The sequence below is a fragment of the Caloenas nicobarica genome, chromosome 14 (assembly GCF_036013445.1).
Source record: "Caloenas nicobarica isolate bCalNic1 chromosome 14, bCalNic1.hap1, whole genome shotgun sequence".
NCBI lineage: Eukaryota > Metazoa > Chordata > Aves > Columbiformes > Columbidae > Caloenas > Caloenas nicobarica.
The window spans coordinates 1-132,014 of record NC_088258.1 but is presented as its reverse complement, the minus strand read 5'-3'; the positions used below and the strand labels follow the sequence as shown (position 1 = coordinate 132,014).

General features: G+C 40.2%; 6 protein-coding genes and 2 long non-coding RNA genes across 14 annotated transcripts; 6 read left to right on the top strand and 2 right to left on the bottom strand.

Annotated features, from left to right (window-relative positions):
* The first annotated feature begins 299 nt into the window (after nt 1–299).
* Nucleotides 300–29,094, top strand: PDPK1 (3-phosphoinositide dependent protein kinase 1). 2 transcript variants are annotated; one of them, XM_065645290.1, is made up of 15 exons: nt 6,386–6,441; nt 8,529–8,631; nt 9,596–9,856; nt 10,327–10,369; nt 10,583–10,720; nt 11,939–12,083; nt 14,384–14,481; nt 15,167–15,242; nt 16,609–16,677; nt 19,443–19,539; nt 20,704–20,877; nt 21,277–21,494; nt 22,394–22,451; nt 23,358–23,510; nt 24,063–29,094. In XM_065645290.1, exons 2-15 carry the CDS (start codon nt 8,602–8,604, stop codon nt 24,168–24,170), a joined length of 1,668 nt encoding a protein of 555 aa, XP_065501362.1. In that variant the 5' UTR covers nt 6,386–6,441; nt 8,529–8,601; the 3' UTR covers nt 24,171–29,094. The 2 variants fall into 2 exon arrangements, with proteins under 2 accessions (XP_065501363.1, XP_065501362.1); XM_065645291.1 differs by lacking the exons at nt 6,386–6,441; nt 8,529–8,631 and adding an exon at nt 300–414.
* Nucleotides 28,722–30,328, bottom strand: LOC135994601 (uncharacterized). The gene is made up of 2 exons (XR_010607020.1): nt 30,164–30,328; nt 28,722–29,395 (listed from the first exon to the last, which is right to left on the bottom strand). It is a non-coding gene; the product is annotated as an uncharacterized LOC135994601 (long non-coding RNA).
* A 106-nt stretch (nt 30,329–30,434) lies between these two features.
* On the top strand, nt 30,435–65,610 carry KCTD5 (potassium channel tetramerization domain containing 5). 2 transcript variants are annotated; one of them, XM_065645292.1, is made up of 7 exons: nt 30,435–30,693; nt 39,018–39,126; nt 40,228–40,319; nt 41,479–41,574; nt 44,687–44,803; nt 50,372–50,497; nt 59,329–65,610. In XM_065645292.1, exons 1-7 carry the CDS (start codon nt 30,451–30,453, stop codon nt 59,356–59,358), a joined length of 813 nt encoding a protein of 270 aa, XP_065501364.1. In that variant the 5' UTR covers nt 30,435–30,450; the 3' UTR covers nt 59,359–65,610. The 2 variants fall into 2 exon arrangements, with proteins under 2 accessions (XP_065501364.1, XP_065501365.1); XM_065645293.1 differs by lacking the exon at nt 44,687–44,803.
* Nucleotides 65,611–71,419: 5,809 nt separating this feature from the next.
* On the top strand, nt 71,420–85,341 carry UBE2I (ubiquitin conjugating enzyme E2 I). 3 transcript variants are annotated; one of them, XM_065645069.1, is made up of 7 exons: nt 71,420–71,620; nt 76,333–76,411; nt 76,623–76,706; nt 79,922–79,994; nt 81,570–81,679; nt 81,848–81,927; nt 84,686–85,341. In XM_065645069.1, the coding sequence occupies exons 2-7, from the start codon at nt 76,346–76,348 to the stop codon at nt 84,747–84,749; spliced, it is 477 nt and encodes a 158-aa protein (XP_065501141.1). In that variant the 5' UTR covers nt 71,420–71,620; nt 76,333–76,345; the 3' UTR covers nt 84,750–85,341. The 3 variants fall into 3 exon arrangements, with proteins under 3 accessions (XP_065501141.1, XP_065501144.1, XP_065501142.1); XM_065645072.1 differs by lacking the exon at nt 71,420–71,620 and adding an exon at nt 71,799–71,991; XM_065645070.1 differs by lacking the exons at nt 71,420–71,620; nt 84,686–85,341 and adding exons at nt 71,913–71,991; nt 83,731–83,758.
* Nucleotides 85,342–87,308: 1,967 nt separating this feature from the next.
* TSR3 (TSR3 ribosome maturation factor) lies at nt 87,309–91,310 on the bottom strand. 2 transcript variants are annotated; one of them, XM_065644758.1, is made up of 6 exons: nt 91,214–91,310; nt 90,937–91,141; nt 89,998–90,191; nt 89,042–89,215; nt 87,619–87,682; nt 87,309–87,541 (listed from the first exon to the last, which is right to left on the bottom strand). In XM_065644758.1, the coding sequence occupies exons 1-6, from the start codon at nt 91,308–91,310 to the stop codon at nt 87,397–87,399; spliced, it is 879 nt and encodes a 292-aa protein (XP_065500830.1). In that variant the 3' UTR covers nt 87,309–87,396. The 2 variants fall into 2 exon arrangements, with proteins under 2 accessions (XP_065500830.1, XP_065500829.1); XM_065644757.1 differs by having other exon boundaries at nt 90,937–91,310.
* GNPTG (N-acetylglucosamine-1-phosphate transferase subunit gamma) lies at nt 91,309–100,845 on the top strand. Of its 2 annotated transcripts, XM_065644756.1 has the most exons (11): nt 91,357–91,410; nt 91,493–91,544; nt 91,733–91,800; nt 93,844–93,898; nt 94,000–94,083; nt 95,120–95,213; nt 96,692–96,806; nt 97,337–97,419; nt 97,690–97,818; nt 99,242–99,323; nt 100,357–100,845. In XM_065644756.1, the coding sequence occupies exons 1-11, from the start codon at nt 91,377–91,379 to the stop codon at nt 100,479–100,481; spliced, it is 921 nt and encodes a 306-aa protein (XP_065500828.1). In that variant the 5' UTR covers nt 91,357–91,376; the 3' UTR covers nt 100,482–100,845. The 2 variants fall into 2 exon arrangements, with proteins under 2 accessions (XP_065500827.1, XP_065500828.1); XM_065644755.1 differs by having other exon boundaries at nt 91,309–91,544.
* A 520-nt stretch (nt 100,846–101,365) lies between these two features.
* Nucleotides 101,366–102,970, top strand: LOC135994297 (uncharacterized). The gene is made up of 2 exons (XR_010606975.1): nt 101,366–101,455; nt 101,558–102,970. It is a non-coding gene; the product is annotated as an uncharacterized LOC135994297 (long non-coding RNA).
* A 288-nt stretch (nt 102,971–103,258) lies between these two features.
* UNKL (unk like zinc finger) lies at nt 103,259–131,422 on the top strand (the record flags this gene model as incomplete). The annotated part of the gene is made up of 9 exons (XM_065644972.1): nt 103,259–103,338; nt 105,245–105,454; nt 111,906–112,082; nt 115,543–115,676; nt 118,404–118,539; nt 119,254–119,371; nt 121,161–121,245; nt 126,938–127,092; nt 131,234–131,422. Coding segments are annotated over exons 1-9 (1,284 nt in total), but the record flags the coding sequence as incomplete, so codon positions are not given.
* Nucleotides 131,423–132,014: the final 592 nt, after the last annotated feature.

The window sequence follows — 132,014 nt, the reverse complement described above, 5'->3', positions numbered from 1 at the left end:
CGGATGTGAGCGCGAGGTGGGCACTGGGAAGGCCGCGACGCCCAGCTGCACTGCCCTTTTCCGCCCTCACCCTGCCCTCTTCCGCCCTCACCCGCGCAGCCTCCTGACAGGACTGGAGCGGGCAGCGTCAACCCTTCAGCTGCGCATGCTCACCACCTCTGAGGACGCTGAGGCTGACGGGAGACGCTCTGTCGGGGCTCGCACGTGAGTAGCAGATCGTGCCACCAATGAGCGAGCGGTCTGCACGGAAGTCCTGCCCGCAGCGGAGGGGGGGCATTGTTGTGGGTGACGTCCCGGGCGGAGGATGCGGGCGCCCCATTGGCTCGGGCTCGGCGGCCGCGCGCCGGGATCTTAAAGGGCGACGGGCCGCGGGCCGCGCCGGGCGGGCCCATGGCCAGCACCAGCAGCCCCCTGGTGAGTCCGGGCGCGGGGCCGCCCCAGCCCGCTGGCGGCCGCGGTGCGCTGGGGAGCGAGTAGGCCGGGGCCGGCCCCGGCCCGCGAGGGGGCAGCGGCCCGTGCCCGGTGCGCTGCCGGGCGGCGGGGTCGCGATGGGGTCTCCTGGGCGGTCCTGCTGGCGGCTCGGGCAGGGAGGGCGGCTGGGCGGGCGCTGCCCTCCGCGGGGCCGGCCGCGGCGCCGCCGCTCGCCGGCCTCGTTCCGCCTTCCGGGTTGCCGCGGCCTCGGGCAGGGCCCCGCTCCCGCCGCGGGCGCCCGGGCCGGCCCGGCGGAGGGAGGACGCGGCGCTGGGGCCGGGGCTGCAGCGGCCGCCCCGCGGCCTCCGGCGGAGCTTCGCTCTCGGTTCCGGGCGTTGGCGCAGCTTTGCCGGGCCGTGTCCCGCCGGGAGAGCCGTCGGTGTGGCCCCGGCACCCGCCTGTTGCTTTGTAATCGCTTTATTTTCTAGGGGAAACAAACGCGTGAAGAAGATCGTAGAGCCGCGATAGGGCACGTGTCAAACGCGGTTGTTGACGTTGGTCTATAGAGTAAAACTATAGCGTCTGTAACTAGAGCTATACCGCCTTGTGAGCACTGGCCAGTGTAAGATGGAGTTGTAGCTGATACGCAGAAGTGGTAATAGTAAACCTTAGTTTGCATTATAGTTTATACGTTTTAGTTAGTGTAGAAGTTCCCTTACGAAGAGTGTTTCTTACAAAGAGGCCCACCCGCTGTTGTCGGTGGGTAACTGATGGGCAGTGGTTCCTTATCCTGTGTGCGCGCCCGGTTCTTCTGGCTCTGGTGATTGTTGTATGGGCTGGGAGCTGCCAGGCTCTGCTCCACAGCACCTGGAGCTTAAGTGGAACGGGCTGGAGGGTCTGTTGCGTGGGGACTGGCCGAGCTGTGCTGATTCTTCAAGTCCTGTGTCCACGTGCTCTCCTCTTCATACTCAGTGCTTTTTTCATTAGAGTGTTAGACATAATCATATTTGTTGACTGAAGACAATAATGATTATGTGGACTAGCCTCATGGGAAAGGACATGAAATACTATATCAAGGATTATGAAGTAAAGCAATGTTTGATTATTACAGGAATTAGTTTTGTTTTCCTGCCACTTCTCAGCATCAGACATGGCTTCTGTTTACTTGGATACCTTCAAACAGGGAGTACGCTTCCCTTTGTGCTTCTGTCCTTGCTTGTTGCCTCTCTTTCCAGGTTCTCTTTTAACCAGGTTCCTTTTCTGTATACGGTTTAGATCCCTGCCTATAAGAGGAACATAGAGAGAGAGAATGAATGAGGAACAAAGTTGACAACCATTTTTGTGAAAACTAAAATAGTTTTTCAGGGTAGCTTATTTTTAGTTCCTTCTCTTCCATCCTGTTTAATATTTATCTGGTCAGGTGAGCGTAGTGATTTGCAGTAGCAGATGAAGGTGTCTTGATTCACCTAACCTTTTTGTAATTCAGGTGATATCAAATGTGGGAAATGCAGTATTTCTGAAACTCTGAGCAAGTTACTGTTAATGTTCGCGTGATAGAATTAATGACATTAGTGAGTTTCGTGATTGTTTTGCTATGAATGCAAAAGACTTGGGGTGGGGGAATAGAGCACAGCTTTGAAAGAAATGCTCTAGCATTCCTCTGCCAAAACAGTTAATTTTTGTATTTATGTGGGAGCAATTCCTAAGACATTCTGCTGTTTTCTGAAGATGTGGTACCAAGGAGAGAATTGCACTTTTAAGAAGGAAACAACTTCAGTGCTGCTTTAGTTGCAGTTGTCAGTGTGGTCTTAGTTATTTGCTGTTCATACCTTCATCATAAGTATTTGGTCTCATATCAAGCAGTGCTCTTCCTCTCAAAGTGAAGAGTCTGGAAGAATGGTTATTTACATCTTCATTGTCAGCAACATTTTCAGTGGTTTAGCTGCCCTGGTGATTATGAGATTCTGCCAGTGTTTCTGACCTGATAAAACTGATAGTATAGTCATGGATATGTCTGGACAAAACTGCTAGCTTTTTTCCTTCCCTGTGGAACTAATATAAACTACACTTGCCAAAGTGTAGGGTTTTTAGTACTGTAAGATCTGCATGTATGCTAGGAACTAGACTAGGCTGTTTTAAGAGTACTGTTTGTGGTTATTTGTAGGTATAAAACTTTCAGACAGGCTTGAGGGGTTTTCCCTACATAGCTGTCTACTTAATATTCTCTTGGGTTTTCAGGATAAGGCTGTGACTAGTCTTTATCACTCATGCATAGATTTTTAAATGGGATAAGTTTTCTCTAAATCTCTTACCAAAGCAGGCTGAACAGATAGAAAATAGTAGAAGATCTTGTTAAGATGGTGCTCAAAGGTGAAAAAATAGAACAAGCTTAAGAGGAGGAATTTTATATCCATTCATATTTCTAACATAGGAAGTGGTGGTAGCTGGTGTAAAGGAGGCAGTCCAGAGAATAATCTGGATATAATAGCGATGCTCAGCTGAACAATGAATCTACTGCATGGGTAGGCTTTTTTAAAAAACAAAACAAAAAAATTATTGTTTGGGTTATTGGTCTGTTACTTACAGTGCTAGAAATGCTGTCTGTTCTGTACAGCTCTTGGTGCTGTACTGGTAGATTTGCTGTAGCTGGACGTTGTCAGACACCCCGTGCGCTCGGGCTCATCTCACTCCCCAGAGCAGATCGTTGGACGGCAGCACTGCCGAGGGGACTTGAAGAGGGATGCTGACTATTGAAGTACTTGCAGGAATTTAGATACAGAAGGTGTGAAACCAGGGGCGCAGTCACTCTGTTAGACTGAAAAAGGTAATAAACTGGCAAAATAACAAAAATAGGTTTGATCTTTGAAGACGGTAAATATTTTAGTAAGCCTTTTTTTTTTTCCTAGAAAAGCTGTATGGATTGCTGTAGAACTAGCACATTTATAGCATCAGAAAATAAGTGAGAAATTACTTTTTAATATGGAAAGATAAAAACTTAATTCAGAAAACACTATGTCTGAAAGATAAAATCTTCCAGGTTCCTCATATTGGAGCTTCCTGAAGAATTTGTATGCAGCCAAGGAATAATTGTTTCTGGTATTTCAAATGGCAAAACTTTTTTTGCATGTGGCCAAGTTAGATTATGTGTATATAATAAAGTAGCAAAAAAGGGGAAGGAGCTGATTTTTCTCCCTCCCCACTTCCCTTTCTGATGTCTTATTTACAGGTAAGCTTCTGGAAAGTTACTAAGGTCTAACTAAAGTGTATGAAAGGACTGAACACAACATGCACAAAGTCAGCTGTTTGATCTAGAACCTTATTTTTCACACCTTACGGTTTCTACTCAACAGTGCTGTAGAAAAGAAGTAGTTTGTGTGACTAAATATTGAAATTGAGTCTTGCTCTGTGCTTTAAAAGACAAGCAGTAAATACTGGCAAATATTCTCTAATTCTTTATGGTGAAAAATTGCAAGGATTAACTTGCTTAGCACATTCTTCTGAAAAGAAAGTATGAAATTTGATGTTCAGTTCTTTAGTAATCCTGCAGGAATTTAATTTACAGTTCTTGACTGTGCCATCCGACCTTTGTATGCTCCGTCTACATACGTACTCCCACCTCGCTGTGGCCGCTGCTCCGCTCTTCACCCAAAACTCTTCTCTTTGCCTTCTAGAACTGCTAGAAAAGCCTAATGTAGGAAATTCTTGTGTGTTTGTTAGCGTGAGCCCCTGTCTGTGCAGCGCAACACCTCTCGGTGTTGGTGTGCTTCAGGAGACGACGGATGGTGCAGAATGTGATCAAGACCGTTGCTGTCACAGATGCCTTTTGTCTTGTGAGCTGGCCTGGATCTGTTTGTGTGAAATGAATTCTCAATGGCTTGTTTACATATAGAGCTATTTGGGGCATAGGCTGACTTTAGGTTCTTAGAGATTTTTGTGGTTTCCTGTTTCTGATCTGTTTTGAGGCTCGAAACGGGACGGGGGAGGCAGTGGAAGGAGCCCTTAAATAGTCTCTGCCCCCAAAGGTGCTTGGAACCGAAGTGCTTTGCTTAGCTTAGCAGTGGAGGAGGTTAGAGGGTAACTGGCTGATATGCAGGCTCTCACAAATCCTTTCATTAGCTTTAATCCCTACCTGAATTTGGAATTATAATGCTGGAAACTAGTGGCAGGAAACACCACTGTATGTGTAAAGTTGTCAAATTTAGAAAAAGGCATTTGCATTAACTAAAATGTTTGGGCCAGTATTGCTCTGTATGTGAGAAATTCATTTCTGTAGAAACAAAATCACTCTTGTGGATAAAATAACTTTATTCCCTAAATGAAGAGTCAAAACAATCTAACAGTGTAGATGTGTTGGATCTGTGCTTCCAAATCCTTGAACCTATTGGTTATATTTTGGCTGATATAACATGAATCTGTTTTCCTCATTATTACTTCTGGATAAACTGTGTTACAGATTGACTACAGGAAGTCAGGAATGGGCGGTAGGTGGTCAGTTCAGTTGCAAAGGAGGTGGAGTGCCAGAGCCGAGCTTTGTTTCTGATGTTTTGAGATTATTATATAGGACCTATACACAATATCTCCCCAAACTTCAAAACGCTTCTTTGTATATCGTGAACTTTGTGAGGATATATATCCAGAAATATTAAGAAGAAAAATAAATTAATTTTGATTCTTTTTCAAAGTTAATCTTCTTGATTATGTTTTGAAGATAGGACTTGTATCTTCCAAAATTGATTTTGAACAAGGCAAGCAAATGCCAACTAGATACTGGAGTATTTTAAACAACCTACTTGTGCCTTACATTAATACAAAGTCCCTGAGAAAAAAATACTAATCAAATTCTCATAGGTTATTAAAACATGACATTATGTCAGACATAGCCCGGGCTTTATATTTCCTCTGAAATAATAACTGTATCTTATGATGATTTAGTACAAGTATTTTCAACATTACCTTCATATTACTGTATTTTTTCTTTGAATTGTATTAGGGCTGTTAATAAATCAAGCAGACTACATCAACTCGAATTCTTTTCGTATTTCTGTTTCCCACTATTGCAAAGGTCCCAGACAGTTTAGGTAGAATAGTGTCTTTGAAGAATTTTCTGCTTCAAGCTTTCCCCTTCCATTAATAGTTATAATCCTTAATCTTGAAGTATATTACCAGGACGTTATTTTAAAAGAAGTCTTCTTTTAAATGATGGTCGGTTCTATCAAAATACTTCAAGAGATTTTTTTTGAGGGAACAGCTTTGTGCAGTGCTCCAATGAACGTTTGCCTTCCAGCGGCTGGGAGGTTTCCAGTGACTCTGCACGTGCAGGTGAGCGCAGTTGTTCTGGTGGGTCCCAGCTTAGATTTCTTTAATCAGTTAGCGTGGCAGTCTCTTTAAACGATTAAAAAATTCTCCTTTTATACAACCGAATGCCTTTGAAATTTGTGTAGCTTATTCGTAAAAATGGTCTGTTTAACAACAGATTTTTTCATGTGGCAACTTCTGGTATCAAAAAATGTCACTCCATGTAGATGTATGACTAAAGATTCCCTTGCAAAACAAAGTTGTGTTTAAAATAGCTTTTATAATTGAAAGATGAGGTTTCAATCTGTTATTTTAAATGTAGTAATCGGTAACCGTTTATGAACCTTGATCAAAGTATAGATTTTGACAAACGGGCTTCGGAGCGTTTTGCTGGCTGTGACGGTTGGTTTCTTTGTGACACGTGGAGCTGGTGGCAGTTTGTGTGATGAAGTAGATCGTAAGGTCTCTGCAGGGATTGTTGCGTATCATCTGACGATGAGGTTTGCAAGTGCTGATGCAGCTCTGCACAGCATAAACACAAACCACTGTGCTACAGAAGATTGATGTTAATGCTCTTTTAATATCTACGAATAACTAATACTTGGAGTAGGGTTTGTTCAGTGTAGTTTGAAGAAAATGGCTTTCTGTGATCTTCAAAGAACCTCTCTGTAGGAAAATACATCCTGTTGCCCCAGGGAAATATCTTCGGCATCTTTGTAACCTTTACAGTTTTTAGTAAGTGTCTCATTTATTTTTTGGAGAGGGGTGTTTGTTCTTAGAAATGCCTATTCATTTTGTGTCAAGCGTTTGAATTATCTGCCTTACGAAAGGTTGAACAAGATCTGTCATTTCAATATAAACTTCACTTCTTCTGATATGAAGATTAACCAGCCTGTTTAATTAGCTGCTTTGTCTAGTACCTAAAAGGAGATTGTTTTAAATGCCATAATATTGCCTCTTTTGATGAGTTTTTTTAATTAGGTTTTTTAATGCCACATTTAGCACTCTTTGCACAGGTATGTCATTAAAATATAACTTAACATTCTCATCCCGGAGAAGACTAAGTATTTGCCAATGTAGTATTCAGTTAATTTTTTTTTAATATATTCCTTCTTTTCAATGAATGAGCGTTGAGTGTAGTTCTTTAAAGCCTTTGGCAATTTTTTCTCAGAGTTCAGAATCTGAAAATGTTTCCTTACTGTTCTGGGCTAGTGGTATTCCTTCCTGATTGAGGAGAAAGTGTGAGCGGAGTATGTGTTTTTAAATACCTCCCAGAAGCTCTTTGGTGCTTTTATGGTGAGGTTTTTTGTTTGTGTTTTGAAGGTGATCTTGATAGCTGCAGAACCTAATCAGATTTCCCCCTGCTTCCCCTGCTGCTGTTTAACTTGTAAACCCCAAGAATTGCTCTAGAATAGCCTGACTGGAGCCAGTTCATCATTTAAACCCTGATACTTAGTCTGTGTGCATGTGTTTTTATTTACTATATTTCAATTAATGAGATGTTTCTTATATTGGCACTGCTTCAGTTGTTGAGCAGTCACGCTTGTGTCAGACTCATTGCAATCTTGATAGGAAAGAGTACAATCTGTTTTTGATTCTAGCTACTGTGCATCTTTATACAGGCTGCTGTTTGAGTAGTGCTCTGAAGGAAAGGTGATTCAGCTGGGATGAGAATGGTAGGACGTCACCTAGTCTGGGGATGGCGTCAGCTCAAATATCTGCACAGAAGGTATAAAAGGAACGGTAACCTACAGCACACATACTTTAATGTGTATGTGATGTTTTCATGACAATAGCATCAATATACTTCTCTTCAAAGGGAAGAATGCTGCATAACGGACTCGGAGTAGGGACATATCCCTCTCTCGGAGCGAGTTAGTGAACTTTTTGAAAAGCAAAATTCTCCCGCCTGTCTCCAAGTCTTCCCCCAGCCTTGCCCCCCTATTGTCTTCATGAACGCTGTGCAAAATACAGCAAATAGCTATAATTTTAGTCAGATTCCTCATCAGTCTCTACCACAGAGCTCAGATGAAGGTCTAATAAAAGAAGCGGTTACCTGTTCTTGATCTGCTGCGCTGTTGGTGTAGTCACAGTTCCTGGAAAAAGCCCTAAGGAGCAGCCGAGATCCTGAGCAAGGAGGCTGCACACAGGCTGCAAAGGGAATCTTCCTGTATGCTTTTGGAAGACATTGTTTAGAATAGTTGCCTAATAATAGTTGATTTTCAGTCTTGTGGGAATTTATATATCAATTATGATGAGTGGAGAAAATGGAGAGTTTTAGCTGTACTCTCCTTGACCTTGTTACCTTCGCTCAATTTAGAAAGTATACATTTGCATTGCTTAGAAATGTTTGTGTTTCGTTGTTCTGTAATGCCACTAGGTGTGTAAGTAAAGTGTGTTTCTGAGTTCTGTCTTGGTTTTGAAAGAAGTTTAGCAGTAAATAAGGGCTGCTTCTCCCTAATGCATAGAGCACAGCTAGATGGGTAATTGCTAATTTGGGAGCCCATATGCATGATCGAACGCAAGTCCGGTTCCCTTGTAAAGTGGTTTCTGATAGAAATGAAGGAAATTGTTCTGAATCAAATTGAAATTCATGAGATAAAAAATTATTTTTGTCAGAAATAATGTTTATTTGAATATCAACACGAGCCAAGTTACAAACTAGGGCAGGGTTGTATAATGCATCTGTTTTGAGGTTAAGAGATTTTCATTAAGTCATAGTTTCATTCTGCTGGATGTATGTTAGAATATTGAGATTAAAAAATAATGTTCAGACATGGTGTTAATTTTCTTAAATATTCCCTTTTTGCGTACTGTTTCAGTTTTTATTGACAGAACTAGTTCAGCAGAGCGCTCGTACCGTCTGTGTTTTCAGGCCAGTTTCCAGTAAAACACATGGAGCAGACACCTGACAGACTAATGAAGGTATATATTGAAGGTGTATAATGAAAGTATATCACCAACAGGGAGGGAAAGCAGCTTGACAAGTTTATTTGGTCTTACTTGGGGAAAATTGTTAAAAGGATACCAAATGATGATTTGCTTTGTATATTACAAGAATCAGTATTTGGATTGTATCTTCTGGTACTTGCTGTTTCCAGCGCTAAATCTGGGTCTTTGTTTTGGGATTGGGAAGTCTTTGTGACCATATGCACAATTTAAATAGTGTAATCTCCCTTGTTTTAAAAGGTCATAGACCAGAGCATTCTTCAAAAACATTATTAGATATTGCTGTTTATTAAACCCTCCAGCTGATCTGCCTTTTGTATGTTGTTCTTTCTTTTTTTCCTGCCCGTCCTTGTTGTGTGTTAGAGAGAAATGCCATCGGAGAAAGTGGGATTCCAAGTAAAAATGTAGGAATGTATTCATTGTCTCCTTTAAAGTTTTCGTGCTTTACATGTTCGTTTACAGTTCATTGTAACTTGTATCTCCAAACTAATGTTACTTGTGAATACAGGTTTTCATTGTATAACTAGATAATTCTTTTAGTTTCAGGAAAACTTCTTGTTAAGATTGGATGGATGGCTCTGTCTCTTAAGCACGAAACGAAGTTTAAAAATCATGTTACTCGAAGGAGAATACACTGCAAAGTTCAGTACCTTGGTGTTAGGGAGCATTTTTTTGAGTTTGAAAAAAAGCATTGTTGAGTTAAAGAGTTCAGACTTTTGACTTATGGCTATATGTATGTGTGCAGCATCACTTAAGCAGCGCCATTTAACAAGTTAAGAGCTGCCATTTCCAAAATAAGTACTAACATTCCCCGCTAAAGTCATTTCAATGATAACCCTTTCAAATAGGACTTTATATGATGCTGGTGTGGAAATGAGGTGCGGATGTGTGTGGTAGTTACCTGAAGGTACGGGAATCACGGTTTCGTTTCTGTTTTCAGTATGATGCTGTTCCAATGCAGTCCAGCGTGGTGTTGTGCTCCTGCTCGTCCCCATCGATGGTGAGGAGCCAGGCAGACCCCAGCGCTCCGCCGGTGGCCCCGGCCTGCGGCAGCAGACAGGGCGCTGCCATGGAGGGCCCGGCCGAGGCCCGGCCCGGCGCCCTGCAGCAGCACACGGGGCAGCAGCCGCCGCAGCCTCGGAAGAAGCGCCCCGATGACTTCAAATTTGGGAAGATTCTGGGGGAAGGATCTTTTTCAACGGTAATGTTACTTTTTATAACTACCTTTTATAATGTTACTTTTTATATTTCAATCTGTGCCATTTATGTTAAGTAGTAGTACTGTGACAGATCTTTATAAATATTCCTCATCGCTCTTGTTGCCTTTTTTTTCCCCCTATGAGAAGATTTGGCAATTTACTGTGATTTATGTTACAATCTTCAGAATTCTTCTGGGAGAAAAAAAAAAAAAAGAGGAGTAAATTGGTGATTACCCCTTCAGGTGTATAAGTCTTTTAGCAAAACAAGCATCATTATGCTGAACAGAATTCCTGCAGAGGTCTTGCTGAAGCCAGCATAATATGAACACATACTTAAATATTTTGCTGATTGCAGTTGCAATACCTTATTTTGGACAATCATTATTCCAAATAACTACTGGAAGTTCAAAGTCAATGTTAGTGTATGTCTTTAATGAACCATTACAATGTATTTTCTCTCCCCTGACAACAGGTTGTCTTGGCTCGAGAATTGGCAAGTTCTAGAGAATATGCCAGTAAGTATTGACTCCTTCAACAAGGACGTTTTAAAAATACAATATCAATGTAGTCCTGTTACAAAACACCCGTTCAAAAGACAGAATTAGTGGGATTATGACAATTTTATCTAACAAAAAAACCCAAAGCAAAACCAAACCAAACCAAATTACTTAGGTGGACTTCATTTGGTTGTACCTCCTGCATTTTCATTCTGTCTTTTTTTCACTAAGTTAAAATTCTAGAAAAACGTCATATCATAAAAGAAAACAAGGTGCCCTATGTGACACGAGAGAGAGATGTAATGTCCCGCCTGGATCACCCGTTTTTTGTGAAACTCTACTTCACCTTTCAGGATGATGAAAAGCTATGTATCCTTTGTGTTTTAAAACTTGCTGTAACACTTTCTTAAAAGTGTGCAATCCCCAGTTTTGGTTCCTTTGAAACATTTTCTAACAGGAATGATGAGAATAACTTTGGGTATTTAAAATATCTTGATGTTTGCGATGCAGTTTTCACAATCATAATTTTAATAGAAATGAAACAAATAGAATGAGTGTGCACCCGCAAAGAGAAGAGCAGGTGACTTGTGGGACAGGGGAAATGAATAAAACAATGACTTATATTGTCCATGTGGTAAGTGCTGAAGGGTGACTTGCAACACTCTAAATTTAAAATATTGTTTTTAAAAAAACCAAATGTTTTAGAAATGCTTTATTTCTTACATGTAGTAAACCACTACAATATATATGTTTAAAATAGGGATAGCCAGCTATATTTACTACTATTTCTTATTTGAACAATTAGATCTATTACCACTTTTCTTGTGTAAAAGTGCTTACAGAAAAATCTGAATGATAGAAAGCTGAAACTCTTCTGTTCGGATCACTGTTTCCTAAGTTTTCTCTCTAGCAGTAATTGCAAAGTGCGGTTTCATCTTGAAAACCCATTAGTTTGCGGTCGGTTTTTCTTTGTGAAGAAAATGTTAATTATGTGAATTTTCTCCTGAACTTCCTGCTTCGGATTGGCAGTGCCAAAGGCAGAGGACAGAAGGGTCTGTGTCTGGGGTCAGTGTTTGTCACAGGGGCTGCTGACAGCGCTGACGGGCCCTGTGTCTTGTGTGTGTACGTACATAAACGCACATGTACAGGCGTGCAGGAACAGAACTTACAGGGGCGCTTTTTCTGTAATGTGAACATTTGTTTATTGAACACTGGGCTGACTCTAGAACTTTCCAGATGGTGGGGCAATTTTAAACTTAGGTTGAATGCTCGTTATGGCTGCAAGTAGTTCTCTTTGAGGGCAATTATGTCTATAGTTTAAATGAATTATTCAGGTGACTGTCTGGAAAAACTGCAAATTTAACCCTCTATGTAGTCTTTGCTATGCCAAAAACTTGGGAACTGTCCTAAGTTGTGAATATATTTAATAAATTGTATGGGTTTGCTACCATGTAAAGTTTCAAATTAACCAGCTTCACTTCACTGTTGTTCGTGTATTTTTAGTATTATTCTTGTCTTTGGAATAAGCTGTGGGGATTTTTGTTTTAGAATGGGTCAATGATAGACCTTAACTATACTCACATTCAGATTTTGGGCTTAGCTATGCCAAAAACGGAGAGCTGCTAAAGTATATACGCAAAATTGGCTCGTTTGATGAGACCTGTACCAGGTTTTATACTGCTGAAATTGTATCAGCCCTGGAGTATTTGCATGGAAAAGGAATTATTCACAGGTAATAAAAAGTTGAGACCAACATGCATTTGATTATGCACAAGGTGTTTTTTCTAGAAATGTTCTTTGTGAAGTCTAAAGCAAATGTGGATTTCGTGGAAAGCTAATGAGAGCGTAATAGCATTTCACTGGCATTGGTACTGTTGTTAACATAAGGAGCTAAACAAAGAAAACTTTAGGAGGAGAGCCAGTCTGTTTTATCAGACCGACTGTTCTAGCATGAAAAAGTAAGAAGACTCTTTGAGTTAACGTTACAAAAACTTATCTTTTTGAATCTTGATTGGTTGGTTTAAAACCAGAAACTGACTTTTTGTTTAACTACTTTTTTTTTTTTTCTCCCTGTGGTGTTATGTACGAAAAGTGACTCAAAGTCTGCTGGTGTGTGAATTAGTGTGCAGCACAGAGCTGAACAATAATGGGGTAAATGGTGAAATTTAGCAAAGTTTTTAATAGAACCTTTGCAGTTGTTCTTGACGGAGTTATATTGTCTGGATAAGTGTGTTTTGTCATTCGCGTTTATTAAACAAATTAAAGCTGGAACTGTGAGAAATCTGAGCTGCAGAATTTCTTTTTGAGTAAGAAATCTGTTGTGTTTGTAGCTTCCCAAGCAGTTGTTCATGGAACAGTAGATGCTAATTTACAAAAAGTTGGCTAATTATAATTCTGATAGCATTATTAGTTCTTTCGATTGTTTTTAAAAGGACAAAGTATTTTGCTAATACTCTTCTGTGAAATAATTGGCAATAGAATCTAATGGAGAGTACTAAGAGCATAACATTTTCTATGGGAGCAGGGGGAAGTTGAAGAACTCCCAGTCACATTCATTATATAGTCCATGTGTTAGGCTGGGAGAATGCTTATAAAATGCATTTAGCATGATGGTCAGTATTACTAAGCCTATATTGGAAGTCTTGTATTATAAAACAGCTGCTTTATGTTTGTCTTCATATGAAGGCCACTATGAGAAGCTCAAAAGAAAACAATGAAATTGTACAATTAAGAGAACTTAGTATAAAGTTTATTTAATTGACAGTCCATAGCTTTCATAATGCCTGAAAGCTCTTGGGATTTTCTGCTGCCTGAAGAAATATGACATGAGAGAGAACCACTGTAAGATGCCAGGCTGCTCTGGAAATGTTACAGCAGATAGATATCTAGATATATAGCTATATCCTAGACCCATAATATATAGGTATATGATATATAAATTGTATGCACGCGTGTGCATAGAATACAATATATATATATACGTACATATATATATATAGATAGATATGTTAAAAACCCCACACAGCACTGTTAAAGAGGTCCATTCCATTCATGTGCTTCCTGCTTCTCTCTGAGAATAGTTGCAGGAAAATAAACAGGATTTTTATGGCTTGTGTGTCGTAATTACCTCATTCCAACTTCTCTCCGTGCTAGTCCACGGACTTTGGGCTGTACAACTGCACGACCCATGCTTTTAAATAATAAGGGCCTGTAATCTGAGGAAAATAATGCTGCACAGTGGTTGATGGAAACAGCTTTGAATTTGCACTGATTTTTCTTACTGGCCAATCAAAAGAACTCACATGCTTCTAGATTTCTTTGCGAGCATACAAAGATACTTCTTAGGAGGAAAGTACGTTGTCTCTTCTTGTCAACTGAGGATACTTGGTGAAAAGTAAATACTATAACAGTATAACCCAATGCTACTTTGTTATGTTGTGGCTAGTGAACCCCTTGACATCTAACTCTGTATCGCTATATGTTGTGTGCACGATACTGTGAGTCTGGTTTTATTCAGGATCAGAGGCAGTGTCCACACAAATGGTACACATACACTTGAAATATGGATTATACCTGAATTTGTATGTGACAAACGTAAGCGTGCCATGGAGGTGGTTTGCAGTTCTTCCCTGTTCCGGACACGTGGCCGGGCTGGGGAGGTCGCTGTTGCTTGACTGACTGGAGTTTTGCGCTGAGTAACAGGCCTAGAAGATCTTACTGCCAAATCAGACTGTCAGATGCTATTTAAATTAAGGGATTTTGTTTGTTTTTGTTGAACAAGTGAGATGCACAATAGCTTGGTTTTGAGATTATTCATTATTTCAGGTCTTTGCAGAAAAAATGTTGATTAATAGGCCTTTCAAAATCTGTTGGCAGTCTGTGTGTTGACAACTACAAGTTAGAGAAAGGCGACACAACAATTTTCATAGAATGCCTACATAATTGATGATAGCATTATGTACGTAAGTCACTAGGACCGTTTTGCAACTGTATTTTGTGTGCTGTTTAAATACAAAAACCTGCCTTTTCCAGGGACCTTAAGCCAGAGAACATCTTGCTGAATGAAGATATGCACATTCAAATAACAGACTTTGGAACAGCAAAAGTATTATCTGCAGATAGCAGGCAAGGTATGCAATCATTTACTTCATCATGTGACACAGATAACTATAGGCAAGTGGGCCTTTGAAAATATGTGTGTTGTATTTACCAAATTGTAACCTTTAAATATCATTGTCTCTTATCTAACAAAATCACTGAGAGATCTCGAAACAGTTTTGAGTGTCACCACTTAGATTATGTGAGAAGAGGTAATATTTGGTGTGGCAGTATAGCCAGCTAGACCACCAAATAGAGCAGGAAGATAAACTACCTCAAATTACTGCTCATTTGCAAGATGAGAATACAAACAGTTACTGCAGCGGAGCTGAAACAGAAGGTGCTTACTCTGCTTATGTATTTAACCCCGGTGATTATCAGAGTTGCTCAAATGTGAGGGTTGTAGGATTCTTGTGTCACTGGTTGCTTGGCATTAACCTGTGAATCAGTGATGCTGCAAACAACGTCTGAACAAAGGACTGGACTGAACTGAATTGGTTAAACTGTTCACTTGGATGTAGTAATCTTATCTTGGTAGATTTTATACCTCACAAAGTGCCTAAATGCCGAGCTTCTTGAACCTAATTCTTGTGGGTTCTTTGTAGCATTACATAACTTGCAGTAGATTGCCTTTGGGTTTTTGATTGGGTGGAGGAAGGGGAAGGTTGTCTTCTTCATAAGTATGTATTTGCTTATTTCTTTCAATTTTCTTACCAGCACGGGCAAACTCATTTGTAGGGACAGCACAGTATGTTTCTCCAGAACTGCTGACAGAGAAATCTGCCTGTAAAAGGTGAGGAATCGAGTATTTCAGATTTTAGAACTTTACTGACTCTGTCAGGATACTGTCAAATGGAGGTGGGGGGGAGTGGTTAAAAAAAAAAAAAGAGAGAGAGAGAAGGATTAGGTGTTGTCAGGAGAAGGAATTGTGTAATGGGAAGTTGGATTTCTCTTACCCATAAATAAATTGGAAACATTTCTTCTGTTATCCAAATAATGTAGTTATTTCAATTCTGTTTTATATTAACTTGCTCTAATGTGGTAATTCCTGCTGCAAAAACAACAATGTCAAATTCTGTCAGTTTGGGGAAAGGCTACAGCTTTCTTTGACTTGTATTTAGATCAACTTGTAGTTATCTTTGCCAAGCTTTGATTGGGGTTTGCAATGATTTAAAGCTCATCTCTGTGCCTGGTATGAGTGATACCCTTAAGAGATTTCTTATCTCATTTAAACTGGTTCTTGATGGTAACTTGCAGACTGTTGTACATCTATTTTATTACAATGAGAGAAGAATAATCAAAATAATCACTGAGAAATGATAGGGAAAAAGAGTTCTCTTATATGAGTGACTGTGGTAACTTGTGCTAGCATTTCTTGAAATGATAGAAATACCATTAGACTTTCCACTTTTCTTTCTAGTTAAAAGGTTTTGACTGGTTTGCCTAATGGAAATACTTCATGAGGCTATCATCTCCTTTTAGAAGTTACATAATCCTTGATCTTTACAGAAAACTCCTAATTTGAGTAGTTTTGAGTCTTTGTTAGTATTTTAGTCTTCCATGAGGATTTCTAAGCTTTAATCAAATCTACATATACTTTACCTCGAGGTAAAATAAGTTAAAAATACTCTTTCAGGCCAACACACTAAAACTTAAGACTTTCCATCACCCATGTACTATATATTCTGCCTTTTTCTTTGTGTCTTAAGAAAAGCTTTAGATGAAAAAGCTGTATTATGACCTATTTTGCATAAAATATTTAGAGGAAAGGATTTTAATTCGGAAGGAGCATATATCGCAATAAGGTGGATGCATTTTTGAATTGTGGTAGTGGACAATAAGAATTCTTTTTAGTCTCATTACATACTCATTTTTACGGCGAATTTGGCTGTCTTGTGCATGTGCCTGTACTCAGTTGTTGTGAGGCGGTTACTCTATACTTTTTTTTTTCCCCCCCCGAAAGTTGTGTTGCCAGCCTACTCTTCTGTCAAGGAATGTCATGGAAATTATGCTAGACAGGTTTGTCCAGTGTGTTCCTGCTACGTTCTAACTAGCAGAAGCTTAAGAATTTTTTTTTTAGTTACAGTTTAAAGACTTCTTATAGGAAAACATGCTATATGTTTTGGTTTGGTTTGTTTTTTTTCTTCTTTCTTTTGAAGCTCTGACCTCTGGGCCCTGGGATGTATAATATATCAGCTTGTAGCTGGATTGCCTCCATTTAGAGCTGGGTAAGAGATTTAAGCTAATTCTTTACATGTGGATCATAAATATATTGACTTGGTTTTACCTTTTACCTTACTACTAGTTCTGAAGTACAACTTTCTGTGTTTCAGCATTGGTGTTAATGTCATACCTGCTTTTATTTGTCCGTTCTGATGTCATGAAGACGCTTAGGCAGCTATAACTAGAGTTCCTGTGAGATTCCTTAATGTATGCTAGGACTGGTTGAAGAAGTAAGGGTTGAGGGCTGCCTTGGTTGCAGTGACCATGAAATGGTGGAGTTCAGGATCTTGTGTGGCAGGAACATAATAGCAAGCAGAATTGCAACCCTGGACTTCAGCAGGGCCAACTTTGGCCTTTTCAAACAATTGCTAGGGGAAATCCCATGGGCAAGGCTGCTTGAAGGTAAAGGGGCCCAAGATAGTTGGTTAGCATTCAGGGACTGCTTCTACCAAGCTCAAGATTGGAGCATCCCGACATGTAGGCAGTCAAGGAAGGGAGCCAGGAGACCTGCGTGGTTAAGCAGGGAACTGCTGCGTAAGCTCAAGTGGAAGAGGAGGGTTTACAAATCATGGAAGGAGGGGCTGGCCACTTGGGAAGAATATAAGGCTGTTGTTAAAGGATGTAGGGAGGCAACTAGGAAAGCTAAGGCCTCCTTAGAATTAAACCTGGCGAGAGGGGTCAAGGACAACAGAAAGAACTTCTTCAAATACATGGCAGATAAAACTAACACCAGAGGCAATGTAGGCCCACTGATGAATGGGGTGGGTGCCCTGGTGACAGAAGATACAGAGAAGGCAGGGTTACTGAATACCTTCTTTGTCTCTGTCTACTCTGCCGGAGGCTGTCCTGAGGAGCCCCGTACCCCTGAGGCCCCAGAGGAAGGCAGGGCAATGGAGGAGTTTGCCTTGGTTGATGAGGACTGGGTTAGGGAGCAATTAAGCAATCTGGACACCCATAAATCCATGGGTCCAGATGGGATGCACCCGCGGATGCTGAGGGAGCTGGCTGAAGTCATTGCTGGGCCACTCTCCATCATCTTTGCCAAGTCTTGGGAAACGGGGGAGGTGCCTGAGGACTGGAGGAAAGCAAATGTCACTCCAGTCTTCAAAAAGGGCAAGAAGGAGGACCTGGGTAACTGTAGACCAGTCAGCCTCACCTCCATCCCTGGGAAAGTGATGGAACACCTTATCCTTGGTGCCATCTCAAGGCATATCAAGGATAAGAGGGTCATCAGGGACAGTCAACATGGCTTCACCAAGGGGAAGTCGTGCTTGACCAGCCTCATAGCCTTTTATGAAGACATAACAAGGTGAATTGATGATGGCAGAGCAGTGGATGTGGTCTACCTTGACTTCAGTAAAGCATTTGACACCGTCTCCCACAGCATCCTCACAGCTAAATGGAGGAAGTGTGGTCTGGATGATCAGGTAGTGAGGTGGACCACGAACTGTCTGAAGGAAAGAAGGCAGAGAGTCGTGGTCAATAGGACGGAGTCTGGTTGGGGGCCTGTATCTAGTGGAGTGCCTCAGGGGTCAGTTCTGGGGCCAGTATTATTCAATATATTCATCAATGACTTGGATGAGGGAATGGAGTGTACTATCAGCGGGTTTGGTGATAACACCAAGTTGGGAGGAGTGGCTGACATGCCAGAGGGCTGTGCTGCCATCCAGCGAGATCTGGACAGGCTAGAGAGTTGGACGAGGAAAAATTTAATGAAATATAACAAGAGAAAGTGTAGAGTCTTACATCTGGGCAGGAACAACCCCAGGTTCCACTATAGGTTGGGGAATGACCTGTTGGAGAGCAGTGCAGGGGAAAGGGACCTGGGGGTCCTGGGGACAGCAGGGTGACCATGAGCCAGCACTGGGCCCTTGTGGCCAGGAAAGGCAATGGGACCTGGGGGGGATTAGAAGGGGGGTGGTCAGTAGGTCAGAGAGGTTCTCCTGCCCCTCTGCTCTGCCCTGGTGAGACCGCATCTGGAATATTGTGTCCAGTTCTGGGCCCCTCAGTTCCAGAAGGACAGGGAACTGCTGGAGGGAGTCCAGCGCAGGGCAGCAAAGGTGATGAAGGGAGTGGAGCATCTCCCGTGTGAGGAAAGGCTGAGGAGCTGGGGCTCTGGAGCTCGGAGGAGACTGAGGGGTCACCTCATTAATGTTTATAAATATGTAAAGGGTGGGTGTCACGAGGATGGAGCCAGGCTCTTCTCAGTGACAACCAATGATAAGACAAGGGGTAATGGGTTCAAAGTGGAACACAAGAGGTTCCACTAAAATTTGAGTTCTTCTCAGTGCGGGTAACAGAACACTAGACCAGGCTGCCCAGGGAGGCTGTGGAGTCTCCTTCTCTGCAGACATTCCAACCCGCCTGGACACCTTCCTCTGTAACCTCATCTGGGTGTTCCTGCCCTGGCGGGGGATTGCACTGGATGAGCTTTTGAGGTCCCTTCCAATCCCTAACATTCTGTGATTCTGTGTGATTCTGTGATTTCACATGTAATTTATACCATAAAGGTAACAATGCCTGTATGAAGGGAGTATGAGGCACCTCTGTATTGAGCTATTTGAACTTTTCTTATTATTCAAGTGTCTGGTGCTCACAGGATCATAGATACTTGGAAGATGGTACCCCTTTACCCTAGAAAGAAAGGTTTATGGGAATGTGACTTATATTTTAAATGGGAGATCTACAAGTTGTCCGGGTTATGTACTGTTAAGGTCAAAGAATCATGAAGAACTAATAACAAGAGCTAATATTTTTTTTTCTTTTGCAGAAATGAATATCTTATATTCCAGAAGATAATAAAGTTGGAATATGACTTTCCAGAAAAATTTTTTCCCAAGGCAAAAGACCTTGTTGAAAAGCTCTTGGTAATATTTGCTGCTGTTGAATGATTTGATGACATTGGAAACATTCAGCTTACATAGTTATTTTTTCCCTGAAGTTTCTATGCACTCTATTGCAAACCTTATAATAAGAATGACTGTAAGCATTCTTGACTTTCTATGGGAGTGTCTTGAAAAATCAACATCCATTATTAAACAGCACTTAGATTATTATTTTTTTAAATCTGAATTCTAAAGTGTGGACAAGGAATGTCTCTCAGTAGCAAAGGGTTCTTATTAGTGTACATTACACACAGAAGTTAAGATTCAAAGCTTAGGTTTACATAGTACTCAGCTTAATAATGAATAGTTTGGTTGAATGTAGTGTACTGTACATTACAGTGTAAGTCAGCTTACCTTGCATTTTCAGATGCACTTACCTTGCACTTAATGTATGTCTCAATAGTATCATCCAAAGGACTACTCTGCATTTGAATGTTTGACAGGAAGGAAGAAATGATAGTTCTGTCTCATCAGTGAGATATAGCCATGACACTAAAATGAACACGCAGAGAACATTTTAGGTGGTTCAAGCGTTTTGAGGTTCAATAGTCTAGTGTACTGGCATGGCGTGGGGCCTGAGGAGGAAACTGCCGTACATTTGTGGATGGTGATGAGTGCGGCCATTGTAAAGGGCTGGCTGCACGTTCCGTGTCCAGGCCAGCATGATGGCCACACCAGGGCCTGCTGAACAGTAAGGCCCAGGTTGCTTCAACATCCTGAGAACTCTGCAGTTGTAGGTGCTTGAGAGGTTGTTGTTTGACACCAACTATAGCTTACACAGCTTCTTGCATCACTACAGTGTGATGCTGGGCTATACTTCAATGAGCTGTGCTCCTTTGGGCCTTCTCTGTATGCTTGCTTGGTCTTGGGTCTGTCTTTATGAAGAAACAAAGCCAAAAAATTGTGTGGACCCAAAGTGCTCCTTTCTCCAGATCTGTGAGCTGGTCTAGTACGGAATCTTGCTGGCAAGCCATACTGACAAATAACATCTTGTATTATAAGCAGTCTCCTTGTATTCTAGATATGTATGCTTGGAGCAGTGAGACAAACTGTTTTTAAGTTTTCACATGCTGTGCAAATGTGAATGGTGCTTGCCCCTTCCTCGTCATTATTTTATGCATGTTAACTTAATTGTGATTTGCTCAGGTTCTAGATGCTACCAACAGATTAGGTTGTGAAGAAATGGGAGGATATGGACCTCTTAAGGCTCACCCCTTCTTCGAATCAATTGTGTGGGAGAACCTACATCTTCAGACACCCCCAAAGCTTACAGCGTATTTACCTGCTATGTCAGAGGATGATGAAGACTGTTATGGAAATGTATGTTTTTCTGTTCCTATATTCAGCTTTGATGCTGTGTGAGACCTTTGCTAAAGCATAACTATAGCATATTAACTATTTTTATTTAAACTACCGATTAGTGTATTTTAATGAAGACTCAATTACTAAGTATCTAATATAAAATTGCTGGTTAAAACTTGAACTAGTCAGCATTTTTTTTTCTGATGAAGTGGGTGTTCAGAAAAACTACTGGTTGGCTTGCTTTTGACCAACCATACTTTTTTTGGATAAGTGCCTGTTAATCTATAGAGAGCAGGCTGTCTTTTTGCACAAAAGCATAATAAACAAAAGCATGCTTAAATGAAGGGCTGCAGTTTAGTGTAAAATAAGCTTTTTAATCAAAGAAATGTCCTTACTTCATTTTGTTTCCTCCTCTAGTATGACAATCTCCTGAGTCAGTTTGGTTGCATGCAAGTTTCTGGTTCTGCCTCTTCCCATTCACTGTCTGCCCCAGAGACAAGTACACCACAGACATCAGGAGGAAACATTGAACAGTATATTCATGATCTCGACAACAATTCCTTTGAGCTGGACTTACAGTTTTCTGAAGATGAAAAGAGGTTACTTCTGGCAAAACAAGCTGGGGGAAATCCCTGGTAAGATCTTTGAATGCAGCTCATCTGTTACTTGCACAGCAGTAGGGAATCAGAACAATAAGTTATTTTGATTCAAATTAATATTTGTCAATCTTAATATCTTCAGGCAAACAATTAGCAACTAGATTTTTCTTGACTTCCGTTTTTAAAGTAGTGGCAGCAAAAACCTAATACTGTATTTCTAAAATTTACAGGGTCTGGAAGGTGTTATGGAGTATGTTTATAGGACAGGCAGAAATGACACTGTACCAGTGCTTCCCTCTGCAGAGAACTAGCACTAGAAGAAGTTCCCTCTTTCTTACAGTTGCCATATGTTGGTAGTTTTTTTGGATGATAATCATAGAATGACAGAACGGTTTGGGTTGGAGGGACCTTCCCAGCTCCCCCAGCGCCACCCCTGCCATGAGCAGGGACATCTGCGCCAGCTCAGGTTGCTCAGAGCCCCGTCCAGCCTGGCCTGGGATGTCTCCAGGGATGGTTCATCCACCACCTCTCTGGGCAGCCTGGGCCAGGCTCTCACCACACTCAGGGCAACAATTTCTTCCTCATATCTGGCCTGAATCTCCCTCCTTTAGTTTAAAACCATCACCCCTTGTCCTGTTGATATCTGACCAAAATTCCTCCAGACTACGTACTTCTTAGGGTTTATCTTCACTCTTGAGAGGAGTTTCTCATCTGTGATTTTTTTTTTTTTTTCTTCCCTGTGTCAGATTGTAGAGGAACTATTTGGTGTGGAATGAGGAAGAGTCCAAAATTCATCTAGTAGAGTTGTTCAGGATTCTGTGGCAGAAAAGAAGACACTAGGGAGAGACATGTAAAATTGCTTGATAATAATAATAAAAGATGTTTCTGTGGATGAAGTACTTCTGGAGTAATAGTTATTTTTCTTTTTTTTTAAGGCATCAGTTTGTAGAAAATAATTTAATCTTAAAAATGGGTCCAGTGGACAAAAGAAAGGTAAGGGCTTTTCTTAATTCCCTGTAATAAAATTCAGCTGTTACATTTTTGCACAGTTGCAGCACAGATGAGGAACCTGTTTTAGAGCTTCCTTGTGTAACTTATTTATAAGTGTCAAAGTGTTTTGTTTACTTATTAAAATGTAATGATTTGTGAATAGATTGTGTTTTTCTTAATGTAGTGGTGTGCTCTTGGTTTTTGGAAAAGGCTAAAAGTAAATGTGCTATTGGTGCTTTCATTTCGAGACTGTAGAAAATGAGTGTTTGTTCCCCCTCCTCCTCCCAGTCTGGTACAGCCCACTGAACGCTTTGTTTTGATACATGTCTGCATGTGGACTGAGCCACAAATATCAGAAAATAAGATACAAGCCCATATTGTCGTTTACTGTGGCGTTTTTCCTGGGTCCAGCTAATGCCTGTATCCTGAGAGAGGCAGAGGTGACATCACAGCAGCTTTAAATATGAATTTTAAGGTGGTACAGATGAGCAACAATAGTCTGTGTCAGCTTTACAGGAATGGAGATTCTCTTACATCTAAGTTACTACCTGTTTGTTCCTAATTTTCTCCACAAAATCATGAGTATTGATTTCTGTACTAGAATCTTTGACAAATAGATTGTGCTTCACTCTGTGCAGCTGGTTGTTTGATGCTTTGTTAGAACTTCAAGATTCTTTCTAAAATAGTACTTGTGTTTTGCCATGCAGTAGGAATGCACTGCAGCCCCCTAAAAAACGAGTGAAGTCAAATAAGCAAAAGGAAAAGAGAGTTCCCCAAGCTCAAATATACTGTCCTTTCACTGAGCTCTTTTAATTCTACCTCTGTTGTTAAATTCAGAGCTCTACACATTTACTTTTTTTTTTTTCCCTCATGCTTTTTTTGCATTACTGCTTCTACTTTTCTTCTTAGGGATTGTTTGCACGTCGGCGCCAATTGCTGCTCACAGAAGGGCCCCACCTGTATTATGTGGATCCTGTCAACAAAGTTCTAAAAGGAGAAATTCCATGGTCTTTAGAGTTGCGGCCAGAAGCCAAGAATTTTAAGACATTTTTTGTTCACACAGTAAGTGACTTTCTTTAATTTCTCTGTAAATTGCACTAAAGTCCTTGGACAATTGTTTTAAGTTGCTAACAAACAATTTTTTCTGGAGAAAATATAATTCCTTAAATACCAGAGTTGATAGCCTTAATTTAAAAACAAACCACAAAAAACATACACAAAAAACCCTCTAACAACAAAAAAATCCTGATGATATACGTTTCCCTCAGAAATAGAAATGTATTCTTTTATTATTCATGTGTAAATAAACTATAAGTGGCTTTAGGGATTTGAAGGAAGGTCTTAAGAAGGACTTTTAAAATTTAGCTGTCTTAATACATAGCGGATCACAAGGAATGTAGCAACAATATATTGTTAGTTGACTGCTTAACAATATTGAGATGCCAGATGTATGGTTACTCAGTAATATGTAATGTCATATAACTGTAACTGAATTTAACTTTTAGAAGACTTATGAATTTATTCTGAATAATTATTTTATTGTTAGGTGAAGAATAATTAGTGCTTTTTGGGTAAACTGTTTGGAGTACTCATTAAACTGTCGTTCACTTATAGCCAAACAGGACATATTACCTGATGGACCCGAGTGGGAATGCTCATAAATGGTGCAAAAAGATACATGAAGTTTGGCGGCACAGATACCACCAGAATGCTGCTAAATAGTAAAGCTCATCCAAAATTTCCCAGTTTCGCTACTTGCTGCTAGAACTCCATGTGCAGCCGATCAGAGGAATCTTTTCAACCCACCTATTACCATCTCAAGGGGAAGCAAATGTCTGAAATGTTCTGTGTGGTTTTTTTGGTTGTGTGTGTGTTCTTTTTTTTTTCTTTTTTTTTTTCTTCTTCTTTTTTTTTTTTAAGAAAGAAAGAAAAAAGAAAAGCAAAAACCTAATGGAATTCAGGGTCGCTTTGCTTGCTCTTTGTGCTTCTGTTGAGGCTTCCACATGCATATCATTGCAGTGAAGATCTTGCTTTTGTGCACTTCAGCTCAGTTTCTGCTGCGGACTAGTGGATAGACCTTGCGTTACCAGCTTCACTTAAGATGAGTTAAAACCAATCCACACGCACACATGCCAAATCATGTCCCAGCCTTGCATTTTCTGGGGCTGGGGTTTTCTGTGACTTTCAGATTATCATTAAACTGTATTTCATCAGGGAGCTTTTATATGCCTCTCCTAAGCACCACCTCTCAGTTTTCTCGTCCTTTCCTCACAGTCCCCCAGCTTATTGGTATATGGCATTTGTAACCAGGTCAGTTGCACCCTTGTGTAATTCCTAATATAGTTCTGGTTGCAGGATTTATGTGGTACTTTAGTAATTATGTGAATGAATCACATGTATGTGTCTGGCAGACAGGCTCTAATGATACAGGTTGTGAGAGAGTAAAATGCTTAACATGGCACTGAAAGTTTTCTAAAATTGAAATGTTGGCTTCTGAAGCATATAAGACTTTAAACATTCAATTTCAATTTTAATATGAATCATATGTGTGCTTAATCAAGGGACAATAAACTTACCAGCATGCTTTTAACTAATGCTAACTAAAAAAAAAAACTAGTTAGTATGGGGGGGAAAAGGTTACTATTAAGTAGTAAATAGTTTTTCACCTTTTCGGGAGATGAGGGCTAGAAGCTTGCTTTCCAGGGTGTGCATGTATTGTGCATTTTAGTGGGGCCAACCTATTTACCTGAGTAGAGAAGGAAATGTGAAAGCTTTGTGCAATTGATTACTTGACTTTTTTTTTTTCCTCATTGTATAATGAGATGTATAAATATTCCTATTTTTGGTCTTTGGCCAAATATTTAGCAGCTCTGAAAAAAATTTAAGCCATTGAAATATTAGATCCATAAAGTAATCTGGTTAAAAATGCAAAGGAAAATATTGATACAAAGGGGAAAATATATGGTACTTAAGTCATATCTATAAAATGAAAATATTTTTCATATCGATCTCATTTATCCTCTTCAAATTAAGGCTTTTTTAGTGGTCAAACATTTCGTGTAACATTGCAAAGATATAACTTTCTATGTGCTAAAACCAACTTCTGTAGTGGTATTTTCAACATGCCTGTGTTCCTGAACCTTGCAGAGAGGAATGGCCTAGGTCTGGACAAAGGCATTCCTTCCTTGTTTTAAAAGCAGTATAAACATCACACCTATTTATTCACCTTCTATACATACCATCTCTTTGCATTTTGAGGTCTTACCGTATGATGTGCTTTTCCTTCTGCCAAAGAAAGAAAAGTTCCACTGCGATGTTGAAAAAACTCATGGACCACTGTTTTAGAAGCAGAATTTTAAAATCGGTGACTTATCAGGATTTCTCAGCAGACACATGAATGTTGGATATTTTGTTGTTTTACAGGGTGAAGGAGATTTATTCTTGATCTCTGAAAAACTGTGTTACATGGTTGAAAATGATGACATTTCAGCTTTTCCAGTATCTCTCAGTCTTTAAAAGAGAGAGTGCAGTTGCCTTTTTTGTGGAGGAACCACATTCTTGTGGTCTTCTGTCATCCCACGACGTGCACAGACTTGACGAAAGTAAATCCCTGGCTTAGTGCCCAGTGTTAAGGGAGATAAGGTGTCCTACAAATGGATGAGATGAAGACGACAGAACACCATTCCTTTTGCATCGTGAGAAATTTCATCACATAAAACGTACACTCCTTGTTACTGAAATTTGGATAGCTCAGTATACCTTCTACCTGTGTCTGTATTAATCCTATATTTACCATTCTAACCAAGATGACATATACTGTAATTTTGTTGCAGTGCTATCTATTTGCTCTCTGGCTGTCAAGTTCCAGCTATCTTGGGTCCACTGGAGGCAACCCTACCACTTTTGGATTTAGTCTTTGGTATAGAGATGTAGACATACTCCCAACGTCATACTTGAGAGTTTGGCAGTGATGGAGATTCGTGGTGCTGCTGCTGTTCAGTGTGACAAAACTTGGCCTCGCATAAAAAGTCTGGCAAGGCTGTTCTGCTGACAGAGAACACCTCTTAACTTCATGAGGAGATGAAGTCATCTCTGTTGGCTTGTTCACTAGGTGGATATCTAGGAATGCTTAAACATGTTTTCTGTAATATTTAGGCTTGTAGTCATTTTGCCATACTGAAGTAATTACTCTGCTTTTTCACACCGTGAAAATCCTCTCTCAGTAGGCTTCCATCCTGCCCACTAAAAGCTTTCGGCCAAATCAACCTTTATAGCAGTAAGCTGTCAAGAAGGTGTCTGGAAGGCTGATGTCTGCATTCTAGTTTCCTTTTTTCTTTTGACAACGCCGTCATTAGGAAACTGAGCATCACTTGCAGGCATCCCTCCCCTCAGAACTTCAGTGTTCCAACTCAAGTCTTCCTTTACTGCTGCTTTTGTGGGAAGGGACCTAGAACTCTTCTAGGAGAGATATTAGTCTTTCTTGGACTGTAAGTGAAATCTGTGGTTTTGAAAGATGGCAGAAGAATAGAGTGAGGCAAGACAAAGCAATATTATGGATTTAAGTATGTTTCATCAGTTTGTCCACTTCGATGTGTACTGACAGGAGCTGCACGCTATGGAGGGCTGGTTCCTGTTTTACATGCTTATACCTGCAGTGGGATAGCTTCAGATCTTTGGCCTGGAGATGGCTTCTGTGCTTCGTGGGGGTTCATGGAATGACATGTACAAGGCAAGTTCTTCAGAGCTGCAGATAAGCCAGTTAATTGCTCTCCTCTCTTTCTGAGGTCTTTCAAAGCACAAAAAGGGTTGTTAGGCACTTAAAGACTCTTCTTCAGATTCCTCACTGCAAACCTACTGAAAACCCAATCTGTTCATTATCAATTCATTCCATCTTTTGTATTTTGAACAATTGCCAATCATTTATAAAGCATCTGGTCAGTGATGTTGTAATCTTGTTCTGCTTGGGATTTGAACTTCAGGAAGGTGTTTATTCCATCTGTTTTCTGTGGGGTGGAGCTTAAGAAAGGACAAAGTACTGCTAGAAAGGATTTTTGAATCACACTGTTCTATTCAGTATCCAGACCAGTCACAGAAAAACTACTTTGATAAACTGGAGAGATTAGTTTATTACCATTGGCCTTGAAGTCCAGTTTTGACAAAGATTTATATTAGGGAAGACTTGCTTCGGATGCGATGTTGCCGCATTGTGAGCAGACTGATATTACCTGCTGAAGACATCGAGCTGTCACATAGTGCTATTCTCCACTTTTCTCCTTCTGATGTGATTTGGTTGTGAAGTATCTGCTATATCTACACCTGGAAAACAAAGATGTGATAGTTGTAGTCCCTTTTTGTAGTTCAAGATGCTTAATGTGCTTGATATCATTACATTTTGTGCTGGGAACTTTGAAGAATCCTGAGGACTTTCCACATGTACATGTAACAGTTTCTCTTGAATGATTTAGTAAAGTCAACACAACTATTTCATTTGGCCTGTGGACAAAACATTTGATTTCAACACCTAGCTGAGGAGAGAACTTGTGTATTAATAGTTGCCTGAAGATGTGGTCTGTGGATTCTGATCATTCTTTCTAATCGTGAATTACACAAATAGGTGTGGTATTTATATTTGAAATTTTGCTGAATGCCTGTAATAGTTTATGCAAATATTTTATTAATCAAATGGAAGTGCTCCTGCAAAGCTTCTTGACACAGCTTGTCCATCAGTTGATCAGGTGAGCTTACAGACAAGTAATTCTCTGACCCAAAAGGGTGTGCTTTCAGCTAAGATGAGACTGGTAATTAGAGAATGTTTCCTCTTTCTTAGAAGAAATATGACTTTCATACATCAACAATAACCTGGTCTGTCTGTCAGCAGGGCAGTGAATGTAGATGGTTGCCATTTGACAAAGCTTCCTATGACCATGTACTAACTCTGATTGGATGTGGCAAATGTTCTAAATTGTAGCAGAACTCACAATTACTGTATCTGACAAAAAAGAAAAAATAGGAATCAGGAACCGTAATCAGTTTTGATAGTTATATGCTAGCTGTTTTCAGGTTGGTGGCAGTCAGTTACATGTGTAACATTCTCTACCTGGTTTGTAGCTGTAACTGTGATGTACAGATAAAAGGAAAAACAAAAGACAACAAAAACAAAACAAACCACAAACAAATAAAACCAACACAAACCCAAAACCCCCTCAATAAACATCACAAAACAATCTCCCCTCCTCCAAGAACTTGTGAAAACAGAAGCAAATAATGCAATGATTTAAGATACACACTTTTTGTATTTTTATTCTTATAAGGTTATTTGCTGGCTCTTGTTGGCCTCTAGTTCAGTCTGTGTTATTTAAATTCTAATATATGAAATATTTGGATTGAATTCATGTTCGGGGCCATGGTGTTGTATGTATTGATGTACAGCCTTGAATGTGAATAATTATTGTAAACTATATTTTACACCTTTTTTCTGGCTTTATTATAAAAATTTTCTATTGGTCGATGATTTAATCATATCTCATAATTTAATGACTGTTTATTCTCTCGACAGATCTCTGTGCTGTAGATGTGTAGTTAGTGACCAGATGATGGATTTCACTTAATGCTTGGTAGTCTGTAATAAAGGCATGTAGGGTCCTGGCCCGGCCTCCGCCTCTTCCTTCCGCTGCGGGGGGGCAGGACCTGTGGACCAGGGAATGTCCTGGGCTGCAAGGGACCCCGAGGATCAGGTCCAGCTCCTGTCCCTGCACAGGACACCCCACAGGTCACACCGTGTGTCCGAGGACGTTGTCCAGTCTCTTCTTGAACACTGTCAGGCTGGGGCCGTGACACCTCCCTGGGGAGCCCGTTCCAGTGTCCAGCACCTCTGGGTGAAGAACCTTTTCCTCATGTCCAACTGACCCTTCCTGGCACATCTTCCTGCCGTTCCCTGGGTTCTGTCCCTGTCACAGAGAGAAGAGCTCAGCCCTGCCCCTCCTGCTCCCCTGCTGAAGCCGCAGCCCCATGAGCTCTGCCCTCAGCCTCCTCTGCTGCAGCTGAACAAACGCAGGGACTTCAGCCGCTCCTCACACAGCTTCCCCTCCAAACCCTTCGCCAGCTTTGGCCTCTCCAGTAGCTTTATCTCCTTTTCTCCTGTGTCCCCAGCCCTGCACACAGTGAATGCTGCAGGTGAGGCTGCCCCAGCGCAGAGCAGAGCGGGACAATCCCCTCCCTGCCCGGCTGGCCCTGCTGTGCTGGGTGCACCAGGACACGGGGCCGTCTTGGCTGCCAGGGACACCGCTGGCTCATGTTCAACTTGCTGTTGACCAGAACCCCTTGTTCTGTGGAGCTGCTCTCCAGCACCTTGTCCCCCAGTCTATGCAGCCAGGGTCACTGTGTCTCAGGTGCAAACTCTGGCACTTGCTCTTGTTGAACTTCATGTGGTTGGTGATTGCCCAGTTCTCCAATTTAGCCAGACCCCTCTGCAGGGCCTCTCTGCCCTCGAGTGTCGGCAGCTTCCCCCCAGTTTTGTGTCATCGTTGAACTTCCTTAGTATTCCCTCAAGTCCTGTGTCCAAGTCATTTATGAAGACCTTGAGGAGCGCTGGCCCTAAGATGGATCCCTGTGGGACCTGCTACTGCCTGGTCGCCAGCCAGACATGCCCCCATTTACTGGAACCCTCTGAGCCCGGCCCGTCACCCAGCTGCTCGCCCACTGCACTGTGTGTTTACCCAGCTGTGTGCGGGACATCTTGTCCAGGAGCAGACTGTGAGAGACACTATCCGAGGCTTTACCGAAATCCAAACCCGCTGCCGGAGGTGCGAGCGCCCTTCCTGGGCCCGCGGCCCCTGGTTGCGGGGCAGGGCCGCCCGCGGCCGGGCTGTCGGGAGCAGCGCTGGCGGCCGCTGCAGCGCAGGCGCCGGGCGGGAAGGGGAAGGAGCCGTCCCCAGCGGACGCTTCCGGTGGGAGGTGCCCCGGGGACCTGTAGCTCGGGCGGACCCTTCCGGCGGCGGCGAGGATGGCGGCGGAGAACCACTGCGACTTCCCGGTTCCCCCGATCGACGGCCCGGGCCTGGGCGGCGCGGGCGGGCCGTGCCTCCGCTGCAGCTCCGCGCCGCCGCCCGGTGCCGTGCCCGGCAAGTGGGTGCGGCTGAACGTGGGGGGCACCTGTTTCCTGACCACTCGGCAGACGCTCTGCAGGGACCCCAAGTCCTTCCTGTTCCGCCTCTGCCAGGCCGATCCCGACCTGGACTCGGACAAGGTGAGCGCAGGTTCCCCGGGGCGGGCCCGGGAGCGCTGCGGGGGGCAGGCGGGCCGGCGGGGGCCGGCGCTGCCGGGTTCCCGCTGCCGGGGCCGCCGGCCCTGCCCCCGGGCCGGCTGCGAGGCTCTCGTTGGGCTCAGGCGGCTGCGGCTGCTCGGCGCGCAGCGGTGGGGTCTGGGTGGCAGCCGGGAGGCACGGGACCGTTCGTGCGTTTGGCGGTTTGTGTTGTCGGTCCGGGCTTGGTTTCAGCCTTTTAATGGAGTATCTGCTCGCAACGATGTCGTGTTGTTTCTGCACTGTCATCACCCTCTTGTTCGGTTTCAAGAACCAGATGAAACTACTTTTGGTAACAGCCTGTCTCATTAGCCGGAGCATTCTGTGCTTCGGCAATTCTTTGAGTAAAATATTATTTTTTCTGCGTGGACTGCCAGTGGTGGGTGATAGTGAATATTCGGGTATTCATTCTGACTCATTTTTAGTAGGGAAATAAAAGTTAACTGATTAAGGGTTTTTTTGTGGAATGGAATGTGGTAGCAGATATAAAGTATTCATGTGCTGTGCTGGCTCTGAAAGAGCCAGTAAAATACACTTAGGGAAAATAAGGGAACAGGTTATAACCCTTGAATATTTAACCAACAGGTTGAAAACAGAGAGTTGATTCTTATCTATCAGTTTTTAACTTTTATTTTTTCAGTGAGACTAGTAGTGAATTTATTCATTTTCTCATGCATGAGTTCCAGAAAAGGTGTTTAAATGGTTAAAAAGATAAGGAACAGAACCTGAATAGTGTTCCAGAGTTAACAAGAAAATACCTTAAAGTGTGGCAGCGTAGGGATTGTTTTTTGTTGTCTTTGGTCTGCTTCTTTGTTTTTCTTGTTGAGAGGATTAGCTTAAACTGACCTATTAAAAAATTAAAACTGTATGTGGCTTGCTGATAGGTGAGAAACTGTCTTTACTTGGGAAGGAGTAGGAAAGCTTTCTCCTAAGGTTTCTTAAATAAAAAATAAGGCACATTTAATAATTAAGCTACCTGTTTCAGTTGTTCCACTGCAAAAAGGTGCTTATTTGCTATCTCAGTGTCACCAAAGAGAGAGAGAAGAAGGGCACATATTTAGAAGAAATGCTTTAGTTCTAGTTTAAGTCTTTGGCTGCCTTTTTTCACCAGTTGATGAAATCAGTCATCTTTCACAAGCACACAATCACTGAGGTGTTGCTATCTTGCAAAAATTTAATGAGGCTACTAATCTAAATATTTTTGGTTTTACTGTGCTTACATTATTGGCTTGTAGCAGCAAATAGTAGATTTATGCTAAGGTCATTTAGCTGTTTGGTAGGATTTGATGAATTGGTAGGGTTTGATTTTATTTATTTATTTGGGTTTTTTTAAACATGTTTCTAGACTTCTGTAGTTATAGTTGTTGAAAGTGTGGGTGACAACTTAAAGCTAGCTGTAGTCACAGCTGGAGAAAGATGCCCTTTGCTTACAAGGAACATGCCTATACGTTATTTCAGCTGCTTAGATATTACAAAGTGTCATCCTTTTTTGCCAATGTAGAAGTCTAATGGAAACCACTTTAGCAAGATGCAGACAAATTGCATTGTCCTGTCACTGTGACTAGCCTTTTTTATAAAACTATAGCTGGTACAGTTATCTTTAATAGATTATTGTGCAAATCAGTAACGTGAGGCAAACAGGAGGTATAGAGAGAACTATATAGTTGTGGAAAATCCCGTTATTCAGAGACGAATTCTCTAGGCTTATGAACCTGGATGTCTTCAATTTGATGTACAAAACCCAAAGGCTTTCCTGGTTAAATATGCACCATGGTTGTCTTTTCTGTACAGCATTTGTCAGAGTTTCATGTCCCATTGTCTTGACCATCTGTAGCCATTGATTTTCACTTCAGCCATTCAGAGCCTGATTTCTGCAGTCACCTGTCACCTTGGATTTTGCAGAAGTGGCCTAGTGCTTAGATTACCCATCATCGTGTATTAATTACAATACCTAAGATTGCTTAAACACATAGAGCCTTTCTTCCAAGGATTTGATTCAGAATCTTTGGATTCTTCGTCTCCTGTAAACAACAAAATATAATCCAAGCAGTTCCTTTTTTACCTCTGAATGAAAACGTATGTCATATATGTCCTTTAAAGAGAACAAAAATCTTTCCCTGCTATCTCACCAATTTGTGAGTATCATCTTGATACAATAGCACATCAATAGATTGTCTGTATGGTTTGATTTTGAAATGTGAGATGCCCTTAACTGATTAGCATAGGATTAACTGGTGATATTTGTGTTATCATCCTGGACTCTGGTTCTTCTCTTTTGCCACATGTAAGTAAATCAAAATCTGATAGTAGGAGATTTGTTTTTTCACTTGTGGTTTTACTCTTTGGAGTCCCATTAGGAGCTCTAACCTGGTACTAAGTTGCCATTTTTTTTCTATACTGTACGCAGTCATTTACAGTGACTACTATGCCGCACAATTTTGTGCTCGTAAAACAGTCGTTCGTACGAAGTGCAGCTGATAAAGATACTGCCCTCCTAAAGCTTGGCACATTACAACTGGTCTTTGACCAGGTTTGATTCCATTGTGTTTTCTTCCTAAAAATCACCTGGATTTTAAACACCTAGTTGTGAACTTTACCGCGAGAGGGTTGTGTCTGAGCTCAGGTGCTGGTGCACCCGCCGGACACACTCGTCCCTGCGGCCTCGTGGGGAGTGGAGGATCCTGAGGGACGGGCCAGCAGAGATGATCGGAGCTGACAGCCACAGCCCTGTTTGAAAGAACTGTGAAAAATCGACCCTTGACATGCGATATCATGTTTCCTGCATGGGGAATTAGTCTGGGATGCACTTGAGTCACTCACTTTGGGAAGTTTTAGATGTATTTTCAACAGATTAATACTGAATTGTCTTCATAATACAAAGCGCGTTTTATAGTTCATAGGCACATTTCGTACTCTTCTGATCACGCTCCATCTGATATGTAATTCAGCAAAAATGAAGGAGGAGGTATATTTTTTTATAGCTTCAGTGGGTTAAACAGCTTGTGGAAAGCTCTAGTGTTGTCCTAGCTGACAAAAGGGAGGGGGGCAGGTTGCACATCTAGAAACAAGACCAAGCAGAAGAGCTCAAAGTTTTTATGTCACATAATTTGAGAAAAATGTGTTGTGGGCATCCAGCTCAAGATTTAAAAAGCATAGGGGGTAGGTGAGAGAATTATTTCTGAGTCTGGATTTAGGTTTAATGCCAGATACGATTGTATTTCTGTGCATATTGCTGCCTTTAGCACAATTTCTGCTTGCTCGGCATATGTAAATGATGTCACTTTTTAGCTGCCCATGTTGGAGCACACAGCTCTGAGCTAAAACCTCGGCAGTTTGGATTCTGAGTGTGTCTATTCTGGAAAAATATTTGAGGAGAAATCTTTGGACTAGTTTTGACCTCAATGAAGATAATTAACTGGAAATAGATTTCTGCCGTTTCAACTAGTGTATTAATGCAATTCTTGGTGAGAATGTTAAATGGGATTGGGGATTGTCATGTGAGCTGTACGATTTGGCGACAGATTCTAAAGAGTGAAACCTTTTTTGGCAAGGAGTTGATGAGTGACTTCTCAGTCCAGAAGTACATACAAGGGACTAGAAATCTGAGAGTGAAGCCTGATCAGCCTGCAAAGCTGTTCAGCTAGTGAAGTGTGGAACTATAGGTGTCCAGGCTAGAAAGTACATATTTTTAACAGTGACAGTAATTGGAGTGGCTCGCACAAAATGGTTAGGTTTCACCACTACTTTCTGAAGGTTATACATTTCACTGTATATAAATTGAGACCTATGTATGTTTTAAATTAAGATCAGGCTAGGTATTCATTATGATTCCTTTGAGCCTCAGTCTCTGTAAATATTAAAGTGGAAATGTTTGAGACTCGAATACATGATCATTTAAATGTTTTTGGCAATATTTTTCAAATTCTTTGAAAATACATGTGCATTTTGAGTGTCCTGAAATCCTTGGATTGTAGATATGCTTAAGGGTTAATTCTTAAGGAAGAAGGAATATGATTGTGAGATACACTGACTTTTCATTGGTATGCTGAACCAAGGGATTGAAAATTTAAGGGCAAATTATTCAGCTTCCTCTGAAATTCCATGGTATTTGTAACTTGGACTGAACTTTGGTGTGGGAGAGTGGTAATGAACAAATGCAGCCTTCACTGTAGCTCAGCAATGTTGTCTTTTAAATGGTGCCCTCGTAAAAAGGAGCGGGTATGGAAAAGGTCCAGGACTTATGGACTAGGAAGGAAAAATACTGGGTAGAGAGAAGAATGTAATGCAAAAATATAACCGAGTAAAGATATAGACACCCATATGGTTAATTAACACTTTTGTGTTGGATGCGCAAAGACGACTGGAGCATTTGCTTTCACTATCCCTACAAAGAGTGGCAGAATTTGTGTGGAACACCTGTGGGGTCGAAATGTGGGGTGATGTGACTATATGAATAGAGAGGAAACTTGAGTTTCAGCTGCTGTTCTGGCAAACATTGACACCAGTTTGTGTAAAACATACCTACAAGAGAGAAAACCGAGACCTTATTACAATGTAGATTTGCCTGGCGTTTGTGGTATTCACCTGAAACTTGGGAAATGGCTTCAAAATACCACACTGGCTGTGGCAGTGAAGGTTCAGCCTTGCTCAGAGCTGGTAGGAACCCCATTAGTTGGCAGAGACAGCAGCACAGTCTGTTAATACCGAGCTCGCCAGCCTAGAGCTACTTCAGCCATGTCTGCACAAACTGTAGCTACAGCTTTAAACTGTCTAGATCACATTTGAAGTGCAATTTATTGTTCTTATCTTGAAACAAAATGTTTTAGAAAGAGTGTCCAAAATGCTAATTACACCTGAAAATACAATGTGTTTTCATGTACATGTGGATGAAGCCAATCCCAACAATAATCTGAAAGTGGAAAGACTTACGACCCATATTTTGAGGGTTCTAGGTGGAACAGAAGACTACATTGCTGTGTCAGCTTTTATTGGATTTATGTTTACATAAATATCCTTAAACATCTGGCATAATCGGCTTTTCATAGTGATTTCAACATGAAGTGCTTAGTGTACATTGAAGGATAATCAGGCAGCTTGCCCTACAGGAGTGAAAAGGCATTTTTTGTAGGAAGACGCCTGGGAAGTCAGTTTCGTGCCTCTTTTTTCTGTGCATTCTTTGTATATTGTTACAACATTCTTTACTGAATGGTTTGCGTTTTGGCTCCTGAGTCCCTGGCACTAGTCTGTAGCATTGCGGGCTTGTAAGGCCCAAGCCCATAACACACATCTTTCTCTTTGGAAGCATGTTAATTAATGCCTGTTTTCCATATCTGTAATCTAGGTAAGCAAGTGGCTACTTACTCTGAATTGGTCAATCTATTAATAATTTTGCGTGGAGTTTACATACTAAAGTGAATTCTATTGACAGAATTTGGATTGCTCACTGTTAGAATTTAGCCAGAGTTTTAAAACTTTAATGATTGATATTTACTAATGTTAAAAAGAAAAAAAAACCTATTTCACCATAAATTAAAAGACTTTTGGGTTCCTTTTTCTTCTTTATTGTTTTTTGAGGACATGCTTGAAAGGTTAACTATGACGCTAATGAGATGGTACTTTATTTGTATGTGGTGTATTATACATACATTTGGTTTGATATTTATATTTATCAGTGTGAAAATGAAGCATTTTTATGGATTCTAGATGGTAATTTGATGAGGTAGAAAACTTGATAGTGATTAGGAAAGGAATGAGTGTAACAGGAAAAAAGTGAGATGTGGAACGGTAGAGTGGAAAAAAGTTTGTGGATGAGGAAAATGGTTAAAAATAGATAGAAGGCCAAAGCAATTCTATGTTGTGTTTCACAGAGTGGGTGCTGTCAGTGTGTGTAAAGCATACTTGGTACAAGTGCCAGGAATGAGCTGTGATGTGTGTGTCAAAGAGGAGGCCTGACAGCTCCTTCCCTTCAGTATATAGAAGCCTGCTCAGGGGAAGAGTAATTTCAGATACTGTAATCCATAAAATAAATAAACAAACCCCAAAATTTTTGAGGCCTTTTGTGTAAGGAGTGAAGTAACCATTGTTACTTGAAATTTCCTTTAGAGCTCTTAGTTATTGTGCTTCCGTGACCCAGCCGCGTGTCGGTGGTGTGGCGCTGGTGGCCGGTGTTGCTTCAAAGGGCCATGTGCAAAAACACTGTCCTGTGGAAGAATACAGTAATCTTACTGAAAAATATTGTTTCTAGAGAATTAACTTAACTGGGAGGACTTAGAGGTTTGTAAGTCCATGTTTTTCTTAATTCAGTTAAACCGATGGCCCAAGACTGTGCTTTTTTCTTTAAAAGAGTGTTTCTTTTAATTGGTTTTAGCTCTTCCTTTCCAACTTCACTGGTTTCTGTTCCTGTATTAAATAATACTTTTCAGGTTATAATTCATACAATTGTCAGCTAATTTAATTTATTTGGGTTGTATCTGTAGATTGTTCATTCAAGTGTTTTGGTAATGTAAATCTGTTTAAATGTGAAACATTTAAAATATAGCATTTTATGCACTTCATCCGTCTACTGGTTTTGGTGCATCATTTCACTTCTGTGAGACCATGAGTTTAGATCAGAAGAAATTGTGATTAGACTTTGTCAAGCCCCGTCTGCTCTGACAGCACGTTTTAATATATTAGCATTTTCTTGAACAGTTAATTTTATATAAAATATGACATCCCTTCTTCTAAAATTACATTCTAGGTGTGTAAATCCTTTAGCTTGTAGTTATAGAAAGAAATTTATATTTTTTGTAGTTCAGACTGTGGTATTTCTGCATTCTACCAACCCTGGCTAGACAAGCACAGTTATTCAGAAACTAAATCCATGTACCTGAAAATACATCCACTGTCTTTTTTCCAATGAAACATTTTAGTAATGTTAGATACTTTAAAGTAGAGAGAGTTTTCAGGTATCACAGTTCGGTTATCAAACTTTTACATGTCAGCGTTACTGTGCAAATGCAGAGGATTGGGTCAGTACAATTTTTATCATGTGGAACAACCAGTATCACTATCATATGTAGTTTTGGCGGAGAATGATTGAAGTTTAGCTAGGATTGTTGGTAGTGATGGTCGTTTAGGATCTCCTGTAAACTACTAGAATATTAAAAATAAGAATAAATCAAAGTGTCTGAGGTGCTGCCGCATCTCTCCAGTATGTGCCTGGTGGTTCTGAAGGGTTAGTGCTGTCAGTGGCCCACTCGGCAGCAGGAAGAGCCGTGAGTCTGTCAGACGTCTGTCTGTCTTGCCCACCTTCCTTAGACCTCTGGCCAGCACAGTGTCAGTGCTGCATTGGTCACAGGTGTTCACACATGGACTCTAAATTATGTAGGAAATACCAATTTTGCTCCTTTGTCTCTTTGTCAAGAATATCAGCTATGCAGATGAATTTCTTGAACTGTGTTTTCCATTCCACAAAATGCTGTGCTCTGTTCAGTAAACTGAGCATCGGTTAGTTCGATCTGTCCCTTCTTTGTCTGCATGAGGTAGGTAGGAACTGTGTCTTCAGTATAATTCTTTTTTTCTAAGATGCACATACAACCCTTGCTTGGTACGCAGCTGTTCTCAGTACCATGTGAATATTGTACATCTGAACCAAGACAAAACCAAAACTTTTTAGAGCAAAATGTTGATATTAGAAGAAGGTAGGTTGGTTTGTCTTAATAGAGGCAACCTGATACTTCAGCCTCACTGGAATTGTAGCCTTTGTTCTGATTCTTCAGGTTTCCAAACAAAATGTTAGTTTTCTAGTTTTAAGTGTTATTTTTAACCTTAATTTTCAGTGTTCTCACTACTTAAATCTTCTGTGCTAATGATGTTGTTAATCTTTTTGATAAGAGGGTGGGGGGGATTGGTTGAGGAAGAGAAGTTGTATAGTACATGATTGAGTGATCACTTTGATACAATTACAACTACACTATTAAATTCCTTTTAATGTCTTTAATAAATCTGGCTTTAAGGGATGTGGCTGTATCTGAATACGTGCTTGCTGTTCAGATGCCAAGCCGAATATTATTAGCTTGCAGTTTCTGCTTGGGCATTCAAATCATTGTGGGGTTTTTGCCTTTTTTGTTTGTTTGGGGTGTTTGTGGTTTTGTTTTGTGGTTGGTGTTTGCTGTTTTGTTGTGTTTTTTGTTGTTTTGTTTTTTGTTTGTTGTTGTTTTTTAAATTTTTTGGGGGGTGTGTTAAGTTGTTGTTGTTTTTTGTTGTTGTTTTGTTTTTTCCTCATCTAGGATGAAACAGGTGCCTATTTAATAGACAGAGACCCAACCTACTTTGGGCCAGTGCTAAACTATCTCAGACATGGGAAACTGGTTATTAACAAGGACCTAGCTGAGGAAGGTAAGATGTTACTAAATCTCCTGCTTTCTTGTCACTTGCTTATTATTTTCCCTGCTTTTGAGTCACCAAAAGTAACTTACAGGTAGATGTTAAATCTTCATCAGTGTAGCATTTTGATCTGTTTCAAGCAAAGCTGATAGGTATTGTGCAGTTATAGTATATGCCGTTACTTGAGTGTTTTGAGTATGATTCCTGATTTCACACCCCCTATCCTCAGAAATAGAACATAAATATTCAGACATGAGGGGAGATGCCTCTTATGGTATGACCTTGTATCTTTCATGTGTGACTGTGTGAAATATTTAGGTTTAGTCCTCTTCAAGCAAAAGAATACTGGCTGTGAAACAAGAAGATGTAAAGTGAAGAGTGAAGTTCTGGGATGTTTGGATGTGTGGAATAAATAAATTCTGCCCCCAGCTTCTCCTCCCTGTCTGCAATTCATACAAATTTTATCCTAATGGAGGATGGCTGGTTTAAACCATATAGTACTAAATCTGTATTGATAAGGTATTGAAGAAATCAATCAAAGAGAAATACAGTCTAACAATATTAGTGGGAAATGATGTGAAATATAATTTCCATGTGCGCTGTTCAACGTGGTATGTTTGGAGAACAGGTAGGCTTGAATCCATGAGCAACAGCAGTCTGTAGTATCTGTAAGCTTTTGTTTCAGGGTCTAAGCTCTCAAATGACAGTAAGAAAAATTTTCTGCACTCTGGCGGCTGCAGAGCTTTTCAGTAGGACTATTTTAATTTCTCTTTCATATTCCATCCTGAGGCGGGGCCTAAGCCACCGCGATCTATCAGTCTGCTATGAAATGGCATTTATGCTCCTTGTTTTTGTTTCCTACCTCTCATTCTGTGTGTGAAATGGCATCAGTTTTGTTCAGACTTTTTTAGGACAGTTTTTCACAGTGAACTAGGCTTTGAACTACATGTGCCTCAAGGAAGCCAGAATCATTAGGTTGGTAAATTAACTTTTCCGTGGGCAAAATGAATAATTTTCTATAGCTGTAGAGAAGATAATCGTAGGAACTGGTTGGTGGTTTTGGCCTGGAATCTTTGTTTACACTCTCTTTAAAAAAAAATGTTCTCATACTAGGTGTACTGGAAGAGGCCGAATTCTACAATATCACATCACTAATAAAATTGGTAAAGGACAAAATAAGAGAAAGAGACAGCAAAATCTCACAGGTGAGGCTGTTTTCTAGTGTATTTTTGATTATTTGTTCTAGGGCAAGTAGTGGGTGGGTTCCTTTTTTTTTTTTTTTCCCCCCCTTCTCCTTAACTGCTCATTTGCTCATTTCCCCAGTAAGATACTGAATGGCTGCCTCCCTTGCTGGCTGAGCTGAAACCATTAGTACGCAAAGATTAATATTATTAAGTGCCAGTATCTGCCAGTCTGCTTACAAAGATCACAAGCATATGGTTCCAGTTCTTGTTTGAAAACTGAAAACATTCTAAAGAATTGTCAAAAAATGTCTGGCAATAGTAGAATTTGTCATAATAACATTTCTGGAAATAGTTATTTTAGAAAACGGCTTTTGTAGAACACATTTTTCTCGTATACATTTAAATACTCTGAATATGAAGAGATTGTCTAACTATGGAATAAGTGCTGTTTCTATGGTGTGTTTTCACAGCGTACACACGGATGCTGTTTACCTCCAGTCACACACTTCTGTAGCAAAGTTCGTTGCTTTATTTGTAGTGCTCTGTAGCTGAGAAGACTCTACCTCTTCTCGTTGCAGCTCGTGAATGTTTCTTCATGAAAGAGGCTATGATAGAGAAACTGTTAAGAAAGTATTCAAGTTTGTTCTTCAACTCTGCTACTCTGGCCTTCCCTGATAACTGAGTCTTCATGGCCATGTTACAAACTCATGTTGCCAGATTTCTCCTGAAGCTGGGCTGTGGGATTGCAGAGTTGCTCTGACAGTGTTTTCTAAAGGGTTTCAGCTGAAATGGTCCTTGTCGTTCATTGCTGTAGATGGGAAACTTTGAAAGGGAAATGAAGATGTTCCTTAAAGTAAGGTAGGCCTCTGCAGAACCTCAGCCTTGATTTTGAATGATGTGGTTTGCTGCCACATGGAACACTAGGCAAGCCTTAAGATTATTTTGTTATAACTATTAAGTAGCACTCAGTCTCAGAAACATTCATGAAGCATTGAGTCTTCTGCAAGGTGATTCTGAACAGATGAGGTTTCTTTTTTTTTTTTTTTAATTAAAAAAAAAGAAAGGCAGGGGGTTCAAGGTGGTGTTGCTTACCATTTCTAAAGAAGAAGGGTAACTTTAGACAAGTCACATACATAGTGAATTCCAGGCTGTTTTGAGCATCTTATATTTCTTCTTGAAGGTGCCAGTCAAACATGTGTACAGGGTGCTGCAGTGCCAGGAAGAAGAACTCACTCAGATGGTTTCCACAATGTCCGACGGCTGGAAATTTGAACAGGTAAAAAAACCATAAGGGATGTAATTACAAAGTCTTCTAAAAATTCAGTTATGTGAGAGAATATCAAGTCAATTCTATGTATATTTTTAAGTGCAGTCATTTTCAGAAATGGGATCGATAAAGATGCACAGTTAAGTTAAAATTTGATATTTATATTCTTATTTGTCAGAGAATAAAAAACCTGTAGCTTTCCAGGAGGTAAATTGTGCTGATTTTCAATAAAAACATCTACATCATGTTTGAAATGTAATTCTGCAGTGTCTACACATGAACATTTGAAGGGTGAATGAACCAAAATTAACTAATACAAGTTTATACAAATTTGTAGGTCAAATATAAAGAGCTCTGGGTAGAAGAAATGAGCTTGGGAGATAAATGCTTGTCAGGCCCAAACAATGGTTCTTCAGATAAAGGACTGATAGACATAGGAGGGTGAACTTATCCGGCACGGATGTCAAGCTGGACAGGTGTGAGCTACGTGGATGTTCTCATTCTTTGCAGTGCATAAAAATGGCTTTATGTGTAGATTCAAGAATACATTGTAAAATTGCTAGAAGATCTTTCTGTCATCTTTGCTAATCTCTGTAAATAAGAAACTAACTGTGTGACTTGTTCATCCTTCGCATTCCTAACCTACCGGAATATCTAAACTGCGTTGGAGCAGTGAATGTGTTAACGCTGGAGCGAGACATGATGCTGAGCCGCCAGCTCCTTGTTCAGTGGCTGGTGCCAGCTGTAGGAGAGATGGGAATAAACACAAGTCTCTTATCCCGTGCAGTCTCACTTTAATAACACAACAAAGCAACATTTTTTAAAAGTATGGCACACAAAGGTAAAAGAGAACATTTTGTTTATGTATGATGAAATGTGTAAGGTGCTGGTGTCACGGAGACAGCCATGATCAAGTAAACTAAACCAGCACAGAGTGTCTTGTGCTTCAGTTCTCCGGCACAGGTATTACCAGGTCTGTTTGGAATGCCCAAAGCTGAATGTTGTTCAAGTCCTGGAAAAAGCTCTCACTTAATGCACATGACTGTTGTTGACCAGTACATTGACAAAGTTGGGGTTTTTTTTTACATTCTTTTTTGTCATGAGAAACTAGCTTTCATTGCAAATAGAGATTCTTTACTTTTTAACAGATTGAATTATACTATGGCTTTTACCTGTCCTAAAGCCTTGTATTCTTTGGGGATATTGTGTTTGGGAAGAATACTGCTTTGACAGTGCAAATGCTGAAAGAACTATCATAATTTCTTTTAGAATTTAGATTGCCTTCTAGCACTGGAAAATTCCAGTGGTTTTCTTGAAGGTTGTGTCTCTGTTTCATCCAGCTTTCTCCCAATTCCCGTGTTGCTCTCCCTTGGACACATAGTTTGAAGCAGATGAACACAACAGCTGTGTGGTCTCATAATGCTCATTACCTCAGACCGGGCCATTCTCTCCTTTGGTTGTATTGCAGACCTGCTTTTAGCAGACATCATTCACTTGAAACATGGTTTGGATATTCTGTATAATCTAAACAGTTCCATTGTTAAGATTCGAGAACAATGTAGCATTACTATAATTTTTAATCTTGTCTAAACCTGTGTCGCTCAGCAGCATGCTTCCCTCAGAAGCAGTCTCTGGGGTGGCACCACCACTCTTTGTACGTATTGTCATTGGTGGGATAGAAATAATCATTTTTTTCGGAGGAGTAATATTCCTGTGGGCTGAGAGTCCTTGTGCTCTGTGCCACATATAACATGTTTAAGTGGTTAAGTGGTTTTGATCAAAAATATTTCTTTCCCCGTACCATTTCAAAATTTTATTGTAAAATACAATTGGATGTGGTGATTAAATAGGAGGTGAAAGTGTTAAACTTCTGGTGCTGTATTGATGCGCTTTTCCAAAGAATACCACTGAAAGTACTGCTGGAATATGGTAATTATGTATCAGTCCCAGTCCAAAAACTACTGCCAATAATTGTGCTGCCCCACTTCTGTGATTTCAGTGGGTTATTTTGTAGGTGATTTTTAGTTTCAATCATTACCTCTTCAGGCAATCAGAAAAAACCAGTATTTTGGCAATACTGCTTAATGAGAAACTCTGGGCTGTACAAAATCACTACATACAAAGGCTTTAGACAGCAGTGGTGTGTCAGGCATGTAAATTTTAATGATCAATGTAGCCTGAGTCTGTGGCCATGATGCTGTCTTAACTATGTTCACTGAGGGAGGAGGACGGTGTTTAGCTGCTGCCCTCAAAATTATTCACACAACAATAGCAGGATGAAAATACATGTACTGTTCATGGGCCTTCTCATCAATAGTAATCTCCAGTTTACTCAGGATAGGCAGTTGTTGCGTAGTTCATCACACTTAATTTAAAGCTCTAATCTTTCTCAAGTGCGCTGACAGGCTATGCTTTGATTTAAATGGGCAAGGAATTGCCATGTATTATGAAGGTAAAATATTTTTTGTAATAACAAGTTGAGAATTTTAGATGAGGTTGTTCTGAACTTCTGAATTATTAGACATTTAGCAAGTGTGAACAGAGTTCTTGGTACTGATTTTTATGGGAACAAGACAGACAATTTTTTCCACTCCAGTTATTTTCTTGGACCTTCTGTAAGTTACCCTTTGAAAACCTACTTAGAGCACTCAACTTTTTTGCCTCTAGTTTCCGTAGCTGTATTTTGTTTATCAATATGTGGAAGAAGATGAAGCTCTTTCATACCCAGGCTTGCTATATTGCTTTACGTAACACCTTCCAGTCTTATATCCATGTTCCTTCTGCACTTGGCAAGTATGACAGGAAAAAATGCTCACTTTCATAATGCACCAGACCTTGTTTTTCAGAGTAGTTTGCTACACCAAAGTGATATGGGAAGTTTTTTGACTTACTATCAATAACGCTTAACTTCCCTTGAAATTACAAAGGGCTTTGCAACTGCTTCCGTAAATTTTAAGTATGTTGAAATGAAAGTTGTAGCTTGATACCAACCTGTTCTAGTGGCAAGTGAATGTTACCTGAACATTTGAGCTCATCTGTTACTTGTACAATTCGGATAATGGTATGTGCTTCAGCTTTACGAAGGTTTCTCTTTGTGTTTTGCTTTGATTGGTTATTTCAGCTTGTCAGTATAGGTTCCCAGTACAGCTGTGGCCGGGCCCAGCAGTCAGAGTATCTGCTGATAGTGTCACGGGAGGTGAGAGGGGAAGAGAGATGCTTCCAGAAATGCTGCAGTGAGGTGTGTCCCACCGTTCTTTTTGCCCTCACACTGATATGCTTGGCTTTCTTGCATTTCTGCTGCTTTCAAATCATTCCACTTTATTCCTGGATGTACAGCACGTAGTAATTTGTGTGTATTTGTGACTGGCTTTTGTTTATATTCACAGTATTTCATTATACATTATGAATGTTTGTATTGTAAAAATAATAAGAAAACGAGTTTTAAAACCCTAGTTATTTAGTTAAAGGTTTTTCTTAAGAAGGTTTCATACCTTTTCAGTGGGTAACTTCTTTTACTTAAATTTCCTCCAAACTTAACAGCCTTTGATCCATACTTGTTAAGTAAAAGTGGTACCATTTAAACATTAGGAGCCCTGTAAATAAAGCTTTGAGTTCACTGGGTTCAGAAAGGGACATTTCTGTGCTAATCATTGTTCCAATTTGAGTGTATTTCATCCACCTAATAGCCAGTTCTGAGTTTGAACCCTTGTTTCTAGTAACTCAGAACTTAACTGTTTTTTTAGTGGATTAAATATATTCAAAGTAGAACAACTAAAACCATGGGGTTTTTTTCAGAAATAAAATATGGAGGAGTGAAGGGAGAACAAAACCAGCATTTTAAAATCTAAAGTGGAAAGAACACTTTTGGTTTTTTGGCTTGTTTATTTGTTTGTTTCGGGGTTTTCCCCTTTGGGAAGTTTTCTTGAAACCCAAATGAAGAGTTGTAGATTCACTCATTGGCTTTTTAGGCCATCTCATCCTTTCTGCTCCCCTCTTCCCTCAGGTCACTGCTTTTTAAATTGCTGGGTTACTTCCCAGTGTTCAGGAATTTAGGAATTATTTTTTGCTAACCAGTAACATTGGAGGGGGGTTCCAGTTCTTTACATAGCTGTGCTCTGTTTTGAAGTGTGCTGTGTGAATTGATTTGGGAACCTGGTGTTCTGTAGTATTTTTCATCAATAAAATATCAAAGTACTTGTTCTTTGCCTTGCTATATATATGGTTATTCAGCCTGAAAGATCAGTATAACATGATGAAGATAACATGACAGTAAAGTGACTTGATATGAGCAGAACTTTGCCTGTGAGTTTACATGGGCACTTAGCCATGAAGTTCTAGGTTTTAAACCTGGACTGTTGCCTAGCTATATTCCAGAGTCTGCTTTCAATGTACCGAGCACTATCTGTTTCTTGCAGTTGTATAGGTAACATTTGGAATGTGAAATTAATGCACTAGGTTTGCAGATTTCTTGGAAGTGAGTGGGAAATGTGGCCTGTTGTTAAGGGACGTGTTGGGTACTGAGAGCATGATGTTATTCCTGTGTTCAGGTCCTGGATAGCTCGGAGTAACATTCAACATAATAGGAATGGGAGATGGAGGAAGGCAGTGAAGAAATAAAGGCAGGTATAAAATAAAAGAAAAAAAAATCTGGAAGGCAATGAGTTCTCCTTCCTCCTAGATTTGAAGTCTGACAATTGCATTAAGAGGCCTGAAATTTGATTTGAGACAGGAAGAGATTCATATATTTTGCTGCCATTGAGTAACTTGATTCAGGAATCATTTGACCTGTTTTCTCAGCTGTGCCACCTTTATCATCTGTTTTTCTTAAATACCCTTTTTTTCTGAAAGACACAGTTATCCTCTAACAGAGCTGCAGACTTAAGAATAAGTTCTTCAGAAAGTTGCTTCATTATTGTCCCTGAAATAATTTGTAAATCTTTCCTCTTTGAAAACAAGCCTTACTGTGGCTGGGGGTCAGGTACTCCTGCCCACCTTTATTTATGCCCAACTGGTTTTTTTGTTGTGGTTTGTGGTGGTGGTGTTTCTTTTTAAAAACAAAACAGAACACACAAACAAATAAACAACAAACAAAAAACTTTGCCCTTTCTGATTGTCATCTTTTTATCTTGCTTAAAAGTTCAGGCTTTATGAGAACAGGATCTTCCCTGTTATTATTTCTTTGTCTTTTCAGGAAAATCCTGACCTGTATTGGCACATCAAGCAATATAAAGCAAATAGCTATATTTCTGTTTATTAAATAATAAAAGTGATAATGGTAATAATAATGATGATGCTTTCCATTCCCGCATTTTTAGTTACAGCTGACAGTTTACTAGTGTCAGCACCCTTATTCCATGCAAACAGTGAATGGACCATGATCTAATGAATTTTCTGCGATAAGTAACATCGGCATTTTCCTATGCTGGATTATGACACTGGGGCTCACAGGGACGCTCAAACAGGATCACACTGCTTTAGTAAGCAGAGGAATGAAACAAGTCATGGAAGGAAAAAAACAATGAAAAATACATACATGCATGTATACATATGTATATATAATCATACAAATCTATGAAATTCAGCGTTTCAAAATGTTGTGGTTTCCCTTCATTAAGCTTCTGGTCGTTAAAACTTTCTCTACTTTTTAAGCCCCGTGAGCCAAAAAGAGTTTGTCCTTTCAAAAAGTCTGAGAAACAGTGGGCTGCATAATCTAAAATCCTTTTCTTGTGCATTGTAATGCATGTTTTACAGACCTCAGAATACTCTGATTTGTTGTGGGTTATTTTGGGGAGGGTGGGGGAGTTTGGCAATACCAGTTTATCAGCATCCTTCTTAAAGTGTTGTCGCCAACACTGGGAACAATGGGGTGACTTTTGGAATACAAGTGCTAAAATATTGCTTTTTTTCTGGTGATACTTTCTGACACAACAGTTCATTTCTAATCTGCAATCATTTTCTATTGTTTCTTTTTTCTGCCATCACCCTTATTGCTGCTGATACATGTCAAAAAGCTACAACGAAGTTTCTAGCATGCTGTTGATATTATGCAAATAATACATTCTTAGTAGCACATATATGGAACTGCTTATGTGTTGGAGTTTTGAAGAACTTGTGTTTAAATTTGCAAAGCGACTTTATCTTGAAATGCACCAAATGATTAGTAATGGCAAAAAGACATCCAGATGTTTTGCAGTCAGCTAAATCAATAGTCCTGTCCAACTAGCTAGTAAGTAGTCAGTCTGCCACGTCTCCTAAGAAGACTTGGGTGCAAAAGGTCAATTTATTTGGGTTATGAAGCATTGGTGGGGTGTAAGTATCTATCAGCTGAGGACCTGTCAGCCTCGTTGAACCAGGATTGATCATTTGGCCAAGGTTTCAATCTTGTATCATATATGCTTTTAGAGAGGTCATTTATTCCTTTTGAGTGTCAATGAGTAAAGTATTTTTCCTTCTGGCAGTTGTTATCATAGCTTATCTGATAGCAAGTTCTTGGCCCTTTGCAAGAAGAAATGTTGACTGCATACTAAATTGAATCATATGCTTGAATTTTATTCTTCAAATTTCTCTTCAGAGAAGGTGAATTATGCATGGCTTTGTTTAAATATTTATGCAACTTTTTGAATGTTTTCTAGCATTTAAGTAGGTTAAAAATACTGCTTAAAATAGTCCTACATTTTACGTCAATAATTTAAGCAGTTACTGTATTTGTGTTATATGGTTTGTAATTGCTATGTAATATACAGGATAAACTTTATACCACTTCAACAGGCTTAGAGCCAACTGAACTGCTTTTTTTTCCTGAAAACTTATGCATGATGCTTTCTGCTGGTAGGGGAGAAAGTCAACAAGTCATGTCTATATATGAAGTAAGTCTGGGTTGATTTTTCCAGCTTTTCATTGGACTTTCTTAGTCCATTTTGTGCAACTAAGCAACTAGTAACTTTATGGGTTTTGTGATTCCATATTACACAAATATGCTATGGTGCAGACTGTAGAGTATCCATTGTGAAAGATTAGCTGACTTCACATCTCAAGATAAACGGTGGCTTTGTATTCCAATGAGAGTATATTGGTGCCTCTAAAAAAAATTGGGGTTTTGTAACTTCATTGCATGGTTTTGGTGGAAAAAATGTCATTATCACATTCATTTTTGGTCAGCCTGTGTTCATTACTGACTGTATTTTGCAGAGGCAGAGTGATGTTAGGAGCGGAGGAGGGAGGGAGAGGTTTCTGGTGATCAGGCCCAGACAGCGTAGCGAGGGCGGGTGGTTTGGGGGCGCCGAACGTTGCTGTTTGGTGCTGTGAGCCCCTGGGCCCCGGGCTCTGGTGCAGACCGGCCCGTGTGCGGGCGCTGCGGCTCTCCTGGACGCGGGTTCTGTGGGGCAGGCGCTCGCTGGCTCGTTCCTCCATGCTGGAACGTCTGAGATCCCCCTCCTCTCTCTCCTTACAACTGCAATGAAGCTTTGTTTTCTCCCGAGGGTGCTATATGGAATCTGCTTTTAACCTTGGTCTGCCTTCCACTTCTGCTGGGGGAATAATCTCATCCCTCAAGTACAGATTCGGGACCAAGATTTCATCTTGGCTGCGTCTTCTCTGCTTTAACAAAGATTTACTCTCTTTGGTGCTCTGCTGGACTAATGGCAGCTCACAGTTTGTTTTTAGACAGATAACTACAGGGTTTCCAGTGCTGTTGCCCTAAAAAACAAGTCAAGCATTTTCTATGGGGCCATTACCAGTGCACTTTAATGATATAATAGAGAATAGGAATAGGACAGCCTTATCACATGTGTGTGGTGATTTGGTAGGTAGATTTAATACATTAATAGTTTTAATACAGTTTTGGTAATGACATTTAGATACAGTGTTTCTGTGCAACAGTTGATTTTTTTAGGACTTTGATCTATGTCAGTAGTAATACCACCATACATTATCTTGCCATGCTTTTGAAATAAACCCTTAAAGTAGCTACATCTGACTTGATTCTGGCTTGGAAGGGCAGGCTACGTAAAGCTTCTAGCATTAGGTAAGTGTACTGTGTGTAAGGTAAGACAAGTTACACGAAATTTCTGCCATTTGCTGAACATGCTGCATATAAGGTAGCACTGATGTTGAGTATATCCTTTTTTCTCAGTAAATTGTCGTTTATCATTCAATATCGAGACTTGTAGAAGATTGTAAATATGTCGCATTTCATTATACATGGCTTCCGCTTGTAGCACTTCCTTAATTAACTTAGTCGTAGCAGTACCTATGAATTCCAGATATTAATCTTGGTGTCTCACCATGCTGTGTCTTGCTGTTTTCCAGTCAAATGCAAATTTTGTCTTTGTCCACTCAAAACATGTTTTTATACAAGTACCATTATTCTGTAAGTAAAGTGGGTATCTCTTTAGGCTAAAGTGCTTCTTGCATGCAGCTGTTTACATGTTAAATTATGCCACATAAAGATACCACATACAAACTTTTTAAAACTAACTTTGGAGGATGGGAAGGTTTCTAGTAAATAACAGGGAACAGGCTACTTCTCCACTGACCTGCTCTATAGCCTTTTCTTTCACAGTATAATCATAAGAATAAATCATTAATTCTGTGTTTAAAAAGGATAGGTGTATTTATCTCATCAGAGTGTCTGTATTTGTCAATATCAAAACATATTTTCATTGAAGTGGAGGATCACACTTCAGGCACAGCCAACAGTCTGAAGAGAGTTTGTACAGGCTGAGCAGTGTTTGTACTAGTGATGAGAATTTATGGAGTTTGTTTTATGTGGAAATGCAATTCACTTTCTTTTTTTCACATCTTTCAGCTGGTCAGTATTGGTTCCTCCTATAACTATGGCAATGAAGATCAGGCTGAATTTCTGTGTGTTGTATCAAAGGAATTGCATAACACTCCCTATGGCACAACCAGTGAACCCAGTGAAAAAGCAAAGGTAAGTTACTAGACACTGGACTAAAGAAGTGGAGTCAAATTGGGTGGGCCTCACTAACTTGTGCTAGGCCTACCTCTGTGCTGGAGCGTTATTTAATTACCTTTTTTCCTCTCACTCATGACTAATAATGGTTCCCTGTCCATCGTATGAGAGACTGTAAATGGTACAGTCAGCATGCATTCGTTATACCAAATGAGTTCTTTAAATGCAATACTCTGTACTGTTCCTGATGCCCGTGCTGTTTTTTCTAGTATTGGCAGGTATTTACTGTTCACAGTTCAGAATCGTGATTTTGTTCCTTACACATTTGAATGCTTCCTTATTCTGCTGCTGGTTCAGCTGAAATTTGTTTTTCTTGTTTGAGTTCAGTTGAAGAAATCTTACCGTGAAGAATGGAGATTGTAATATACTGTCTCTGAAAAACAGTCATTTGCAATGTTATAAAATGAAGGTATTTTTTAGCTTAATATTTTCAGGTTTCTACCTAGTTCTCTTTACTTTCTGTAACCTGCTTTACAAAAAGATTGTAATGGGCACAATATCTTAGCATTTTACTCTGTTGTCTTTTAGAGTTTGTACAAAGGAAAATGTAGAAATACAGCTGAATAAGGCAGACCAGTTATTTATGTAAGTTCATTCTTCTCTTCCATGCATATTGGACAGTTGCTATCATTCTGTCATTGCTCTGCATGAGGAGATGACTACAGACAAACTGGATACTCCTGTAGCTGGCTAAAAAGCTTTTCATTTAGTATATGTAGGTGGGAAACAAGTGGTAAAACATCAAAGGTTGCTTTTTCAAGAATCACCTTCAGAGAGATTAAATTTTGAAATACTAATGGGTCTTGGCACTGAGGCCTCAAATAAATAAAACTTCGCTACTTTCTGTGCCTCGGAACTTGATTATGCAGCTACATATACAGAGATATTTTTGTAAATTGCACTGTAACAATACTCCAAGCTTTATGTTGGATTCTTAGTGAAATGATTAATTTATGCTCTTTTGCCACTGTTGAGATAAAACTTCCAAAGAGTTGTAAGGGATTAATGTAGTCAAGAGTAAACAGTGAACCTGGGTAAGCCACAGCTCACTCCTTCCAAAACCATGTTCAAGGTCTGCTTTTGCCAGGGTGCTTCAGGAAAACTTTAAAAGTTGACAGGCTGATGAGTTGTGTGGTAATAATTTAGGGCTGAGATATATACCTAAAATAAAACATAGAATTCTAGAACCTAATAAACATCTTTGTAACGAATGGTAGTACATCTTCAGGGAACTTCAGAAGCTGCCAGTTACATTGCATCCTTAATGTAAAAGAAAATACAGATCAAATGAAACTATTAAATACAGAAGTTAGTTGAGAGTGCAGTACAACTCTGTAAATTCAGTATCTCTGAGACAAACTAAATCTTAGACCTCTCCATTTAAGTTCTTCTTGGTCATGGTTTCATAGAAGAGAGCAGAGCATAATTTGACCAGGGTGATGAATAAGAATTACTGTTCTTTTTGGTTGGAGATATAAACATTCTCTCCTTTTGTCCTGGAAGAGTTGAGCTGTTGCTAGTAATTATTGGCAAAACTTGAAGAATAATTTTTTATGTATTATGTTTCTAGTAGGTCAATTATTTTTTGATATGTATATGTTGTACCGGGGTGGGGAAGAAAAAAAAAATCTCTTTGGTTGAGAGATTTCTGACAGCTGTGTTCAGGAATGCTGACTGAACCTGGGGAGCTGTTGTCTCAGTAGTTCCCTCTTGGCCATTGTTAGTCCTCCAGTCTGCAATCTGTTGGTTACTGTCTGAGTTGGTCTTCGTGAAGTTCATATGATTGAAATTCTGATATCCAGTGATATATACAGAATAATGTGTTCATGTACTGAGGCTGACTTTTAGAAGCCATGAGAAAGTCATCATGTTACTTTGGCAGCAGGTTGCATTAGAGAAAACAAAAAGCTGCCAGTATGTAATTTTTATTGACAAGCACTTAAACTTTAATTAAGAGTACTGGACTTTCAGAATAAGAAAAACCATTTTCTGATAGGCCATCTAATCAAGCTTCACCTTCATTCCTTCTTAGAGGCTTTTTTTTTCTTGTGTTTTCCTTTTTTCGAGAATGGTTTGTGTAGTAAGTTAGCAGTTGACTTCCATGTAACCTTCTAATACACCTAAGCGGAGGAAATTAATGGCATTTGGGCATTGACTTAAACGGTTTCAGTGGCTTTTCCTGGTAGCCATGGCACTACTGTTAGATAACCTGTGTTGCCATGAGCATTCCCCTCTCTCATACCACTTTATTGACTTGTCACTCTTGGGACAAATAAGCAAACCTTGTTCAGAACATCTGCATCCAAAGTTAGATTCTCAAGTGCTGTCCTTTCCCATCCATGGCAAAGAGTTGAGGAGTTAAGGTACCAGCTTTACAGTTTTATTTAGATTTTCTCTGTACCTGTGGTCCCTATTCTTACGTTGCATGGCACTATTGGCTTCTATCTGATGACTTTACGACATTTGAAGAAGGAAATTTTCATGGAATATGTAGTGTTCATCCTTGAAACTATCTGCTGTCATACTTTCTTACAAAGAGTGGGGATCCCAAATAAAAATAAATAAATGTCATTCCCAGATGCTTCAAGTGTAAGTAGACTGTACTTTGCTCAAGCTCTGACTCACTGGCAATCTCTTCTTTTCCTTTCCTTTCTCTATACTTGCTGCATGCTGCATGCCACACAGAGTGAGGATGAAGAAACGGATTACGATATGAATGACTCAGATTAAGTGTAAATGTCATGGTGAGCACTAGCTGCCCTAGGAGTCTGCCCAGATGCTTTTCTGCCCCATCCAGTTCCTACCCCCACTAGTGCTGCCCTTTGGCTAGTCCCAGTGGTGTGTGTGTTTGTGATTGTCGTTCTGACACGGTTAGCAAAGACAGAATTCCTACACCAGATATTGCTTCTTTGATGGAATAATTAAGTGTTGCTCTTATAAACTGCATTGTGATCGGTTCCTTTAAAGCTTTGCTGAGAAGAAAATTTCTTTGTGTAGATGCTAGGGTCAGAATTGCTTTTCATTTTTATTTTCTGTGCACCATCTTTTCTATCAATTTTGGGTTTTTTAACATGCAGAGGCATCTGATACGAACTTACAGTATACATTTTTAGTAAATGTCTGATTTAGCAATAAATTAGCAAACTTGACTGAAGGGCAACATAGTCAAAAGGTGGTCTTTCTGATAATTTTGAAACCAATAATTTTTGAATCAAGACTTGGCCAATATAAGTAAATAGTGTGATCTCAGTACTACAGTTACATTTATCGTAGGAAACAACTCTTTCCTGGGAGGGTTCAAGTCCTCCCCATAGTAGTTGGACATCTTATTGAAGATCGAAGTACTTTAAAAGTCACAAGAGGAAGAACACAAAAGGTGCATCAGAAAGAACAAGTTTTGCAACCTTTTCCTAACGTGCCTGCAAGCACTGCTCAGATTTATTCTGCTATCTGATTTTGAGAAGATAACTTGCCATTGAATGTTCAGTGATACAATGTGCGGGTAGTCACTTGAGCCTGTATAAATTGAAGTTATTTACAATTGCATGATATAGAACTCCAGCTTCTCACCTATACACTAGAACTCTTTAGCTGTAAAGCAGCCTTATACTTATCTTGGAAGTGTTGCTTCCGCATGGCTGAAGAAGAACTTGCATTATTTTCTTAACTGACGCTAACAGAAACTATGGCTGAGGTAGAATAAGGTCTTTTGTCAAGTGTTCAGGAATGGCTGCAACAAATGGATCAAATCGGAAGCTTTATTGAAAAAAAACAAACAAACCAACCACGGCATTGTGCTGGAATTGAATGCAAGATTCTTAAGCTGCCTGAGACACAAACAGTCCTTAAAAAGCTATTCTATCTGCAACAGATTTGAGTGGAAGGAAATAGATCTCACGTTCTGCTTCCCTAAGAAGCAATCACATTCAGGCCCCTGGGATATGGGAGTCCATTCAGCATTGTTTAGCGTTTGTAAGTCAACTTGGGATCTGGTGTACCTGGAGGAAAAGCAGAACAGAAGCATGAAAAAAAGAAAACTCAGAACACAGCAGATCTGCACCAAAGTCAAGACAGTTTCCAGTGTCCGTACAGACACGGTGATGAAAGGATTGCGAGCGGCACCGCAGAGAAGGACTTGGGGATACTGGTGCGTGAAAGATTGCACGTGAGCCAGCAATATCCAGCTGCAGCCCAGAAAGCCAGTTATCCAGGGCTGCATCCAAAGCAGCGTGTCCAGCAGGGGCAGGGAGGTGATTCTGCCCCCTGCTCTGCTCTGGTGAGACCCCTCCTGCAGAATTGTGTCCAGCTCTGGGACTGCCAGTACAAGACAGACATGGACCTGTTGCAGCAGGGCCAGAGGAGGGACACGAACGTGGTCTGGGGGCTGGAACACCTGCTGTAAAGAAAGGCTGAGTTGGGGTTGCTTGGCCTGGAGAAGAGAAGGCTCTGAGGAGATGTTGTTGTGGCCTTCCAGTACTTAAAAGGGGCTTACAAGAAAGATCGAGCAAGACTTTTTACCAGGGCCTGTAGTGACAGGATGAGGGGCAATGTTTTTAAACCGAGAGGAGATTTAGATCGGATATAATGATGAAATTCTTTACTAGGAGGGTGGTGTGACACTGGAACAGGTTGCCCAGAGGAGTTGTGGATGCCTCGTGCTTGGAAGTGTTCAGTGTTGGGTTGGCTCACAGAATCACACAGAATGTCAGGGATTGGAAGGGACCTCAAAAGCTCATCCAGTGCAATCCCCCGCCGGAGCAGGAACACCCAGATGAGGTTACACAGGAAGGTGTCCAGGCGGGTTTGAACGTCTGCAGAGAAGGAGACTCCACAACCTCCCTGGGCAGTCTGGTCTAGTGTTCTGTTACCCGCACTGAGAAGTTCTAACTCAAATTTAAGTGGAACCTCTTGTGTTCCAGTTTGCACCCATTACCCCTTGTCTTATCATTGGTTGTCACCGAGAAGAGCCTGGCTCCATCCTCGTGACACCCACCCTTTACATATTTATAAACATTAATGAGGTCACCCCTCAGTCTCCTCCGAGCTCCAGAGCCCCAGCTCCTCAGCCTTTCCTCACACGGGAGATGCTCCACTCCCTTCATCACCTTTGCTGCCCTGCGCTGGACTCCCTCCAGCAGTTCCCTGTCCTTCTGGAGCTGAGGGGCCCAGAACTGGACACAATATTCCAGATGAGGTCTCACCAGGGCAGAGCAGAGGGGCAGGAGAACCTCTCTGACCTACTGACCACCCCCCTTCTAATCCACCCCAGGATGGGGGGCTTTGAGCATCATTTCAAGCATTTCATCTAGTGAAAGATGTCCCTGCCCATGGCAGGGAGGTTGGACTAGATGATTTTTAAAGGTCCCTTCCAAGCCAAACCATTCAGTGATTCTATGATCTCAAATGTGTGGGCAGAGGAGCATTATCAGTGAAGTCACCCGTTTAGCTAGTAGAGCACGTTCTCCAATGAAGACTTCTTCTGTGCTTGCTTCTGCTCCGGACATACTCCTCAATCCTAGCTATTAGCAGTTTGGCAGAAGACCTACCATAACTGGTTTCAAATCTTATTGACCTCTGTAAGCCACTAAAATTTTTTTGATTAGTCTTATCAAAGGGTTTTTCAGGGGGAAAAAAAGGAGGAATTTCAAATTGCAGAAGAGTCAGTCATCCTTTCAGTATTTACGAAGTGCAATTTTGATAGTATTCCTGATAACTGAAATTCAGTTTCTTCTTTGGATAAAGTCACTGCTCATGAATACAAAAGATCCTCTTTCACACAGTTTCTGAACAGAGGAGCATGGAACACCTCTCATGAGAGCTAGCTGATCAGAAATCACCCTTTAGAAAAGGTATGGGCTACAGAAGATGTACCAAGCGAAGTGTGTTAAAATATTGCCTGATCTGATAGAATTTTCTGCTTTATGTTGAGCTTACTGGCTCAGTAAAGTGTGCCAAATTCAGCATCCAGATTTGTCTTAGCTTTATCTTACTGTATGTGTTCCTGAAACTACAGAAAATAGTTCTAAGTCTTAGAAGTACTTTTTATCTTCTAGGAAAGAATAAACGCAAATGTTTCATTTTAAATTGGAAAGATTTTAAAAAATAGTAGATCAAATAATATTTTCTAACTACGCAGATGCTTTTTTCGGCCATGTCTTTGTCTCCATTAGAGATTGTTTCATTTACTGACTACATTTGCTGGGTCAGACTGGTATCTACTATGTGGACATCTACTCCAGCACTTTGTTCTCAGCTATGACCAACAGCAAATACTCAAGGAAAGAGTTTACGTATGAAACATTTATAAAATTAACTCCCAATACATTTCCTCACCTTCCAGTAAGCCTCAGGAATTTTGGCTTCAAGCCTGCATCCAGATCATTGTATGAAAGCTACAATGACACTGCGGTGCCATGAGCAGATGTCAATGGCACTGTCTTCTGTAAATTCGGCTAATCCCTTTAGAATATGTCATAGTAGCAGATTAGCAATTTTCTGGGCCTGGCTTTTCCTCACAGAATTCACTTGGATCTTTCCTAGAGTTTGAAATGAAATGTTTTTTGCTTAGTACACATGGTAAATTATCTTCATGAAATAAGCAATGTTTGCATCTAAAATATACCCTAAAGCATGTCATGGCCCCTGGGAAACATATTTTTCTGTATTTTGGAAATTTATTAAAGTAGCTGCAGTGACATCTGAAATGAAAAAGAGCTTTGTATGCACAAAGCAAGACCCAAGTACTGCAGGAAGTACAGTAAACAAGTGATGAAGTGGATTTTTTGTTTGTTTCTTAAGCTAACATTGAACTGTCTTCGAACTGTCCCTGAGGCACCCAAATGGTGATGGGTTCTTCATGAACTCCAGTCCTTAAACAATCCCATGGAGTAGTGCAAAGCGGTCAAGAACCTATTTGACTACAGTTACTATGAAAGACATATTAGGCTTGACAATAGAGGCTGGTAGGTTAAATTATCAACATTTTAACAATATTGAAAAGAAACAAAACACCTAGACTTTTTTGATTTAGAACTATACATGAAATTGCTGTGCTGAGTGGTTGCCAACCTTTACCTACGAGCACGAAGACCGAAGGTTTTGTGTGTGCGGTCAGATCCCATACATCATCTGGGATTGAGGGGGATACTGAGCACTAGCCTCAGGTGTTAGTCTTAATGTCAGATCACACTGAAATCATCATCAAAGGAAATTCTACATTGAAGATAGCTCTGCCATTTTCCAGGGATTGTGCCTTTGCTCTCTTTCAGCTTTTGAGATCAAGAGCCCTTCCCAGTACTAGGAAAACTGTCAAGAAGCAAAAGAAAATGAAGTATAATTAGAGGTACTTGTACTTACAGATTAACGTTGTTAAGGACTTTCCCTTAGTACATTTGAAGCTTTGCTTAGTGCTTTATTTGGCTTCTGTTGCTGTTGGTTCTACAGTTCGCTGAAAGGTGTCCCAGCAGTGCTGTGCAGCCAAGAGCTGACCTGTCATTGCTGATGTGGAGCAGCAACGTGAGAAGTGTTGTGCTTGGACAGCAAATCCTGAGACCTGGATCCTTTCCTCACTGGAGCATCCAGAAAAAATTGAAACAGAAAGGGAAAAAAAGTAGTCAAATTGGAAGCAGAATAAGTGGTTTTTATGTTGTAAGATGCTAGAGACAAGGATTCCTAGGTTTTCCAGGGGTAGATATTTTGTTTCTGTTAAACTTCAGTCCCTATGTTTAATATATGCCTTTTAAAGTGAATATTAAACAAGCTAACTGCTTTTAGGGGGAAAAAAAAAATCCTCTTACTCGCTATAATGGGAATCTTAGTTCCTTGGTAACAGTGGGAGAATCAGATTCCTTAGACAGATTTTTTTGAGAAATCTGTTCCTCCTTGTGAAGTCAGAGCCTGCGTTGCCTTCAGCTGCCTGGCCTGGATGTTTCAAAGGATGATGATGGACAAGGTAGTGCCTGAAGAGTTCCATGTGCTGTGTCCACAGAAACAATTTTCATATGGACAAGGATGCCTAAAAAAACTTGTGAGATCTTGCATGAGAAAAAGATAATAATGTAACAATATTTTAAAACTGCCATCAGAGTAGTACTTATTTTTATATAGCTGGTCAGTCTGGCTGATAAGTTTTGTATGTCTGAACAGCATAGTAAAAATCTGTGAAGAAATGTAGTTTGTTGACTTTAGCTCATGCAGAAGACCAAACCTGGGTATCTATTTCAGATTTTAAATCAATGTGTTGATTTAAATCATGCCAGCTCATACTCTTCGCCTTTGAAAACTTCCTGCATCGTCTTGCCCAGTATGCCATTTGTGCACATTTTGACTTGCTAGTTCATGTTTTCAGTACTAATTTATGGGACACAATTTGCAGCTGAAACTTCAGAGACTTCAGGACATTTTACTGGAACAGGAACAATGAAGATTAAATTCAATTTCTAATGAAGTACCGGAGTTCATTTACCACACAGGACCTAAGTATCTTCAGAACTAGGATGAGGTGAAATGGCTTACTTTTTACACCTAGCAACCCTTATGCTTTGGTTATATTAATCATACTCAGTTCCTAGTGTTGATTTACATCTGTTTTCATTATGTTTGATAGTAGACATTGTATGTATCAATCTGTCTTTTTTCAACCTGAAAGCACAGACTTCAGGAATGTTATTGAACCAGCTGACACTTTATCAGTTATTTGAAATACTCATTATATTGCTCTTTGACCTCCATGTTTTAGGAATGACACAGAGCAAATATTGATTTATAGAATTCTTATTGGTCTGTTTCAGATTTTGCAAGAACGAGGTTCCAGGATGTGAAGACAGTATTGAATGGTGACACTTTTTTTCTTTTATTCCAAGACGCAGTGAACTGTCACACTGAAGAGGCTCGGCTGTAAAAGAAAAAAATCTGATTTAGACAATTTTCTGTTGATCTGGGTTCAACCATTCTTGCCTCTAAGCTGGTGTTAACTGGCTGAAAGTGTTGCAAGATTATGTAATGAGAATAGATGGTGTGGGAGTGTGTTAAGCTTTGGTTGTAGTGCATGGTCGTACTCCCTTGTGGGCTGACTGACACTGGTCATTGGTTATTTGAAAAGAAATGACCATGCACTTGTATTTTCCTCCGAGACATGTAGCACTTAATATCTGGTGCTGGATGACCCAATGTTGATCAGTTCAGAGACATTTTCCTACTAATCATTGTAAACATTTAAAGGACAATGTAATTGGTGCTACACAGACACACACACACATTGCAGCCTACAAATGCAAATATTTGGGCCTACATTGTTTTCAGAACCAGTGGCAGCCCCAGCTGACTGTGTTATACTGCACATTCCTTATGTCTCTGTGACATGCTCTATTACATAATAACAGCCTAGGAGATCAACTGAAACTAGCATGTAAAAAGTTACACAACAGACAAAAGGTTTCTCTAAAGGAAGGGTGTATATATTGACTGGATTTATAGCATATTTTAATACCCAAAGGGAAGACTAAACTCAGAGAAAATGGCCTTCATCTGAGTTATTCTTGAAGTTCCTTCTGTTGAAACAGTCTTCTCCTGCAAAAGTTATGCTCCAGTCTTAGCCAGACGTTTGGAAGGGGAATCAAAATTCACTTAAAATGAACAATTGAACATTCTGTTTCTTTTGAGATGCTTGTACTCACATGTGTGTTTGTGTTTTTATAAGATGCCTATAAGCATTGAACTCTGTGGATTATGGTAGAGATTTCTCAAGAGCTGAAGGTTGCACAGAAATATGGCTGGCTAGTCCTAGATCCCTATCTCTGTGACTAGGATTAAAATCAACCTTTTGTGAACACAAGCTCATCCAATTGAAAAACTTAATTGCTTCAAACATTCAGGATACCTGTAATCAATCTTTCTCTTTCTATACTGTTCCATCTATGCAGTTAAAGAACACTGTTTGAAAACATCTGGTGCAGCTTCATTAGTTTGTCCTTGATGAAGGCTAATACACAAGACTGGAGCTTTTTAATACACTATGTTTTGAGCAAAATATTTAGCAGATCTTTAAAACACTTAATGAAATTGACTATCAAACTCGGCTTCATTGACTTACGAAAGCAGTGGAAGGGAGTTGCAAAAAGCTACAAGTTTGGTTTGAATTCTAAAGACATTACAGTTTTCATTCTCAGTAACTTCAGAATTTATGATTATACTCTAGGTAATCCTTTACACAAAAGCCTGATTTTTGAAACACCCAGGGTCTACTCTTTTTTTTGTTTGTTTGTTTTTTGGGTTTTTTTTTTAAGGACTTATTATACATCGATAAAAGTTTGGCAGAAACAATTTGTAAAAACCATTTCTACTAAGCAGGTTAAGCAATGGGCTAAACGTTTTGTCCATGTGTCTAATGCTTGAAAGGGTTTGTAATGCATTTTGCAACTTGGATGTGGTCTGCACGAGGAAGCTGCTGGCCCCTCCACAACAAGAAATAAAATGTTTGTCATTTTTTTTAAGATGTTAAAACTGAATTGAATTTACTAAAAATGTAATTGTGTAGGGGGAAATGTTTATACTTTTATACTTTTTTAGGCACCCATATTTTATCATCTTAAATTTAGCACCCAAGTTTCCCCTAAATAGTAACAGATTATCTTGTGTATCTGGAAATAAGCGTAACAGTTGTCTGTGTTAACTGCATATTAAAGCATTTCCTCTGCTGCAGTAGTCACTGTGTTTTTAAACAGCATGACTCCACCAGATTCTCTGAGCTCCCCAGCTCATGGGACTGCAGCCGACTATGTTTCTTCTTGTTTTCTTGATGTGCTCTCAGAGTGATTCAGCATTAGCCTAAGTGGATTTTAATGCCTAAAATACCAGTTTTACAATGATGCTTCTCAATCAGCATTTCTGTTGTATCTCTTGTTTAACCCCAGAAAAGACAGAATATTTTATTTCGTAAAGTGAAATTCTCAAGACCGACAGCAGCAAAGCATGAGTAACAAACTGAGCAAACTGAACAAATTTAGAATATGTAAGAGTGTGTTTTTCTAAGTATGTTTTTTTCCACTGGAGTATTTTCCGTTTAAAAACATGCTTTTATGGTGAGATTACCTGCAATCTAGTTTACATGTATCCCCGTTGTAGCAAATTTGGGAAAATGAGTGGTTAATCGTTTTGCACTTGTTTCCAATACCTCACAGAGATTTTTAAGAAAAAAACAAACAAACAAACAAACACCAAAAAACCAAAAAACCCCAAACTTTAATAGGCAGGTACCTTGTAAATTATTTTAAATATGCTGTTGTTTAAGTCCACCTGAACTACCTACCTTCCTGTTCTTGCTAATGCCATTATTGCTTTAATTTTGTGCCCATGTGAGGCTTTCAGACAGATGGAAGTGCTACTGTGTGCCGTTTTCAAGGCATTAAGAATCGATCCCTAAATAAGTTTGGTTTCTTTTTATTTGACTCTTGTAATTTCAAATAAAAATAGCTACAGTAACAAGGTAGTTGCATTAGAGTCCAGTTTACATCATGAGGTTTTGCAAACTTTGCTCAGTCTGTTGAGATCTTGCAAGATGAGGTAATGTACCAATATAGTGTAAACTGGGGTCCTTCGTCCCTTTTTTGTCATTTGTAGAGTATTTACCTCAAGAGAACTGCCTGTGACTGTATAGAGCTGCTGGGTTCACTGGGGTCTGTCGTCGAAGAGCTATACTGCAAGAGCCTTTGACATGAACCGTGGATTTACACAGCTGCTCTATTCTTAAAACAGTGTTCCAGGTTAGAATTTCAGATCCTGAGCACAAAGAGATCTCGGCAGGCGGAAATAAAGCAGGAAGGGGGAAGTACCAAAACATAGCAGTTAATCAAGGTGACCTTGTGAAACTGTAAATTCTATGAAAGATTTAACTTTCTACCCTTTTGCTATATGAATATTCAGTGAAGTTGTTTGGCATGTTGTCCATGGAACAGGATGTTACTGCAGCAGGTGATTAGTGGACTTTCAGTTAAATTCTTTAAAGGCTTTTGCATGACAAACTTCTGGCAAAACTTGTTTAAAAACTGAGAAGTTCAAATTGACTATAGCAACTTCTTGCTTTGAGTTAGGAAACGGTGTATACTGTTGGCCTTAAGTTTTGTCAGAGGCTAATTTTCTGTATCAGAGGTGACATTTTTATATTAAATGCTTTTGACTTCTTCAGGTGGCAGTTAAATTGGAGTTTATCTGCAGTGAACAAGTCATTCTGAGGCCTCTAAGGTGTGAAATGAAAGACAAAAGGCTACCTGGAATTTTCTCCAATTAACTGTGGAGTCTCCATGGATTATGGCCAATAACAGTTTGTTATCCCACAGTAATTTGTGTGTCAAAGGCCTGATTGTATTTAGAAGCTTTATATTGATTCTCTACTAAACTTTCAGTCCTCGCAATCATATACTCAGAATATTTGGAAAATGTACTGTGTTTTTTTCAAACAGCTAGGTTTCTTGTAATGATAAAAGTTCCTTCCATCTTTCATTGTAGCATTGGTAAAAGATATTTCTAAAGAAATTGAGCTCGATGTATCCATCTGACTTTTTTGTCTTCAGATTTTCTTCAGACAGTAGCTGTGTAGCTCCATTTCTAGCAATGCGAATGCGCAGTTGTGATTGATTAGAAACAGAACTGTTTCCTGAAGATACCACAACTGAATCAATCTCCTCTTTCTCTGAGAATTGTTTTTTTTTCAGGAGGAAAAAGAAAACTCGTAGCAGGTTAAACAAAAGAAGATTTGTTTGCAGGCATGCTTAGGGAATGGGTCTGTTGAGTAGGATGATGGTGTTTCCAGAAAACTGCTTCTCAGAACAGAACATTGTATTCTGTGAGCATCTGTTGAGGTTGTTGAGAGCTGTTGGTCTCTTTTTGAGCAATAGGGAGTGACCACTAGTAAATTAACACACACTCATTAGATATCAGTATTTTTATTAGTATTACAATAGTGAATTTGAGATGCAAAAATGCAATAGTATCTGATTGAATGAAATGACCTAGAAACTAGATTATGTATTGTCTAGTCATTCAGGTATACTGGAGCATATTCCTTGAGAAGTACTGAGAAAAAAAGTGAATACTGGGCTTTTCGTGGAGATCAAAGTCAAATGAAAGAGTCTGGAGATGAGGCTTGGGATTTTGTTCACTTGAGATATGATAAAATCAGAAAGTGTCATTCTCCTGTTTTATTCTCTTTCTCACCACATCAGAAGCTTCTTTCAAGTTTTTCAAATTAACTTCTTCAATCAGCTTCAAAAGGTGGAGCCCAGGATTTTGTTATGCCTTCAACAGTATCCGTTAGCTTAGGACAGTAGGAGTAAAACTTCCAGTGGTCATTGGAGAAGTGTCTTTTCTAACACAATTTTGAAATACATACAGTCTGAGGATGCTGCCTGGTACTTCACTGTAGTTTACACTGCAGTTATGCCCAGCTTTAAGGACAGTCTCAGGATCTTACCTGGATTTGTGTGTAGAATTGTTGATCCTTAAAATGGTATAAATATTCAGGTGTTGGGGTTTTGTTTGTTTTTTAGGGTTTTTTTAAGTGGAAGGCTCTCTGAGCTCAGTGTCATATAACTTTTCTTTGTTTTGGCTCACAACAATCAGGAGCTGTCTTTAAAGGCTTCTTAGTGAACTGAGGTTTTAAAGGGCTAAATAGACCTTATTGTTCAGTTTGCCTAAATGAGTGTCAGACAGAAGGAACTCTTTCCATTTTCAGTGCAGAAATGCTAAGGGCTAAGATCCTTTCCAGAGCTAATTCGAAGTTCTGGAGACCTGTAATTGTTGAAAAAGCAGCTAGTCTGTTTTTCTTTCAACTCACAGACTCTAAAACAATTTTTGCGAATGGCTGAACCAATTGCAGATACAAGTGTTCATATATGGCTTGGGATTTCAGTGTCCAGCTTGGTGAGGAATGCACTAGAGAAGACAGTATACTTCCCCACCACTTTATTATTGCCAGTGCTGAGATGTAAAAACTCTTATGAACAGCACTGGCAATGGAGAGACTTTGAGGAAGATTCTGACCCAGGAAATGGTCGCTGGATATTTCATTGCAATTTAGCTGTCCTTCATTTTAGCAAGGTCTGTCGAGGCATAAACTTCTCAAAAGTTCAGTGAATAGACACTGCTGCAAGCAGCTTTCTGGGCCTATCAAGGGCTTCTCTTTGGGATGCTGTAGGTTAATAACTACTATAATGAGAAGAAGTTTTTAGACAGTTCTTTTGCTGCTTTGGGGGTATGTGGAAAGGGAGGAGGAGGTTCTGTGGCAGTGCTCTCCTTGCCTTAGAAAGCTGAGCCTAAATTTCAATCTGACTTAGCACCTGTTGAGACTTCCAGGCCTGGTCATCTGAAATGTAAGAGTTATTGTATTTAGGTACATGATTCTTGCTCTTTTTGAAGATTTTTGCAGAAGCTTATGCACAACTTTACTCAAACTCAACTTGGCTCCTGCACTTGCTAGGATGAGGCAAGTGCCAAGGCACGGTGAGACAGACGTTGCCAACCTGTCTACCTGGAACTTCAACAAGATGACCAAACCGAAGGAGTATCAAATGGCAACTATTTCCACCTGCTCCTGTCCTGAGCCTCGTCTGAGCCTAGCTGCAAAAAATCTCATTTCTATGGACTCTGTAGGCCCACCTACCCAATTCAACAGATGTTTTTTCCTTTTCCCCCAAATCACTGGTCTCAAAATGAGTTGTGCATCAGCTTTTTGTGTTAATATCCCAGTGGCCATACTTGCAACATGTTATTTCCTGGATAGTGGATTAGCAATAACACTTTATTTTGTGCCAATTCATTATCTCTGAAGTGTTCTTACTGCAGCAAAGTTTGAGTTTTGATCTAGTTTTAATGCTTTTGCATTAGTCAAAACTCTTAGCACAGACAAGAAACTGAATCCATGGAATTTCCCTGGATAAAAGTCTGCTAGGGCTTCCCAAATCATTTGAAGATGGTTACAGGTAACCGTCCTTTTTAAAACAAACGTACAATTAAAAGTGTGTGGGTATTTTTTTAACCTCCTTTTCATAACACTAGCGTATTGTAAACTGCATGAAATAAACCTGGTTTTTTCCCTTTTAAAGTCTGATGTCTTAAATCTTTCTTTTCTAAGTCTGTTAATGTTGACATTAACAGTGTAATATCACTGATATTCCAAGTTTAGCACTTCAGACATAAAACGGAGTTGCATTTTTGTGCAGTGATTCAAAGCAGTAATACTTTTTCCTTTGTAAAGGAGATGTATCCTTTTATGCTGCCCCAAAAACTTCTGTCACAAAGACGTCATATTTATTCAGATATGGGAAATGACAGTATTTTGTGTTTACTATGACTGTTGCTGATCACTATAGTAGGAAGTACTCCCCTCTGTTATGGATATATAATTCACACAAAATAACATGTACCAAGTTTTAACTAATCACTTTGCATACGTTTTATTTTGTACAACTCACAGGTCACCCTGTCTAGCATCACAGATTTATTTTAGAATCCAGTACTTTGCTTTTTAATATAAATGCTTCTTTTGTCTGGAAAATTAAGCTAACTGAAATTGACACTTGGTAATAGAGCCAACATATAGCATAAGAAATGTAAATAAGAAGCCACTTAGTATATGTTTGCTGCACAAGTGTTGAAGATAGAAATGGCTGAAGGAAGTAGAGGATTAAGTACCAAGTACAGGTTGCTGAAATTATTCAGGCAGTTTGACAGCTCTAAGTATAGAAAGGTTCATAATTCAGTATTAGTATTGAGAAGACCACTGGACTGCTCTTAGAATCAGAATCATTTAGGTTGGAAAAGACATGTTAAGATCATTGAGTCCAACCGTAAACGTATTACTGGCAAGTCCATCACTAAATCATGTCCCTAAGTGCCACATCCATATGTTTTTTAAATCCTCCAGGGATGGTGGCTCCAGCACTGCCCTGGGCAGCCTGTTCCAATGCCCCACAGCCCTTTGGGGAAGAAATTGTTCCCCAGATCCAACCTCAACCTCCCCTGGTGCAACTTGAGGCCATTTCCTCTGGTCCTGGCGCTTGTTCCTGGGGAGCAGAGCCCGACCCCCCCTGGCTCCAAGCTCCTTTCAGGCAGGTCAGAGATCAGAAGGTCTCCCCTCAGCTCCTGTTCTCCAGCTGAACCCCCAGCTCCCTCAGCCGCTCCCATCACACTTGTGCTCCAGCCCCTCACCAGCTCCGTTCCCTTCTCTCAACTCGCTCCAGCACCTCAAGGCCTTTCTTGGCGTGAGGGGCCCAGAACTGCCCCAGGATTGGAGGTTTGGCCTCCCCAGTGCCCAGCACAGGACGGTCACTGCCCTGGGGCTGCTGGCCACACCAGTGCTGCTACCAGCCGGGATGCTGCGGCCTCTTGGCCACCTGGGCACATGCTGGCTCGTATTTCCAAACAGCTAGGGAGAATTAAGTATGAGAAGCTGAGACCTGCAGGTTGTAAAATCTTAGAGGCTGTACAGTTACATATGAGGTGAATTTCATCTTAACAGATTAATCAGTTTTAAATGTAAAGCATATTCAAATCTTATATATCCAGCAAACTTCAGTAAAACGGTATCATTTTACTAACCTGATTTCCTGCACTTTAGTTGCATTTGAATTTTACTAAAATAAGTCCCAAATACAAACATTGCTGTAGTAGAAATTAACTAATCAACGTGTGCATCTCTTTTTATCAGACTGTCTTACTAAAAGTATTTGCACTTTACAGTCAACCAGTGCTACTTTCAATCCAAATTCCTATTATATGTATCTGTAGCTTAAAGTGTATTCACCAGTATAGCAGAAGTGAGAGCATAAAAGGGACAACTGTGCACCATGAAGCAGAAACCAGTTAATAAAGGGGAACTAAACAAGTAAGTCATTAATGTCCTGTTTGGATCTTTTATAACATTTAGCATTTATTTGGAGCTAGCTTTCTTTTCAGTGGAAAGTTTCACTTCAGAAAGATAAAAATGACCCTGCATATTCATCTTTCATTGTGCTGAAGTCTTGCCTGGCAGTCGGACACATCGTCCATATTTATGTGATGTTCGCTGAGACTGTAATCTGCACAATTTAACGAGAAATTCTGTGAGCGGTGCGTTAACAGTTTCCCCTAAAACCCACTGCTTTTGTTAATGTCACTGGAATCACTGGGAAAGGTATACACAGGAGTACACATTTGTCCTGGTTCCACCGTGGGCATTTGCTACAGGTGAAAGATTTCTTAGCTGGAATGATCTTTAGTCTGATTTGGCACTTTAACAGCCCTGCTGAAAGTCTCTATTCTAACTTAGTGCAAAGACACCACCAGACATTCCAAATATATTTTCACCAAGTAACATGCTACTGCGATGGCATCCCTAACAGCTTAGTGAATCAGCCTGCAACGGGCGTTTTCATTAAGATCTTTGAAACCCCCCTCTTTCTTCAAGTCATTTGTGACGCTGAGGATGTTTTCTGTACACACACCTGCTAACTGTCCTCCGTGTCTTCTCTGACACTTAAAGGAATAAAGACATGAAGGCAGATGCAGCCACAGGTATCCATGCATTAGGAAAAGAGAAAGCTGGGCAGGAGCGAGGGCCCACAGGAAGGCGGGTATTGCATTTTACATCCTTGTGGTGTGTAATTGGCTAAAGCACAGATGTGAAGAGGAACTGTTCATTCCAAGAGAACATAATTACTGGTTTATAACTCTTTTATGGAGAGAAGCTAAAGGAAAACTTGTCAAGAATATGGCACGTGGTCCAAGGATTTGGTTTGTTTATATCAATATGAAGGTGCAATCATTATTTTGCATTCTTAAACATTTCTGTGATATCACTTTCCATATTTCTCACTGCAATAGTAAGACGTTGAAACTGCCCACCTGCATGGCAGGAGTCTGAGCCTAAGGCCAGCCTTCACCAGAGAGGGTGAATCCAAAGACTGAACACTCCGTTTCAGCTCTTTCTCGACACCTGGTAGACATGCGATTCCAAGCACAAACTCAGACTCATCCTGGAGTGAGAGATTTCTTTGATGATCTAGAGCTGTTGCAAATATGTCTGTGGAAGCTTTGGAAGCAGTTTGTCCTTTTCCATCTCTGCTGGCAGTGAGGTCTCTTAAAAATATTAGCTAGTTGATACATTTTTGAGATTTAAAACAATGATCTTGCTGTGTCAGGCAATACCGATTGCTTGGACAGCTCAATGGTTTTCTTGAGGCCAGCCTAGAGAGGTACAAACCAGGAAGAATACTCACCTTCTCCATCCTTTCCGTAGGACTCAAAACCAAAATCAATTTAAACAAGAATATGAACTGTTCGGGGCACGGGGGGAAGCCTGAAAAGAGCTGTAACGGACCACTCAGCTCATCCCCTTGGCTAAAAGCAGGAGCAGCTACAATTAAAACATACGTTGCGTAACTTACCTTTGAAGCCCGAAGTGATGAAGTGGCTTAGGACCTTTGCCAATAGAAGGATTTTTTTTAGTATCTCACCTCCATTTTTCTTCACTGCAGTTTAATCTGATGGCATCTGGCCCCCTCTGTTATGGACACGAATCATAGATTAATGCCTTATCCTGTGCAACCAACTTTCATTTTCTCACAGCTGGTTTAAAGCTCCACATCACGTACATCATGTTCGAAGTGACACAAAAAGAAAAAAAAAAACACGCAAATTTAAAGCAATAATTAAAAAACCCAAATATAACAAAATACAAACAAAAATGTCCAGCAATGCCTAGATGCATTCTGCCAGCCCTAGGTGCCAGTTGTAGCTGAATCCCTGTTGCCCGGGGCTATGAAGGAAGGTAATTCCTCCACTCGGGGTTCTATTGTGCCGTGGATGAATCGCTCTTGCAGGAGCCTGCTCACTGGTTGGGACACTGGGCAACAAGGTTCCTCACTTCAGCACATATTTTGATTAGAGCTCATTCAAGTCTAAGTGATTATTTATTGAAACAGTTAATTCTAGAGTTCTCAAGAAGACAAACCATTTTGAACTTTAATACCACATAGAACATAATTCAAGAAACACGAACAAACACAGACCAGTTCAAGGCATGGCTAAGCAGAGGTTTGAGGACTGAAATTTCTTATGTTTCATTAAAATTAGAAAAATAAGTAAAAGAAAAGAACAGAATGTGATTCATACCCTATATGTGACTAAAAATGCATTCTTAGAAGCCAAACACTGCCCCCCCCCAAAAAAAACCCCTCCAACAACCAATCTGAAACAAAAAACCAGCGTAAAGCATGCTGCCTTTTAAAAAAATAGTTAAACAAAAGCAGATTTGGGGCAAACACACAACCAGAGAGCACTAAGGAAGTCACAGTCAGGCTCTGTGCTTTCCAGCGCCCTACGGAGCCGGGGACAGCGCAGAGTCCCTGCTCGGCTCCTGGAGCAGCCCGGGGCCTCCAGCTGGGCAGCAGCGATGGGGAACCAGGGAACCGAGTCTGGGGAGCACCCAGCACAGCATCGCCAGCCGGGCAGGGAGGGGATTGATTGATGAGGAACCAGGGAACCGAGTCCAGGGTGCACCCAGCACAGCATCGCCAGCCGGGCAGGGAGGGGATTGATTGATGAGGAACCAGGGAACCGAGTCCGGGGTGCACCCAGCACAGCATCGCCAGCCGGGCAGGGAGGGGATTGATTGATGAGGAACCAGGGAACCGAGTCCGGGGTGCACCCAGCACAGCATCGCCAGCTGGGCAGGGAGGAGATTTAGGGAAGTGATTGTGCCACTGTACTTGGAACTGGTGAGGCCGCACCTTGAATCCTGTGTTCAGTTTTGGGCCCCTCATCATAAGAAGGACATTGAGGTACTAGAGAGAGTGCAGAGGAGGCGACAAAGCTGGTGAGGGGCTGGAGCACAAGTGTGAGCGGCTGAGGGACCTCAGGAGTTCAGCCTGGAGAACAGGAGGCTGAGGGGAGACCTTCTCGCTCTCTGCAACTGCCTGAAAGGAGCTTGGAGCCTGGGGAGTCAGGCTCTGCTCCCAAGTAGCAAGTGATAGGACAAGAGGCCTCAAGTTATGCCGGGGAAGGTTTAGATTGGATATTAGGAAAAAATTCTTCGCAGAAAGTGTTGTCAGGCATTGGAACAGACTGCCCAGGGCAGTGGTGGAGTCACCATCTCTGGAGGTGTTTAGATGAGGTTCTTAGGGTTATGGTTTAGTGCTAGAGTTAGGTTACAGTTGGACTCGATGATCCTGAGGGTCTCTTGCAACCAAATAATTCTATGATTCTAGGATTTGATTGATGAGGACCCAGGGCCCCGTGTCCTGGTGCACCCAGCACAGCAGGGCCAGCCGGGCAGGGAGGGGATTGTCCCGCTCTGCTCTGCGCTGGGGCGGCCTCACCTGCAGCATTCACTGTGTGCAGGGCTGGGGACACAGGAGAAAAGGAGATAAAGCTACTGGAGAGGCCAAAGCTGGCGAAGGGTTTGGAGGGGAAGCTGTGTGAGGAGCGGCTGAAGTCCCTGCGTTTGTTCAGCTGCAGCAGAGGAGGCTGAGGGCAGAGCTCATGGGGCTGCGGCTTCAGCAGGGGAGCAGGAGGGGCAGGGCTGAGCTCTTCTCTCTGTGACAGGGACAGAACCCAGGGAACGGCAGGAAGATGTGCCAGGGAGGGTCAGTTGGACATGAGGAAAAGGTTCTTCACCCAGAGGTGCTGGACACTGGAACGGGCTCCCCAGGGAGGTGTCACGGCCCCAGCCTGACAGTGTTCAAGAAGAGACTGGACAACGTCCTCGGACACACGGTGTGACCTGTGGGGTGTCCTGTGCAGGGACGGGAGCTGGACCCGATGGCGCCGCTCGCTCCTTTCAGCGCGGAACATCCTGGGACTGGACGCGGCCGCAGCTGCGGGCCCGGCCCCGCCCCCCGCTCCCTCTGACAGGCTCTCCCGCCTGTCCATCACCTGCGAAAGCCCGCCAGAGGCAGCGTCCCCATCTTCCAATCAGGAGCCCGGCTGGGAACAGTGGGGCGGGTCCAGCCCGGCTCGAGCGCGGCCCGGGACAGCGCCGCCGGATCCGCGCCAGCACCCGTGCCGGGACCGCACCTTCTCAGGGCGCAGGTGACTCTCTCGGCGCCCGAGGTAAAAAAATTCACTCAGTTTGTCGACGGGGGCTTGTGGAAACCGAGGGGCATGAGGAAGTGATTTGGCTTGAGAGAGCCCTGCTGGGATTCTGCCCTGCGCTCCATGCTCTGGCATTGTTTTCGCCACCTCTGGGTCCTGTGTTGCGGGGCTGCGTAGAGCGTGGCGGACGGATCGCAGTTGAGGTCATTCTGCGTCGGCGCAGCGGCACGGACGGGTCGGGCGGAGGGACACGCGGCGCGGCCGTGCTCCGCACCGAGGGAAGAGGGAGGGAAGCTCCAGAGACAAAGGGGGGGAGCCAAGTCGGGAACATCCGGGTCATTCGCTGCCGCTTCAATCCGGGACACGCGCGGGTGCTGCGGCCGATCACGGTGAGGCCTGGCCGGGCGAGGGGCCGGGGCGGCGGGGCCTGGCGCGGGCGGCCCCGGGCCCTGGGACGGGGGGTTGGGGTGGCGCTCGCCGCCTGCGGCGCGAAGGGTCGGGCACGCGGGCCCGGCGGCTCCTGCGGCGGCCGCGCGGCGGGGCCCGCGGCATCGCTGCCCGGCCGAGGGGGGCTGTGCGCCTCCCGCCGCCCCCGGAGGTCTCGGGTGCCCGGGCCGAGCACACCGCGGAGGTGTGGGGACCGCCGGGCCTGCGCGACGCGGTCCTGGCCCCGACGGTTACAGACCCAGAGCCGGCGGGTGCCGGGGCGCCCTGTGCGGGCCTCGGACGCGGCCCCTGCGGCCTCTGGGCCGGGCGGGCACCGAGACCCGCGGCCGCGCGGCGCCTTTTGTTTCCTCCCTGCGCCTCCGGCCGGTGCCGCCTCTGGAACCTTTGTGGTGCCGCGGGCTGGAGGAGACTTTGTGTCCCAGCCCAGAGTTCTGCGCTCTGCTCAAACGTCAGCCTCTGGCGTTCTCCACTCTTCAGAAGAGTAAAGTTTGTATCATTTTGAGGCAAATTACTCCAGCTCATAATTGCTTCCAGTGTCAGTGTTTAACCTTTAAAGTAAAAATGTGAGGCTAGCAATCCTAACGATTTATTAAAAAATTTGTCATTAATAAGAGCTGTCGAATGTTCTTGAGACTTAACATGTTGTTGTATTTAGAGAGTTGTCATGGGTCAGAATTGTGGGCCTGATTGCCGTTGCTGTGGCACTGGAATACTTCTTTGCAAGACTTGCTTTTTATATCTGGAAGTAGGTTCCCTCTTCCCCCCATCAGAGGGTGTAGATGGGTAAGATGATCTGTAATGGAACACAAGATTACACCTATGATGAGCATGTTGGTTTTATTTTGTCCTTGTTTTCCAAAATAGGTAGTAGTAATAGTAGCAGAAGCAAGCTACTGAGTAAATTTGGAAGTTTCTATTAACTTTCTAATGAGTTTATAGCAGTGAAATGGACATTGCTATCTCCTAATGCCAAGGTATGTCTGGAGAGATTAAAACCAAAAAAAAAGGTAAATACTGGTCTTTTAAGCTTGTGTGGCCCCTGCAAGGTAGAGTTGATGTGCTTCCTCTCGTGCAAAGTTTGTGTTCTTTCCAGAGGTGTAGTGCATACATATGTTGCGACTTCAATTCTGTTCATTAGCAGTAGATTTCTCAGGTGAAGAAAATAAATTAGATGTGATATTAAAAGAAAAAAAAATCAAAACCCTAAGAACTGGGGGGTTTTTTGTTTGTGTGGTTTTGGTGGTGTGTATCCTGTTTATGTTTTTGTTTTGTTTTTAAATTTTGACTCTTTCATGTTAATAGACATGTTTTGCATTTGTGAGGTATTTCAAAAGCTTACAAGAGCTAAACTTAACGTACAGATATTTGGGCAAATTATCGTTCCAAAGGAAAGAGGGGAAAAAAAATACCCAACCAAACCATGCACATAAGTTATTGAAGAAGATAAAACTAGCAGTGAGAATACCACATCTTCAGGTTTAATACCCACTTAGTATCTCACTCCTTTCTGCTACTTCATAATTTCTGAGACCAAAATATATATTGAGATGATCAATCCCTGTTTGTCTTATTTCAAGCTTCAGCAGAACTAAAGTTAAATTCTTTTATTGAAGAGCTGCTAGAGAGTATGTATTGGCAATTTGTTAATAGATTGATTTGTTTTTGAGGGGATGCTTATACAACAGGATCTTAATTTTTGCAGTGGGCTTTCAGTCTTTGTCTCTAATGTCTACTTGGCAGCAGTTTGTGATGAGGTTTTAGATGCTTGTCTGCCCTTGTCAGGGCAACTGAAGCCTGTGCAGACCCCATACCTGAAGTCTGTGGTCTCTCATACATGCTGAAATGTTGGATGTAGTCCAAGGGTGTCCAGCTCATTTTCACTGGGGACCACATCAGCCTCATGGGTACCTTCAGAGGGCCAAATGTAATTTTAGGACTGTGTAAATGTAGGAGTAGTTACAGGAGTAGTCCATTTATACAGTCCTAAAATTACCTTTGGCCCTCTGAAGGCCACCGCGAGGCTGATGTGGCCCCCGGTGAAAATGAGTTGGACACCCCGATGTAGTCTATCAGTGATTAACCAAGTCAAATGCCTCAAGATTTGAAAAGGGATTTATAGAACGTAAGAAAAGCTTTAATTTACTAGGGCACAGTATAGTGCATAACCAGTTGCAAAAGAAAGCAGGATACAAGAGCCTGAGAACTTGGTTTTTGTTCTGTTGAAAAGTTACTTGATTGGTGATGTACTGTAGGATGTGTGTTGTTTATATGCACTCTGAGAAGTTGGCACTTCCCTTGAGGTGCATGTAATTAATTGTCTCTTAGCTACAGGAAATATAACTCACATGTTTGAAAGCATCCTATAATATGTTTCTTGGTAGAAAAGGTAACTGAGTTATACTAAACTATCTAAGAATATTTGAATGCTTTATAAGCACAAATAATTTTCTCCAATTATTATGGGAAAGTTAGTATTATTACGGTGGACCACCACATACTAACAGCACACCTGAAATTCTGCCATATATTCAGTAGTTCATTTATATCTGTTACGAGGGCATGGGCTCACAAAATATTTAGAACAACTCCCTGTATAATTTGGGTAAGGGAGAGTTTTTTTGTTCTGACCGTATCTTTCTGGTGGCTCCACATCTGTGTGTGAACAGACTGAAGTCTGAAGTGGTGTGTAAAGTTTGTGTTGACTAAGTCCAGCAAATCTTCTGACATAACCAAGGTACAGATAAATGTGTTGGGAATATTGGGCTGGATATAGGATTTTGTGTGTGTGCATGTTTACTTAGTGTTAATGGTCCCTTTTGAAATGCTTTATCTGACATGAATTTGAAGTTGAAATTATGGATTATGGCCATCCATGCAAAATTGACTTGGGGAAAAAAGCTAGAAGGAGGGATTCAAAATACTGGCTGTCCTAGGAACTGCATAGAACTCTGAATCTGGTGTTTTTGAAGACTCTTAGATAAGGTGGCTGCACTGCTAAGCCACTTTTGATATGTAAGTACTTAAATTGGAAGTGTGCTGTCTTCTGATCTTTTAAAGGGTATAGCAGATGAAGATATCTATGTATCTTACATGGGGCAGGTCAGTGCCTTGTAAATCTTTTAAACATGAACATCATGCTAAAGGGCATAGCATGAACGTGTGAGATTTTTAAAACAAGGATCTTTGTGAGCTACGATTCATATGGTTATAGTAGCAGACTGCAATACTCTTACAAGTAGTCTACATATTAATAGAACATGAATTTTGCATAATTCTTAACCAATGTTTAAATGTTTGTTTTAATAGAGCAGTAACACTCCTTTCATTAATTCTGTGATCCTGTTTAGTGGAAGAATTGGAGTTTGTTTTGACCATGTGGCTAATGAAAGCCTGAGTCTAGATACAGTTTGGCAATGAAAAATATACTCTCACTTTGCTGTTCTGGGCGAAAGGAGAGTCCTCTCCTGGATTTGAAAGCACCACTCTGTTGCAGCCATCGTATCTAGACATATTCTTGCATCACCTGCAGTAGTGACCTGTGCTCTACGTGCTGCTTCTGCAGTCTCGGTCACCGTGCTTGGCTGTTCTTAAGGCAGTGAAACTGCAGAAAGATCATTTGGGTTATACCGGATTGAAAACCCGCCATGTGGAATGAGCTGGCCGCTGGCTCTTCCTTAGCTCAGTTCTGTATTGCTGTCTGTTCCTGCTGCTGTCTAGAAGTTATGTATAGTGTCATCGCTGCAAAACTGGGTGATTTTGTTAGGTTCTATGCTTGTGTTGCTTTTGTGTAGAATACTGGCTTTAAACAGGAATTTACAGTCTAAAAAGAACATTTCTTGTTCCCCTGTTTGCCAGAAGCAAGAGCAGTGCAGATGTTTGCCGAGAGAAGCAAGCTGTACCTTTCGTGGTGTAGCAAGGAGATACATGTTTATCAGTTGCACAAGTTGAAAAGTCTGAGCGCTTTTGCCATTACTAATAGTGTTTCTGTTGTCAAGCTGCTATCAAAGTCATTTCTAAGATGTGGTTCAGCTATAAAACACAAGGCGGGAATAGTATTTTGTAGATCAAGTCCAGTAACTAAGAGGTGGTTGACATGGGGAAGCTTGATGTTATTCCTGATGTTAACATCTGCAAGGTGTGCAAAAGTGTGTGCCTTGGCTATAGTAGTGGATATCAGAGGCCAAAATATTTCCTGGGTGAGCAGGGCTTATAAACAGATCATATCATGCGTTGTTTACACTATAAGTAAAAGTTCATACTAAAAGCAATTATTTTTGTTTTAGAGGGACTCTGAATATGTCTGGCATAGCTCTTAGCAGACTTGCACAGGAGAGAAAAGCCTGGAGAAAAGATCATCCATTTGTAAGTATGAGAACTGTCAAATTTCTGTCTCTGCAATTATTTTGGTCTTCTTTACCCTGATGTGGTTTTTTAAAAATTATTTTTAAATTAAAAAGCTGCTTAAAGCTATGTAGTGCAAAAAGAAATACCTCCGTGTAAAGATAACGTGTCATGAAGTATTGCAAGTGCCTCTTCTGAAATCCTCACCCTTGGGCTTTTTGCCTTGTTTCAGGGATTTGTAGCAGTACCTACAAAAAATCCAGATGGCACAATGAATCTAATGAACTGGGAGTGTGCTATTCCAGGAAAGAAAGGGGTAAGACTTACTTTTGTCCTAACATCTCATGGTGAAAAGTAGCATAAACCTGCTTGTGCATTACACTGACACCTGAGAGTGAACCTTACGTGTAGCTGAACAGAAGTACTTGGATCCTGGTGCTACTTCAGAATCCAGGTGCAGTGAGCCAAGAATTCTACTGGACAAAACACACCATGAGCCTTTTCAGCTGTTGGTACTGAACGCCTTAAGAATAAAAGTTTTCAGACAAGTGTGTAAGAATCCTGCATTGAGCAAACTTGAGATGATCTTCTGCTTCACACCAGGGATAATTGTGACTTCTGTTCTTAATAAATGCTGGTTTAAGCCCTAAAACTTGAAAATTAATACTACCAAAATTTTGCCTCTACTGGTTACCTGCCTGGTACTTTTTTGTCCACAGAATCACAAGACCTTTCAGTCCTGGAGAAGGGCTGTAGCACTGGTTTTTAACTTTTTGGATTTAATGGAAAATAGTTCCGTATTATCGACATGGCATCTCATTGCCTTCCATTTTGTGGAATTTTCTCTTTTTGTATTGGGGCGAGAAGAATAGAACTCCCCTTTTTTCACCTGATTTCACTTGTGCTTCTGTGTCCTTTTCTATAAAATAATAAGGGAAGGGGAAAAAGAGACCAGAATTGCTTATTTTTATCAGCTTGATCTGGTTCTAGGGGATAGGGCAAATGGAAACTTCCATGTGGAAAGAATCATTAATGCACAAAACTTCTTTGATTTTGTACACTGCCAGTATGATGTTCTGAGCAGCATCTTGTTTCTACTTTTCAAGCATTTACTTAGCATGTAGAGATTATTCTTTAATTCATTGGATGTAGTTGTTTCTTCTGAGATTATACTATTTGTTATGTGGTGGTTTTCATTCTTTTAGTCTTCAGTGTTTGGTGTTGGATACGGGACTTCTTTTGTTGCTTTGGCTGTTTTACTGCCTCTTGCCAACTTGTTTAAGTCCCCTTAAGATCTCATTTCTTAGATTCTGAGAAGAAAAAGTGTGTAGGCGAAACCTGCAGATTCTGTACCACTGCCTCAGTTTATGCTGAACATGGCATTGCTGTTACAGTTATAACCTGGCTTAGTACTTTGGTAGTTGTCCACACAGCTCAAGTTAGTTCTTAAAGAAGCACCTAGAAATAATTGAACAGTGTAAGGAAAAACTCATCCTCCTGTGTTCTGCTAAAACAAATTATCCCTCATAATAGCCAGATATGTACCTCATCAAGATGTCACCTTTAAATACCGAACGTAAGATCTTCATGCTACTGCTTTAGATTTTTGGAAACACCAAATGGAATGAACAAGACCCTTAAGCTAACTTCTTGCCTCTCAGAAAATGCATCATACCAGGAAAAGATCAGTTATGCTCATGTGATTTCTCGTAGAGGTTTATTTTTTAAATTGGGGGGTTTGCTTGAGTAAAAACGCCATCTCTTGCCTTGCTCATATTTACCAGACCAAGCAGTTGGTCTTTGTTGCCTTTGTTCAGAGGCAGGTGAGGAGCTGAAACCATGACAATGCTGTCTTGTCAGCTAGAGCAAAAATTGAGGTGAAGTGGAATTAGTCCTGGGTTGGATATCTCAATTCACTTTTTTGACAGCAAGTCATTTGTTAACTACCTAGAATTTGACTTGAAGAACATCTACAGGCTGTCCAGTAATGCAATATGATCTTGATGATACCGCTGTCATACTGTTATCTTAGTAAAGCTTTTTAATAGTCTGCTGTCTTTCACCCCTAAAGTATGTTGCTCTATCAGAAAGACAGTAAAAACCTTTTGTTGACTGTTCTAGCGTTCTCCTTGAAGAAATGATTAAAAGCTGTTTGTCTTCCCATATGACTGAACACAGAAAAAATAGGAAAAGTTTATTCTATCAAAAGGCTTCTTTTCTAAAAATGGACGTTTGTCTCCTCCGAGAAGGTATAGAGAATAGATATTTCTAGTTGTTGACAACTGACTACAGCTGTTCAGAACAAGTTCTGTACATACAGTATAGCAAATGTAGTCAAAATCATTTGCTTTTTAAAACGCAGTATTCTGTAGCACATTTTTTTCCTATTTCAGCTTGAGATTTTGCACGATAAATACCAATGACAATGGAGTGCTTTTTCTTTTTTGGACTTGGGCTTTTTTGGTGGTTTTCATTTGTTTTTTCCTTTTTTCTTTTTCCTTCTGCTAAAAATCACATAATTCAGGTAGGAAAGAATTAACTCCTAAAGTGGTCTTCAAGCATAGCTGGGTGGTCCCTGAGGATAAGATTTGATCATTTATGCTGATAAGATATGAGACCATCTTTACTCCAGTTTGTTTTAAAGAATGAACCAAACACTTACTTTCAGTGCAGTGTTTCCATAGCAAGGGCAAGTTACAGAGAGGTGGTCTGAATTTCACATCTATAATAAACTTTTCTGTATTTCTATGCTTCTTACCAGAAATCAATTCATCAGAAAATGGTCTTTTTTTTTTTTCCTTTTTCCAAGTCAGATGACAAGGAAGTATATATTTGACACAGGCTTTTTTGTGCTTTGCTGAATGTTTTTCCTTGTTTATATGACCCTTTTGAGCAGTGCTGTCTTATTTGGTCTGCTCTATAGCTTGGGAATGGCTCTTACCAGTTTCTGATGGGGATAAAAAGCTTCTTAGAATTTCTGTTACACCAAAAGATTGAATCTGTGAGACTATGTGCTATCAAATGCAGACAGGGCTAGTTTAGACTACAGTGCTGTCCAAACTTTTTGTTCATACATGGTTTTCTTAGACACATTATCTTGAGGCAAAAAAGAAGCCATTTACATCCATATTGTATCTTCTCAGACTTATTTTAAGTGGGGGTATAATGGCCCTTTCCTCATTGCATGTGTATCACGTAAAACTTCAGAAGTATTGTGCTCTTCTATGTACAAGGAAAACTATACTTGTATCTAGAATTATCGGCAATAATCCTGACTCTGTGGATGACTTGGGAACACTTACCAGCTGTAATGAAGTGGAAAAGCAGTGTTTTCTTTCTTTATCACCTTATATAGGTAGGATTAATTCTTACAGGCACGACAGCGTGCTACAGTGTAGGACAGCTGTTTTCTGCTGTGTAGCAGAAGGATGTCTTGTGCTTTGCCTGAGTAACTGTATTCTTGATAAGCTTTTTTTCCCCAAGTTTGACTTTTTCTTGCTGTAAACTAAACTCTACCTTAACATTTTCTAGACACCATGGGAAGGAGGCTTATTTAAACTACGGATGCTTTTCAAGGATGACTACCCTTCTTCGCCCCCAAAATGTAAGTAAAATGACTAAAACCACAGGTTTATTAGAACAATGTTAAACTAGTCCATGAGGTTCTATGAATTATTATTACTTTCTTACAGTGGTTTTTTTTTTAAAAGGAAAGTTGCTTCTTCCTTTTTTTCCCCACCCCAGCACTTTGCATTTAGAAAGTTGTGATGAAATAAGTGCTCAGTATAACAAAATTGGGAGAGGAGAGGTATGGTAGTGTGTGGCTTCCCTCAAAGTTGGACAAAAACACCGCTTGAAGTGTTCACTACTTGACCAGTGCACTTTGGAAACTAATAGCTAGGCATGGTTAGACCAAATCCCTGTGCATGTTCTTACTGTTCAGTTGGTCTTTTAAGCCAAGAATTCAGAAGGCAAGAACTTAGAAAAAATAAAAATTAAAAAGTTCCATCAACTTTAACCTTTTAATTGACTTGCTCTAAAACATGGAACTGTTCCCTTTCTGACACTATGTACAGCAGATATCTTCAGGTACCTAGTTTTCTTGTTAAGTTTTTGAATATTCCTTATCCCGTCTCAAACTCGCCTACTTTAGAAACCTGAGAATATCTATTGCCGTGCCTGGTTTTCTTCGTTCCTGAATTGGCTACCATCACAAACCAATGACAGTGATTACAAGTGGCTCTTTTGACAGTGGTTAATTTCTCATTTCATTTTAGTGTTTCAGCTGTATCGGTTGTCTTGGCTACTCCTTTTGTTTGTTACCAACTAGATGCATGTAACACAAGGGGAAACATCTTTTAACTAAACGTGAATATCTTGAGAAATAGCAACTAGCACATCGTGCAAGTGTTGAATGAACTGTCCTGCCTTAAAATAAGTATTATGTGACTGGTAAGACTTTTTACTAATGCACCTTTTGAATTCCTACTGAATTTCATTGAGCAGCTCATAACCAAGACTTACTTGTGAAAGAAAACTGTGCTAACATGTAGATATTTCATATATTGCTAAACAAGGGTTCATTACATTACTCGAGATGGTGGCTGTTGCATTTAAGTGCAGATGCCAGAATATAGATTGAGTGGCAGCAGAGCTGCACAATCCTACTCCTTCAGTCACTCTTACAATTTAACTTGGTTCCTCTTGTTCAGTGCATCTTGATTATACATAAAGAAAAAGTGATAGTGGAAAAAATGCTAGAAACTTAGTCTTCTTTGTATGGAACTTTCTGGATTTTAACATGAGAAGAGATGATTGAAGGGCAATATCTTTACAGCCTCACATACTACTATATAAAGGAAAGACAGGATTGGTTTAAAAAGGTCTTTATCACAAAGCTACTACAAGCTATTTTGTCCGTTTCTGTTCCTAAACCAAAAGATTACTGGTCACAATGATAATGTTACATTTCCTGGATTGATAGCAGAGCTGTGATGGAGTTCCTGCTTTAGGTGAAGGCTGAGCCGAGAAGAAAATTGGTATATAATAGCTCCAGAAATCTGTGTGGGGTTTTGTGGGGGTGGTGGGAGTGTCTTTGGCCAGGTTTGTACTTTGTCTAAACCGACTCTCTGATCTTAATCTTAGTGCTACATGCAAGTAATTCTCTTTTCTTCATCAGGTAAATTTGAACCACCATTATTCCACCCAAACGTGTATCCTTCAGGCACAGTGTGTCTCTCCATCTTAGAGGAGGATAAGGACTGGAGGCCAGCAATCACAATTAAACAGGTCATTAATTGTGCTTAGATGTATTCTTAGCCCTTTTATTTGCTTTGCTTGCTTATGTGCATGTAAGATGCTCACTGTGTGTTTCAACAGTTGGTTTCTAAGGGTTTTTTAACTGAATGTCTCTTAGTAATATCCATGCCAATGTTACTTCTATTCCTTCTTCCACAGATCTTGTTAGGAATACAAGAACTTCTAAATGAACCAAATATTCAAGACCCAGCTCAAGCAGAGGCTTACACAATTTACTGGTAAGTGTGTATTAGCTTGAAAGCTGTCATATTGTCTACAGCTGTCTGTTACTTACAGTATAACATGGAAATGTTTTTAGGAGTGATCAGGGGAATTATTTTAGCTTCATGGCTGTGTCCTGTGGAGATGCCTAGCTCTAGCTTGTGCCAAACTAGAACGAAACAGTAACTTCACGATTCATAAGCTAGCAGAGCTTTTAATAGCAAAAGCAGTAAAGCGTTAAGAGTCCTGGTTCGAGCCCAACAGAGAATCCTTTCCCCTAAAGAGTAGCAGTGATGAGGCAGTGATTTCATGGACCAGTGACAGAGGAGACTGAGTTGGGTGACAAGTCCCATTCATCAGTACAGGAGTAACTTCTGTCCAGCTGTGGGTACCTATAAGCGCTTGTGCCTGAAGGATAAAGGAGAGCTGCTGTGACTGCTGTAGGAAATTTGCGGCATTTTGTGAAAACTACATCTTCCAAAAGAATAGGTTAAGAAGTACAGAAAACCTGTAGCTTTAGCAGAATGAAGTTGTGAAGCTTGCATTGGTTAGGAAAGGTGAGAATTTGAAAGCTAAGAAGTTGTTTCGTTTCCTTTTTTTTTCTTAATCTTAAAATTTTCCCACAATTAAAAATATTTTGCTGATCTATAATCTTTAGGGGAGCAAAACACTTTAAACAAATGCTTGGGTTTGGCACTGACAGCTACTGAAATAATCGCCAACATGGAAATGTGGAATTACCTTTCTGAACAGAAGAACAAGTCTCCAGGAGAGTGACCGTTTTGAAAAATGGCACTTTATGAGACTTCACATGCAAGCTATGTCAAAAATATCTGTTATAGGATGGGTACAACAAACATAGGGATGGGTAGTGTATCTTGGATTTAATTAAAGGCCTCATTCAATGTTATTTTTTAAGTATCTTCTGAAGACTTGATGGGACTCAGTGCATATGGAGGACAATTAGGGGGCCACAGTTGTAGGCAGCACCTTTGGGAGCCACTAATGATGAGGCAGAACCCCCCCTACTTTTTTTTTTTTTTAAAGCCACTCTTGAGGGGATATGGGGCAGGAATAATATACTTTTGTACATGTATAAATAGTCTGTGTGTTTTATTTTTTCTATCACCTCCCACATGCATGTATGTACAAAAATAGTCTTTGCTGGTCTTGTTTCTGCTTTATTTTAAGTGCTTCTAGGGAAAAAAACCCTACTGAGAATAAACTATTACATGTTTTTTGTTACTTCAAATATATATATCGTTTCCCATTTATATTCCTCATGTCTTTTGGACATGCATAGTGTTTCAGATGGGTTACTATATTTCTGTGGTCTGAGAGAGTGTTGTCTCTTGCTACTGAATGAGTGGTAGAAGCAGCTCCACAGAGCAGCATTGTGTATGCATCTGTAATTTGGCAGAGTTGATAAGTAATGGGGAAGACACTGTTGTTTAAATAGATGTCTTATAGGCAAGTTGTTAAACTTCAAGAATAAACTTTGTATTCCTATTAGAATACTTGTTCTCATTCTCAGGATGGCTTTGGTGCTGTTCACTGTAACTCCAGCACTCCTCATGTGCTGACCTGCTGAGGCAGGTGTTCTTGTATGTGGAGACTGAACAGCCAGGTTGTATTCTCATGCGACAAGGCAATATAACCTTACTTGTTTATGAGAAGAGACTAGAGTATTTTCAGTCTGTTTGCTGGTAATTGTTCATCGGTTGTGACCCAAATTGGCTTCATTTCTTCTTCCTCCCAAACTGTCAACTTCTGATGATATAATTTGCTGCTTTTTTTTTTTTTTTTTTTTTTTACTGCAGCAAGCCTTCATAGCTGAAAGTAAGTTAAGTTTACTGCAAAGCTGTCTGCAAAATCTAGTCACTGTAAGCTACCTTTGGCACATGAGTAATGGTAACAAATTTTTGTTTAGCTCCTGACTGACACTTCTGACAGCTAATACAAAATATGGTGTTGAATGTAAATGGATGCTATACTAAGCTACTACCATCCTTCGTTGGCCCAAGAAAAGAGAACACAGAACTTGTCCTTCTATGTGTTGAGTCTGAGGCTTAATGACTGGTCATAGTTCCTTGAAGTAGTACTCGCTTGTTTAATCAATCTGTAGCAAGTGTGCTAGACTTCGGGAACTATAGTGTCTTTTTTCAAGACGTTGAGCTAGCTTTTTTCAGCTGAAGCTTAGGATAAACCTATCACTTTGAGTCAGGATCTGCAGGGATAAAGGCTGAAACTGCCACACCATTATCACTTGCCTGTTTCTTAAAGAGTTCCTCTCCTCTCCTCTCTCCCCAAAGCAGTAAAGATAATAAAGTTGTATGAAGTCCAACAACTGCTAGTGAACCACTCTCATCAACCACTTTGTGCTGCTAGGATACTGGAATTTATTGTTAATGACCTCAGGTCTTAATGTGGGGAGTGGAAAACTTATGTTCAGATGAAAAAGATGGCGTGCATGTGATGTACAGCTGGCCTTGAGACCTCTTACAGAGACTGGTATGGTATGAAGTTGGACGGAATCATCTGACAACAGATAAGTTTGGGAAGTAACTGGTTAAACAGTACCTTACTTCCCTCCACAGATTATCAGAGTAATGGTCCAGAAAAGCCTTTAATATATTGTGGTGTTCAGCGAATTCCTATCCAATGGTTTTGTCTTCAGCAATGACTTAGCTTCATATTGAAGAGAAAGAGAAGAACAATAGGATATGGCCTCTGATTTCTCAAACTGTAATTACCCTTTCTCTCTCTCCTATTCAGCCAAAACAGAGTGGAATATGAAAAGAGGGTTCGAGCACAAGCCAAGAAGTTTGCACCATCATAAGCATCTGTCATGCAGCATCTTAAAAAGGAAGGGATTGGTTTGGCAAGAACTTGTTTACAAAACTTTTGCAAAATCTAATGTTGCTGTGTACAATTAATATCCACTTAGGGGAGGGGGTTGTATGTGTGCCATTTTCCATATTCGCCACTTGTATACAGTTCTAAATTTGCTGAATTGCCCCCAGTTTTTTCATACAGGGTCTCTTCCTTCAGTCTTTTGTATTTTTGATTGTTATGTAAAACTTGCTTTTATTTTAATATTGATGTCAGTATTTCAACTGCTGTAAAATTATAAACTTTTATACTTCTATAAATTCACTAGTATCTCTAGTTACTTTGCTATCTGATGCAGGCATGCTTTAAAATGTTAGAACTATATTTAGCCTTTAGCTGGCTGTATGAAAAAAAATCATGCCCTCCACCCCCTTCCCTCCCTGAATTTGTTTTTCTATCTTTCAGAAACTAGGTTGTTATTGCTTAAGAGCCTCTGAGATCCAAAGTCAGCCAGCATCCTTATTCTGCATCACTTCCTTTGTGTTTATATGGCGTTCTGTCTGTGTTGCTGTTTAGAGTAAATAAACTGTTTATATAAAGGGCTTTGTTTCACTTATCTTCATTAAAATTATTTGAAAAGACTGCCATTTATATGGCTCTGGACACAATTCAGTGGAAGTCCTGCTTTTAAGGCCTGTGATGCTGCACTTTTGCTTACATGTTGCCTTCGTTTGTTTTCCCTGCCCTCCACCCCCAATGTGAACACGTCCCTTCTTGGGACTTGAGTGGCAGTTGCAGCAACTCAGCTTTGAATTCTGAGTAGCTACAGAGCAGCTGCTTACAGTGCATAGTGGGATCAACATACCGGTGTGACCACACATGTAAAATAACCCAGCGTTAGACTCAATGATAGAAGCTGTCAGAGAAAGGCAAGGGAACCTACAGCACCTGGGGATTTTAAGTGGTACTTGTTTTTTCAGAAAGACTTCTGTGCCTTCTTCCATATGTCAATGTATATAGCTTTTAGGAAAAGGACATGCTCTATGCAATTACAGTTTCCTTCTGTAAAGGAAATTAGTTAAATTATGTAAATTATTTTAATGTATGTCAAGCTGATATGCCCTCTATTAAACTTTCACTGCTTTTTTAATTGTATTTTTTTAGTCAAAATCATTCTGCAAAACAAGTGTGAAAAGCCTTGTTCCATCTGGGCTGTAGCTTCTTCAGTGCTTGTTATTAAATGGCTACTGCTAGAGACTTAAGTTATTTTAAGTGTGATATAGCTCTCTTCTCAGATTTGTTCTGCTTGTCTGCGTTTGATCATGATAGCTTTATAACATAAAAGCATTCCTCCAAATTAGAATAGCCAACACCCTCATTATTTGCAGTCCTTCAAAAAATGTGTATGATTGCTTCACTGTTGTGAACTAGAAATCCTTGTTAGAACAGCTGATTTGGGAAAGACTTTCGTATGTTTGAGCTGGGAAAGTGAGTAATTGAGAAACTGAGTTAAAGGAAAAAGATTCCCTGTCAAATTAATTTACTTGGGCTTCTTTTTTTTTTTCTTTTTAAAGGGAAATTGAATATTTATACCACTAAAACTGATGGACTCCCAATTCTAGCCCCAGTAGGGCCAGCATTTCATCTCTCTGGTAGAAGAGGTTTAAGAGGTGAAAATCTTGCTGTGACTTGAAAAACTTGTTTATATGAAGGCAACACTGAATTGTCCTCAGTATCTCCAAGTCCACTGAAGGGCTGCTGAAGTTTAGGTTTAAGTAAGTTCCAGTTGGGTGCTGGAAATTCAAAAGAGCACAGAAAACAACTGTACAAACTGGCAGGCACATGAACTAAGATATGAGTGCTGATGAGTCTTTAAGGGCTGGGCAACGTGTATTTCTGATGTGGTCGTGCCACTTCAAGTGCTGAGGATGCAGACAGACAGTGCAGCTGAGCCTGACCTGAGATGTCAGACAGTTCTGAACAGAAAAGGCCAAAATATTGTTTCTTGCTTAGAAGTATCTCTCAGAGAAAATAAAAAAATAGCATGTCATGGTACTGAAAAGACATACAGAGGTGTTAAAACAACTCCAGGATACTTTTTTTTTTTTTTACTTTTAAGCTTAGATAGTCAGTTTACCCTAAACTAGATGTAGTTGAAATATATATGGCAGGTTCAAGCCTGCAAAATGTCAGAGGCTCCTTATGTGGTAGTTACTCTGAACAGGGCAATGCTTTCCAGTTGAAATACAGTCCTGAAGTTAGAACGGTTTACTTAATGTACTATTAGGTAAAAATAATGCCTATAAACCACTTTCCAGATGCACTGATTAGAATACAGGGGGGTTTTAACACGTATCTAAGCTTCAGGCCCTTTACATAATAATTAGCATTACATAAACAATTATCTAAAAATTAAATAACCTAAAGCCATTTTGCGCATAAATAGACCTATAAATCCACATATAGCCTGAGGTTCACCTAAAGGAATGTGTTTGCTAAGCACCAAGTTACAGGTTAACAAATCACACTGTTAACTGCTCACAGGAAAATTTCTTTATACAACGTGTTACAGCTCTTTGGGATTGTCATTTATTTATTTATGTTCTTGTGGTATGTGGGGTTTTTTGTTTGGGATTTAGGGGTGGAATTTCTTTTTACTTTTCAAATAGTTGATTTATTGGCTGTTGCAGCAACTTTACAGTACCATCATCTTCTGGACTGCTCTCATCGCTGCTGTCAGTAGCATCATCTGCAGTGCTTGCACTGTCCTCCTCAGATTCTTCATTACTTTGTGCTACCCTGGAAACATTTTTCTGGTTATAAAAGCAAAGCAACTTAAAATAAGAAAAAATAGTATTTAAATTAACTTTCATTACCCTGGGGAATTGATTGGTCTGTTGGGATTAGAAAATTCTCTCCCTGAGTCAACGTCAAATGGATCTGGAAAAGGAAGGAAAAAACCCATACACATTGATGAAGATGGGATATTTTAATGGTCTACCTTCATTTTCATTTTAAAATAAGATTATTAGCAGGGAGGGGAAGGCATAGGAAGTCTGGTTTAGCTTTCTGTTAAGTTTACTGCAGTTTGGTCAGAAACCAGGGGAGGACAACTGCCAAGTCCGGTCCCCCCCTTCTAGTCTTTTCACTCTTTTCTGTGCCCTTTGTGCCCCCCGCCCTCCCCAAGGGGCTCAGTAGCTCTTTAGGGGCAGTCAGACTATGCATTGATTTCTAAGGCTTTTGGCAAGAAAACACGGACGTTCTCACAACAGTTTAGTTCTAAAAGGTCTACCTAGTTAGTTCATGTCTACTGAGAAGTGAAGTACAGCCGGTCAGGCTTAGCTCTTGCTGAGCGAGGGTAGGGCTGGAGTTACTGGGGAGAACTGTTACCTCAGAAAGCCAGACAGGGCAGGACAGCGTGGGACTGCAGGGGGAGCTGTGCTGCCCCTTAAGAACTGTCTTCAGTTCAGTTTAACAGTAGCTAGGCTTCCACCAAACAATGGGATTATTTCGCTCAGCCTAGCACGTCATAGCAAAGAGATCAAAGTTTAGAGAAACTACAGGCTGTCTACCATTTCCTTACAGTGTGATCCCCTGGCCTGTTTTTGTGGGACTTAACCACTGTGAAGGAGAACATCAATTAGGAGCATCTCTCTTCACATGTTCTTGATCATTTGATCTGGCTTTTTTTTTTGTGCTGTCTTGAATGAGACCAAGAACTCATCTGTGAATATAGCCTGAAATACTGGGATACCAGTAAGTCACTGGAAGACTCTGGGAATAAACTACTGTACATATAAGCTATTTTCATTATAGCTCTGATTTTAAACATCTTGATTAGGGACTATATAAATGTCCATTAAAGGTCTTCCTTAGGTTTATTTAGAACTAACTTGCTGTCAGACTGTGTGCCTGTATTTCTCCTATAGTCCTCCAGATTTACTATACTACTCATACTCTGCTTTTAACATCGGTAGATAAAATGAGGAAGCAGCATATTTTCTTTTTACTGCATAGTTCTCCAATATCCTTAATTTAATCAGGGTAACCACAGTTAAGCTATGAGTACACTAGTGTATGCATTAAATTGCTTTACTTGTTTTTATCTTCTTTAGTTGAAAAAAAATAGGCAAACTTCCTTGTGAGAAGAATACACAGTATAAAGACAGAACAACACATCTTAACAAAGCTCTAATCTTCTACCTTGTCAATATTTTCATGAGGTTAAAGGAAGAGATCATAAAGAAACTAGTTAGGAAAAGGAGGTGTGTGGTATGTTGGTATGTCTGTATGTCTTACCTATTTCTTCATCTTTTTTTTCTCGGACACTGGCTAAAAAGTCCTCTTCGACTCTCAACACTTCTTCCTGGCAATGACAGGCTGCATATTTTTCCAAGAGACTTTTGTTCAAGTCAATAAAAGCCTTACCCCATTTAAATTTCTGTAGAAGAATGGTGGCTAGGTCTGGGAATCCTAAAACAGAAAATAAATTATCAGTTTTCTTTTTCAGTGTGAGATTTCACTCAGCTTACCAGTTTCTAAGTTCAGTACATACCTATGTATCACTACAACAGTGATATGTTTGCCAGTATATTTTCAGTGTTTTTGGGGATTCAGACTTTTAAAGGATTAAAAATCTTTTCAAATTTCAGTTTAACTTGAAATAGCTGACTCAAAGAAAAGACCATAGTCTCTTAGTGTTATAGAAAAATATTTTGTACAGGTAATGAACGATTAAAGCTCTAGCTCCCACTCTCCTTCAGTAAGAGAGTAATTATACATGCAGTATTTTCAGAAGATTTGTCTGCGGTATAGTAGAGCGTGTCTCTTCAATTGTCAAGAAAGTTTCTGTGATGAGTTTGCAAAACATCACAGGGGGCAATTTCTTTTATTCTTAACCAGAACCCACCTTATTAACTGACAGCTGTTACCTCTTATTAAGACAAAGGTGCATAAGGATTCACGCTCTGTCTTCTCTGGTGGTTTTTAACACTTTTTCTAACATTAAGTGCCATCTTGACAAAACCAGGATCATCAGTTTAAGTGCCCCATTTAGTAGCTGACATGAACACCCCACAGATACCTCCATGCTACCAGATACAAGTACTTGGAAGAAAGCTAGACAATTTGATTCCAAACTCAGTAACGTGATGACCAGCGGAACAGCATTACAGTAGATTCTATCATGGATCATCTCTGATTTATTGAGGATGTAAGAATTGCTGGTAACTTATTTCACACCAGACACAGCCTACCAACAATGCAAAAAGCTGCAGCAAAAGCCTCCGCACAGGACAGTTTGCAGGGCCGGCCGTAGTTCACAGGATTTGCAGCCACCAGGTAAGGCAGCAGCCGGAGGTGATTTCCTCTCATTCTCTTAAAGGGAGTTTCTTCTAATCTGGCCCATGAGCAATCTATGACTGCGATGCCACTCTGAGCAATGATGTGCCTGAAAAAAGAAACATCACTGCATTTGAAAAATTGTTACCATTGTATTGATAAAATAAGTTGAAGTGAGAATTACAATTGCCACTTTATACTGACAACAAATTTGTATACAACCTCCCCCCTTTGTCAGTCAAAGGCCATGTTTTACAATGATCTAAAATCCAGATGCAATGAGAAAGAATAACAACATGCTTTTCCTCCTAACACGCATGTGGTGAAAAACGTTTATCCATATGTTTCAAACTGAAAGTAAAAAACTCGAGGTTTAAAACTGTGGCAGAAGAGTGTGGTTAATATTAATGTTCACATTCTTAAAAATACACCTAAGTTCAGATTCAGGTTCTTAGCTAGCTTCTAACAACTAATCTTTTCTCCCAGTAAATACATCTCTACAAAAATTCTGCAGGCACATCTCTCAAAAGTTCTCAAAGTTGCCACCAAGTAAGTTTTCTAGTTAATGAACTGTGTTGCCCAGCCAAGGAACTTCAGTATGGAATCATAAAAGATATAACAGCTATGGGCCTGTGCTTCCGAGCAAGTTAACCTGCTACCAGCTGTGTAAAAACGTTAACCTGATTTAATAAATGGCTCTATTTCTCATGCTCATGAATCAGTGTAATGCAATGGGAAGGCCAAACCTATCCCGTGGCACCGTTTTGGCCATGGCTCGGTGGTTAAACGTTCTCCAGGTAGCATCGCTGCAGCGCTGGCACCGAGCACCGGCCGCCGCGGCCCCCCGGCCTCACCTGTCGGCCGCAGACACGTACTCCGTGGCCAGAGGGCTGAGGACAAGCCCCGGGAACCTCTGGCGGAGCCGCAGGGTCCGAAGCAGCCCTTTCCGGGCCAGTTTCCTCCCGGTGCATTTCTTGGGATCGCAGTGTCCGAGCTCCCACATCGCGAGAGGACACGGGAGCTTCGCCCCCGGCGCGTCCCCCTCGCCTTCCGCTCCAGCTGCGAGCGGCAGCGCGTTAGTGCCCGGCCCGGCCCGGCCCCCGCCAGCACCGGCCCCGCGCGCTCCCGCACCTCTCAGCGCGGCCTCGGCTTCCGCCGCGAAGGTGTCGAGGCCGCGGCCGCCGCGCCGGCGACCGCTCCGCGGGGCAGCGCGCCGGCCTCGCTCCATGAGCCGCGCCTGGGCGGAGCGGCCGCCCCGCGGCGCCGCGCCCTTCCGTTTCCGGCGGAAGAGGCGATGGCGGCGGTGCGGCTGCTGCTGGCGGCGCTGGGTGAGCGCGGGGGCCGGCGCGGGGCAGCGGGCCCGGCGCGGGTCGGCCCGCCCGCCGCCGCCAACCGCTCTTTGCCCGGCAGGTCTCGCCTCGGCAGGGAAGATGAAGATCGTGGAGGAGCCGAACACGTTCGGGTACGTGTCGGCCCGTTCGCCTCGTCCCGCGGCCCGGCCGGGCCCGGGCGCGTCTGCCGCTCCGCTCCGGCCGTGCCCCGGGGTCCCGCTCCCCGCTGTGGGTGTTGGGGCTCTCGGGTGGGGGAGCATCTGACCGTGGCCGGATCTGTAATTCAGCCTTAAAGGTTTAACTTTCCTTCTTTTGAAAGGTTGAGTAACCCATTCTTGCCTCAAACAAATAGGCTTCAGCCAAAGATGTCCCCATCTGCAATATCAGGTATATGCAAGCATTGCCTTTTTTGTACGGTTTTCATCATTTAGTGCTAGTCATTTGCAAAATAGTCTACCTTGTCTACATTATGCAGAGCGTAATTTTACTTATCATTTTATGAGCATCATGGAAAATAAGCATGGGCAAATATATTTTGCTGTGCTGCTGAAGGGTTAAAACTGAGATTAAGCTCTTTGGTGTTCCATGTCCCAGTGCTGTTTGGACTGCTTTTGACACAGTGCTATCCATATGTTTTATTCTGTGTTTTTTGAGCCAGTCACAGATACTTCTTTTCCTTACTAAAAACTTCTTTCTTCTAGAAACAATCACTGACATCCTTGAGATTGTCATATAAAAGCCATCCCATCATCTGGTAGTGCTTAACGCTCAAAAATTGTTTTAAAAAAAGTTTGAAGAGTAGTCTTGGAACAAGTCACAGAGGCTCAGGTTTACAAGCAAAGCCTCAGTGCTGCAATATAAATCCACCACTTTAGCAAAATAAACATGAATCTAAAAGATTCTAGAGCATATATGGAGGAGAGTAGATAAACACTAAACGCAAAGAATAAGTGAAAGGAAATAACTCTTGTCTCTCTGCTAACCTTAGGCACAGACTTAAATCTTACTCACATTCAATAAAGGCATTTTGGTATGGTGACACTGAATGTGATTATGGTTAATATCTTCTGTCATGTTTTATAAACCCAAATCAAATGTATAAATTCTGCAGGTACTGTTTGTGAAAAGTGAAACAGTTAGAATGCTGAATGGAAAGATCCGAAAAAAGTTAAAAGGACACTATGCTGGGAGTATCTATGGAAGAGGAATCTGGGGCATGGAACTCTGTCTTGCACAATTATTTCTCTAGCATGGAAACCTTACTCATTCTTTTATTTTACAAGACAGTTGGGGTAATGGCTCCTATAATTTCTCTTTTAGAGCATCTGCCCAGGAAATGGAGGCTTGAGTTTAACACATTGCTCAGGGACATTCAAATTTGCTTTTGTTCCTCTGTCAGGAGAGCATCCTAATTGCTACGGCACAGATTGCGTGTTATTGAGGGGCAAACCCTTTGGCCAAGCCTATGATAATCTGTAGAATGAAATGCAAAATCATGCAGCTGGAAAAATCACATGGGAAGGAGAACCTGCCTGTGTCCCAGCGATTAGGGCATTCCAGAGGGTGTGATTCTGGTGGCCTGATCTTTGTTTCTAGCATTGCTTGTCTAGATATTTGGGAAAAACATGTGGGCAATCCTGGCAGTGGAGGGTTAGAATCCAGGATGGGGTTTTATTTTATTTGCTTTGTGATCTCTTTTGTTTTCCTTTCTTCACAAACATTTAATCATTCCATGCAAAATTACCTTAAGGGACACTGAAATATCCCTGTAGCGCATAGTTCAGAACTTCTGGCCCTTTTTGGAATGACAAGTTACCTGTCTTGGATTCCTTTGTCAGCAAGGCTGGAATGGTCGTCTGCAAGACTAGAACTGTAACCGCTGACCTCTCTGACAGTAGAAGGTTTACCTTGTTGAATACTCACTGAATCAGACTGTGCAGGCAAACTGTGAAAAGAATTTCCGATTAGAGAATCTCAGTGAAACTTAAATGTGCAGCACTGTCAACATTCTGAGCAAATGGGCTTTACTCATATAAACTTGAGGAGTTTCTGTGCCTTTGGGGACAGACGGCTGCCAAGCAGGAGTTCTGATGATTTCAAAGTTAGATTTTGGCAAGATCTGCACTGATGATTTCTCTTATGGATTTGGCCTCCAAGTATTTGTTTGTATACAAGTTTCTTATTTCTATTGGAGAAAGAGAGTTATCTATTTTACTGAGTATTGAAGATGAAAAATGTTAAAGATCATGATGCAAACCAATATAGCATTAGCGGGAACTTACTGTAATTCATATGGAAGATAGAAATTTCCTTATGTACAGCAGAAAACTAAATTTGTTACATACTTCTTGCAGTTTTGTCATGACAGTAACTTATTTATATTTAACCAAAATATTATTCTTCCTCGATGTCATTTTGTGGTGTTTTTAGGCCCTGCACATCTCTTTAGGCTTGCTGGCAAGTGTTTCAGTTTCGTGGAATCCACGTGAGTAATGGATTTCAATATTTGATTCTATACATTTATTGGGAATGAAATAGGTTTTTATTTGTCTGAAACATCTTATTTTCTTTTTTTTTTTTTTTAAGGTACAAGTATGAGTTTTGTCCTTTCCATAATGTCACTCAGCATGAGCAGACTTTTCGATGGAATGCCTATAGTGGGATTTTAGGGTGAGGCTTTTTAGACCTTTACGTTTTACCTACGTTATTAGCAGACCATTTTATAGATTGCCAAAAAGGAGAGAGTTTTAAATTACGATTCTTTTATTGGTCAGCTTAGGTCATTGTAGTTGATATTATGCATCAAAATACCCCATCTTAAAAAATTCTGATTTTTTTGGTGATAAATACTAACCCTCTATTTTAGCTGAAGGCTGATTAATAACCAAGTGCCAACTGCAGGTGTGATATGTTCATGTGAGAAATTCAGTAATGTATAGCTACAGCTTATATTAACAATGATTTCCTGTCTGTTAACTATTTTCTCTTTGAGTTGAAAATAACCTTACAAAATGAAATGAGTGCTTTTTGTGTTAAAGGTATTTAATAAAAGGTAATAAAAGACTCAATGTAGACCCAAAAAAGTATCCCAAAGTATTCAAAGACCCAAGACTATCCAAATCATGAGACCTAAAATAAATTTAATTATAAACCAGAGCACTGCTTTAAAATTACTGCCTTTCTAAATATTTTGTATATATATGTCTCTCTTTTCCCTTTGTGGACAATAATTAGTGAGCCAATCCGAGAAGAAAAGGGTACATCAAGATGCTGAGACTATCTATGGCTTTAGGACTAGCAGAAGTAGAGACTAGTTTTTTAGGTGCTCTCAGCAGCACTAAAAATCTTGCAAATAATCTGAGTTACACAGGGCACTTAGCGTAATGGAATTTGTTGTGGGGTTGATCTATAAGCTGTATTTTATTGGATTTAAACACGGATTTGTAAGAGCAAATGGTTTGCATACAGAAAACTGATCCAAAACTGTGTTCCCAAAGTAATGTACATATGCCCCATATAGCAGCCTGGATAACGAACTACTCTCATTACAAGGTTTGGGCTGTAAGAAATGGAAATACTAAGATGACAAAAATGAAATATATACAGTTATACTGAATATGGTGTAAGGGTATTCCTGTTTTTCTTCCTGAGTGTTCACCTTTTTCTTTCCAGTAACTTAAAATAAAATGATGTCCTGTTTTTTCAGAATCTGGCATGAATGGGAAATTGAAAACAACACGTTTGTTGGAATGTGGATGAGGGAAGGAGACTCATGTGAAACCAAGAGCAGACAGACAAAGGTATGATAACCTAGACTATGCTAATTCAGACAGCATGATTCTGTACGCACTTATGACACACTACAGGCCGAAACATTCCTACATTGAAGAAGCTGTGATTTAAGATGTAATATAGAACATAAGGATCAATTCCTGTAGGAGCTAGGTGAATGGATGGAACAGGGAAGCTAAAATCAGGATAAAATTTTGAAGAAATTTACTTATATATTCTCATTGGTTACTTTTAACTCTTTCTTTCCTTGATAGAGTGGAATATTCTGGTATTATCGCTACTGTAGAAACATACAGTGCTTTGTAATTTGTGTCAGGAAAAATTAAAAAAAAGAGCTATTTGTTGAATTCAAGATGCCAGCCTATTGTGCTACGAACATCCAGGAAAAATGAGGGAAAATAATTAGGCAGTGAACAACAGCATGGTGAGAAGCTAAGTAGGGTGTTAAAACAAGAAAAACAGATTGTGGTGTGAGTACATTTTAAAGAAAAAGTAAAAATTCTTATTTTGTGGGGTGGTTAAAATGTTCTTTTCACACTAAAACAGTGGCTGTGTCAAGGAACTCTTCAACTAGAAGGGTAGGGAACGGTGTCTGATACTTGACCCATGTGTGGCACATGGCTTGCACATGTCCTTTATTCTTTTATTCATTAATGTTTTTCTACCTATTGTTTTGGTGTGTTACACTGTTTTCCAGATACAATGAATTAAACCTCCTTCCCTGGTAACATTATTGTGAAGATGAGTTAAAGATATCACATAGTTCACAACAGGCTGCTCTCCACGTAGAAGATGCTTAGCTATTACAATAAGGGGTGACAATACAATACTTAAGAGAGGGATATTTAGCTAGAATAATAACTAAAGTGAAGATGGGATAAGGGGCAAAATATCTTGGCCAAGGTGAAAATATTCTGTACTGTAGTGGAGGTGCCTTGTTAACAGCTTTATCTCCCATAGGGGCTGCACAAAGAATTACTATTCTTGTATGACCTTTGACGCTGATTCAAATCTTTCACTGGCATTTACTTTTGAACAGACAGAAAATATGGGTGCTGCAAGTTTAAAGATGAAAACAAATTTCTACAAGCTAGATGTGTATTGTTCTCTTTATTTAGCACGTTAGTCAGAACTGAAATCTGTTAAGTGAATTATGCACAAGTCAGATGGGGTTCTGAGGGGTGTCCTGTTCACCCTCCTTTTTACCCTCATTCTTGCTGGAAATATGGTGCTTGGGAGTCCAAGGAACAACGATAAGTGGGGGGATCATTTCCCGTTAGAGGAAGCGATTTTCATATTTGATAAAATAATTTTAAGATGTTCTTGTTATGATTCTTTTTCTGTGGGTGCCAGCACTGGAAGCTTTGACATGACAATATGTACAGAAATGCATCTGCCAGCATTGGAAGACAGCAAATTGATCACCACTGCTGGCCCTGTTTTGTGTGGAGGTGTTTCACTCATCTTTGTTTTTACTGATGTTTAGGTTCATCTTGTTTGTGGAAAGAGCAATAAATTGGCTTATGTGTCTGAGCCAAGTACTTGTGTTTACTCTCTGACATTTGAGACTCCTCTTGTGTGCCATCCCCACTCTCTTTTAGGTAAGATTTAGAAAATCATTTGTGAGCGGAGCAGCTGGCATATTACACCAACCTCAGAGTGAAAATTTTTAGGTTGAGTTTGTAACTTGATATAAATGAGTATTAAATCTAACATATATTATGAAGTGTATTTTAAATCCCAGTCATTATAACATGTCGGTGTTTCTCAAACAAATTGTCACTGCTAGTATAGACCCATTGAGTGATTTCTTTTTTTTTTTTTGAACTGGTTGTGAGAATCACCCGTGTAGTATCTGCTCATTTACTTACATTACAAAAAGGGAGAGCTCAGTTAGAATTACATTCAACAAAGATATATGAGACCTTCTAGATGGAAAGAACAGAAAAAATTTTGATTGGTGGCATTCTCCAGAAACTTTAAATGTGTGAAACGGAATTTAAGTCTTACTCTTAAAAGCAGTAGAGACTACATCCTGTATAGAAACAAATTTTTAAAATAAATATGCATGCATGCTACTAATGCAGAAGAGCGCTATTGGTTTTTACATGGTTTGGCTTCCATTTTTCAGTTTATCCAACTCTGACTGAAGCACTACAAAGGAAATGGGATGAATCAGAGCAGCTTCTGTATGATGAACTAATAACTGACCAGGTTTGTTAATGTCTTCCAACTCCGTTTGGTAGAGAACCATTCCTGTCAAATAGCCAAACCTGGCTTCTGCAGTTTCTCCTTTTGGAATAGGTGCATTTATTCTGCAGTTGGCAAACAGCAAATTTTGTGCTCTGGAACTGTTATATCAACTTGTAATTGTAATGTTTTCTACAGTGAAACTTGACGAATTGTATTGGCCAGTGCAAATTACAAGCAGAGATGAGAGTCAGATGGATTAATCTGTTGTCTTTTGGAAACTTTCTCTTTTAGGGTTACAAAAAAATACTGAGAGAGATTTTTGAGGAAGCAGGCCTTCTAAAAGCAACAGAAGAAATGGAAGTTGAGAAACAGAATAAGAAAATAAATCTGGAATTTGAAACAGTGGAGAAGTGCAGTAAGGTATAGAGCGTAATACTTACAATGTGGAATTAAATTGCCACCTTCCTAATGTACGACAGGATCAGTGCGAAAGCATTATGTAAATACTCTGGATTCAGCTGAAATCTGTTAATGGGATTATATTTTCTGGTTTCAATATGTAACGGTCTGCATATCGAGTGATTTGATATCTTTATTCTAGCCCTTAAGTCAAAAACAAACCAGCACAACTGAATGCCCAATAAGAAGATGGAGGGGGGTATGCAGGAATTAGTGTAGGTGCTTGGGATATGAACACCTTGCAAGTACTCTTCCTGGGGAATATCAGTCTGGGAATAGGGAGGAATAACTAGTAAAAATAAATGTGTAATCAGCCTTGGGAATGGTGACACTTTTCTCTGAAGATAATTATCCAGGCTTGTGTCAGAATGCACTGGCTGTTACACAGGCAAAAGGCAGAATGATCTATGCTGCATCCACTTCTGAGAGACTTTTGTGTGTGTGAACTGTCCTTCTGCAACAGAATTGAAATGGGGAAAATAGAGGTAGAAGGTGCGCTCAGCCTAAAAGAGTGCAAGCTGAATATTAAAAAAAGAGCATGGAAGGGATTCAAATCATTATAATGCAGAGAAGCTGCTGCTGTTGTCATTTTGTTGGAAAATGTAGCAAAGACAAAACACCACAAAACATTCCTGAACATAACTAAGTAAACTGTGGTTAAGCTGAATATGCTAATATAAATATTACCATTTTAATGTGGTACTGTTAGGAGCTCGAACAGTCACCTATTTTTTTTCAGTAGTTAACAATACAGCATTTATTAATTCGTACTACTTTTTCTGGCTTCATCATAGCTTAATTGTCATAAAGTTGGCTGGTTTGGTAACCACAGAACCTTTTGTTTTTTTCTTGATTTGTATAAAAACTAAAGCAATAAAAAATTGGGGCTTCTTCAAGATTTTGGATATATGGTTCGAGTCTCTGAAGTGCTAAGGAATCCCTGGCTCTGTAAGTTAACAGAAACTGCTGAAACTTGAGAACATGAAGTTACTAGGTCAAGACTGAGGAAGTGACAAATTTCCAGACTGTAGCATTATGATATAAAAAACCAATAAGGCTGGTCCTGTAGCAAACTTATGAATGCAAATTTTGTGCTATGGTAAAATGCTAGTTAGAGGATAGATCCAAAATAGTTACAGAAAGCACTCCCAATTTTTATTCTCAGGCTTGGAAAAAGCTGTCTCCTGTTTGGGCAATATAGAAATATATATTTTTACGAAATTTGAACCTTGTTCATGGAATAAGCATTTTCTTGTTTAAGATCTTTTAAGTCAAAAGCCCCCAGCTCAAAGCTGTGCACGGACCCATTATTTTTTATAAATTCCCATTGTTTGTATGCATTTGGAGAGTGGAAGAGCCATTTTAAATGTATTTTCTTTCTTAGGAATACAAGCAACTTTCTGAAGAAATAAAAAGACTTAAAGGGTTATTAAGTCAGCACGGCATTGCATACAAAGGAAATTCTGGTGAGTTCTTTGGTATTGTTCTTTTTTCATTATTGTCTATTCAGAATGTGAATACCCAAATGTTGTTTTCAGTCACAGCAAGGATTAAATAATCCGTCAAATATGGAGGTAGAATTCAGTAGACAAAAGTTTTTAATAAGTATTTAGGTCTTGATTCCTGCTCAAGAAGACTCATTTTGCCCCCCCCCCCCCCCCCAAATCTGTTGATGACTTGAAATTTTAGTTTTATAGAAAAATTTTGACTGCTGTTGTAATTGAAGTTTGTCCCTAGTACTTAAGGTGCCAAAGAAAAATGAAATTTCTGTTACAGCATTTGTTGCACATAAGCATCTTTTAAGTAACTCCACTTTCTGCATAGTCAAGCACAAGGCCTGACTTCTTCAAGAACACTTGACGTGTTCTTCGTATGTTTGAATTGGTTTTATCCATTCTTAGTCAGCTTTTTTCCCCCTCTTTGATTTCTGTTATGTAAGTACCATATCATGTGCAGTTTTTAGAAGGAAAGACTGTTTGGTGCTGGATATGAAGCAGCAAGCAAGACTATTCTGGTTTAATTCCAGAGAAGTTTTGTTTTGTTTTGTTGTTGGGGTTTTTTTGTTCCCCACCTTGTTCCTTCCAGTGCACCGTGCCCGTTATTACATGAACTGTTTGTCTAAGGAGGATTTAATTTTCCTGAATATATATTTACACCTTTTATGTTCAGAATTGGCACCTCAAGAAAATAATGAACCTTTGAGCTAATTAAATTAACTTAAAATGAGTGACTTTTTAAATTCTTTTTGTTTCGAGAAACTCATTCTATTAGAATTTTTGTAAAACATTTTATCTGCATGTTTAAACTACGAAGTATGTAACTTGCACAGTATTCCTGCTTGTTTGGTAGTTCATTTAGTTATTGGAAATTAGAACTGTATAATCGAAAGCAGAATTCACAACTTATTCTAGATGACTTATTTCAAAACTACTAGTGAATTCTGTGACAAAAATGTTTTGGTGTGTAAAAGCAGAAATAACTGATATCTTAATATTACAGCTGAAAACACCAGTGTTGAACATGTAAGTCACAAACTGGCAACTGCAGTGACAACTGTTCTTAACGGGTCAAAGAACGACGAGCACCTGCACGGCGATACAGGGATTTGGAATGACACTGTATGAAGAAACTTGGGTAGCAAACAGCAAGTTCACAGGGAATGTGAAGCAAGTTAAATGCGTGTCATGGCACTGAGATGCTTTGCCTTTTGCAAGTATTCTTGGCTTTTTGAATTTCTGCCCTAAAGCAAAAGGAACATAATGGAGTGAGGGCTCACCAGTACGGAGGAGTTGGCTGGTTTTGAGAACATCTGTAAAACTACTGTGCTAAGGCTGGTGTTGGGAATAGGTTTGCAGATTGTGTGTTTCCAGTCCCAGCTTTTATTTTCTTTGATCAAGCATGGCAACGAGTGGTGTAAATACAAAATAGTTCAAGACCAATGGTGTAAGATGTTGCATGGAAGGTAATAAATACAATATTAAGAACTTACTTCATCTGTATGCTAAAATGTTTTCTGAGCAGGCTTCAGCAGAAGTGTTTTCTCCCAGAGGAGTGCGTAAACCTGCCGCCCCGCCCGTGTTCAGAGGCTGATGTCATCTTTGGGTAGTGGGTGGATAAAATCAAAGGTGTGCAGGGTCTGACAGAAAGGTGCTATGAAAACCGCACATTGTTCTAAAAGAATAGCAGCGTTAAGGGAACACGTAGCAGTTCTAGAATGTAATACGGAATAAAGCTGTGAAAACGCTGCTGTAGGAGCCGGCGGACGCCCCAGGGCGCGGCCCGGTCCGTGCCCGCCCGCGCTTCCACTTCCGCTTCCGGCGGCGGGATGAGCTGGGCGCTGTGCCGCGCGCGGTGAGCGGCGGGGCCGGGGCGGCGGCGGGGTGGCGCTGCCGCCCGGCCCTGACCCGTGTGTCTTTGCAGGGCGCGGCGCTGCCTCCGCCCGCCCGGGCCCCGGAGGTGGCTGGCGCAGCGGCGGGGCCCGGAGGGCGCGGATCCGGAGGGCGGGGGGGCCATCCCGTTCTCCGCCAGCAAGGCCAGTCCGCGCGTGTGGAGCGTCAGCCGGTCTATGGGGAGCGACCACGAGAGGCCGTGGGCGAAGGTGCTGCCGCTCAGTCTGCTGTGCACGGGGCTGCTGCTCTGGTGTGTGTTCAGGCAACAAACGGAGATCGATGAGCGACTGGAAGCGCTTTTCCTCGGTCAGGTCGCGGACTCTGTAGATGTGGCCCAGAAGAGCAGCGCCCCCCCGCAGGAGGAGAAATGAGGGCCGGGGCCGCGGCTGCCGTGGAGGAGCTGCCGAGAGTTCGCTGGCATTCACCTGGTTAAAAGCTGTACTGACACTTCAGTGGGAAGAGTTGTTTCTCCAGCCTGTCGACAGCCTTATCTTGCAAACTTGATTCCTTCATGTTTTGTTAGCTTAGTAATTTACACTAATAGTCCAAGGAGTGGCTTCTTCCTGCATTGCACAGTAGGGATGAACAGGATGTATTGCAACTCAACTTGCATTTGATAATGCGTTTTATACAACCCATCTCTTTTCCATGGATCAGTTTTCTTACATGCACAGTGTATTAAAATATCGAAGCTGTAACTTAGGTCTGTAAAATTGCTGAAGGTGACCTTAATTTGATGTTTTGCTAGTCACGAACTACGTTCAACTTGTATTGAAGGCAACTGTGTCTGATTCATTAATATGTGATTCTTTGTGCTTTTTTTTTTGTAATTTACGAAGTAACGTAGAAACTACCTTCTTCAGCCTTTAATGCCTAGTTGGTGCCTGCTTTCTGGATTAGAACTTTTTAGGCATGACCAATTTAGGTGATCATTACTGCTGGAAGAGGGTTTTGCAGGGAACTGAAGTGATTGGCTTCTGTTATATTGGGGAGGAACTTCCTTGTTGCATTGAACAATGTAGTATCTGTTTTTTTCCTACAGATTCATAGATACTCAGACTTACACACTAGAGACTTTTATTGGAGAGGAAGAATCTAAGCTACTAATACGATTTAGTTCCCTTCAAATTGAAGGCTTTTTTTAAGCTTTAAATGTAAAAATGCGAAGCTGTTTTTGTGCCATTAGAATTCCTAATTAATAAACAAACCAAACCAAAAACTCAAACAAACAAAAAAACCAGAACAAAACCCCCAAACAAACAAAAAACCCCACAAACATGGCAGCAGCTAGTAAGACAGGCTGGAGCTACAGAGAAACCTGAGTTAGCATCACATTCATTTAATACTGCTGATTAGTCTCTAAACAACATGCACATGGCTTTTGATTTTGCTGTAGAGTCCCTGTAGTTTAACCAGGTGATGCCTAGTAAATGAGTATAGTGGGTTTCGTACCTTCTTGGATTCAGCTTTTATTACAGTAGAATGTTGTGAGATACGTGCATGGAAGTGTCCTGGCAAATAAAAGAGCGATCCTGGATTTTATTTATATCGACCTAAGGTGTAACGCCTGTTTCTCTGATTGTCTTGCTTTCTCCCTGTTCTATTATAACGATGAACCCAGCAACATACTGCTTTGTTTAAGGAAATAAAAAGCCGCCCCCGTGTGCGTGACTTACTTTTGGGTGATGTGATACGCGTTCAATAAAGAGTGCCCACCTCTAAAACCCATAGCCTCTTGCTTTCAAGGTGTTGGAAAACGTAGAAACAGTTTGCGTGCAGCGTTTTGTAGCCAGAAGCGCAGCGCGAGGCCGCCAGCGGGACCCGGCGGGCGCGGCCCTGCTGCTCCGCGCCCTTCCCACGCGCGCGGCCCGCGCCCGCCGCGCTGCCCCGGGGCCGTGTCCCCTCCCCGCGCCGCGGGGTGGCCGGGGCGCGCGCTCTGCGCGGGGCGCGCGCTCGCGGGGCGGGGCCGGCAGGGCCGGGGTGCGCCTGCGCCTTGTTGGTCGCCGTGGAAGATGCCGTCGGTTTCCAAAGCGGTGTCGCGGAGCGGTGTGTCCGGAGCGTCTCCGCAGACCGAGCAGCCGACGCATTATACGTAGGTCCCGCGTCCTGGAGGCTCCTCGGGTCGCAACGCCGCGCGGGGAGGGCGCCAGGACCCGAGCTGCAGGGTCCGCTCGTGTGCTGGGCCTGCTCCGCGCGGCCTTGTACTGGCGGCGGGTCTGTGGGGCACCGCCTGACCCGGGCCGGCCCGCCGCGCGCCTCTTCCGGCTCCGGGCGCCGCGAGGCGGAGGCCGCGCTCTGCGCCGGCCGCTGCAGGCGGCCCGGGCACGGCTGACGGCGGAGCGCCGGCCGCGCCCCTCCGCGCCCCTCCGCGCCCCTCCGCGCCCCTCCGCGCCCCTCCGCGCCCCTCCGCGCCCCTCCGCGCCTCGCGTCTGCTCCCGCGGCCGTGCCGCTGGTGCGCACTGCGGCCCCCGGCCCCGCAGCTCCGTCTCGCACGTCGGGACTGCTCTCTTCGAGGTATGAGAGCGGTCCTTCCACTTCTCCTAAGCCTTGCGTAGCCAGCCTCAGGTCGAGTCCTTGGGACGTTTCTGTGAGAACTTTTGCAGACCTCCCCGTACTGAAAGACAGCTCCCATGTACTCACCATTTTCTTTGCTAGCCTGTTTTCTTCTGATACAGGCTGTGAAGTCCCTGCAGCCCTCTAGCACAACTGACAGCCTATCTCATGTAGGACCAGGTGGTCCCCAGAAATGCAGAATAATTTATCACTTAATTGTAGCATTCCATCACTCCAGTTCCCCATATCATCACTTCTATCATCTCACGTTTCCAGCACTCTCAGAAAGACCACAAGAATGTAACCACTTTCCTAGATACTGCTACAGCCCATCCTACAGCCCTTAACATCCAAAAATTTTATTCCCCGCCCGCCCCACAATCCTGGATTGTTTAGAGATAGTTCTCTAGACTTAAAAGACATGCCTCATCACTCTGTGTCATTACGTCCCCCATGTGTCAATTTAAGCAACTGAAAACAAAAAAATGTCCTTTATTTCTCTTTGTAATCCTTTCCTTTCCCTGTATATTCAATTCCCCTGTAGCCTGTTCCACATCCTGCACCCTTGTAGAGACCTCTGGGAACTCTGAGGTTCTTCTGCAAAGCCCCCATATACCCCTTCCTCTGCAAACACTCCATAACTTTAGCAATGTACTGAACTTGCTAAATTGACTGATAGATCCACTGAGACAGGAAGAAGCGCTATCTTACATCCTTTAACAAGTGCCAGAGTCATGCCCAGCCTGGCATGATCTTGGTATCCTGTGGAAAGAAGTATCAGACTTCCCAACTAGCTGCTTTGCCTTGTATGCTAATGAAGGACTGTCTTACTAACACCCAAGTAACCATCAAAGACCCGAGGCTGTCTCAACACAAGTGTAACAGTCGCTAATACAAGTTTGCCGAAGCCCTCTCATAGCTCCTGATAACCCTCATAAAGCTCTTTTAACCCTCTAGCTTTCTATATAGCATGTCCACATTCTGGGAATGTTGTGATTAAGGACTAATGTTTAAAGTAGATGTGGTATTTAGCTAAAATAGCCTCTGTCCATAGGACTATTTCATGTGGTAGCAAGCAATACGAATGCTCGTTCAAGTAACTTGTTGGATTTATAATCTCTGTTTGGTGGTTACTTAGGACAATATTCTAATTACTGTGCTTTTTAAAGTCATGTATTTATTTGATTTCAGTTTAGTTACAAAACATAGTATAATTTGCCAGGTATTCCACTGTATTTTATTAATAATGCATCTGTCATAAAAAAATGAAGTCACTTGTATTCAACAGCTAAGCAGTAAATTGTGCATAGGAACTGAAACGCTATGCAGGTACATTTGTACAATTTTTCATGGGCTATGTACACTGAATTGTCAAGTGCCCTGTTAATACTGTAAAAAATGTGCCTCCAATAAGATAAACTTGTAACACAGTTTAATTTTTTTAGGTATCTAAAGGAATTTAGGACAGAGCAATGCCCCCTATTTTTGCAGCACAAGTGTACCCAGCACAGACCATTTACCTGTTTTCATTGGCATTTCCTAAATCAGCGTCGTCGTAGACCTATACGAAGGCGTGATGGGACTTTTAACTACAGTCCAGATGTTTATTGTACAAAATATGATGAGACTACAGGAATCTGCCCAGATGGAGATGAGTAAGTGATTTCTTTCAGTCCTAGGTGTTTATAGTATTATCAATGGCATTAAGGAAGGATGCTAATTTCTTTTTAGTAAAAATGATTTATAGAGTCCTGCTGCAGTTTATTTGAAAACAGGTTTCTGTAAGTGTTTTGTCAATTTTTGGCACGCAGACTTTTATACAAGCATGTATTCTTTAGGCTATCGTAGAGTTAGAACTATGATTTTGCGTTGTGATGATCTTTAAAGCATACCATAAGAAACTGGTTTTCTGCTAGTATTGTTCTGGCACATTTGTGCTCGTATAGTTGCTGCACTGTTTTCTTTTTTGTTTGTTTTGTTTTAGTTTTTGTTGTTGTTGGGTTTTTTGTTTGTTTTGGGTTTGGGGTTTGTTTGTTTTGGTTTTGGGGTTTGTTTGTTTGGGGTTTTTTGGCTCAGTTGTGTTTCCCTTTTCTCCAGACAACTCTGAAATTGACCAGTAGGTGCAAACTGTACTGTATAAACTTCTGTAAGTTTTGTGAATATTGATGTGTAGTAGAGGAGAATGACTATTCCATGATGCTTCCAGTGAGAAAAAGCAAAGGAAGGAGTTCACCATTAGTTGTCTCGCTAACCCGGTAGTGTTTGCATTTCCACGGACATTTGCTGCTTCTGGATAAAGGCTACAGAGGGTCTTCAGTGAACTTGGGGAGGGGTGGAAGCTTTGTGGAGAGGAGAACGAGCAAATGGTACATTATGGCAGGCAGGCATATATAGAGGAGCTGGCTATATTTAGGTTGTATGTCAGAGGAGCTATCTTCATCTGCAGTGATGGAAGCAAGGAAGGACTTCTGACCAAAAAAAATTGCAAGAAAACAGCCAGGAAATATGAGGTTACACTATTTTAAAAATTAAAGATTAATTATTCAGGTTACCGTAGTGTATAGCAGCACTTGTCATGGATCGGTTATCTTTTGTGTTATAGGCTGTAGTCATAGAAGAAAAAGGTGGATTTTTCCCAGAGGCTCTACAAACTAAAAGACAGCGATAAGAGAAGGTAAACAACAAAAATGCACTAGGCAGTGCGACAATGTTGAGTGACATGCCTAAGCAATATAAACTGCAAAAAAATATCTCTGAGGGAAGATTTAGACGAGAACAATTATTTACCTTTTCAGGTGTTTATAAAGCATTCCTGCCAATCCTGGGGCAGCATGGGCATGGGACTTTCTTCCTTGAAAATCAACAAATGAGGATAATGGATGCTCATGTCATGGATTGGCCTTTCCTTTTTGAGTGATAGACACCAATTCTAAAGGAGGAAAAAAGGAACCAGTGTTTTAAAAGGGTGTTAACTGGTCAAGATTGAATTGTTAGAAGCAAATAAGAGGAGATGTTTCAATAACTGAGATGTGAGATGGAAGCCTTTTTGCTGCTTTTGGATTGGAAAGGTTGTCCCCTACCGTTGCGAAGATTGCTCTCTGGTTAGGAGCCTAAATGGAAAACAGAGTGATTATATTGTCTGGCATAACGGAAATGCAGAGGACTTGTCAGAAATAAGACGAGTAGCGAGATTCATACCTCTCTTTTAGCATGTTGTGTTTAAAGTTTGAATTAAATGGACAGGTCTAGGAGTTATCAGCAAAGAGGTGATGGTTTTCAAGTTTGTGTTTTGCAGTGAAATTGCCCACATGTAGAAGGATAAGACCAAGGATCAAAGTTGGCGTCCTGTGAGACCCCTTACCAGAGGCATAATAATACTCAGCAGAAGAGTATTTTTTTGACCCTATTTTGTCTTCTGCCTAAAATTTAGCCTTTTATTTGGATCATTTCAAATTCTTATAGAAATAGATTATGAACAGTAGTGGCAGGATTACTTTGGTTTAGGCTGTGGTGACATACTGGTACTTTTTTGGCTTTTATCTATGCATCTGTTTCTTTGTTCTGCTCCTCTGAATACATGGTTAGGTTAATGCAGTTTGTGAGTTGACAGAGAACTATCGAGAAAGGTAGAGTGGTGAACACCCATAATTGTTCTCAGGAACATACTTTCAGGAGGGTTGAAGTAGAAGTTGTTGGTCTCACCCAGGCTTGACTGTGATATTTCTTTCCAAAGTTCAACTTGGAATGAAAGAAATCCCAAAACTTTAAAGCTATTTAGAAAAGGGCTTTTCTAAAAGAGAAGATTATTTTGGATATGTTAGTATCTATAATGTAAGACTGCCCTAAGAGCGAATGAATTACAAAAGCCTACTACAGAAGAGCACTGCAAGTAATCACAGGAAAAAATATGTCAGTGCCTCAGGGTTGAACAGAAGAGGATATGTGGTTGTTTTCATACACTTATGAACATCTAGTATTACCCTTTAAACTGGAACTGTTTTATTTTTAAAGGATTTATTTGGAATGTTTATTATGTGAATTAAGAAGAGTGCAAAAAAAAAATATACATTTCAGTAACCGGTTAACCTTTTAAGTTTTGTGAACATATGTTCTATTTCGTGGTATATATATCCACTTTGAATAATGTAATGACATTTTTACTTTGTGAGATCAGGATGCAGAAAACAAAGCTGATTTCAATAGCTACATGCTGTGTGGAGATTCCAATAGAACTTAAAAATACAGAATAACATTGTTTACTGATGCATGATTTCTACCCTGTTTCCCCCAAAATAAGACAGGGTCTTATATTAATTTTTGCTCCAAAAGATGTGTTAGGGCTTATTTTCAGGGGATATCTTATTTTTTCCATGAACAACAATCTACATTTATTTTTTAACAAAAAAATCAACATTTATCCAAATACAGTCATGTCATCACGTCCTGGAACATCACCATAACTCTCCAAACCCTGAATTCCATAATTAATTTCTTGTGACTCTATTTCCTTTTTCCATCTACAACAATCTACATTTACCGATATTCATGAACAAAAACCAACATTTATTCAAATACAGTCATGTCGTCATCTTCTGGAACATCATCGTAACCCTCCAAACCCAGCAGAACTACCCAGTGTGTGTGTGAGAGCCCAGCACTTGCCAGCCCTTATCGTTTTGGGTCTCGTGAGGTCTTTTGAGTGCAATTCTTTTGAGGGTGTCTGCTTTTCTTGGTGAAGGGTCTATCTGTCCTGCTGCATTCTCTTGCCAATTAATTTTACTTTTTAACCTGTATATCTGCCTGGACACTATTTAAAATTACTTTTGTATGAACTAAAACTAGGGCTTAGTTTTGGAGTAGGGCTTATTTTCGGGGAAACAGGGTAAGGTGGGATTCAGTACAGTTATTTTAAGCTGGGAGATGGCTGTAGAAATATGGGCCATGAAATAATTTGTTATTCTGCCTGGAAGCAACTTTTTTGTTTTGTTTTGTTCCTAAGGAATAAGAGATCTGTGAACAGCCTTAGTACCAAACTGAGTACTAAACATCAGAGCAAGTTTATTAGCTTGCAGCCATGTAATCTCATGATAGTTAAAATCAGCCATTTTAAATGAAAATACTAGTCTTGTTAAAAGCTATGTATTACAATGGTTTATACTCCATTAAAATGAAGGATGTTTCATTAATGTTTATAAATATATAAATATATAAAGGGTGGGTGTCACGAGGATGGAGCCAGGCTCTTCTCGGTGACAACCAACAGTAAGACAAGGGGTAATGGGTTCAAGCTGGAACACAAGAGGTTCCACTTAAATTTGAGAAGAAACTTCTTCTCAGTGAGGGTGACGGAACACTGGAACAGGCTGCCCAGGGAGGTTGTGGAGTCTCCTTCTCTGGAGACATTCAAAACCCGCCTGGACGCCTTCCTGTGTAACCTCACCTAGGTGTTCCTGCTCCAGCGGGGGGATTGGACTAGATGATCTTTCGAGGTCCCTTCCAATCCCTAACATTCTGTGATTCTGTGATAACATTCCTCTAGTTTGTTAAAGGTTGAGTAGAATGTCTGTTCTGTGCATATTTCGCTGCATTGGCCTACTTTGATACTACGTGTGAGTAAGTACTATCTACCATCTAAAAGCTGCTTTTATTAGGGGCTTTTGCCTTTCTGACTAATGATCCTATGATGAACTACAGCTGATCAAAATGTCTGTGCCTAATAGCATATGTATTATTGGGGTATGAATAACACATTTTTATGTAAAACATACACATGCAAAATTAATGCCGTTGTTTTTGCTCTTTGAGGTTTGCATGCTGTTTAGTTCCCCTGGGTCACCTTTAGAACTAGCTCTTATCTTGTTCTTTACAAGTCTCAGACAAAATTCAGCTAACAAACTGTCCTGGTCACACTGGCTAGCCTCAATGAAGCATTCTGTTAGTTTCTGGAGGAGGACTTCACCTGCTATGGGACTCTTCAGGCAGCTAGCAAAATATGCGGTAGGAAAGATGTATTTTCAATAAAATTCAGATTTCATTAGCTATTGATGGCACAAGTATTGAGTCTAAGGGCAAATAAACCGAGGTTTCGTTTAGCAGAAGTAAGCATCTTGTGACAGTTTATTTTTGGAATCCATGTTGTCTTTTTGTGGGAAAAATTGCAACCTGAGTATTTCTCCCTCTCTCACATTGCATACAAGAAGTTGTGCCCAATTTATCTGACAAGCTATGTCTATATTCCATTGAATTATCTTTTTTTTTTTTTTTTTTAAAAAGTCATTTAAAAATAATTGAAGGCTTTAATTTTTTGTGGTGGAGGGGAGAGGGGTTCCACACAGCCACACACCCCCCTCTACTGATAAGGTGACTTTGCTAGGGAAAAACTGCAGATATTTAAGCAAAAATGTTTGCCCTCGAGTAAGGAACCATGGACTTAGAGACAAGCAATGAGATGTGAGTACCTGTACACTTCTTACATGGAAGATTGGAAATTTAATTCTTGTTTCCAAAAGGAACAAGTAAACTTAAGCAGGTGAAAACAGGGGCATGAACATTATGCATAAGAATATTACAGCATATTCTCACCTTTGTGAGGTGTGCATATGTGAATGAAAGATAAGAGTTTGTACAGAGCAGTCTGCTGGGAAAATGAAAACACTTGACCCCTGCAAAGATTCTGCTAGTGGTGGGGCGTTAGCAATAACAAAAATATAGCCTCAGGTGGCATTTCGTCTTGTTTAGAGCTCTGTACAGGACTAGTGCTGGCAAAAGTATCTGGTAGACTCTTGTGGGTTTTCTCACTTTTCCATATCAGTAGCAATTCTAGCAGAACAGGAGGGCTGCATCAGTACTATTCATACATCACAAAGAACTTCTCACAAAGTTCAGCTGAGGCATGATAATGGGTCCAAAAATGATTGCGTCCTGTCTTTCCATGTAGAGCCAAGAAGTCTGAAAGAACTACTTTCAGATCCTACTTAGTCTTCCCACTAATTAGTTCTGTTGGGATTAAAAGAGATAGGTACAAATCACTAGTTGCAGCCCGTATGTCTTGTTTAACAGAACGCTCGTTTTAAATTCCTACAAGGAAGCGTCTTGATTCTCAGAAATTATAAACAGTATCAGTTCCTGGAAGTCAGCACAAGCTGCAGGTGTTTAGCACAGCAGGAAAAAAATGTGTGATTTGGATGTAAATATGTTTGTAGACAATTGCATTTATTTAGGCTAGTTTCTAAATAACCTTTTTGGAATATAGTAAATAAAGCTTAATCCAGCATAAATTCTTACGAGTGTTAAAGTCTACTTAGTGCTTTGCTATTTTCCTTCCATTCAAAATAAAATATTTCTGTGGGACTTCTCTGTTGTTCTCTACCACTCTGTAAGCTTTTTCATGCAGTTTCTTTTTACTTTGGGATGGGGGAAGATAGTTTTTGCAGATTAATGTATATATTACATATGTATATATATTTTTGTGGGTTTTTAAAAATTTGTTTGCTATTGGTAGTTGGAATTATAATCCATACATGACAGCCATTGTAAAGTACAGACCGTAACTCACATAGTTGTGTCTGGAAAATGGTTAGTATATGTACAAAGATGTATTGCTGATGTAAAAATTGTTCTCTTCCTTTTAATAAAGGAGTCATTTTAGATTTCGTCTGAGATTATTCAATAAGTTCCATGTCTATAACGAGCAGAAAAAAAATCTCCATGCTTCAAGTAGCCCTTGATTTTAGATGATGATAACATTAAAAAAAATACTGTATTTATTAGTGTGGAAATAATTTGAACTTGTATCAGTATGGAAGATGTCATTCCTTAGCTCAGATGATGTTGTTGCTTACCAGGGTGCTTACTAGACTCATTAATAATATTTTTGCGAGCATCCTGCTATAAATTCTTATAACTTTAGCAGAAACTAAGAAATAGATTAATGTTTTTTATTTCGAAGCTGATCTGTGATGGTGGTTTGCTTGGGACAATTTTTGTTTGAATAATCCTGCAAAGTTACTTGTTTTAAGTTAATAAGAGATATAGCATAATTCAGAATTAAATTATTAAAAACAAAATTCAAAGCAGTGCTCTAATTTTCTTCTTTCTATTATGTAGTTGCCCTTACCTGCATCGAACAACAGGAGATACAGAAAGGAAGTATCATCTCAGATATTACAAGACTGGAACATGCATTCATGAAACAGATGCCCGGGGTCACTGTGCGAAGAATGGAATTCACTGTGCCTTTGCTCATGGCCCACATGACCTTAGACCACCAGTATATGACATAAGGTAGCCTTGTTTCAAATTCTTCAGCCTGATTAGCAGGAAATAACACCTATCTGTTATCACTACATACCAGAAAAATGCAGTATGCTTTGCTTGAAAAATATACTTGCTTCTGTAACTGTAAACACAAGAATACAATTCAATGTACATCACAATAGCAGATAGAAGCACATTGGGAAATACAAATACTGAGGTTCTGTAACTTGCAATTTCAGGAACCATATATATAATTCTTACAACTGATGAAAGACCACATAGTCTGCCTTTTGTCATTTATGCCTTGTAAATTTGCATGTGGTTTTTACATTCACAAACTTATGATTTTGTTAAGCCATCTTTCAAGTTCTCAGCTTGTATGTTTGATATTTTGCCTACTGACATTGTGGGTTTTTAAAATTATGTTGTATTTTTCCATGTATAAGATATCAGTATTATTTTCTGCTTCTCTACAGTATCATCAAGTTACTAGTGAAATAAGGTCCTTTATTAATCATGGTAGTGATAGGTATGAGTTTTAGGTGTGGCCAAAGCTAGGATGTTGGGAGGTTTTATAAATGGGCGGAAGGGGAGCTCTGGCTACAGAAAGTAGTCTGTACATATGCCAATTCCTAGAGAGCTTTGAAGCCTTAGAGGGTCACAAGTATCTCTTTCTGGACACTGGAACAGCATTCTGGGGGATTACCAGTGTACTCTTGGCCTGTTCGTGTACTCTTCTGTAGACATCTGTTATTGGCCACTGTTGGAGGCAGGATTCCAGGCTAGAGGAACCTTTGACCTGAGCTAGTATGGCTGCTTTCCTGCATTCTTACCTTTGTTATCCCTTATTCCCAGCCATCTGTTGAGAGATGATGGCTCTCCTTTCACCGTAATTTTCATAAAGCTAGTGCCTTTTCAGTAATTTCATAATTATTTGAATTCATATTTTGCCACAGAAATTCACTGCTGCATTGCCTGGTCACGTACTGTTTAGTTATATATAGCTTTTCTTTCCAGAAGACTTCAGTTAGCTAGCTGATGCTTCTTCTGCAAGACATCTGTCCGTTTTCTTTTTCCTCATTTAGCATATGCGGCATGATGCCACATCAGTCTAAATACAGATTGCTTAGTATCTTTGTAATCTTTTGTGTTGTATTAGAATGATAAACCAATGTATAGCAAGACTGAGGCTAAGCTCTGTTCTCTAAATGTTTTTTAATGTGTTACATGATTGTTTATTTGTGATTGGATACATATAGAGCATCAGGAGGCACTGAAGACGTTTGGGGTCGAGTCTGTATTTAACAGCTTGAACCTATAAGTAGCCTTCCTCAAACTACTTCGGCGTTTGTGAAAAACAGTCATGTGCCATTGCTTCGCCTGATTTCAGGCATTCAGCATTCACAAGGAAGTCCAAACAATTGGGTCTTATTTTTCCTTTGGTGATCTTTTTGCTCTATGATGGACACAGATATTAGGGTTTTTTCGTTTTAAGTAAAGAGCAGAGAAATAATAGTAGAATCGTTGATGCAGACATTAACTTTATTCCCGTTTATAGCCTTGTTCCTCTACATATACACCTTAAATAAAAAGCACGCTCTAGGAACTGTTTTCCTTCTCATTGCCTGCACCTTTTCTCAGTCTGTAAAATAAATCTTTTCCCTGTTTGAAAGGTTTAGGTTTGGCTTTGGGTCTGTCTTGTCTTCCTTTCCCTTTGAGATTTTCTTTCTTGGGAGGATACTTGGGGTCTGGGAAGTTTTTGAAATTATATGTAAATGATATCATAGCTAATTACACTGTAAACCACCACACCTTTCAAACTACTGTACAGAGATCCTGAGTTAGGAGTGGTTTAGTATAGGAGGTAAACTCCTTGAAAATTTGTGTCTAGAGAAAGCAGTGCCAATTGAAGGTAGAGGCCTTTGACTCTCATGGAGTACTATAGATCCACCTCTGGTATTTGATTCCTCACCTTGTTTCTCCATTGCTTCAAAGTCTGCCCAATATTATTATGCTATAGTATTTTTAAAATGTTTTGTACTGATTTGCCATTATTGAATCTCTCTACAGCTTAATTTTACTAAAATGCTGTAATAAAATTGTCTCAGATTTTTGTTAGAGGTTTTGTACCATTAATACAATACCTTTTACTTTCAGCAGCACTATGCCCTTGTGGCCAAGAGGGCCAATGGCATCCTGGGGTGGATTAGAAGGTGGGGTCAGTAGGTCAGAGAGGTTCTCCTGCCCCTCTGCTCTGCCCTGGTGAGACCGCATCTGGAATATTGTGCCCAGTTCTGGGCCCCTCAGCTCCAGAAGGACAGGGAACTGCTGGAGGGAGTCCAGCGCAGGGCAGCAAAGGTGATGAAGGGAGTGGAGCATCTCCCGTGTGAGGAAAGGCTGAGGAGCTGGGGCTCTGGAGCTCGGAGGAGACTGAGGGGTCACCTCATTAACGTTTATAAATATGTAAAGGGTGGGTGTCATGAGGATGGAGCCAGGCTCTTCTCAGTGACAACCAATGATAAGACAAGGGGTAATGGGTTCAAACTGGAACACAAGAGGTTCCACTTAAATTTGGGTTCTTCCCAGTGCGGGTGCCAGAGCCTGGCCCAGGCTGCCCAGGGAGGCTGTGGAGTCTCCTTCTCTGCAGACGTTCAAACCCGCCTGGACACCTTCCTCTGTAACCTCATCTGGGTGTTCCTGCTCCGGCGGGGGGATTGGACTGGATGAGCTTTTGAGGTCCCTTCCAATCCCTGACATTCTGGGATTCTGTGGTAGCAGTCATTCTGATCTTTCAGCAAGCTTGTGGTTGCTTCCTCGCGAAGCAGTTGCAAATTCTTGCAGAAGAGGTTCCATTTCCTCATAGTGATTGTTGCTTGTTACTGGTTCTCCTGAATGTCTTGACAAACTTCTTGCAAAATGTCTTGGCAGTCTTCTTGCGAAATCTTACGGTGAGCCAAAAGTACTTGTCTAATTTATATGACATAGTATTCAATAGTTATATTTTGTACCTTCCTTCAGTCATAAATTTTCCAAGGCAAAGAGCCTTACGGTATTTAATTCTCCCTCATTGAGGAGAAGTTCTGTATTTCTGATCATCCTTATTGCCATTTCTATATATTTTTTAGTTCTATCATGTCCTATGTGGCAGTGGAATATCAGAAATTAACAGCATATTCAAAATGTCAGCACGGCAGCATACGGAGGTACAGATAGGCGGTGCTGGTACAAATATTGTCTGTGTACATAATGCCAGCATTCCTTCATGTATTCTCTTTGATTTGTGTGACATGGTTATTCCTTAAGATTGTTTGCCAGCTTCAGTGCAAGTAATAGTTAGAAATAGTGGCGGGTTTTTTACAATTTAGGCTTGTTAAGAGCTGAATTAAATGACAGCATTGTGTTAGACCTGGCCAGGTTTATACCTGTGACAGAGAGGGTTACTGTAGCTATACAGTTTAGCAGTGTTATTTTCTTTTCCTCATTCCAGAGAACATCAGGCACAGGAAACCTTACAGAATGGGCAGCTAGGATGCGGTGAAGGCATTCCTGATCTACAACCAGGAATTTTAGCAAGCCAGGCAATGATTGAGAAGATCCTTGGTGAAGATCCGAGATGGCAGGGTAATGTTACCCTGTCTCCTTTCCCTGTTACTTTATTGGTGTTTTATCCAATTTGTTGATCCTGGGTCTTCATCTGGGAGAAGTTCAAAAGACTTTTTTAACAAGAGTAGAGAATTGGTTTATATATGTAATATGGATATTTGTGAACAAGTTTTACTGTCTGTCACATATTCAGATTGCATTTTGGAAATGTTTTGTTTTGGAAAGGTTTAATAGGTTTTTTTTTCAGTTTCGTTGATACAAATGTTGCTAATCTGTGTCAATTGAGTAAATGTTCTTAAAAGTCAGTAGGAACTCTGTTTTGTGCTAAGTAGTGGTAATGATTAGTCTCTTCATTTTTTAAGTCATTATAGACTAGTTACTGGATGATTATTCTTTGATGAGCTTGACTAGCAGGAATAAAGTAGAATATTAAACAGAAAAGTGGAGCAGAATATTAAAATACAAGTATGTCTTGAAAGCATTATAGTAGATCTCTTAAAATAAATCCGATTGCCCCAGTTTTCTTAAGGCTTTAAAATTTGGTTCTCATGTTCTTGGTTTAAACTTGCTTATTATGTAGCCAAAGATGTTAGTATCAATTGGATAATGTTAGAGTTCTTGCCAAATTTTACTTTAGGAAAGACTGCTGGATATGATTACTTCCACAAAATTCATATGGGGACACATGCTTGTTTGACTGAAAGTGAGTTGATTTTCTTTGTGCAGTTAGAAACTTTTATTTCTTGTAGCTAGCACAGTTGTTGTTTGGATTTAGTTTGAGAATAAGAGGATAACACCCCAGGACAGAATTAATCTTTTTCTTCAAGTAACTTGCCAGTGTTTTTGAGTTGGAACAGAGAATGTAAGAGCTTATTGTTATCTTAGTTGCTGTCTGGGAAGCCAAGGTCATTCTGAGCTCTCTGGCTGCAGGTGTGAGGCAGCTGGGAAGGGACATGGATGGGACAGGCCTTGACTGACATCCAGACTGATCAGTGCGAATACTCCATGCCCTTAGCATCATGCTTCTTATTTAAGAAGTCAGGATTTACCAGCTAGAGGGAGGGAGATGGACACCCATTCTGGTTCTGCTCCGTTTCAGTTGAGTTCTTTTAGTCTGGCCTTTTGCTGTTCTGCCGTTTTGCAGTGGGCCTCTGTGCCTTTCTGCATTTTTCTCTCTTCTCACCGGGACCGGTTGTTTGGGACCAGGATGCTGCTTCCTGGGACTGGGTGCTCAGCATGGATGGAATTTGTGAGAAATTGCATTGAGTATCTTTTATTTTATATTTTTTATATATAGTAGTGGTAGAAATATATTAGTATTATTTTTTTGTTTTATTAAACTGTGTTTATCTCAATCCACGAGTTTCTACCTTCTCTTTTGACTCTCTCCCCTGCCTGGGGGCAGGTGCGGGGGGAATGGGCAAGCAGCTGTTGCGGTTGTGATTGATAGCTCGGTCACATGAAGATGCTGTCTCTGAGGAATTCAAGGGGAGATAGTTGTATAAAACTTGTTCCCTCTATATTTTTAAACCTACTACAGGGTGAGTTCCAACCATTTAAGTACTGACAATGTGTAGAGCTTAATTGTCAGCTATAGATCGAAAATTATTGGATGTTCAATATAAAAGACATCAAAATTCACCAACTACGAGCACTTTTATTGCATTTCTTGCCTTGTGACAAGTCTGTGTTATATAATGTATGGCTTCTCTCAATCCCTGTAAATATGGTGAGACTGTACATTGTTTCTGGAGATTGCAAATCATCCAACCAGTTAATTCAGCCTTATTTTCCTAAGTCTTTAATGAAACTATTGAAAAGGACTGAACCAAGAACAGACTCCATGTGATACTCTGATTTATAATATTTAATATTTGAAAGTATATTATTAATGACTCTCTGAGAATGTTTCTTCAGCTAGTTTTCCACAAATCCTACAGGACTCTTGTAGTATTGTGCACTTTGATTTAGAGAACATCTCAGGTTAAAAGTTTTGCTGAAGTCAAGATACATGACATTGACTGCTTTTGTTTTACCTACGACCATTTTCTCTACTTAGGAAGAAGTTAGATTAGTTTGACATGATTTACTCCTCACAAACCCATGCTTGTTGTTAGTTAAATGCTACCTTCTAATTTATTTACTTGCTGCATTGTTTTTCTGAATTTTTCTGTTTCTAGACAGAACCTTGTTTGTCATCTCCTAGTTCCTTCTTCCTGGAACCAAAGATGTAGAGACAGAGGCAAAGGTAGAGAAGAGGCTCTATAATTTGTCCAGGAAGATTTTACTGGACAGCCTTAACATGCCTTAACATGAAAGCAGTTTTGGTGAAATAAGGACTGTCAACACTAAACTTAAGAGAAATCAGTCGCAAAACTGTATAAGTTTTTAGTGTTTGTCTTACTAAAATGAATAATGTATATTCAGATATTCATTTTCAAAATGTTAAATGTATATAATGAGAATTTCTGGATGATTTCTCTACCAGTAGATAGCTAGTGCTTTATTTGTGTACTTTATCGTAATATTGCTGTTGAACATAAAAGCAGTGAAGATCGCTTTGCATGTAAATGTGTTAGACTTTTATTTTTAAAATTGCACGAGTCACTCTAAGTTTATAAGAATGGACAGGTCTGTGAATTGTAATTATTTTACAAAAAGCAGTGTAGTAGCTAAGATCACTACGAGACACTCTGAATGCAGAAATTAGTTGTTTATTTCTCTTAATTGTTGACCTGTTTACAGACAGGAATTTTGTATTAGCTGGCTACAAGACAGAACAATGTACCAAGCCACCCAGACTCTGCCGCCAGGGTTATGCGTGTCCACACTATCACAACAGTCGAGATAGAAGACGAAATCCCAGAAAATTCAAATACAGGTACATAAATACATATTAAGAATAGACGTTTTGGTCAGTTGGACAGTTGTTAATGGACTGATCTGTTTGGCTTCTTCTAAAATACAATTGGATATTCCTAATGGAATAAAAACACATCTTTCCCAATAGACTTACTAAAATATTTTTTTGGGAAAAAAGCATCTGTTCAGAATGATCAGACAGATCTGAAGACAAAAACTATGACACTGTAATGGAAATATCCCTCTTTCTCGTGAATAATGAAAACAATTTCTATAATTCTTAGCAAAAATTGTAATTGTTAGGTCAAACTTTCTTTGTCATGAAAAGAGCAATTATAGTTTCTGTCTTTTTTTCTGGTTTTGTTCTATGATTTTCCACTTCTGAGCAATATTTTAGGACCCAAATTTAATGCATTGCCTTTCTTGCTTTTCATCATTACATCATTTTACGTCATTCTCATACACTGTGGTTTCTTCATTGGTTTGTGCAGTGGTGCAGGGTTTAGAATTGATGGGCTTTGCTTGCTTGTGAAAAAATGTAATGACAGAAGGTAGATAGAATCCTACTAGCTCATCTTTCTGTCAAAGACTTTCCAAAAAGTCAGAGTCTCTCAGAATTTGCAACTTTATAGGTCCCAGAATTCAAGAGACTGAGATTTAGTGCGAAATTGTTTGAGACTTCTGCCAGGAAGTAGATAACAAACACACTCTGGACATCACTTTTTTTTTCTAGGTCCACTCCTTGCCCCAGTGTAAAACATGCAGACGAATGGGGTGAACCTTCCAGGTGTGAAAGTGGGGACAACTGTCAATATTGTCATTCTCGTACAGAGCAGCAGTTTCATCCTGAGGTGAGAACTACATTTCCACTTATTTGTAGAGATCTCAAATTTATTATGGATTAGATTATTGATTAAGGATATTATTTATGAAAACGCATGTGACATTTCTTTCAACACTTCCAGTCATTGAGGTGTTTGCTTAAGCAAAACAAAATTTGCTAAAAAATAGTTATTTTTACTGCTGTGGTTTTCACCGATACGCATTTTTATTGTACTGCTTATGAAAAAATAATTAATATTCCCTGCATTTGAGCATAAATAAATGTGTTCTCTCTTTTTACCTAGCTTCTCAGATTGGTAATTAAGTCACAATAGCACTTGCTATTCAATGACTTGGCTCAAACTTGTATTTTAAGTATAGTTTTAAAAGCTTTATTGCAAATAATTAAGAGCAACTGAATAGGTCTGGAGGAGGTGGAAAGAGCAGGAGACTTTCCTAGTTGCTGAAGTAAGACACTCCAGAAAAACAGGGTGATTCTAGATTCCTCTGTAGGCAAGGTAATTTTAACTTTGTTGGATGCTTGAGTGTAACATCTGTGATAGCTCCCAGTGAAATTGGCGGAAAGATTAGTCCCGCTGGTTTGCTTATCAAGTGTGTCATTTGGGTGAATGCTTGTCTACAGCTTGGTTGTTTACCACCTTTTCAGTGTTTGAGGACAAATAAATCATTCGTAGCGTGACAAACATCAGTAATAATTTTGTGATTTAGCATTTTACTGTAGTTTCTTGGATGATCTTTGGGTTATGCATGAAATAGTGTTGTGTATAGCAACTGAACTTTCAGCCTCAATTCAAAATCACTTATGAGAGGGAAATTTTTCTAAAGTGCTTAAAATAGCTCTAAAATAAAGAGCTTACAGAACTAGTCGTTGGTATTTGTTTTAATACATAGTTTCATTTTTCATCTTTGCTCTAAGACGGTAGTCTGAGGTAAACATTTTTTAACATAGCATATGCAAAACTGGCATTCTGAACTAAGAATTATTACTTATTGAGTCATGAATCACTCAAATGACATTGAAAGCTTCTGCTATTTGCCACAGACTTGCAAATCACCAGACTTAATTTTCTAAAGAATCTATGTACTTTTAAATAGGATCTTAGTATTGTTCTAGTATGATAGTATGTCAGCCCCTCCTCCCAGCCTTGTGAGATCCAAAGGTCATCAGGATCCTGGTAGAGCAGCACACTGAATCTGGCGCTTACTAGTGACTTGTGTAATCATCTCCGTCATGAACAGTCAGTATTACTTCAGTTCTCACGCATCCAGTCAGGTTAGAGAAAGACATTTGAGTGTTAGAATAATTTGAATATTAGAAGTGTCCTAACAAAAGAACTGTGTTGAAAAACACATACTGGTTTTTTTGTTTGGTTGGTTTGGGTTGGGTTTTTTAGCTGTGTAAGACGCTCTAATGTATACATAATTTCTCCTGCAAGATTTCTTAAAAGTAGTGTAAATGACTTTGAACATTTTATTCCTGATGTTTTACTTGTTTCTGTACAACATGGAAAACCAAAGCAGTTTAAACAATGCTTTTCTAAAATGTTATTGATACTTACTATTTATTACTGTGCAGAAGAGGGTTAAGATTCTCTTGTGTCAGGTTTGCTTTTCTTAAAATTCTGCCCTTCTATTTGGTTTTTAAAAATGATCATAAGAACTGAATCTTCTGAGAAAACTGTAATACATATTGTTAGTAAATATTCAGAATTTTTCATGTAAAGGTTTTTAAATTTTCTAACTTTTGTCATTATGTAACAAATACGTTTAGGTTAACTACCCTTCTGTTTTGTTCAGATATATAAATCTACAAAGTGCAATGACATACGCCAAACTGGTTACTGCCCCCGTGGTCCATTTTGTGCATTTGCACATGTTGAAAGTAAGTAAGAGAACTGTTGTTTTGTATCAGTGTTCATAAAAAAGTGAACAGTCATTTCTAAACATCAGTAACAGAAGTGACTTAACATCATTAATTTTAATGCAGAAATGGCATTCAATGTCACTTGTTTTTAGAAATGTATTTCGTGTTTTATGATACTGTACATTGCTGTGGGAGCTTGCTGCATTTGCATTAAATTTGCATCAGCAGTAAAACAGGAGGTGCTTTTCTTTGCAAATCTAGCTTGTCCCTGTAACTTTTTGAGCTTGATTTGTCAATTTTCTACACACATGCTTGACTTTTTAAAACATATTAGCTGTGCTATTGAAACCTCTAGTAATCTTCTCAGGTAAAAGTTAAACATCCTTGCAAAGTATTTGCAGAACTAGGGCCTTAGCTAAACTGAAAAAGGACACAGAGAAAATTATATCAGCTGTCCTCTTTACTCCTTAGCCCACTTACATCATTGGTGCACTCAAACTGTTTTATACAGAAAAAGGGAAGACGGACCATTTTTTTCTAAGAGAGCGCTTAATCTTTTGATATGCATCCACACAGATTAATTCTGGGTATGCATCATCAGATGCAACAGTAGTATCAGCCTAGGTTACCCCTACACTCTTCCTGCACTCCAGAAGGTGAAGTGTACAGTTGCAACAACTATTCATGCCTTCTTTTCAGTTGTGATGCAAGGCAAGACTTGGAGCATTTCTATGTAACTAGTTTCTTATAGGTGATAAATATTTTCTTTTTTGATTATGAAGCTTTTGCGTGCTTATATGATCAATAAAACCCCATAGTTATGCTTAAAAAAAAAAAAAGTCTGCTCCTGGCTTACTTTTGCCTTGTGCTTCTAGAGCTGGAAAGAAGGATGAGAGACCCTACCAATTTTGGAAAGCTCCAGATTTCTGCAATTCAGTATTATTTGTCTTATGATTCTCTAATGATAAGTAATGGCAGTCTTTTCTCTCTGTCTAACCTATCTAGGCAAATGTGATATTCTATACAACCGTTTATTGTGTCACTTGCTTACCTAGAAGACTTTCAGTAAATAGAGTGATACTGCCCACAGCTCTTGTTTCTGAGAATCTCTGGTATGGTCAACTCGTCTTTTAACTTCTGCGGGATGATCAAGTTTACTTTTCTGTGGTTTTGTTACTCACAGAAGAGGAAGGATGAATAGCCTCCTCTATTTATTTCAAGAAACCCATTATTTTAAGACCTAGCAATTATTCAAAACATTATGGCAGTGAAGTCAGTATTGATTATTTCTTTACATCAAAAGTAGCTCACTGCCTTTGCTTTTGTGCTGTTGGGGCTCTCTCTTAAATCATGTCCTTCACTGTTTGCCAGTGTTGGCAAGTACTTCTTTGACTAAGGAAAGTCTGAAAATACACATTTTGTTACAGAAGTAATTTATGGCACTGGGCTTACTTTTCTGTTTATCTGCTGTAAGTTTTTCCTGAAACAGCTGAAAGACTATGATTTAAACAAATTCACTCCATACACGCAGCGTGGTATAATTGTGACATGCTATGAAATAAATTCCTGTGGGCGAAGACTGCTTTTTCTTTGTTTTCTTCCTTAGAACACATTGAATGCTGCCTCCCTTCTTGCCTCTCCAGCATGGAGAGCGTACAGGATAAACTCAGCAGAGCTCTTGGAGACTGGAGTTCTTTTGAGACTCCATTGTGATCTGCTTCTGTGCGTCTTCTGTGTCTTCATCATTAGTATCTTTAACAGTCCAGTTGATGCTCAATTCCTGTGAGAGGAGTTATTCTCGCAGGAAGCTCTCGTTGACAATAAACAAGATTTCCATCTCTAAGGAGAAGTTAAGCATTCCTAGGCTAAAGATAAAGAGGGCTGAAGAAAAGTCCAAATTTAACAATTTGCTGATGTTATTCTCCCTAATGTATGTCTTTCTAATCTGTTCCTACTCCTTCTACCCAAATCCCATTCTTCTACTCTGTAGGATGAATTCTTGTACTCTTTAAAAATCTCCAGAACTCTAGAGAGAATTCCTGAGACTTTGACCATGTTAGCAGTGCTAATTGAGAAGCAGCAGCTTAATTTTCTCCATATAGTTGACTTAGACAGAATTTTATATCCATCAGAAGGGACTCATATGGCTCAACCAGCATGCTCTGGAACTCTTTGGCTTGCATCATCTGGAATGAAGACTATGTAAGTAGGAAATCTTGACAAATTACCTTGAAATCTTGCAACAGTACCCACCCCCTGTCTCTGGTAGTATGAATAGTCCATCAGAAGTTAAGTGTTTGGTTACTATTAGCAAGAGTGCCTTTCTGCCGTTGACAGCAGCTTTAAGCTTAGCTCAGCAGCTCTGCAGTCTGTCTCCACTGTCCATAGAATAAAATGGTTTCTGTCCCTTCCATCTCTTCCCAGGGAAGGGGGAGGGAATGGTTTCAGAGTTGTGGATCTTACCATCAGTATGAAAAGCATGAAATTCTTGATTTGTGGATCTCTTTGAATCCCAAGTTATGGGTGTTCTCCACCTAACTTCAGTGAAGCCCTAGCTATGTGAAACAGGTAGAGGAAGATTTCCCACCATTCATACATGTATGTCAGCAATTTTTATCAGTCTATGTGAAATAATCTGTGGAAGCACATGTTCCTTGTCTTTCCTCAATGAATTCCTCAGAACCATCTGACCATTTTTTTCCCTTTTCTCCCTCATTTGTGAAGATCATGAGGAATATTGTTATCCCTCCAAGACTGCTTTTCCCTTGAGGCCCTGGCTGCAGCCAGTGTTGTCATACAAATGTCCCTCGTTGTTTTTGCCCCCTCTGGCTGAAGCTCTGGGTCCAGCGTAGTCCCAAAGTCACTTTGTGATGACCAGAGGGAGGGCACCAGATCCTGAGAAGTAGAGAAGTAGTGGGATCTCGCATATCTCCCTGGCACCCTTTGCAAAGCAGAGAGTAGCTAGGGTATGTTTGGACACTTCAGTAATGCACTCTCTTAAAATAATGAACATCTATCTGTGGCACTCATTTGTCCACTGACAGCCTGACTACACCTGGCACTTTGACAAAAAATAGGTGGTTTGTTTTGGTTTTTTTTTAAACAGAAACACTTGCAGACTGAAATTCTGCTGGCAAGAACTTGGAAACACTTCAAAGAACACATCTCCTGTATAACAGCTTCTGTTACTGGAGGCATTTGCCTTCACATTGTCCGTCCAAGACTCTTTTCTTCTATTGGTGCTAAGAGGTCAATAATGAAAAAACTTACTTCTGACTTCATGAAAGATGGGATTCTCCAAGCCAGACCTAGCCTGACCATTGTTAGTGCAAACTGTAAGGAGGCTATATAGCTGAAAAAGTTGTATCTCATAAAGAGTACAACCCTATTTCTACGTAGCATGTTTGGCATAATCCCTGAAGCACGATTGCACTGGCATGAGGTAGTTGAGTTTCTTTTTGAGGGCTCTGTCCCAATCTCCGTGAGCTTCCGTGGTTGCTATGAGACAGGCCACCACGCAAGACTGTCGCTTTTCTGTCAGCTGCAACCTCCTACAACAGTTAGAGATCTCTAAGAAAATGTGGTTAGACTGGGGGAGGCTTACACTATGGAATTCATAACTTTTGAGCAGCTGGCCACAAACTATGATGTTCACTCTTGGAATGAATTAGAATGATATAGAAGCACACATTCTGAATTTGATGTATCTGTTTGACTTACTATCAATAGGCATAATAGCAACAACTAATCATGCTGTTCTCCCTGAAAACCTTGGAAAGAGAGAGACTATTTATCCTTGAAACACTTGGAAAGCAGTCTTATACTACCTTTTTAGGGTGGGATGACTACTTACACTAATTTTTAGAATATTGGACATGGATGTTGTTGTGTCAGGGGAAAAAAAGCTAATGAAGATTTAAGAGAGAGTGTGAATCAGATGGTGCTTTTGCTCCGACTGTGAGAGTTGACTGGACATGAGGTGCCTGACTAGACTTGCTCTGGGCAAGCAGCTATACAATGAGATGATATGTAGTGAAAGCGAGAGTAAATTACAAAAAGTCAGTACATCTGTTTCTGTCTTCCCAACTGTTCTTCACACTCTCATTCTGCAGGAGGAACAGCAGGGGTCTAGTGACATCATCTTTGCAATCCCTATGGTTTCTTTTTCCCTTTTTTTTTTTTGGTGCGGCTGGACTGGACTTGTGTGTGTAGTGGTACTAATTAGTAGCTTTTTCCTTTCTGTTTTGTGAGCTATGTCCCTGTTTTTGTAATTTATACAATAGTGGTAATATTTGCTAAAAGCATTGGACTGTGTAGTAATTTATAGCTACCATTAAGGAAACAAAGACAAAGACTGAGGGAAAGTTTCACTCTGAAGATTTACTAATGTGTATAAACCACCCTTACAAGTAGAAATAGCTTGGTATTTCTCACAGAACAAAACAAAAGAGAAAAGGCAGCGAAATGGGGATGGGAGGGAGGGGCGGAAAAGAATACTGCCTGCTTTCAGCTTGCACCATGAAAGGTCAAACAACATTTAGGAAACTACAATTTCAGTGAATAATGGATAGGCCACTTTTACCTGCCAAAGGAAGGACAGCTGTGAGGGATCCCTGGCTGGGAAAGGACTGTGTAGTAAGAAGGCAACAGAGTTGTGATCAATCAAATACTACATAGAAATCCCCACATCATTAGAGGCAATCCTTGGCTATGCTATCTCCACTGAAGAGAGGTGTCTGTATCTCATACTCATTCTGTTTCCTACTATGGCTTCTACTTTCATACACTCTAGCAGAGCTACTTATTCTTTCTAGTAGAGAGAAATGTTTAAATTTGATGTTTAACTGTAGTTTATATTTACACCTTCAGAAATGCAGTAGTGGCTAGAAATGAAAAAAATCTTGCTGTACCTGTAGAATTTACTAGGAGATTTTGTTTTCAGTCCTGACTTTCTTACTTTGATGTGTGTGCATGGATTATGAGGTGAGGAATGTTATTAACTGTAGTTGCTTGCTAAAGTAAACTCATCGTTTGTCTGTAAAACTAGAAGTCTAAATCTCCTTAATATATTACACATTTAAAGAATCAAATATCTAAGATGTTTAATAGTTTAACATTTGGGGAGTTGCAAAGTAATTGTTCAGTCACCTTGAGCTGAATTTTCCGGTACTAAAATTAACAAGTCACTTACTTAGAAGTTAATAATGAACTTTCTCAAAGGTTATTGTTCCTTTTTAAGTTAAATAGTACAACTCTCATATTCTCTTAAAATTGTCTTATGATTAAGTCAGTTGGTTCTAGACTGGAAAAAGAAAACAAAGAACCCTATAATTATGATGCCATTGTTACCTTTCTAGTTAGGAGTTCTAAAAATGTTGTCTTTAAACCTTGGTGTGACAGCAATTCTGGAAAATAAAGCGAAATCTAGAATACTTCAAATATATGAATTTCGATCTACCTCCCACCAATTTTTGATGCAGCAAGTAAATAAGAGTATCACATTTGTTAGCAGCCACAAATACATAATGGTGAATTATATTATTCTTACCTTGCCTTTATGCTTATATTTAAAGAAAAAGAGAGAGGTTTCTTGTGTGTGATTGATGTTTCCATGTGACAGGTGCTGTGTTTGGTACTAGGTATGTAATTGTTAAATTCACACAGCTAAGTATCAAATCTGTGTGTAATTTGTTGGGGATTCCTTCAACAGAGGACACCATGAATGTAGTCATACTGCAAACTGGTTGTCAATCAAAGCCAGGCGCTCACCTGTTTTCAACAGACAGCATAGGAATTGCAAATGAATGGAGCAGCAGTCTTAACTCAACAAAGAGCATTACAAATAGCAGTGGGCAGTCTGGAAATGTAAGTGTAAATAATTCTGGAAAAGTTACTAATAATAATCACTGTACCAATATACAATGTTTATTTTACTTCTTAAACGTCTGGTTTTTATTTCTTTGTACTTCAGCAAAAGAGAAGAAAAAACACAGTTATAGTAAATGTCAGGCAGTAATATTTAATTGCTACTGTAAACCTAAATGGAATGTCTGCCTTTGGCACCAGATTTAACTATGTATTATTTGTGTTTTCTGTTCTTGTTTTTTGTCTTTAGATGCAATATTTTGAATGCTACAGTGAGGAACATCATTGTTAATCAAATATACAAGTAGAGGACAGCTTAATTTACATATGTCTCTTTTTTCTATAGGAAAGGTTTCATTCATGGAAGATTTTGCCTGATCCCAGCCCTCTGCTCTAATTTGTTAACATTAGGAATTAATTGATGTTGTACCTGAACATGCTTTATGCTTAAAGCTTCTTACAGTGGTGCAGTACATGCAATACGTTTGGTAGTAGAGAGGTGTTTGATTACAAGGGTGATAAATGTAGTTTATATTAAATTTTATCAGTTAAGGATGGGGGAGAAGAAGGAGAAAGATATATTGCAGAACTTTTATTATCTACCTTTTAGTATCAGTTGGAATAGATCCTTTTGTTAGGTTTTATGTTCGTTGCAAAATAATATGTGAGAATAGTGACTTCTCTCTTGTTCTCTCCAGACTTGGGTTTTTCTTACCTCATTTGCAGTGTAGAGTTATAAGTAAACACACATTTATCCCCAGAATTTTCACTTCTAGCTTTCCAGCACTGTTGATCTATACTGTTTGGTTAGAAACCAGATAAAAGAATGTATTTTAAATAACATTTAAAAGAAATCGCCAATAAATGGTGCAGTTGTTAAAACTTGGTTTCTTTCAGGTAGCTTCATATTGCTGTCCTGTAGACTGAGAATAAAGGCACCAATATGCCTACATTTTATCTTAGGCTCCCAGTGCTGAAGTCTGCCTCTGTATATGAAAGGTTCTGAGAGAGGGTCTGCCTTTTTATTTAGGAAGCTAATTTTGGTTTCGCTAAGGTTCTAAAGCATCTCTTCTCCCAGAAGCTTCTTAGCCTTTCATGAATGGTCTGGGTACAGCTGAAAACACTAACTGTTCTATTATGCCTTCCAGCTGTGGGGAATCTTCTACTGTTAGACATCATTAGGAGTCTGATGACTCCTAATTGTGACATTGTGTGCATTTTCCATTCCATGCTTAATGAGTCTCTACCTGTACTACTGTTCAAGTGCAAAAATGGAAAAGTTCACCCTGCTCCCTTCCCTGTGCTTTCTACTTGAAGTCCTATTGCAAGTGGCCACCTTTTTTCTGATGTCTGGCAAAATGTTCTGTCTTTCACTTGACTACTTACCTGCAGTATTATTTGATGCACTTCCTTTCTTTTTTTTTTAAATATTCAGTTCCTGTTTTTTCATTAGCAGGTAGGTCTTCTGCTTTCCATGTTTAATTCTTGAGTTTTGTTGCTTGCTTGCTTTCACCTTCTCCATCTGCTGTAAACCACCTAATTTTAGTGTTTGAGTAGTCAGTCTGTTTTCCTCCCTCCCCCCATTTTTGTATCCCAGTAACTTATTTACATTGGTGGTTTGTGTTTTTCTCTCTGTTCCAATCAGCCGTCTTTCTGTCACCTCCTTTGTGTTAGTTCTCATCACTGTCAGACACTGGTCCCAAGTAAACTTGTCTAACGGTTTACATACCTGACATCATCTACTCTTGCCCTGTAGCTCTGTACCTCAAGCCCCATACATTTGGGTGAACAAGGGCATCTTTCCCCACTTACGGCTCTGTTGTTTGCAGGCAGCCCTCCAGGACAAGTAATCCATAATGGCTATCTTCCTTCCTCCCTCTTCCCCTAAACTTCATTAGGTCACATTGTAGGGGAGCAACGATGATGTACATCTTCCTGTGTTGGTAAAATAATATATGTTGCCCACCTAGCTGAAAAAGTGGATGTGCAATGTGCATCTGAGAAACATTCTGTGCAGATTGGGGAACTCATCCTTAAATTGAATCAGTAGCTTTTCTACGTTAGTATCTTACTTCAGGTGTTAGTCTGCCTTTGCTGTCTAGTCATTTTATTTTACATATTCGTCTGCTGCATTAAGCAGCCTTGTGCTGCCACAAGTATGTTTTCAAGTGTACTTACAAGGAGCAACTATGTCATTCACAAAAAGTTTTCAAAATCTTTTGATATGGAACTGAATACCTTAGCATGACTTTATTGACTAAAACGGATATTTTTTTAAATTTCACTTAAGATCAATGGTTTGTTTTGTTTGGTTTGTTTTGTTTTGTTTTCTCCAGCAGTGTCCTTTTATTTTCTTTTTCTCTCTACCATAGAGAAAGGATGTCAGTATTTTAAAGCTGAAAAAAGTGCATCGCCATGCCCAGGGACAATCCTCAGTTTTGGATTTACAGTAAATCGTAGCAGAAAGAGAAACTTTGCATGTGGTAACAAGCTTGTGGTGAAAACACGAATTCTTAAGTCTTTGACTTCAGAAGGAATTTTGCCTGAGTAAACCTTGGCTATCAATTATTTTTTGCTGTCATGCCCACTTTTGTACTTCTGTCCGCTCTCAGGGTATGTGCACATCTCACACTCTTGTGTAGAGAAGCTGTTTTTGGATTTCAGAAGCAAGCTAATTACAGGACTCCACACCAATAAGGTTTGTCACAGGAGATTTTTCCATAGAAATAGGCATGAGTGAATGCATAGGAAATAATCTTCAGCAAGTATAGAGCTTACATTTGTTGGAGGGTTTTTTTTCTGTCCAGGGTTAAGACCTCATCTAGGTTCATGTCTGTTCTCTACCTGATTTACAGGAATTTGAATCTGAAGTTCCTGCTGCTCAGGGGGGACATTTTGATATTGTACTATTCCGGGGAGAGAGGTGTCTCCTGTTAAAATGCCGATTTGCTTAGAATACTTTCACATTCTTTGGAACATAGAATGAAACTGAGGGTTAAGTTTTACTGTAAATTGAGAGTTTAACAGTAAACTATGTAGTTATTCTTGTTTAGTCTGTCTGATTCAGTGTGTGTTTTGTATTTAAACAAACCAAACCAACTTTGGTAGAATTTCACCCAGTTATTGTACTGGCTAATTCAGTTCCTTGAGAGCTGACAGATTCTGTTCCAGAACAAACACCAAAGGGATTGGAAATGTGTATCATCACTGAGTGTTCTATCCACTGGGCTGTTAGGTATAAATGTAGGATGGAACTCTTTCCATACTGCTTTTGTGAATCTGATTATACATCTAGTTTAAGAAAATTGAGCAGTTTATTTTAAAAATGTAGAAACAAGAAATGCCCACAATTCCACTCAAAGATAGTATGGTAGGATGCTGGCACCTGAGTTCATAAATTTCAGGTTGATCAGAATTGTACTTTTAGCAAAAAAATTGTCTGGACCTACTTACAGATTGTACCTTCAGCTTAAGCCTTTTACTTTAGAAGTTTAAAACTCTCTATAAAATGTACAGCAGAACTAAAAGTTATAAATTCAGTAATATTTTAAAATATTAAAATGTTAATTTATTACTCAATAAACATTTTTATATTGAAGAATTTCAGAAAACAGCCTACTGAGATTTACAAACAAGCATTTAGGTGCTTTTTGCCAAGATTCTATATGCCTTTTTCTTTTTGAACTGCTTGGCTTGATCCAGATGAGTTCTTTTAAGAGTAAAAAGTTGTATAATGCTTGCATTAAACTGTAAATTAAGAAATATATGAAGGAATAGAAATTAGCGTTGTCAGAAAGCAATTATTCCTTTTTTTGTACATTAATATCCATTAAGTAGAGAGCAATCTCTGTCTGTGATTCATTTTGTGCATAGAGACCAAACAAGGTTGCATTCCCGTGTGCACAAATGCATCTCCTTTTGAAGTCTGTCTGTTTACCATAGCTCCATGTTGCTTTTGTCATCTGCTACTTTTTTTAAGCTAATGCCAAAAATATATACAAATAAACCAAAATTAGTATTGTATTTACATCAGACTGAAATAAATTTATAATTTCAACTGATTGTGTTACAGAGGGAGACTATAGCTGTAAGCATTAAAAAATTGTAGATTATATTAGACACTGGTTTTTGTCTTCTACAGATTTCATGTTCTTCAAGTCCAACTGTAACATCAAGTTCTGGCAGCAGTAGTTCTTTATCACCCCTTGGATCTCTTTGTAGACAGAGATCATTAGCAAATGGTGGTTCATGTTCTGAGTCTAGCACATCTGCTGTTTCTTCATCAACATCTTCCTATCCAAAAGCACCAGGCTTTGAACGAGAAGATCAGGTATGTGAATAATACGGCTCTAGAAGTACAAATGTAATCTTAAGTTAAATTAGATTCAGCATTAAATGTTGTCTGCCTTGTGTATCAGCACTGATTTTTGATAATTTAGCAGAATTTGGAACTCTCTACTGAGCTAAACTGCATCAACTTACTTTGCAGTTGTCACAGACCAAGAACACTCATGCAGTCACTGCAGCTCAGCTGACATGCAGTAAATTCTAACTTTGCAGAAATGTTGTGATTGTAATTTTGAGCCCATGTTCCCAAGAACAAAGCAAGATAATAATGGGAAAAATCATAGCTAGACATAGTAGGATTCAGTTTTAATTATTTTTGAAAATCGATGGTGAAAAGATGCATTAATTTCTAGCTGTTGATACTATTTATGGGTTCTAGTCTTTGATTAATTTCAGTTTGTTTCTTCTCCCATCTGCAGCTGCCTCTCTTCTTGAACAGGTTCATTGCCAAGACAGACATAAATGATAAAATATAACAAGCCTCTTAAAGAGAGAGAGATCTGTAGTATTAGCAATGAGAAGAGAGTGGTTGAAATTGAAGTTAGTGAGAAGTTATAATCCTTTAGTCAGGGAGT

What these genes read in the sequence shown, in the direction of transcription:
- PDPK1 (XM_065645290.1), top strand. Translation starts at nt 8,602, where the DNA reads ATGGAGCAGACACCTGACAGACTAATGAAG. An exon ending in GGGAAGGATCTTTTTCAACG is followed by an intron (nt 9,857 to 10,326) that starts GTAATGTTACTT and finishes CCCTGACAACAG; the next exon opens with GTTGTCTTGGCTCGAGAATT. An exon ending in ACCTTGTTGAAAAGCTCTTG is followed by an intron (nt 19,540 to 20,703) that starts GTAATATTTGCT and finishes TGATTTGCTCAG; the next exon opens with GTTCTAGATGCTACCAACAG.
- KCTD5 (XM_065645292.1), top strand. Translation starts at nt 30,451, where the DNA reads ATGGCGGCGGAGAACCACTGCGACTTCCCGGTTCCCCCGATCGACGGC. An exon ending in CCGACCTGGACTCGGACAAG is followed by an intron (nt 30,694 to 39,017) that starts GTGAGCGCAGGT and finishes TTCCTCATCTAG; the next exon opens with GATGAAACAGGTGCCTATTT. An exon ending in TCCAGAAATGCTGCAGTGAG is followed by an intron (nt 44,804 to 50,371) that starts GTGTGTCCCACC and finishes CACATCTTTCAG; the next exon opens with CTGGTCAGTATTGGTTCCTC.
- UBE2I (XM_065645069.1), top strand. Translation starts at nt 76,346, where the DNA reads ATGTCTGGCATAGCTCTTAGCAGACTTGCACAGGAGAGAAAAGCCTGG. An exon ending in GGAGAAAAGATCATCCATTT is followed by an intron (nt 76,412 to 76,622) that starts GTAAGTATGAGA and finishes GCCTTGTTTCAG; the next exon opens with GGATTTGTAGCAGTACCTAC. An exon ending in CTATTCCAGGAAAGAAAGGG is followed by an intron (nt 76,707 to 79,921) that starts GTAAGACTTACT and finishes AACATTTTCTAG; the next exon opens with ACACCATGGGAAGGAGGCTT.
- GNPTG (XM_065644755.1), top strand. Translation starts at nt 91,309, where the DNA reads ATGAGCCGCGCCTGGGCGGAGCGGCCGCCCCGCGGCGCCGCGCCCTTC. An exon ending in GTCCCCATCTGCAATATCAG is followed by an intron (nt 91,801 to 93,843) that starts GTATATGCAAGC and finishes TGGTGTTTTTAG; the next exon opens with GCCCTGCACATCTCTTTAGG. An exon ending in ATGAACTAATAACTGACCAG is followed by an intron (nt 97,420 to 97,689) that starts GTTTGTTAATGT and finishes TTTCTCTTTTAG; the next exon opens with GGTTACAAAAAAATACTGAG.
- TSR3 (XM_065644757.1), bottom strand. Translation starts at nt 91,310, where the DNA reads ATGGAGCGAGGCCGGCGCGCTGCCCCGCGGAGCGGTCGCCGGCGCGGC. An exon ending in AAAAAAAGATGAAGAAATAG is followed by an intron (nt 87,683 to 89,041) that starts GTAAGACATACA and finishes TTCCTTTTCCAG; the next exon opens with ATCCATTTGACGTTGACTCA. An exon ending in AGACCAATCAATTCCCCAGG is followed by an intron (nt 87,542 to 87,618) that starts GTAATGAAAGTT and finishes AAATGTTTCCAG; the next exon opens with GGTAGCACAAAGTAATGAAG.